This window comes from Carassius auratus, unplaced genomic scaffold (assembly GCF_003368295.1).
Source record: "Carassius auratus strain Wakin unplaced genomic scaffold, ASM336829v1 scaf_tig00015055, whole genome shotgun sequence".
Taxonomy (NCBI): domain Eukaryota; kingdom Metazoa; phylum Chordata; class Actinopteri; order Cypriniformes; family Cyprinidae; genus Carassius; species Carassius auratus.
The window spans coordinates 10,001-151,494 of record NW_020524539.1 but is presented as its reverse complement, the minus strand read 5'-3'; the positions used below and the strand labels follow the sequence as shown (position 1 = coordinate 151,494).

At 37.5% G+C, this 141,494-nt stretch overlaps 2 protein-coding genes and 1 pseudogene across 3 annotated transcripts; all 3 read right to left on the bottom strand.

The window, feature by feature from the left end:
• Positions 1-554: 554 nt before the first annotated feature.
• On the bottom strand, positions 555-18,301 carry LOC113074544 (HEAT repeat-containing protein 5A-like; annotated as a pseudogene).
• Positions 18,302-20,877: 2,576 nt separating this feature from the next.
• On the bottom strand, positions 20,878-27,371 carry LOC113074542 (mis18-binding protein 1-like). Of its 2 annotated transcripts, XM_026247402.1 has the most exons (18): positions 26,654-27,371; positions 26,518-26,564; positions 26,466-26,487; positions 26,253-26,357; positions 25,585-25,865; positions 25,387-25,460; positions 25,069-25,190; positions 24,897-24,987; positions 24,717-24,829; positions 24,279-24,451; positions 24,065-24,140; positions 22,922-23,978; positions 22,539-22,708; positions 22,282-22,421; positions 22,012-22,151; positions 21,750-21,828; positions 21,560-21,611; positions 20,878-21,458 (listed from the first exon to the last, which is right to left on the bottom strand). In XM_026247402.1, exons 1-18 carry the CDS (start codon positions 27,294-27,296, stop codon positions 21,352-21,354), a joined length of 3,492 nt encoding a protein of 1,163 aa, XP_026103187.1. In that variant the 5' UTR covers positions 27,297-27,371; the 3' UTR covers positions 20,878-21,351. The 2 variants fall into 2 exon arrangements, with proteins under 2 accessions (XP_026103187.1, XP_026103186.1); XM_026247401.1 differs by having other exon boundaries at positions 26,466-26,564.
• Positions 27,372-44,962: 17,591 nt separating this feature from the next.
• On the bottom strand, positions 44,963-133,739 carry LOC113074543 (MAM domain-containing glycosylphosphatidylinositol anchor protein 2-like; the record flags this gene model as incomplete). Its single annotated transcript, XM_026247403.1, has 16 exons — positions 44,963-45,203; positions 45,984-46,086; positions 46,339-46,469; positions 48,794-48,958; positions 50,934-51,089; positions 51,543-51,563; positions 58,365-58,530; positions 79,231-79,391; positions 84,908-85,177; positions 99,069-99,362; positions 103,156-103,485; positions 117,211-117,480; positions 119,571-119,703; positions 120,935-121,131; positions 125,454-125,628; positions 133,569-133,739. Coding segments are annotated over 16 exons (2,832 nt in total), but the record flags the coding sequence as incomplete, so codon positions are not given.
• Between the last annotated feature and the right edge of the window lie 7,755 nt (positions 133,740-141,494).

Here is a 141,494-nt window from a genome sequence, read left to right as displayed (position 1 = left end):
AGAGGCATGCAGTGATGAGGCTCAGCGATGGGGGGCGCTAAAACACCTCGCCATTTACAGTCAACTACGTCGAAACAAAGACTACAAACCATTCACCTAGATTGCACAATTGTAGAAAGTAAACAGTGACACTTACTCTCTGAAATCAAGCACTGTTTTAGTAGGTAAACGTTCATCTTGAAAACTTTGAAATGCATTATTAATTTTATCTAGTGATCCTAGCAGACTGGACATGTCCAAATAAGGACATATTCCAGGTTCTACTGTGAATTAAAACCAGTGCAACTCTTAAAGCAAAACTAGATTGTATTCGTCCAGTATATTCAGAAAATAAATGTCAATCTTGCCCTAATTTTTAATTTGTACATTTTACAACATGCAACATATATAGTACAGTTACAAATGCATAATTGCACTTGATCATCACTGCTTCTAGCAGAAAGCAGCAGCTTAAGTTTATAGGAACAGGCAATAAACAATGGTCCAATATTAGCTGAAAAACTTCCATTTGCATTGAAACTTGTTTTTAGTGCGATACAAATTGATATTGACAGTGAAAAATATTAACTGTTACGAGTCAAAATCGACATAAAAAATTAAATTATTTGATGAAGTGAAAATTATGAAAAGTCAAATATATATATATAAAAAAAATACTTTATTACTCAGTTTCAACTTAGTATGTCACAATTTTGACTTATTGTCTCCAAAATACCAAGATTTTATTTTCTTATGTGGCAGAAATAGACTTCCATATGAATGCGTACTGCAGGTATATTCACATATCAGTGCAGTGATGTCATGCAAATATATGTTTGTAATGCTTTATCATGAATATGCATTCAGAACACATGCAACTATCTCTAAGCAACTTAAAATATTTCATATATGTTAAATGTACAATATTTAAATGCACTAGAACTGTATATGTAAAGTCAGCAGATAACTGATTACCAGCAGTGCAGTTGGTCAGGTTGAATTGTGAGCTGCAGCAAGGTAACCATTAAAACTAGCAAATTGTTTATATAAATGTTAGTCCTATAAAATTCACTCCCATGGTTCAGCTGTTCTGCTTTTTGTGAAACACACTTCACCTTATTTTCTGAGTAAATATGTATTAAGTTCCTCATAGAGGTTAATGCAGTTGTAAAACTGACTACAATTACTAAAAACTAATTTTAAATTGATTTATCTTTAAAAACAAAGCTGATTACAACACCACCTCAAGATTGCACAATTATAGAAAGTGAACAGTGACACTTACGTTCATCTTGAAAACTTTGAAATGCATTATTAATTTTATCTAGTGATCCACCTCAACATTCATTAAAATCATAATACTCGTATCATATCCAGTCAGGAGGATTCACAGGAAACTGATCTTTAGTTGAATGCTTGGCGTGTTTTTGCTAATGATCCGAGTTGTTTGTGCCTTAGTGTTCATGCTCTCCTTGTTGCCCTTGACGGCTGCCTCCAGCCTGGCTTCCATGTGCGGGGTGGAGGCCATCAGTGCATTGAAGACAGCCGAGTGCTGGGGGCCCATCCACATGAGGTCTCCTAAAGCAGACTTGTGCAGTGAGCGAGAGGCTGCCGGAGCCGATGCCAAAGCATTCTCATCAAGCTGGAGAGAGATGAGGACGAGCAGCAGCACAGCCACCAGCTGTAGACCTGCAAGGTTAAAACACATACTCAGTGCTTGGTGTCCTTATAATATTGAGTCTGATTCTATACAACACTATAATATTTTGCTAAGAGTTATTAAAGAAAAAAAGACATTCATAATTAATTCCTCTTGGTTTTATTTTATGATATCATAACTTAGTTGTTTGGGGCTATAACTTGTAAAGATTTCCAGTCACTTACAGTGAGTTTCATCAGCAGCACACACTAGTGCTTCCAGGGCTCGGATGGCATCTTGCACGGCCTGTAGCTCTGCTGGGCCTTGCAGACGACTCTTTTCAACCTCCTGCAGTTGTGACACCAAATAGCCACCCAGAGCTAGAATAAATGGCCTGGTTCACCGGTGCTGGGCCTTGGAATAAAGATACGAGCAACTGATAACTTCTGCTCAGCACCTTAATGGGAAATGGCTAGAGAACAAGAGAGTAGAGAAGAATACTCAACAGTTTTTTTCTTCTTTAGGAATTGTAGCAAAGATCCTCATTTAAATAGACAGATATTACTGTTCAAAATGTTTGGGGTCGGTAAAATAGTTTAAAAATGTTTTAAAAGAAGTCTCTTCTGCTTACCAAGGCTGCATCTATTTGATCAAAAATACAGCAAAACATTAATAGTGTAAAATATTTCAATTTAAAAGAACTGTTTTCTACATTAATCATTTTAACGTGTGATTTATTCCTGTTAGGGTAAAGGTTAATTTTCAGCATCATTACTCCAGTCTTCAGTGTCACATGATCCTTCAGAAATCATGCTGATTTGCTACTCAAACAAAACATTTCTTATTATTATCAATGTTGAACAATAGTCGTGCTGCTTGATATTTTTATGGGAACTTTAATGCTTTATTTGCATATATTTGAAATCTTTTGTAAAATGTAAAAGTCTTTGCTGTCCTTTTTGATCAATTTAAAGTGTCCATTCTGAAAGAAAGTACTAGCTTATCTATTAATTAATAAAAATAAAATAAAACAATTGAGCCCAAGCTTTGGAACTGTAGTGTAAAAATCCCTCTTCACTCACCACAGGGTCCTTAGATTCCAGACTGGCTCTGAATGTCTGGATCCAGCACGTCTGGAGGGGCTCCACTGTGGTCTCCTCAGCACTGGCGTACAGCGGGAAGATGGTGAGAGATGTCAACACGGTGACCTCATCTACTCCAGGCTCCATTTTATCCATCCAAAACAATCCATGAAAAACCAGAGAATGTTCCTCAAATAAACATGTTGAACACACAAACAGACAGATTGTGTTTGATGAGAGAGAGATGAGGGAGAACTACCTGTATGCAGTGCACATCGCAGCAGTTCAGTCCAGGCCCACAATTCTTCTCAGCTCTGCTCATGGGCCTGCAGGATGCCTGGTACCAGCTGTCCACTCTCTGCTCTGACAGAGCCCTTCACCGCCTCTCTCAACACCCCCAACAGCAAATGAGCACTGAGCAGAGCAATGGGGAGAGAAGAATAAAACACCGTCAGATTTCTGATTATTTATAGATTCATAACAAATAAAAAAGAGAGACATTTCATATTAAAGTATGACAAAATGTTTAATAGAGGACAAAACCAAACGAACTGTATATTGTTTCATGTGACCTTCTAATAGAATAAGATTAAAAAAAAAGTGTAATTCCTAAATTTTCTAAACAAAATGAAAATTGGGCTGCAGGAATGATTTTCTCATAATCTGAAAGCTGCTATGGCCGCAGTAATTCTCTGGACCTCTTACCCTCTGGTGAACAGATGGAGGGCAGTTCTGAGCAGATGTGACGAGTCTACAGTCAGTGTTGCTGAGGGAGCAGGTCTGTCCTCCCTGCCCTGTAGGGCTGCCAGCCAGTTTGGGGCTGAGCTGTGGAAGCTTTCTCACAAGTGTGCAGAGAACAAGAGACTAGTGTCCCACCCCTCACCAAACTCAGGAATAGTTTCCTTCTCTGTCTGCTGTATTGGGTAAGTTGATGATGGTGCAGCAAAGATGAATTCAGAGGGTTATGTATGCTTTACACTGTTTGAGCCAAAGTAGCTCTAGAAACTTACCCTCTGCGCTGTGACATTTCCCTTTGACATGCTCCCGAGCAGCACAAACAATCTGTTTCACCAGTTCCAGCAGAGCCGGTTGAATGCTGGGAGATTCCCGAGTGAATGCTGATCAGCTCCACACTCAAAGCCTACAGAGAAAACACCATACACTTGTCGGGAACACAGAGTGACTAATGGGAGAGACAAACTAGACAAAAACATACACTAAACATTAAGCACATGGGAAAAACTATTCCCAAAACACAAATCTCAATACATTACCGACTTACAGTATTTACAATGGCACAACTTTCAAAACGGTTTTATTACTGTTTTTTGTCTACTGAGGGGTTTTTTTTCTGAAAAAAAAAACAAAACAAAAAAACACGTCTGACAGCTGAACAATCGGTATGTTTAAATTACCAATTTTAAAATTAAACTACTATTCAAAAGTTTGGGTTTATATTATACCTTTACTCAGCAAGGATGCATTAAATTGATACAAGGTGACAGTAAAGACACTTTTAATATCAAAAAGAGTACTTTTTCAAATAAATTCTGTTCTTTTGAACAATTCATCAAAGAATCCTAAATTTAATAATGGTATGAGTTTTTTTTATTTACTTATATTTATCTGGTTGCACTAGAGGCACATACATTAGACACAGTTATTTTTCATAACACTAATATCAAATCTAAAAATAAAGAAGTATATCTACTTATTTTCCATTAGGTAGGTGTGTGATCTGAGAAACAGAGTGTGAGTGGTGTCCTGTGGAGGGGAGCTGACTGGAGTATTGTGAGGGCAGGGTGAGCAGGGCATGGTCCTGAAGGGCAGCCAGCCACAGGCGGCTCAGCCTGGACCAGTTTGAGCAAACCAGCCCCTGCTGGACCTGCAGTCCCAGCCTCATCATCATGGCTGCCCGGCGCCCTGTACTGCTGTGATATACACATGTACAGACACATAGATTTACTCAGACACAGGTGAGTGTGAAAAATTAACTAAATTAATATTTGTGTGATGGTGTTCAGTACCTCTTCCCAGGCTTTGAGCTTTGGCGAGAGAGGAAGCCAGAAGCTGATGTACCCTTCTCAGGTCACGCAGGTCGCTGATGACCCCACTGGCGATCCATGCACTGCAAACCTGAATGGCAACAAAAGAAACGTAACTCACGTCAACTCGAGATATTTGAAAACAAGCATGAAGCAGGTTCAAGAGGTTAAAGTGTAAAAGATTGTTTTGGGAATTTTCATGCTACAAAAGGAACATATGTGGGATGCCCAAATTTGACCGTGACAAAATATATAACTTAAGATTTGAAACAGTGTTGGGTTACATGGTATTTGCTGGTAAACGCAAAGGAACAGAAAAGTGCATCATTATAGATAACAATGGTTAAGTTCTTTAAACAGCACACCTGGCAGACTTTAGAAGGGGCGTCCACATGGAAGGCAGGTCTTTGAGTGCAGCTCCAACCTACAACATCAAACAACATTCAGTATTTAAACCAGCCCAATCAAATGTTTGCCTTAGACATCTTCTGATCTAAAAGTTTATGCTAAAATAAGTATTGTAGATAAGTTGTGCCTATGTTTGGATGTCTATATAAAAATGTTATTCAAATAAAAAACAAGAATAAGTCAATAGGTGCCCATAACACACTGTACCTGTTTCAATACTGTTCCAAGGATGCATCTTATAATAGTGGCTGGGAGAATGGCAATATAAAATATAGCTTAGATGCTGCATAATTCACATTACCTCCATGTATGCCATTTCATAGTTTTGATATTCATTTAAATTAATAAATAAAAATAAAGTGTTCAGAACTTTTACTTCAATGTATACATTCATTAAATGAAACGTCAATGCAAATTTAGTAAAACAAAATTGGATTCACACCTGTACATACACTGCCACTGGAATTTTGGAGACATGCTTTTTTTTTCTATTAAGCAAAGACACATTAATTCAAAAGTGACAGTAGAGACTTTGCAAATTGCTATTTTTGTGTATCAACATCAATATTAAAAATAATTTTATTCAAAAAAAATAATCATTTATTCAAAGGCATTTAGGAAATATCCTATTTAAGTTTGTTCTAGCCAAGCAATTGCGTTCTTTCAACACTATCTGGGCATATGAAAGTGTACAAAGTTGATTTTAATACTGGCTGAATAGGACTAAGTTCATGCTCACATTGCTTGATACTGCTCCAGGATGACATGTCCAGGGAACTCAGGCTTTGGCACACTGAAGAATTACTGGATAATGACCAGCAGTGTTTGTAAACCAGCCAGTCGGAGCTGATCGCTGTGGTCTGTGGCTGCTATGAAAGCCATGCGGTCCGCCAAGCGGAGAACCAGGAAATCTGAGAGACAGAAGGGGTGCTGGTATTAACAGCGTTAACAAATGTATATAAATCAATCCAGAAGGTGGCGCTAAGATCCAGTGATTTACTGAACACATCAAGAAAGACATCCCAGTATACAGTTACAGCAAATACACAAGCAATTTGGATAAGAATGGAAATAAAAGAAAAAAAATTCTAACAACAGAAGTGATGTGTCTAACCTGCAGATTCATGTAAACGCTGTTCTTGAGCAAGTGTCATGTTGAAGTGAGCCCTGTCTCCATTCTCACACTGTGCTATTATACAACACACACACACTCCATGGAAAACACACGAGTGGACCAGCGCTGGATATTGAAGGGGCCGCTGGATTCAGTCTTTGCGAGGAATGCAGAGGAGTGGTCATCGATCTCCATCCTCCTCCTGTTGAGTTTCTACAGCAGCAGCTGCAACTGAGTCGTAAGAATAAGACCATGAAAAACTCAATACTCAAAGGACGCAACTGTTTGCAAGTCAAACTAACAAAACACTGATAAAAACAATTTGTCATGAACCTGTACACAAAGTTCACAACATTTTAAGCCAATCCCAAGGCCTTTTCCTGAATCCTGAATAGGATTAAAACATATTTCACTTAAGATAAAGGAGATAAAGTGTCCTGAGATGAAATATTACATAAGATCTTTATATACGTATAGTCTGACGACTAACAACGATGAGTTGTGAATCAAGTCTTGTGAAATAAAAATAAAAACTGGCTGAAATTATTTAATCATACAGCACACCTCTGATATAATATTGTAATAATATTATAAGTATATTATTTATAATATAAAACATAAAAGTTCAGACTGAGAGCAAGTAGATGAATTCAGAAAATGAGCACATTTCAAATGTGATAATCACTTCATCACATTTTCCACAACATAATCCAGACAAAAGTACAAAAAACACTTCAGCAGACAGCTGCGTTCACATCAAAGTTAGTTTAGTTATGTCCAAATGATCCCACACAAACACTCTTTCAGTTTAGAGAAGGACAGAGGGAGAGAAGAAAGGGACAGCAGGGCTACTGTCAAGGCTTGTTTGGAGTTTTAAATGATGTGACGAGGAAACAGTTTCAAAAGAACAGAAATATAAATCAAACCATTTAAAAATAGAGTATGTAAAACAAAGTGTGTTTTTTTCTCAACTACTGTCTAACAATGTCTAAACATGTGAGTGTGTGTGTGTGTGTGTGTGTGTGTGTGTGTGTTTATGTGTGAGAAACAGAAAGAGAGAGAGAGAGCAATGGACTGAAGCTCTCATTGTAATAAAGCTAATTGCTTGAATTGGCATGAGGCCTCAGCTGTGGATGTGAATGGCATGTGCACTGTGTGGGTGGTCAGTGTTAGAAAAGAACAAGCCAAGCAAACCTAATCCTTGGCATTAGCCCTGCAGTTAGAGACAGTGCCAATGTCTTTTGCTGAAGCTCAAAACCAGACCCTTCTTGAGTTAGTTTCACACTGGGGAAAATGACAGGACGACAACAGAGCGTAATTATACAGAGAGAGACGCAAGAGAAAAAAGGGAATATGAAGTGCAAACAAAGGGAAGGGAGACAGCAGAAAGACAGACTAAACATACCAACAGAGAAGAATCCAATAAGACTTCCTGTACAAGAAAGCTGAAAACATCACGATAACTACAGATGAGGGCAAAGCCAGGCCCCTGAACACTCACTCCTATTTCAATTCATTAATTTTTTTCATTTAATTTATCAATTTACGTATTGGTTATCTGCCAAATGTGAAAATAATTAATACCTTGTAAACATCTGCCAGGATATTAATATCTACTATTCCTCTATATAAAGGAAACCATCTACCTAAACCAAACTGAAATTCTTCTTGTACATTTACCCTAAATAAACATTGTAACAACTAAAGACAACTTGAAAAAAAAAGAAGTATATTTCCTTGGTTGAGTGCATAATTCATTGTTTGTCTCAAAATAAAAAATATATAAATTTTTCATAACCTTTCATTTCTATTTATCCACCTTAGAACCTACTTTACATTTTTGTTGATAACTCAAACTGCTAGGGGGTGAAAATGTATATTAACCAATAATATAACAGCCTATCATTAACATTTTTATCGAATTCTGGTCAAACAAATATTATTTGTTCACTGTGTGTAATTTATCAGAAATGTGTTCAGTTAAATGTCTGTTGTTCAGGATGATTATGAGTGTTAAGTGCATTGATGATGTACTCAGAGACTGGACCAGGCTGGCCAGATTGACAAATCTGCAGCTGCTGGAGGCAAGAGACCAGACTGTCCCGAGTGTCCTGCATCACAGCACAGCCCACCAAACACGAGCTCCTCACTGCACACACACCTGCACCCTCACCTGGGGACAGTTTACATTAAATGAGCATAGAGAAAAGAGTGTGTAAAGGTCTCACCTGCATGATGACAATGTGTGAGTGTGTCTATGGGTAAATAAATGTGAGCACCTTGCATATCATGTCCCATGGAGGTGATGAGGGTATTAAATCAGTGGCCCAGGCTTTGCTGTACTTCCACATGTGTGTGTGGCGTTGAGAGCAGCAAACGTTGCAGCAGATTGAAACTAGCCTCCAAGTGACTGTGGTACAAAGGGCCTGCTAGATCCACAACCGTGAAAATAGCATGGAGAGCCCACATCTGCAAACATGCAAATAGTTCAGTGAAAGGTTAGTGCACTGGTCTTCCTGACAACCCTCTATATAAGAAAGCACATCAATGGTATCCTGATTTATTTATTATAGTGATAATAAACAGTCATGTGGTCTGTGAACGGACCTGAACTTCAGGTGAGGTCCTGTCCTGGGACAGGGTGAACAGGACCCCAACACAGGCACTAAGGTATTGAGGGGAGCTAATCCCACTTAGGTAACGGTAGACTGCGCTGAGTGCCAAAGCATCACTCGCTGTCTTCAGTCTAAAACACATTTACATTCATTTCAAAACCATATTCTTATTTTACACTCAACTTGTCATGCACGCACTTGTCAAAGCTCATAAGTGTGATGGAAACAGTGAAACTGGGGTCATTAAGAACTTGCACAAGCCTGGGTAAACCCTACACAGCCATGCAACGCAACAGAGGGTTTGGGCCCTCTAGCGCCCCCAATAGGAGAGACAGTGCTGGTCTTTGAACCTCCTCTGACCCCAATTCCCTCCGACTTGATGCCAAACACTATATGGCCAAAAAAGGACAGGGGGAGAGAAACAAAGTTTCTTAACATGGTGTGAATGCAGTGATTTTAAATGGCTTCTTACCTTCAAAGTGCAGCAGAAAGCAGCAGCTACATGGATTTGAACAGTCTCCTGCCGGGCTCCTTTCAGCTGATGCACAAACTCACAGAACTGCTCTAGGAACTAAGCCCTGGGAAATACAACAAATGTACTGTTCAACTACTGCAATATTTTCCCTAGGGATGCAGTATATGTATGTACCAGTTTATCAGCCAATATTACAGACTTTGTTGATATTGGATATATCTGGCTGAACTGTTTATGCCACAGTTACATCATTTAGATTAAGTGAGAATTCGATGAAGCAAATGACAAATTAAACTCTAAAACCACTAATAATAAATAACCACTTAAAATACATATCCATACCATACATCACAATGTTTGGATGCCTAGATTTACTTATAATTACAGATTTTTGGCTTTTAGCATTCCTTCATGGTAAATGTTTTGCACTGTGAGGCGTATTCATTTTCAATCATAATCATCCACAAAGACCTAAATTAAAAGAAAATAAGTGAAAATAAAAAAGGTGTAAATGCATTTTTGGCGAGTATTTAATTCACTAGATACACGAAAAAAGGGCATTGTCATGTGGTTTATGAAATCTAAACTTTTTTTTAATGAAAATAGCATGATTAAACCTCTGACATTATTTCAGTCATTCATCTATCCATTATAGTTTTAAAAATTTGTTGTTTATGATTTCAAAGCTGTTCTTCTCTAAAAATCCTCTTTAAAACAGATAAAAAAAATTGTAAAACTGTAAAAATATAGATTAAAAAAACATGTTATCTTTGTTGCACTTCTAACAATAAAACAAACATTAAAAAAATAATAATCTAGACAAGCTGCTAGTGGGATTAAAGATGAACTGCAAGCGGACTGATGGCCCCATATGATCAGAATCATTTTCTCTCCACTGCTATGTTTAATAATGCATGGGACATGGCCAGAACAAACCCCAATTATGCAAATGCATGCAGATGTCTGGATGTAAATTTGTCTAGGCTGCATAAGAAAGTGCTTCAAAAACGTCTCTGGACCTCATCAAGGCCAGTTCCCACAAGCATTCACTATCAGTAAAAGTATCATTTACTCCTAATAATCTAAATATCTTTAAAAGGTTATGTTGGTTAACATTAGTACATTCACGTTTTAGGGAATGTACCATAAAACAAACAAACAAACTACATAAATCATTCATAAATTGGAATGCATAATTAAGAAAATGAAAGCCACTATAGAGTTGAGGGAAACAAACTAGTAAATAGCCAGCTTCATCTGAGAATTTTAACTATTCATCATCATTCATTCATTACCTGTTCATTTGCACATGTGAAACATTATGAAGCGTACTGCTTGAATAAAGGTCCTATATAAAGGAACTTATTGAACTGAAGTGTTTTCTTTCAAATGAACTGAACTAAAAGCACTCCAATCAAACAGCGACAGCATAAAAATGAATGACAGAAACCACAACACTCAAGCAGCCCTCTGAAAGGAGTCTCTGTGGAGACAGTGGACGTACTTCTGCTGAATTCCCAGGTGGGGGAAAATCCCCTCAAACAGCTGGAGAGCTGCTGCTGTTAAAGCAGAGGCTTGAGGGAGGGGGGTAGGAACTTCCTGGGCTTTCTCAAAGATGGTACCCTACCTCCTGAACAACCATGGAGCTTCAAACAGACAGAAAACACAATGAGATTCAAAATGAAGTGTGCATAACTAGGCATTGACTGCACATTAACAAGGCTATTTCCTTGATGATTAGGCTGTGATCTGACCTGTTCGTCAATGTAGTGCTGATCCACATCCTGCAGTGCCCGGTCTTGGCTGCAGCACAGGGAGGGCAGCAGGTTCAGGTCAGCACATGCTGTGATTTCTGGCCCGGTCAGATCATTCAGCAGCTGCTTCAACACTGTGTCAAAGCTCTCTGAGCCAACACAACACAACCAAACCACAATAAACAAATAAATACATATTTGGGTAATCAAACAGTCCAATTGTCATATGTTACTGTAGGATAGGAAAATAAGTATCCTAAACAGCTTTCTTAAATTTCAAAGCATAATAACAAAGGGTGACTTACATGTACTGTTTCTGTAGCACATTTCAACTGAATACCATGGTACGACCACTCAGTAAGTAATTGATAATGTACAGTCAGCCAGCCATTTTCACAAACCAAACCCTGATAGGGTGAACCAAACTGAACCTTTTTGACTTGAAAGTCCCCAACTGTCAAACACAAAATCCCCCAGCTCCCAATCAATATATTTTCTTTTGTATTTCTGCTGTAATTCTGACAATTCAAACTTTTTTATTAACACATACTGTGAGTCTTGATTAAAATGCATAAAAAATCAACACATCTAGTCCAATGAACTTCCTCATTTCAGAATTTGCTGACCTTCATATCTTTTAGGCTGAACCATTGTGAGGATCTGATACACTCGCAGTGCACCACCAGACTCTTTACTGCTATAAAGGAGATGAAACAAGCTATGAAGACCAAACATCCTGTTTATTACTATTAGGAGTCAACAGTAAAGAATCTAAAACAAAGTTTATTACTGCGATGTCAAGGGACTAGATCAGCAGATGGACTGGTGCATGTAAAAAATAGAGAAAAGGAGAGACATATGTGAGAAGATTCATAAAAGCCCTCATAGCACAGTGCTCCTGCTCACCCCTCCAGGGTCACCTGCCAGGTGAAAGAGTCTCCATGCTGCATCTCATTCTCCACGTCCTTCACAGACTCTGGGAAGGCACATTTCCATAGCAACAGCAATTGAGGTAAGTGATGCTCCATTACAGTCGGTCCTTGAATAAAAATACCAGAAAGAACAAAAAGGAGGTTTAAAAAATATCTGAAAACAGAAAATAAACCAGCACATTAGAGAATAAAGCTCTATTGCTGAATGGATAGTTCACCCAAAAATGCTGTACGGCTCCCAGAAGAGCTGCGATGACGGCAATGTAACCTGTCACAGCCTCTGGTCATGACTTCAGGGCATTTAGCCTCTGTGCACAGCGGTCCAGCAACACTGCCACCTGAGCAGGCATCCCTACAGCAACACACCACAGGCACCAGGCGGCAGCCAGACCAGCAGATGGGCTGGGGTGAAGAAGAACAGAGATCACAGTGTCCAACATCCCTGTCAGAAAAACAAAACAAAGAAACTATTGAACAAGCAGTTTTAGTAAAGTTCAAGGCATCAGAGACGACAATGTGAGCACTTTCTGAAATTGTTTTAAAGCTGGTGTCTCTGAAGCAGGATGGATGTGTTGAATCTGCAGCTGTAGGCACATTTTCTGCTCACTCCTTCATCCAGGCCTTACTGTGACACATCTATTAAAGAGCAGACACACTTACACAAAATCCAGAGATATTTCTATAGAACATGAAAAACATCTTTCTTTGATCCTGGTTCAAACTTCAGTATAAGACCATCAAAAAAGCATCACAAATGTGTAGTGCTAGGAGCAAGATTTTGTCACCAGTTTTCTTTTATATTACAGCTATTTTTGAAATTACTGTAACTTTGTTACTGGGCAATATTTTTCTCCCAGAATATTTTTACCATTATGAGGCCATCATTTCTACTTATTTATTTAATACTTAACATCCTGTCCATCCAACAGTTAAAATGTATTGGCATGAACAGAATATAGAATTGCAATATAATAAACTACACTACTGTTCAAAATCTGGAGTTAGTAAGACTTTTTTTAAATTATTTTGAAAGACATGCCATATATTCACCAAGGCTGCATTTATTTTAGCAAAAATGCAGTAAAAACAGCAATATTGTATATTGTAATAAAAAAAATATATTTTAGTATATTAAAAATTTGTGAGACAACAAATCTGTTACTCCAGTTTTCAGTGTCACATGACCCTTCTGAAATCATTCTAGTATTTAGATTTCTCATTATTTACCAATGTTGAAAACAGATGTGCTGCCTAATTTTATTTTTTAAGATATTCTGCTGGATAGAAAGTTATTTGAAATAAAAATATTGTGTAACGTTATAAATGTATTTTCTATCATCTGTGATCAACTTTTTTGTAACATTTGTGTATATCAATGGTAAAAAATAAATAACAAAATTAATAAAACATTAGAATTCAGAGGGGTGTCTTTATCCTTATATTTTAATGTAATTTTTCTTCAACACACACCACTAATGCATGTAAAAAGAGGTGCTTAACGGGTTAGTTCAGCATTGTCTTCTCTTCCGGGTCTGTTGTGAGTGCGACTGCTGTGACTGCCGACGTCAGAAGCGCCACTGCAGTGTTGTGAACGTGCTCACAACAGACCCAGAAGACAGTGCTGAATAAAGTCATAATTGTTGATATTTTTGGACCAAAATGTATTTTCGACGCTACAACAAATTCTAACTGACCCTCTGATGTCACATGGACTACTTTGAAGAGGTTTTTCTTACCTTTCTGGACATGGACAGTAGACCTTGCACACAGTTTCAAAGGAGGGACAGAAAGCTCTCGGACTAAATCTAAAATATCTTAAACTGTGTTCCGAAGATAAACGGAGGTCTAAAAAAGTGCCAAGAGACTCAAAACACCAACATTCGGATCCGGACTGTAGGAGGGTTAGTGACCTGTGTGATGCCCACGCGCACATCTCTGCCGACTGAGCTGGCCCCTTTCAACATGTCTCCACTGGTCTGCAGGAATCCGGCTCCACTGGCCCGCAGGAAACCAGAACTCAGCAGCTCCATCACCTCCTCCAGGGAGCTGCGCTTAGAGCCTGGCCTCGGAGCTGAGAGCAAAGCCACAGGAACAGGGGAGGAAGAATGAAAAGAAGAGAAGCGTGAGAGAGAGTGTGAGTGGATAAACGATAGAACAGATGGAATCGAGTGGCAGAGGAAAGAAAAGAAATCAGTATGTGGGTGACAGAGGAGAGGAGGGAATGATGTTCATCTCCATGATCTCCATGGGTAAATGATCAGCCCAGTGTCCTCTGAGGAAGTTATTGAGATTACTGAATAAAATCCACCCACCTATGGCTTTTCTGGGCTCCAGTGCCGATGCTAATAAAGTGCCAAGCAGTTTTGAGATGGCGACTCGGACATCATAGTTTGAGCCCTCGAAGGCCCAGAAACAAAGAGTGGCCACATTCTCCAGCTCTGAGGAGCACAGGAAGACAGCCTCACTCTGGAGCGCCAAAAGACACTATCAAAAAAAGAAAATAGTTAATTTCACAACTTCAAGTTCTAAACTAAAAAAGCAAAAAATACACTGGGGATTACAGTAATATTTGAAATATTCAGGGGAATTTCTGACACTTCTCATCACTACGAAGACACCAAACTTCACACTTCCAAAAATAACAATGTAACGGAAACAGGTAAATTTAGCTCAAAGGGAATCATTTAAGATTTTAAAGGGAATTTGAACAGAATCACTGTTTCACGGCTGGTCACTGAGACGCCCTGCGAATCACTGAACGAGCCGTTTAACATCAAATCTGCGCTGGATACTAATATCCAAACTATAGTGAAACACTATCAATTAGCACAGTAACAAGATCGGCAGTTTAAGACATTAACTTGTAAGCACAAAACACAAGATACTTCTCTTTTCAATATGAATAAGTCTTTATTAGATAAATCTAAGACATATAAACTAATCTAACACATAAACGCATGCACACACATTCACACAAGTTGCAGGAAGATCGAAAGTTAGGAAAAGATGAGTTTAAGAGAATGGAAATATGGAATCCCAAGTTTACAGCAATACGTTAAATTGCATAGACATGAGCAACCATCAATCACTTAATTCACGCTCGCATTGAGTTCCTCAATGGGGTTAAAATTATATTAGATACACCAGCACAACAAATATCTGGGGATACATTGCCTTGGTTACCTGTGAAAGGGACTCCCGTTGAAAGGGCTATCCCGGTGTCGCTGACTGGCTGGAAGTTCAGTAGTGGCTGAAGTGACGTCTTGGGAAGCCCGTGGTTGTTGGGCGTTGGCTGAAAGTGCAGAGTCGTGTGCGCTGGTTGAAGTTGAACGGGCCCCCGAGGTCAGGCGTCGGAGACTCGACGTTACAAAACTTAACTCAGAACACGAAACTCTCAAACGGAAAAGAAAAGAACTAAAGTTTGACGAGACAAGGTTGTGTTCCTTCTCACCGTGGCTAAGTAGCAGCAGGCTTGTAGGCCGAAGCACGCTGGAACCGCGCTCAAAGAACAGTGATGATTAAACAGCATGGCTAGAAGCTACAAGCTAGCAGAAGCATAGCTAGAGACTAGAAACTGGCATGACTGATAGCAGCAGCATAGCTAGAGACTAAAAGCAGACTAAAAGCAAGATTTTATGGTGTCCAAAGTATTTAACTGGCCTGTTGGCCACACCTCAAATGTTGTCTTGACCAATCAGATATTGTCTTGGCTCGGGGGTATCATAAATCATTTGTTTATCTTACCAAGCATGTGGTCCGAATTTTCCTGCTCTTGCAGGGTCTAATTTTGGACATGATTCCTTTAACACAAATATGATACATGTGACAAATAAATGATTGTCAGGGCTATTTCAAGCAAGTAGATTCAATCACACACATACCAGACATGACTATGTATCCTTCAGCTATACCATAGTTATTAAAAATAACATACACAATAAGTGATTATAACATGATAGTCAAATGTGTGGGTTACACATAAATGAATATGGAGTGAAGCGATGGACTGATTCATTTATAAGTCTTTTTGAGTTCATTCTGGTCCATATACATGTACAAAAAGCAGTTTCTTTGCCATTCTCATGACAAAGAGATGTTCTGTGAAGACAGAGGTTTAAAGCCCCTCCCCCTGAGGAATTTCAGTCTGGTTCTGCTAGGTGGGGGGAAGTCAATGGAAGTGTTTAACTCATGGATTTCCATGTGATGTCCAGCGTTGCATTTCAATTGCGAACAACAAATTTGACCCCAAATTTCTCTTCTTCGAATTGAAATTGTAAATAATTGTTCTAGTGGTGTTAATGTTGAAAGCTGTTGTGTGAACAAGTTGGTTGGTCATCTTGCTTGGTTCTTGTGGCATTAGAACTGATTTATGACTTCCTGAGGAATTCGGCTCGTGTTTCAACACACAGCTTTGATAGACTCTTTAATTTGTCTGGTTCAACTCATTTCTGTTACAACAATGATGATAATACAAATAAAAATAATAATAACAATAATTCACTTCACAAATGAATAGTAATTCTGGGAAGACTTGAGCAAAAAAGAAAAAAAAATTAATATAAGCTTTTGTTTGGAATAAATGAAGAAATTCTATTAATCTTATAATATTTGCTATTCAATGGAAGAAAGAATAAGTGTTTACACCACATCTAAAACCTCTAAAAGAAATACTAAATTAACATTCAGGATCCATATTTTAATTATATTGTGATACTGTGAGAATATAATAATGTAATAAGAATATTATAAACTGAATTGTGGTTGATATAAACATCAGTTAAAAATAAAGAAAGAACAAAATGTGTTTTTACCTTCAGTCAACTGATACATGTTTGAAAAACATGATTATTAACTTTTACACTGTTACAAAATAACGTATTTGAAAAAAAAATGCTATTCTTTTAAACTTTTCATTCAACAAAAACTCAAAAAACCACGATTTCCACTAAAATATCAAGCAATACGACTGTTTTCAACAATGATGGTAAGATCATAATAATGAATGTTTCTTCAAATCAGCATTTTAGAATGACTTTCTAAAGGATCATGTGACGCTTAAGAATGGAGTCAAAGTTGCCATAACTCAAATAAATTACATTTTCAAATATATTCATTTAGAAAAGAATCTTTCTTAATTGTTATAATATTTCATAATATTACTGGTTTTACTGTATTGCAGCCTTGGTGAGCATAACAGGCTTCTATCAAAAACATTAAAGTCTAGATGAAACTGAAGTTGTGATCGTCCTTTCTTCCTTATTGTGATGTATACTCGAGTGAAACAGCTTCTTGGACAACAACAAAAAATTAAGGCAGGATTGATTTGACCATCGGACGCTGATTGGGTCACTGGATCACTGAAGGGTTGCTGAAGGAGTGAGATTATTGTAAAGTACATGTCATCAGAGACGAGATCAGATGTCATTGCAAGGAGAAGTGAAAGCTGATTAAAGATTATCAAGGCATATGAAAAAAAAAAATTATGATGTGCACCGGGAAATCATTTATAATAAATACTACAGTCATAACAATTTTCGAGGACTTGAAAAAAAAAAGTCCTGACCCCAAAAACTTTCAACAATAGTGTACTTCATCAGCTAACTGAAAAGTCCTAAGCAATTTGTGATGGTCATAATAAAAAATACTGCATGTGATGATTCAAAACACCCGAGTCACCTGTTTGACCTCAAAACTGTGTGTCAGAAAAGGCATGATTTTTCAGCTGTCACACGTACCTCTGCGCTCTTCGTTGCTTTCAGAAGGTTTGCCATGGTCTCTTTAAAAGAGTTGATGAGCAGTTGACCCAGTTGCTCAAACAGCACACCCAAACAGGTCACATCTGCCCAGTAGGGAGCAATAAGCAAACTCACTGGCAGTGGATCATCTGCAGCGCAGGCGTCGGGTGTGCATGACGCGTGCGTGTAGGAGAGCAGATTTATGACACTCACAGTCTTGTACGCAGGAAGCTGGGCGAGTCATCCTTGCTGTGATGATGTCAGTGCAGCGGTCCACAGTGAGGCTGCATGTGAGGGAGTCGCCCACTCAGTACACCAACGCCAGACATTGAGTCGGGGGGCCGGGAGAACTCGTCAGTACCGCCGTCAGCTGTTCTGTTTCACATTTGCCTGCCACACAAATACATGCAGACTCACTGTATAGCTGAGGGCTGCTCTTTAATTGTGGTTTCTTGGAACTTCACCAATAAGAACCAGACAGACAGATCACTAGTTCATTCCAGGCTGAGAAACAGCTGGTGGAAAGGCAGACAAATAATGTTCAAAGAGGCTTTCATGTGTTTGTGAGAGAGAGAGAGAGAGAGAGAGAGAGAGAGAAAGAAAGAGACAGACAGAAGTGTCTCTTCTAAAACTGAGAGCTTATTGTCAGCACCCTCAACTCACCCGGTCTGTGCCAGCGAGTAGTTTCTTGAGGAAACGCAGCCACTCGGAGACAAACTCAGCCCTCTGGTGCTCTTGTAGTTGATTGCAGGCTTCCTCGTTCAGCAATAAACTATGAGCCTGCTCCATCTTCCTGTCTCTTCTCGCACTCCAGCTTTTCACCTGAGAGCTCGACCGCAGCGCCACTCACATCCAGACACCTTCATCCTCCCTGACACAAACCACAAGTTTAACTTAAAACCCCTAAATGGGGTTTTGAGCAAGGGGTCCGTGGAAAAGTTTTCAGAAAAACAGTGTTTAAAACAAAAAAAGTGAATATAAATACATGATAAAAAAATAAATATATAAGCAAACAAATAAACAATTTATTCAGTTTTCGTTTTCATTTTAAAGTTTTTTTTTTATAGACATTTTTATTTCAGTTATAGTATTTGCTAGTTTAGTACATCGGGTTAAACTAAATGAAAAAGAAAATTGTTGCTGTGGCAACTAGCTAAAATAAAACTAATTTAGGATATTTTTTAATTTAATTTATTTCAGTGAATGTATATTCTCTTAAGTAATTATTATTTTAAATGGTTTTAGTTAACTTAAACAACCTTGTACAGTACTATGGTGAGTAGGGAAAAAAAAAGAAAATTAATCAAATGTAATAGAAACTAAATTCTCTAATAACATTTTGCAAATACTTATAATATTTTTGTTTTGTTTTCACGGCACAGATTGGGACTTTATAAATGAAAATATATAGCTGCCTTTTAACTTTTAGGATGGGGGGTCCCTTGAACAAGGACAACCACATTTGGGGGTCTGTGCCATCTAAAGGATTGAAAACAGACACAAAGGATACACTAAAGATGTTTTAAAAAAGAATTTATGCAATTTATTTGACTCTACATATCTGCATTTACTGATAAGGAATTGATTACATGTCTGGTTTCATAACTTCTTTATGTAATCTGAATGTGCAAGTGCGAACATGCCAGTTTATAAAGGGTTTATTATAAATGAAACATCCCTTCTTCCAAAAGTTATATGTCGCTGCTATGAAGTAGGCCTATGTATTATGTCCACGGAGTCTGCGCAGTCTGGAGAGAATCCAGCAGATCATGCAGCTAAAAGTACTAAAATAAAACCTTAAATGGATCTCAACTTTTAAACCAGATTACGGAGAGGGTGAGATACGGACATCAAAGAGCCAGTCAGGGGGATCAAAACGGATGGGATAGTGTAATTATTTTAGGTTTGTTGGATGGTCCACGATGAGTCAGACAGGCTGTCTACTTACAGGTTTAAACTGCAAGGGAATTGCTTATGTGAATTTGGTTCCTTATATTCAGTTTCAGTGTGAAATTAATATGCATATTATTATAAAGCGGATTGAGAAAGTGTTTTCTGCTACTCTGTTAACCTGTAGCTTTCTAATTAAATAAAATCCACTGCAAATAATAATAATTAAATAATATCCACTGGATAAATAAATACAAACAATTTCATAAAAAAAGTATTTGATTTATTGATTAACAGTAACGTCAGATGCTGTCTCCAGGCTAAATGATCGAGAAGGACTAACCCGATTTGCTGCCAGCTTCACACAAAGACACAAACGAAGTTATCTTCTAACATTTACTTTTGACTAAACATATGTCACAAGCTAAAACATACATGTAACTGTCCATGAATTATTAAGTGTCAGGTATTTTATACTAACAGTAGCGTTTATCCAATGCTAAGTTAACTAATTCTCTGGCATGCTAGCGAGATAAATCTTCAAAAGCAGAGATTTACTGTCTTTAAAATAAGAATATCCTGAGCCAAAGGTGTATAACCTGCTAAATCCATCAATTGTAATGTCAGGGGAGAGAGGTATATCCTATTAAAGTTGTGTATAATATAACAAAGACATCTGCATGCGAGAAAACGCGAGTCAGTCTAAACTGTGAAGCACAGCCGGGCTCTGTCGAAAAAAAAAAACCTACACGGCCGTCTACCTAGACTTTTATTTTTTATTGGCTATTATATCTACCTTATGAAACTATATTTATCTGCATTATAGAATAGCTGCGTACCTGAACAGCATTTTTGGCTAATATATAGCTACCTACCTAGGCAGCATTTATGGACATTATAGCAAAGCTACCCATTAGGCAGGATTTTTTAATGTAGGAGTGGACTTCAAAGCATACCAAAAAAGTTCTAAATACATTCTGTGGTTCAGAGAGAGAGGGTGGAACAATAGTATATAAAAGGTTTTGGTGCAAGAATAGTGTAGTTTAGGGATAAAAAGATGAAAATTTAAAGGCATTAACTGTTAATATGCTATTACACAGCATTTCAAAAACAGCAGAAAACTAAAAGACCAGAGACATTTTCCAGAAAAATATATTTATAAAGAACTTGAAGGAACATGACAAAGAAAGCCACAGCTGTACCGCTAGCACAGCATACTCGAGTAAAACTGGTGGACAAAAATTAAGCTTAAACCGTTTTATTTGTTCATTCATTGTATTTGCTTATATATTTATTTACTCTATGATCAAATAAAAGAATCTAAAATGTTGCCTTTTCAACTTTTACACCAGATACATTTTTACGCTTTCATTCGAATTTTATGGTATAACCTCCGCAGATTATTAACGCCAAATAAAATATATATATACAACCCGCTGATAAACACTGCATTGTAGAAGAACTGGCTCAACAAGGCAAATTAAAACTCTTCATTTGAGATGTTTTGTGAGCAACAGCTAGCAAACATTTCATGAGCACTGGTGTTTGACAAACCAAAACACACTTAAAAACTATTGGGAAACTGAGAAGCTAAAACACTGTAAAATAATGTGATCAACAGCACTAAAACGAACTGATTTAAGATACATTTTAAACTATGATGCTATACCATAATAGTGAAACTCAGCAGTATTCCATAAAATAATCATCCTCCTCGTCACTATCATCAGCTCTGGATGGGATATCTTTATCTGACAGCATATTCCACACCACAAAGTCATCATCTTCAGCTGTTGAAAACACAGTGGGGGGGTGAATATTAATAAACAACATATTTTTTAACTCCATATGCTGTAGCATGTTTGTGTTTTCTAAAATGCAAGTTGCATACCAACACATCTCTTTAGAGTCTTCTTGACTACTGGAGTTGGTGTAAGCTTGTCCTACACAAGAAGAATATTGCATCATCATTAACAGGTGGAAAAAACAGAACATGTTACTATCAATAAAACATATATAAAAACCAGCTGGATCACTTATGGGAACAACATTAAAGATAAGTAGGATTTTGAGACTGTTACTATTGGTGCTGCCTTTTTGCCCCGTTTCCGTCCTTTTTGGTTCTTCTGAAAATGGAAAATGTACTTGTCCATGTTATTCCTTAAAATAAAAATAAAAAAATAATAATTAATGGTTTATTATACAAAGACCCAAATTAGTGGTTTATTATACAAAGACCCAAATTAGACATCTGCATTTCTGAAAAATGTGGCATTAAGCCTGATGAGTGCTCTCAGCATCCGTCCACTAAAAATAGCTTTGGCAGTCGAGATGAAAACGTACTTGTTGATGGATCCCAGCATTCCTGGGCTAATGTGCAGACACTGAGGGGTTTTAGCAGCAGTTGAAATGCTAGAACTCGGCGTCTGAGGGTTTTGAAGCAGGCTGAAATCTTCATCTCCATTTGCAGCGAATACAGGCAACTAAAGATGATGTCAGGTTATATTTTCATAGGGTATAGACAAGATATGGTATCACTCAGACAGGGGCCTTTATCAGGTCTAAATGTGCAGTTTACAGCATCTGGCTTAAAATCAATCGACAATAAATCACCTTGATTTGCTTATTTTGCATTGGTGAGTTGGCAAACACATCATCATGGTCATCTTTTGGCATGTGGTCCAAGAACTGCCTCATCTGCTGTCTCCTTTTAAGTGTTCCAGCTTTAGCAGTTATTTCAACTATTTCCTTTCCTGTGAGGAAAAGCAAGATCAGATATATATATTTTTGTTTTCATTTTCAAATGCATGAATTTGTAAATCTGTAAAAACTGTCATAACCCTTCAAATTATACAGTAAAGTATAGAAACCTGGCTCCTCATCTGCTGCTGGTTTCTTTTGTGCTCTTATTCTGGGTCTTTTGTTGGTCTTCTGATTGGCATTATACTGTTCCTGACACTCTTCAGCCGAACGAGTGCCGACAATATACGCAACGTTTGCCCAGTAACCGCTCTTGTGCTTAGGTAATGAGTTGACAGCCCTGTCCAGAGAAATAAACAGTGCTCTCATGATCTGTCTACGTTTTATGCATCCAAAGGAATGACGGTATTCCATAAAATAATGGAATTTCTTACAACCACTTTTTTTTCTTATCCTGTAAAAAACCAAGTAACCCCCCCCCCCCCCCCCCCCCCCCACAAAAAAATAATAAAAATAATAACAATAGAATTCATAATTCAAGATTAAAGCTTACTCATGTAGTTTTTGTAGCTCTTCTTCAGTCCATTTTCCATCTAATAGCTCATCTTCTTCATGCTTATAGCTGTTTTCTGTTTGTGGCTTTTTGCTTCTCGTGCTTGCTTTTCCGGTTTCGTATTTCTTTGTTCTTCTGTTATTTGAAACGGCACGTTGAACACTTTCCTCATCCTCGGAGTGCTCAGAATGCATGTCCTCCGAGGACGCAAAGTGTCTATTGGATTTAAGATCAGATTTAGCTTTCCTCTGTCTTGTCCTCCTCAACAATAACGTGGTCTTCTTGTCATGTCGTCTTCTTTCTTTGTCGTCATCATCTGAGGGAAAATCAACAGTATCTCCTACCAATGCGTCTGAATTTCGCTGCAAGACCTTTTTTGGTCTACGGGAACCTCTCACTAAGTCCTGTTCAGGTTGTTCCTTACGGGTGGTAGAATCTCGCACCACAGAGGTCTCAGTTTTATGAGGTTTTGTTAGCTGTTTACGGTCTGTGGACCCTTTTCCTTGTCGCCTTTTTGGAGGGTCTGGAGATGCAAATGAGCTGTTAGAGTCAGTAGAGTACTGGGCTCTGAAGTATATGCGAGCACTTCGGCGTAAGCAACTGCTGTCGTGAGGCATGGATTGTGGTTCCCCCTGAATTTGCTTTGGGAACTTGCCGTGGTTCTTTGTCTTCGGATCATTCTCAAAGCCCGATTCCTGATCATCATATGACACTGCTCCATCCCTAGGTGAGAAATGACCATTCACTGAATCAACCATTGTGTTCTCCATCATCTCTGACCCTGAACCCATAGCGTTTTTCTCTTTTCCTGCCTGCTGTTTTCTCAGAGAGGCTCTTTGAGGTTGACTAGCTTTTTGTTTCACAGCATGACCTGAGATTGAGCTGAGGGCCATAACTATGGGTCCTTTTCGAGCTCTTGAAGGTTTATTCAGTGTTGTGCTCTCAATTGGAGGTGGATTGCTCTGAGATTGGACTTTTCTTTGGGGTTTCGAACGCTGCTTGATCCTCCTCATTGGCACTGACAGTTCATCTTCACTGCTAGATGTGTTACGCCTCCCTTTTGTAAAACGAATAAATGTGAAATTTTGAATTAAAACAAACAAACCAATGCACTTTAAAAACACACGTGTTGTCAATGCACACCTCTTCCCAGAGTTTCAGGCCTGGATGATTGTTCCTCTGTGATTTGTGATGTTTCCATAGTTACTGCTTTCTTTGGCTGGAAAGAAAAATAACATCAAATTTAATCTAATTTAAGAAATGGTCCACATGCACTATAACAATATAAAAAGACCCTGTGAAGGCCACTAGAGATCAAAGACATTGCTTGCAGTGCTGAATGAAATGAGAGGAGTACCGTGGACAGCACTGAGGTAGAGTAGTCCTCATGGATAGTAACGTTCATGTCAGAATCCATAACAATCCTCCCTCCTTTCCAGTATTCCAGAGGTGGTTTGATGAGTCGGCCACTGCGGGAAACTTTTGCACTGCCCTGCTGAATGTTGTCAGTGGGAGTGATGGGACTGGGAGCTATCCCAAAAAAAATATATATATATATATTTATTTATTTATTTATATATTAGCATGACCATTTCAAACCTATGGGGATGAATATAGTTTAAACAAAAACTGGGATTCTGAACATTCTTGATACAGACACCAATTAAATATAAACACATCAAGACAATAAATGAATCAGTTAATTATGACTGATTCAATTATAAATCATTCAGACAGATTTGCAAACTGTCTACTGATATAAGTGTCACCTTTACTGTTGAAATGATATACTCACACATTATATTGCCCTGAATTTTGGGATGTTTGCAGGTTGAGAGTTTAGAGGCCTGTTGATTTTTAGCTTTTGGAGGTTTCGCAACACTGTCGTCCTTCTGATTTTTCTGCAGTCTAAAACAAGAATAGTTTCTTTTTAGAATTTGATAAACAGCATAATAACAGAGTTGAGGCAACTTACCCCGTATGACCACGCAAAAACTGATCCAGGTACTCCTTCCACATTTTTGGAAACCCAAAAAGAAACTTCTTCAAAAACCATGTTGGAAACGCTTTAAGGGTCAAAACAAAATTGTCAAATGGAATACACACATTCAAAGTAATGCAACTTGATTTAAAAAGCATTTTCTTACATGAATTGGGATGTTTGGCCATTTTCCCAATGAGGACATAGGTTCTGCCAGATGAAGTCTTGAGAACATTGCTTGAGATTCTTTCAGTGATAAAACTGCTGTGCCAAGGTATCATAGTATCTCTGTATGTATCAAACAAAAGCATTTTAGAGCCACATAAAACAACGTCATGGATGATTAGTGAAAAAGCATAACGCTGTAATATAATACATTTGTAAATTATATTATAGTGCAGCCACTATGCCACTTCTTTCAAATAAAAAAATCAAATCAAACAAACTTGACTTATAGGAAAAAGGCAGAAAGCAAATATCTTACATGCGAATACCATCAACCACAAGGTCTTTGTTGAGCAGTTTTAAAACCCAGTCTCTTAAATGAATCCCCCTCACCTAAAAAAAAAAAAAACAATGTACTAACTACAAAATATAAAACCACCAAATCACATTTTGTTTCGTTAATGATTTTAAAAACCATTTAAAAAAACAAATGCTAATTAGTTTTTTTTTTACTAACATTGGTTCCTTCATCTAGAATTACATCTGCTTGTTTAGCTCGTTGTTTTGAGTGAAACACAGACGCTGTCTTTCGTGGGATCAACACCCGAGGAGAGAGCTGCAGGAGAGGATCATCCAGTAGATTATGAGGAGGCCGAGGGAGTCCAGGGACCACTTCTGTGCACTCCGACTGACCAAACGCATCAGACTCCGACTCAGGACTACTGGATGTGTCTATTTGGAGGTCTTCCTCACTGTCCTTCTCTACTGCAATGCTCCTCTCACCAAATACAACACCACCTGCAATTAAATAACAACAGAGCTGTGTAATGATCAGGGTCTTATTGTTCTTTTCATGATAGCTATGATTTGCTTAATTAAGTCTGCATTGTAACCCAGTTTTAAGTAAAAATCTGAATAATAATTAATGTCAAGTATATTTTCACACACACAGAATGTGTCGTGGTGACAGAAGAAGCTTCCAGTGCACATATATTCATACATATAAACATACAAATAAGAACAAACTTAAGAGTTATGCATTTCTGTCTGATTTTGCAAATTCTTGTCATCATAAACAGAGCATCAGTATTAAGTCATTAAAAAAAAGATTAATATCCAGACATATACGTTATTTGAAACCACTCTAATTTTATCATTCGTAAAGAGTGAAATTAAAAATCATACCTTTATTTCTGATGTCCTTTGAACCGCTGACATAGGTGATGGGTTTTCGCTGAATCTGGGCTAACATGTCATCAGGAACCACCTTGTTCAACAGCATATGAGGCTCTTGAGTAAACGAATACAAACAGATAAATAAGTCAGGTTGCACTGTATATAACTGTCCTTAAATGCCATACAACAGCAATTACTAAAATAATAATATTAAAATCATACGTCTGTTTCTGTTATAAAGATTCTCTGGCATTTGCTTTCGCATTTCTTTCATCTCTGATAACATCTCCCCAGGTATATTCTCAAGTAAAACATAGGGCTCTAGAAAAAGAAAAGAGATATTTGTAGTAGAATTCATTTTCATCAATATGTGTGACATCTGAAAACAATTTAATAAATGGAGCACTAACCAATAAATGACTCTGACTCTGTATTAAAGGTTTCGTGTTGTCTTCCAGGCACTTTATGAAGATTGATGGAATGGCTATCCTGTGGTAAGTCCATTTCTCCAGCTTGTGCCTCTCCTATCAGTGACTGTGGAGGTGAGAGGGCGAACACATATGTCTCCTGGTTTGCATTACTCTTCTGAGAGGTCTGGGTTACAGGGTTAGAGGGGACACGGTCACGGCTTTCTCTGATGCTTACATGATCAGAGGCTTCCCCATGCCCCTCTGAATTTTGTCTCTGAACTTTTGCCTTCATTCTTGCAAAAATCTTTGCTGGTGTCTCGCTGCACCTCTTCAGCATCATGTCCACTTTATCTAGAGGGGCGACCTCTGCCATGGGATTGATGCTGCTGAGCTCACACGGGATATTTGGGCTGTTTTCTTCAGCATTCTGTGCAGTGGAGTTCATCACCAACACATCTTGGTTTTTAATCTTTCTGCTTGATCCAGTTGCCCAATTGTGAGCTACTTTAGGTATGGTTTTCACTGGTGTGATCATATCACCAGGCTTAGGGGCTTCAGGAGCTATTAAATAGTCTTGCAGATGATGATACATTGTTGTATTATTAGAAAATGTTTCCAGCCCCACTGTGGTCCATGTTCTCATCAAAGTCAACGTTAAGATGCGAAGGGCAAAATCTAATTAACAAAAGAAGCTAAAAACGTTTCGTCTATAAAATTGGACACTTTCCATGAAAAATCTGTCACATGTTTTGTATTTATACACGCAACATTGGTATTATAAACATCTTAATCGATTTAAACTGTAAACGCTTCTCTAAATCCAGTGTTTGTCTAACGTTAGCTGTAAAATATGAATGTAAAAAAAACAAATACTCCGTCGACAAACCCGATTCCCGAATCGATTACACATCACAAAGTGAAACAAAAAGAACCAAAAAGAAAACAAAAACCCCCCAAAAGACCGACTCGCTTACCATATAAACTCGTTTGAATTTTCCCGGATAAAGCGCGGCTAACGTCTCGCGTCGCGTAAGGACTGCGTCACTTCCGTCAATAATGCCCATAGGAAGTGAGTGGTTCATTTCAGTGAATCGGTTCTTCGGACAGTTCTTTTTTAATAATTGTTTTATATAATTCTGTAAATTCGAACATGCTGGAGAAGTTAATATATACCTATTTAATCATATTTCGGATATAATATGTCTACTTCCAAAGAACTAACTATATTTTTCCGACATTCAAGTTTTTCAATATAAATTATTCTTTTTGCATGGTTTAGGGAACCGGTTCATATTACTTGAAAAGATCAGACTCAAAAGAACGCCACGCTAGTTAAGTTAGTGTGTGTAAGAAATATGTACACTAAACAAAATGTTAAACGCCACACTTTTGTTTTTGCCTCCATTTTTCACGAGCTGAACTCAAAGACCTAAGACTTTTTCTATGTACACAAAAAGGCCTAAATCTGTCTAAAATCTGTGTTAGTGAGCACTTCTCCTTTGCCGCGATAATTCATCCACCTCACAGGTGTGGAATATCAAGATGCTGATTAGACAGCATTATTATTACTCACGTGTCCCTTAGGCTGGCCACAATAAAAGGCCTCTCTAAAATGTGCAGGTGGACGGATTATCTCGGCAAGAGAAGTGCTCACCAACACAGATTTAAACAGATTTTTGAACAATATTTGAGGGAAATAGGGCTTTTGTGTACATAGAAAAGATCTTTGAGTTCAGCTCATGAAAAATGGGGGCAAAAACAAAAGTGTTGCGTTTATAATTTTGTTCAGTATATTTGGAGACAATACCAAATGATCTATGTAGGAAATAGATGTGCAGTGAACATGTTACCGTTTGTTAAATGAAACGATGTTCGATATTCAACTAATGTTACCGGAATAAATTTGGATCCATGAGTTTGGATCTATCTCTGATTGCGACAAACTTGAATGCTTGTTTAAACTGGGCTTATTTTAAGAGACCAATCGACCATTGGTCCTCATAGAAAGACAATTTTATTGTCCTCCAAAAATTATATGATTCAGATTTCTGGCAAACTCTTAACCAAAGGAAATTCAAGTCTATTTTTGTTTAAAAGGCAACAGCAAAGCAAAAGTCTTGCAACAGATTGTGGCTGGCGTGGATCGGTTCAGTGCACTGATGGCACAGCTCTGATGACACTCACTTGGGGGCTTTACAACACCTCCAGAGGCTTGTCATCCGTCAATGTGTTGCTGTCTGACCAGCTCACTTTTATCTTTGAGACAACTGACTGTGAGGTCAAGAGAACCTCGATATCAGAGATAAGTGCTGCTATTTTGCAACTTGTCAGTCTTACCACACTACATTACCATGAAGAAAAAAATCCTAGTCATAAAACTTTTCTTCATGGCATTGATGAGGCACCTGCCCAACTCAAAACACCTTTCCTTGAGATTGGGGCCAAAATTTGGGATTCCCCCTGATAATTATTTTTGTCCAATCGAAGCATGTGGACATGATCCAGGTTTATATGCTTTCAGGAAAGAAAAATATGGTGAAGAAAAGACTTTCAGCAGAGTCATCACCCGTCCCATCTTGTCTTTCACACAGGTGTGACTCCAGATGCAGTCTGGCCTGATCAGCCTTGAGCTGCTGAACTATGAAGACCTCTCCTCTGCTGCCTTTAACGGTCTGTCCTCCCTGACCAAACGAACAGTGCATTACAAACAATAGTTTGAAGATCCAAGCTTCTGCTGCAAGGTCTAAAAAACACACAATGCTGGTTAATCTTCATTGTAGCCTTGGAAAAGACAGAAAAGGGCCTTCAACCCGGGGAACTTCAGTAAATTCCAAAGGAAAACATAGGATTAAGCAATTAAAATACAAATTCCTCACTTGAGAAAAAAGTTATCACTGACAAGGTGAACTTAGACTAGTTTTTCATAGATTCATTGGAGACCCACAGAAAAAATGAAATAATAATAATTATAATTATTCAAAATATTTAATATCAGTCATATACAATTCTAACATTAAGGATAACATTTATTGTTGTATTCGATTATTTTATTGTTTGTTGTTATTTGTTTGTACAGTTAATTAATACATTAATATTATCTAACTGAGCAATACATTTGTTACAGTATTTATTCATCTTTATTATTGTTAATTAACTGTTCATGTTAGCTCAGGTCCATTACGTAACATTAACAGATGCAACTTTTGATTTTAATGATACATGATTAGTAAACACTCAGATTCGTTGTGTGTGTAAATAAAGCTCTTTCTGACTTAAAATCAACTAAGATTTTTATCTGTTACTTCATGCTAGCTAATGTTTATATATATCCTGAAAGTGAGGTGAGAATTGTATGTGAACTGTAAATATATTATCTCAGAATGAGTAAACATTGTATGTCTGTCTGACCCCGGTTAAATTCATTCAGAATCAACTCTTTCAGACACCATAATGGTCCAGAATCAGTGTTTGTTCAACTTCAGCATCTGCCTCGATGTGTGACTTTGTAACATAAAGCAACATTTCATTGAAGATGGAAAATGGAAATATAATATTGTTAATAGCAGAAGATGCTTATTCTAAAGAGCTTGAGAAACATGACTTGCTTTTTACTTTAATATGTTGTGCCAATGACAATTAATCTAATCAGTATATACTTGACTCTTAACAAAGTGCTATATAGTTAAACTGGTATATTCACTCATGGTCTCCTTGTAAATATATTTTCCATAAAATTATTGAAATGAGTGTCCTTTTCCACCCATAACATCCAATCACCTCCACTAGGTGGCAATATATTCACACTTGAGTATACAGAAAAAAATCAATATACACAATTTGTTTTACCTCTTCATGCATCCTTCTAGAAACACACCATAAAACACAAACAATATTTATAAATAAATACGTAGTATAAATGAACCTAATTATGTGCAAGTAGAATGTTTTTACTTTGGAAGTACAACTCGAGATGTGATATTCTGCATTAATGTTAAGTTTAGTGTAAAGTGACAGTTCTATGAAAGACAAATATACATACATGACAAAGTTGAAAGATTGGTTAAGTGTTTGCTATAAGCACACTCAGAAGGTGGGTTCATGGGATCACATCCTTTTAAACCGGATTATCATATTCAGGTTTTAGAATTTCATAATTGCTGAATAAACAATCATGGACATTTTACCGCACTGCATTTCTCAGTTTGGATGTGTGAAAGTTTACAATATCAAAAATGTATTATTAAGGCTTTTCATCTGGTTTTAACTAATCAAGGCCCAGTCAAACTGATGAGGCATTAATATAATGAAACACTATTGTGCTAGCAATTAGCTGAAGTAAAGCTGATCCATCCTTGCATATATAATACTGAAGGGTGAATGTTTAGATGTTTTAATCCCACTCTAAGGTTATACAGTTGTAAGAGCTTCCGAGAAGTTTTATGGCGTACTGAAGCTGTGAGAAATCTTCCATTAGCTGAGGATGGAGCATTTATCAAATGAGAGATGACAAGGCCAACATATCATCCCACATTATATCCCACTGAGGGAGAAATAATGTGCTCATAAGTAACAGTGGAGACTGAGTGAAAACACTTTTGGAGTTTCTGACTGGAAACACTGTCCACCGAGAAGCCTGCAATGTTTCAGCATACCTGTAATTTGAAAGAGAGTGTTGTAGCTTAGCATGCTTCAGCCATTCAGAGTGTGAAAGATGTGGTTCTGTCTCTTCTCCTTATGTTTTCACAAATGTTTCATTTCAGGCCATTATGCATGTCACAGATATTTCGGTGTTTCACCTCAGCAAGAAAACGGTATGTTCTAATGCCTCAGACAGATGCTCTAAGATGGTAAAAGTGGCAGTCTGGAGAAAATGCAAAGAGATTGTGGTAATCGCTTTGAATTTTTATTCTGAGACAGACATTTCAACATATTTCAGAATTATAAGTGTTCTGCAAATACCAGAAATAGGATTCTGATATTGCAATTATGAATTAGTGTCAGCTTGCTTAGAATGTTATTTTGCCTCTAAATTAACCAAATCCCCATGTGTTTTGTTTCCTTTATACGAGTATAGCTGGCAAAAGTCATTAGAATTACACCATGACAGAATTTCTCAAAGTTCAAATTACATTTGATTAAAAATGGGGGGAAATGTCTCTATTAAAAGGGGGGGGGGGGATGAAATGCTCGTTTTCACTCAATATCCTGTTAATCTTGAGTACCTATAGAGTAGTACTGCATCCTTCATAACTCCAAAAAGTCTTTAGTTTTATTATATTCATAAGAGAAAGATAGTCTGTACCAATTTTTCCCGGAAAAACACGAGCGGCTGGAGGCGTGACGTGTGGGCGGAGCTAAAGAATCACGAGCGCCAGTAGGCTTTTGCGTTGAGAGCATGTGGAAGCTGTGACATTATCGTGAGGGAAACGTGAGATTCAGCCATTTATTTATGATCCAGAATCAGATCCCGAGGCTGAAACTGAACGAGAGCAGCAGCAGCAACGACTCGCTCCGAGCGGGGCTCGGACCGGAGTCTCCGGCATGGGAGGGGACGCACTAACAAGGAGGCAGAGATATTTTAAGCAGTTTTACTCACCGCCTGCGGTTCCAACACACGATCGTGACCCTTTTTCGTTGGGATTGCATCATCCTTAAGAAATAAACGATACGCAAATCCGTCGTCAAACTGGGCCTTGTTTGTAAAACAAGCATCTTCGAAATGCAGGTAACAAACACAAACACTTGCACAACTCCGTTGATGCTCTGTAAAAATAAAATCCATCCACTTGTCCCTTAATGCTTTTTTTTTTTTTTTGGTAATCTGTGCAGGGTTGTCTTGCCCTGGCAACCAAAAACACACTTCTTTTGTGACATTTCGCGACGCTCTCGCTCTGATCAGTGAAATGTCTGTGCTCAGCCTCGCTATACGGGAGCGCGCGCTCTTCCCGCAGAAGTGCCCTTAGGACCCATATAAGGAAATTCCGCTCCATCTAACGTCACACAGAGTCATACTCGAAAAAAACTTTCCGAAACTTGTGACAAACCGGAAGGAGTATTTTGGGAACAAAAATACTCCTTCAAACGTACAACTTAATTTTTGAGATTTTGTCCATGTTTAGCATGGGAATCCAACTCTTTAACAGTGTAAAAAACTCAGTATGCATGAAATAGCATTTCACCCCCCCTTTAAAGCATCTTCTGAATTTCCCCTGAAAGTATTTTGAACCATAAAAGGAGCCTGGAACACTTTGCAGCTTTTGACAGCTGTCGGGCTCTGGATGGAAATTTTGGACTTCTTTTAAATTCACTAATCTGATCCTAAATAATTCGAATGCAACCTGAAGCTGAATTCAAGGTATCTTGAATGAAGCAATAAAACGCCACCCTTATCAATTTAGTTTTGACTGAGATGAAAACGCCACTGGAGAAATGATACAATAACGGCTGTGGGGGACATTATGCACCTACCCACATGATCACACATAATCAATGCCATTTAGTGGATGCTATCCACTTGTTAGTTTCTTCCATGACCGTCTATGGAGGGATTTTGCATTCTCCTCCACACACAATCATTTCTCATTTTGAGTATGTGAATGGCGAAGCCCCCACTCTACTGTGAGTAAACGACTTCTCCATTCTTATCAGAAAGCAATTTGCTCGTGTAATACAGTCAAGTCCAGGCTCTCCATCATTATGAAATGGCTGTCTGATCTACGAGAAAGGAGATGCTGTATGAACACACAGACTATCTGGGAGATAGCTTGCCAGCTCATCCCGATGCAAACGCTGTATCATACTGGCACAATGAAACCTGTGTCACAACTAAAGGGGGCTATACAGGAGGCTGGCAAAAACAGTGCTGCGCAGGAGGATGGCATTATATGATATATATATATATATATATTTACTTAAGAGGGTTTGTTGTCACATGGTCTATACGTCAGTAACTGTAATATTTGCTTAATAAGCAATTGTGTTTGCTAGTTTCACTCCGGCGCCGTTCGCATTTTCCCATCCAGCGCCATGTCGTTTAATAAAAAAAAATGCATTTGTGCTCATTTGTGCACCTATGGGCGTGTTGGTCTAAAAAGAAATGTGTTCAGGCACATTGCTGGTGCAATACTATTTTAAGGAGCTGAAAATAGACTGCGCCATAGACCAACTCAAACCTGGTCTAAAGTCTGGCGCAATGTTTTTTCTTTTTTATTTAAATGGCTGCATCCGAAAACTGAAAAATGCTGCCTTCGGAGGTCGCATTCCAAGGTAGGAAGGCATCAAGGCACGTCCAAAATCAATGTCAGCTTAATTTCCTGTCTCCATGAGATCCCTTCATCTGGCCGGTTTTTGAAGGCAAGCATAGATGTATCCTTCGCTGCCTTTGATATCCCACAATCCTGTGCGTTCCATTCTGTGACAGTTAAGCCAAAAAATAAAGATGGCATCCGAAAGTTGTGGTCGGTGGTCAGTTTGTGTGTAAATGTATGTTTCTGAATGTTTTCCACTTTTTATGTAATTTCTAGGATATTTAAAAACTATAATAACTTAAGTAAAAAAGTGTGATGGATATAAATAGAGGTCTTTAGGAAACAATAAAACTCTGCAAATGATTTCAATCCATTTTCTCTTTTTTATAGTTCAGATGTTTTGAGGACAGTTCAGAAGTAAAACAATAAAATCAGTACCATTACGAGTGTAAAAACTCAGCTTATTCAAAAATGCCTCAAAATGCATCAGACAAAGTATACAAGTAAGGTTCTCAATAGAACTATAATTGTCTAAATGTAGATTTTTTTTTTGGCCAAACATGAAAATGTTTATTAAAATGTACTCACCATCAGGCAATCCAAGATGTAGATGAGTTTGTTTCTTCATCAAAACATATGTATTAATAAATAAAAAAACACATTTATTTTTACATCACTCGCTCACCAGTGGATCCACTGCAATAAATGGGTGCCATAAGAATGAGTGTTTAAACAGCTGACAAAAACATGTTAAATTCCCCCAAATATGTTTCCAAAACTCCAACCACCAGTCTCAGAATTTAAGCTGAATGCGTGCAAAATTAACTCATTTAAACTAAACTAAACTAAACTTAACTAATTCAAATCTTACATATTTACTCAAGGTGACTGTTATTTTCTTGGGTTCGTTACAATCCCAGCCACATGTTTGACCCTCTTCAAGGACAGGACATGCAACCACATACAGCTCATAATCAGTCAAATGCATCCTGTTCAAAAAAGGGAAGGTAGATATTTTCCATTAACCAATAAAGCTTAAAGAGAGGAATTTAATAGAAAATTTAAGACAGAAGAATATTAAATTTCACACATTAGTTTGAGCCTCTTGCCATTATTTTCAGATTCTAATGAAAAATATCCCAAATGTTTAAAATGTTCATACCCCGTTAGATAGAGAAAGAAAGAGAACGGTAAGCAACAGTGGGAACGATAAAGCGGTGGAGCAAAATAATGAAAAAGAGAGCTGGTCAAACACGTGGACGAGTGCCATAAGAACATTTCTATTTCATAAGCTGCTCACAGTGCTGATGTAAACAATGAATAAATAATCCCATTCTTTGAACTAGAGTTTGAACAGTGTATTCCATAGGGAGCTGAAGGAAAACAGACCTAATAATGGCTTTTTTCATAAATAAAATATTATTCTTCCAGACAAATACTTTACATTATATTTGGTAGTGCATGAAAACATTAATTATAGATACATAATCAGAAAAATAATTGATATGTCTATTTGCACGGGGAGCCCATTACATTTTTATTTAAAAAAGAGAGATAAAAGGGAATGTAGCATTAATAAATCAAGATTTTGGAGAGAGGCAGAAAATCTTTTTGTGGGTAGACCAGAGGAACACAATCAAATCCACAGATTATGAGTAAAACATTACACAAACTAACGTATAATAGAAAGAATAGCCACCTGCTTAGATGCTGGATGTGATCATTTCTACACACAGTTAGTGTAAGTAATTATGCCCGTGGGTTATCCTCTTTTAAACCCAGGGTTATGAAACAGTGCTAGAAGCAGACAACCAGTCATACACTGAGCAATGCTTACCTCTTCATGGTGACAGTTCCTACATCTACAAAGAGTTAGTGAAACATGATGAGTGCCTGTGGCGATTTGTAATCGTTCAATCAGTATTACTGGTCTCATAAATATGCAAATCAGAACGTGAGCCCAGGGGTTACAAATGTAAAGTGTGAAATCTTAAACACTGACTTCCCTGGACTGACTACTAACCCAGTAGAATGTGAAACAAGACAAGTCAGCATTACATCTAGCTCGTGAATGATGCATTCTTCTGAGACAGAAGGTTTCATTAAATCAGTTGATTCAGTTCACAATACCAGACCGAATGATTCATGCACGGATCTGGTTAATGCGCATGGAATTCAGTTTGCTGCAGTGATGAAAGAAATGAATTAACATCGAAATGCAACTCAAGAAGATGTTTATCTTCATGATAATTATGTTGAGTTTAAAGGAAGGTATATTGTGAATTTACTAATTCTATATATATAGGCCTATTATGATAATTATGCACAGGCCTAATTTTTTTATCGTCAAATGTAAATGGGAAATGGAAAAAAATATATATACTTTTATTAATTTTAAGATACAAATAAGTCACTACCTTTAAACAGCACCAGAAAAGAGAAATAACAAATCAGGAAAAACTGTGAAGACTTAAATCGATCCTTTGATTCATAATGCACAAAATAAGCTTTCCATATTTTTTTCTTTTGTTTGGCTTAGATCTGGATTTGATGTCACTGATATGTTATAATCGCTTTTAATTGGGTCTTCATTGTTTCAAGATGCTGCAATACTACTACTGCTACTAATGATATTAATAATATATATGAGAAAATAATTAATTTTTGTCCAATCGTTTCAGCCTCAGAGATGGTAAAACTGAAGCTTGATGGCTCAGTTCCCACTATAAAGCAAACCATGAGCACTGTGCTACAAAACACAGTACACACAATAAATGGGATCTACAAGAAAAAAAAAAGCATTCTTCCCGAGGAATACTAATAGATTAAAAGCGGCAAGCTGATGTCTCTCTTTGTCATACAGTTGCAGACAGAGATAAAGAAGCAATGCAGGAGGCGTTTGATAGAGAATTGGTATTTGTTTTCATACATGGCAGCCACTGGTATGTCGCCGCGCATGCTTTGGGAGTGGTCATCACTCACGGACGCCCGGTGCCCAGGGTGTAGACTCCTGCTGCTACTAAGTCACCACAGACTGATGATCGTGTCAGCCACAGAACAATCTGCATTCATCATTTCTTATCTGCTGGGCCGCTGTGCTGATCTGGGAGATGCATCCTCTCGCTGCTGCAGGGTCAAGGACTGCATGATTGAGTTGAGTGTGTGAGCGTGTGTGTGTTGCTTTTTGACCCAAACAGTCTACTCCCAGTCCTGGAATTACTTGTGATCGAACTGACATGACCTGTTAATGCACCACGGAAACAAACCAAGCACCCAAATGCAGACGTGTAAGAGGATTGTCCCAGTTACTGTCACTTTCCCAAATCGACGAGAGGATAAGTGCATGTCTGTATACAGTATTAAAGTCTACATGATAGGAATCTGTAAGTTGGTACATGTATCTGTCTTATGCATGGGCAAGCAATAGCACAATGCTATCATTGTCTAAATAACAGGTCATTTCCGAGCATCGTCCTCTAATATTGAGCTCAGTACTCAATCAGAGAAATAGGAGGCCTGACCTTCACTTAAATAAGTAAAATGCCCCAACAGCAGGGTTCCAGGGATGTTCTGGCCTGTGTTGATGCTTGCTGTTGGCTATCAGTGCAGATTCAAAATCTTCAGGGAAAAATCCGATCCGCAACTTGTGAATCTCGACTCAAAAAAACAATACAGTCACAAACCAGATATCAGTCATTCGCTCAAAAACATTTGAAGAAGAAACTTGCCCTGCTCTGAAGATTCACCCTCTGTTCACACCCTAAATATAAGAAATGGTACATTTATATAAGAGACGTACTGCTGAGTGTGTCTATCTATATGCAGGAGGATGTTATCGTAAATATAGCCACTAACCAAATGCAGCTGAGCAGAACGGCCGCCATCACTCACTCTGGCTCCTTTATGACAGCTGATTATCAATATGAATGAACCGCCATCATTTTTCCTTCCCTGTCTCCTTGGTGATATGACATTGTGGTCACTCCTTAAAACAAAACCAGGTAGATCAAAATGTTAAATATCCAGTAGCTCTGGATTGGACAGGCACATTCGGGAATCATTTACTTTTGTATCAGATTTTGGAAATGCAATTTATAGTAAACAGGCTGTTGAAATAAACACATTTGAATTCAAGCTACACCGATAAAATCTTGCTATGTTGTTTTCAAATGCCTCGAGGAATGTGTTGTGAAAATATGCAGCTATACATTTTTAACCACGCACTTTTTTTCCCCTTCAGAGAACTTTAAAGACACTGCAGTATGTGCTTTCTCAGTAATCGAATCATTATGGAAACCTCCATAAAGAGTAAATCAACAGTGTTTACTTAAAAGACAAACAGAAACACATCATACATTGTTTACACTATCTCAAACTCATCTAAACTTTTATTTCACCACAGTTTCTGGAGAAGATGAGCTGCTGGGTTTAATGGTTGGAGGTGCAACTCAGCACAACAAAACGGCATGCTCCACAACAACACACAGGTACATGTTTGGCCTAGTTTAATCATTTAGATTATGATTTAGTCATTAGAGTTAAACCAAGCACACACAACAGCCCCCAAAAATATCTGGATGAATTAAGCCAAACTTAGAAAATGCGTGAATTTGTTTGCATAATAAAATATCAAAGCAATTGGCATTTGCAATGGAAGGAGACTGTTTTTAGTTTTTCCTTTTTCTTATTTTTTTGTATTGTAGCCTACTATACTCAAAGGAAACCCAACATCTTTAATAATTAAAATTAATAATAAATAAGAGTAAAATAATGAATGAACATAAGTTTATGAGTGCAGTATTTGTAAAACATAATTTATATCAGTTCATAGCAATTATTATTTAACATTCCACATTATCTACTTCTTGGAATTAAATATATTAAATATATCTATTTTCCTCTAAGTTACTGTTAGTGGATGTATAAACATGTTCCACTAAAGGCTTGCAAACAGAAAAAAAAATTCCAAAATTATTTTGTCTTAATTTTGAAGATTATATTTTATTTATTTAACATAATTTAGAACCAAACAAACATAATTTTCTGAAAAATGTTGCTTGAAAAATGCTTGTACAATCTCTTTTTGAAATATTAAACATTATTCTATTCTATTCTATTCTATTCTATTCTATTATATTCTATTCTAGACATTTTGTTATCTAATGACATTCCAATATTTTTCAAAGTGTCCAAATCATTTTTTGGAACAACTCTATGTAATAACAAGTGGTCAAACTCAATATACTGCATTTTGATCCCATCATATTTTCTGCCTAAACTCCCACCACCCATTGAGTGTCTATATGCTGTGATGGCATCTGCTCTGGCATCTCTGACAGAGTCGGGATGCATTACTCTAACAGTGACAGCTACAACCTGTCTGACAGATGGACCTGCATCAGCTGACATACAGAACAATCTTCAGACACTGGATGCAGTATCTGGAGCACCCTGAGTTTGCCATGGGAAGCAGCTCCTGTTCATTGATGCACCTTTCATTCTTCTCATACAGCGCATTTATATTCCATCACCTTAATGTTCAGTCTGTCAAAATAAGTCATAATAGCCTACTTTTTCAGACACATTTTGAAGAAAGTCAATATTTTACGTGATGAAACCACTGCTGGAAGATCCACAAGTTCTTAGCAGAACTTTCCCCCTTTCTTACAGGAAGAAGTGGGAATACAATTGTGTTTTCACACTGTGCTTAATACCAGGTTATTGTTGTTCTAAATCCCGCTTTTAACGCCAGGTGAAGGAACGTCTCACAGTTGTAATTTTAAAGCAGGGCTAGCACTGGGGTTATTAAACTCTGCTCTGGAGCTGCTTTCACAGTGTTCACCAACAACTTGCATTGGCATCAAACTTATACAGCATGAATCAAGGCAGTGAGAATGTCGTGGCAGACTCTAAGCAACCGACACGAAAATATTTTAAGGATACCTGTGTAACTTCTGTAAGAAAGGCACTAAACAGATCCAGGTCTCCTCACCTGTCACCCACCTGCAGTTGTCCGGACAGGACCCAACTGCTAAAACAGAGTAATGCTTTAAAAGCACCTCAAACCTAGTGTTTACACGTCTTTCTTGTGGGAATCAACCAACTAGTTATTTATTGTTGACTTTGCACATCAAACTGGGATAGGAGAAAGTATTTTAACCCAGCAAAAATCACACTCTCCACCTTAAAACCAAACTAAAGCTCATTCTAATGCTGGAAGAACTTGAATCTTCGGTGAGCTAAGCACCCAGCTGCCTGTAAGGCTCTTTGTATTACAAGTATAAAAAGTGTATAAGGGGAACGGAATACCGCTTGTAAGATTATTTGAAGAATCATCTGGGGAAATGGTATTTGAATGTTATATGTGTTCTATCAAACTCTTCATAAAATGTTTGTTTGATTCTCTTCGGTGTCACTTGCGCTTAGGCAAAGTGACATGTTGTGTTGGAGAAGACCCAGCTTGCAAAGTGTGAAATAACCCACAAGAGTGGGTAAAAAAAGGCAGAGGCTCAGGTTTGTTCTCAGTGTGTGTGTGTGTGTGTGTGTGTGTGAGAGAAGACGACGTTAGCCCGTTGACGTGTAAAGCAGAGACTTCACAGAGAAATCTCCGGTGGATGGAATCGCGAGCCCTACAGTGTTTCAGACTTCACTGAACGCACACATCACAGGACTCAAGTCTAATTGAACCGCAGAATCTAGCAGCCACAGGGGGGAAAGCTTTTCTTCTATTATATAATACAATCTTCAATTTTTGATTAGAGAGCTGTCAAACACTATACTTTGTGCTGCAGGATCTAAAGCAAGTGTCAAACAAAAATAGCAATTTTATAACTGTTATTATTATTCGTATTAGTATTCACTAATTCAAAAGTATTAATAATCATGTTTTCAAATGGCTTTATTAATTAATGGGAATAATAACAACAACAATAATAATAATAATAATTGGTTGATACAATGTGTTTTTCAAATAGTTTTAATAAAATTCATAAAATGAGTGTACCAATAAATGTTGATGATGATGATTACCGGTATATGCATTTTTCAAAAAGGTTAGAAGTTGTACTATTATTGATCTATTGGACCAGTCGTTTTATATGAAGCTATTTGAATTATGAGGTAGTTGCTTTTTTGAAGATATCTGAAAAATGTTTAGTCATCATTGTAAATGTCTGAGGTCGTATTGCAGCTAAACAGAAACAACTAACCACAAAAAACACATTTGCAGGAAAAGCAGAGCTAAACTGCCTGAGTATAAATGTGGAGGTCATTAAAAACTCATTGGCAGATACTTGAACAGCTCTCTGCTCGAAATGATACGGGGATGTAAGAAGAAGCGCATTACGGACAAACTGTGAGGCCAGTGTTTTCAGCACACTGAGGATATTTTCAAAAACCTGTCCGGCTCTTCTCAATAATCCGCTCAAACAATGCGCTTTTCTGTTGCTTTGCATCACTGGCCTGGCAACTCTTTCTCATTTTTATGTTAAGTTAATATTTTCACATGAGAGAAAGTGGGACAAGGGGAGAGAAGGATAGAAATGGAAATGTACAGCAGGGATGGAAACAGATGGCACTTGCTTTGTTTGGAGCATTTTTGCCATGAAATAATGGATTATGGGAAAATATTTTGCCCACACGTACAAGGCACACACAAATCATACCACTCAAAACACCCAGACCACCCCCCCCTCAAAAAAAATAAAAAATAAAATCTCATTTACATCTGATGTATGATAGCTATTAACTAGCATCTCATACAATCATTTTAATGAGATAAATATAGAACGGTGTCCAACCGGTTCAGCTATAATCTCATTTCACATGACAGCACTGGAAGGCAAAAGGGAAAGTTGCCTTTAGCTTTATACATTACGGTGTGTGTGCTTGTCACTGGTGACAAATGGACCTGCTTGTAGGGACTTTCAGACCATAAATTACAGATAATCATATGGATACTTATAAGATAACCTAATGGAGGGTCTTTAACCATTCCTAACATCATAAGCTCCAGGGCATTATGTGCAAAAGTCCTCCACGCTTGATAGAAGTTCATTTTTTTTCCTTTTTAAACAAAGGGTCAGAGGTTGCAAAAATTTTGCATAGTTCAGACATTCATGGAAATAGCTGTCCTAGAATGAATTGCTTAAATCTTTTGACTTGGCCACCAACCTTTCAGATGTTCCGATAAACCCACAAACAAGATGACATATCTGGACACAAGAGGCTGAAATTTCTGTCAAGATGAGTAAATAAGCTTGTTACTCAACTGAAACGCTTGCATTTCAGCAAGAGCGAGTGTCATCTTTACATTCTTACAATCTTCACTTTGTGTTTTGTGTAAGCAGAAGATCAAACAAGACCCAAAAGTGACTCTGTAATCTATTTTTGATGAAACTACCAGACCTCCTGTGGTGAGACCCCTCAAACTAAAAAATAAGAAGGGTCTTTGTAAGGATTAGTGGTAGCCTATCCCCAAGTTCATTTAGCAGACACTTTTAAGGGCTTTAAGGGAGTTTGAAGCCCAAGGCACATCCACACATGAGTTTTATCATAATTGAGATGGCAAATGTTCTGTTAAATAATGGTTAGCGCAACTGCAACTACACGTTCTATTCAGAAATTCTAAGCTTTCATTTTATGCAATGTCAAAATGTATCTACACACGCACACACACACACACACACACAAACGTGCAGTGCTGCTTGAATGTTTGAATTTGGCTTGAATCAAATAAAAAATAAAACAACACTGAAGTGGTTCATTTTAAGCATATTTACATATTATGGGCAAATTAAACAATATATTGTTGATTTTTTTTGATACAATTGACAAAACAGATCCATTTTTGTCCATCCGTCGTCTATCTATCTTCCTCCAGTACATAAAATCTGTCTGAGAATTTTTCCTCGGATCAATCAGTACTCAAGAGTTGTTTCAGAGGATAAGAAATTATAATTTTAAATTAAATTAAAATTAAGTTTTGCTTTGACATTTAACAGCATTTTTTCCTGCAGATTTTCTTCCAAGATGTCAGAGTAAATACAAAAAGTCTAATTACAGTAATGAAAATATCAAAATAATATATATATATATATATATATATATATATATATATATATATATATAAATATAAAAGAAAAAAAAAAACACAATACCATGAAAGCCTTTTATTGAACCGAGATGTAAAATATCTTTTTTCTTTATGTAAAGTAACTTTATTTCTGTTGATAGTAACTTTAATAAAATGGAGAAAAAAACAACTTATTTTATTTTGAAGGAACTGTGTTTCTGAATTTTGATATTAATATTTCACATTGTGCTTTGTCTGGATATTCATAAGTGTCAAACCATTTCCATAGACCTACCTACCAGGTGTATTTGCATATAATCTCATATATTTGATATTATTTTATAAAATCATACTATAGATTCAAATTATGCCATAATATAGTATTGCAAAGGGATTTTTAGAAATGAAAAAATGTTGTGAAATGAAAACAAATATATATATTTGTTGTCTGAAACAACATTTTTGGGCTGAGAAAACAGAAAGACTAACGTAATTCTTCCTTGGAAATGAATGTTATGAATGAGAAAAGTGATTTTACAATACATGTCCAAAAACCAGCAGGTTAAGGTATCGGATGGTCTCAGGTAGTTCAGAGTTTTTAGTTCAGTAAAAGCAGTCATTTTCATCAGAGTAATAAAATATCATTTGTACGAATCCAACCGGATGGATCCAGATCAAGGTTAATCATCTTGTACAGTGAGAGCATCATTCCTCTAAAGGTCCATCTGTTTTTTTCATACCTTTCAGTCCTCTGGATGTTGGAAAAAATATCTTTTTTTTTTCGGCGGCACAGAAGTCTCATCAGATCGAAGGAGGATTTCATAGTGACCCTCCTGGCTGTTTTTCACCTGTGATAATAGCTCCCAGATGTCCTACTGATGAATCAATGGTGCTTTTAGTCCAGTCCCACCACCATTGTTTTCCTTATATCAGTCGGATGTGGAGCAGGTGGCAGGGATGCTGTCGAAATAAAAATAAGTCATCATCTATCAACAGTATGTGCAACTCAAGACATCAGTGATAGGCTGCAACATGGCACCTGTCTCTCATCGTGGCTCTCTGACTTTCACCTTTCATCTCACGTGTGTGTATGTACGCCAAACTGTGCCTAAAGGAAATGCTAGGTGATACAGTAGCACAGTAGAATGATTTTACAGAAGGTTCTGAAGGCACTTGATTTCATTACAGACAGCAACTCCATGTTCCTTAGCGAACATGGTCCGAAGTTGACGGCTATCTTTACGCACCTAAAGAAAACAACTGCAAGGGGTCCAGCGTAACCGTAAGCAGATCCACACTAGCAGCAGGTACAGCGTGGTGTTAAACAGTTCTCTACAGCTGTTGTTTAGCAGAGTCGTGCTGAAATGAAAGGTCAACTCAATGATTCTCAGTGAGAGACGGTGTTCATTGTGTTAGCTGCATGATGAGTTAAAGTTTGATCGGTTAAAGCACACAGGAGGAGTACATGAACGCCCTAACTGTCCGTAAACCGACTTTACATTGATATTGTATGCTCCAAACGCTCTTTAAAACAACACACATTTGTGGAGCCCTGATGTTCACGTCAAACCATTAACATCAGAGCACAAGGACCTACAAAAAGCATAACTGTATTTGACATATCTCTATTTTCAGACATAAAAGAAAAACGAAAACTTGTTTTTTTCCAAACGATCATTCATTTTTGTTACCATCATTGTTTTTTTCCTCCTCGGAAGCTTCCTTCGTGTGGTTCAGGATTACGTGTTGTGACATTATGAGGTCTTTGATGACAGTAGCAGACGTAAAACAAAGCAAAAACCATTTAGTGATGGAAATACATGTTATGTCTTTGTGCTTTGAAAGATTCCCCTATTAAGTCTCTCAAGCCGTCCTGCTGTAACCATCCACCTGTTCTGTTCTTTATAATACTGAAAACAGTAATGGGCTTTTCCACAAGGTCTTGAGTGGACTCCGGTGTAATCACTGTGTTAGCAAGCTTCAGATTCCTTCCCTGGCTTCCTCTTCCTTCACACTGATCTAAAACCTATACGTTCCTTTTGTGTAGACGGGATGAATCTTTGGTTGTTGTGTTCAGGCAGTCCGTGTCAGCCGAAATCTCTATGAATGCCAAAGCTGGGTTCCACCTCCATGTGATGAGGTCACCTTCGGAGGCCAACCAAGACCAAAAGTAAAGTGAGCCAGAGCTGCCATATATGCACTGCAGCGGGAGAAGCCAGGGATCTTATATCTGAGGAAATAAAGACAAGAACAAATGCAGTTACTGCTGGGAACAAATATCCATTTCTCAGTTCTGTGTAAATATTCAGAGATTAGCAATTCTGCCTTCTAGAAGTTTAATGAGGTTTGTCTACGGTCTGTATCTCTGAAACATCTTCTTTTTTTTTTTTGCAACATGCTATGCTTTAATTCAAAAGCGAGCGAGAAATGAACTGTAAACATTTGCTGTGAGTCATGAAAAGAGTCATTCGAGCTGGTGGATTATCTTGTTATGGATAAGAAAAATGTAAAAAGTGTAGATAATACAGTCCGTGTTATATTAGCTTTGATCCTACACAAAAGTTTCTTCCACACTTGTGTGTTCTTGTGATTGATTTATTTACACTAAAGAGGTATTCAGCAATTTCAGCATTTTATTTTATTTTTTATTTTTTTGGAAAGAAATGAATACTTTCATTCAATAAGAATGTGGGATAACCTGATCAAAAGGAGCAGAGAAGACATTTATCATATTGCAAAAGAATTTTACTTTTTTCAAATTAAAGTTGTTCTTTTCTACTTCTAATTTATCAACGAAACTTAACATTTTTCTAAAGGATCAACTGAAGTTATAATGCTGTAAATTGTTTAAAACTGATAAATGTTAACCTGATAAATATGAATAAATTACATTTATAAATTCAATGCATTAATAAAAATTATAGTTTTTTTTACTTATTTATTTCATTGCAATAAACTCAAAAGCCATTGCTCATATAATTGCTTTAAAACTCTTGTCCATTATACTCACTACTACTGGGTGGAGGGTCTCGACACTCTCCTTCTTCTATGGCCACATCGTCTACAGCAATATCCCCTTCAATGCCAGAACCACGTATACCCTCCAAAACCATCTACACGAATGGACGGGAAAATAAAGCCAAACACATTTTCACTTTGTATTGGCTATTAATTTCATTCTGAATGCATATATATTAAAATATCTATAGTTCATTAAATAATTACATAAGTTATAAGAAATATAATAAATAAGAACAGAATAGTATCCATGTTGTATCATAAATATTATATTATTATAATTATTTGTATTATATGATCATTATTTGTGTATTACTATTCAAGAAAGATAAAGCAGAAAGAGGCACCTGAAAAGAGGATGTGGGATTGATGTTAACTCTAGCTTGTCTCCAACGGTCTCCTTGGTTCCCACTCAGGGTCCAAACAGAAGTATCCTGACCCGTCTGGCTCTTCTGCCTCAAATACACATTTAATGTTCCTGGAAAAAAGGCAGATGCACTCAGTATCAGTAGAAGTCATTAGATGCAATTTCAATTAGTTGACTTTGAACCCTTCCTTCGCGTTACATAGCAACTGCAAGGTTCAGTGACCTTGAAGAGACCTCATCTTCATCTCCGGGAAAATAATCAATCATTAAACTGTTCAGAACACAACCACAACTGTTGTTATACTGTATATATGCCACATAACACTACACTCTCATTTTACACTGATTAAAAGAAAAGTAGGAAGAAAATCTGTCTTAATCTCTCAGATTGCGGGATTCGGACATGGTGTGTTCATTTCCTTGCAAATGAGGAGACAATGAGACTAGTGCTACAGAGATGTGATGCTATTAATGCTAAGATAAACTTTCTGGAGATATAATCCTTTAACCAGAGCGAAACATTAAAACAATGCACAACACACACACAAACCTTGTTTATGCTTTGATCTTCTTTAACAATGTAATATTTTCCCCTCATTAAATTGTTTTACACATCAAGAAATGAAGAAGTGCCTTTGAAAATTAGATGCAGACTTTAGGCATATCAGTACTCTAATAACTTGTATTTTACATTTTGAGATTACACGGAGAGCTGAATGTCACTCACTTTATTTGAGTAAACTTGTGCGCTAAATCAATTATGGCTGTGTGTAAACACTGCATTTGTACACTTACATCTGTAAATGATCGCATTTGCATGATGCTGCTTCCACACCACTAGGTGTCAGTACAACAAAAATTGATTTTAGTGCACATTTAAGTGCACCTTGTGTAGGTTTTCATATCAAAACAGCCATCTAACCATGCTATCTTGGTTCTTTGCTGTGCAACCAGACAGAAGATCTTGTTGGGCACATGGATGTTTTAACCCGGTGAGACCATGTGTCAAAATCCAGGAAGAGAACACCCTGGTGAGTTGGAATTAGCCCCACACTTTCTATTCTAAAGGCACACTGCTTTGTGAAGCAGAAAATTGCAGTTACAAGCTTGTCTGAGGGGCTGTGGAGGTCATCACTACCACAGAAGTGCAATTGCATGTCCAGCTCAACTGCAACAGCATAAAGTGAGCATGAAAAAGAGAACTATAGAAATGTTTCCATATAGCACAAATTGAGTTATTGGTCTAAATCATTTACAGCACTTACAGTCCACTAGAAACCTTTAATAGCAAGGTTTTCCATCCCAGAAAAGGCCAAAGTGTACACTGCACTTTTCTGACCAGCATGTTAAAACATAAATATGGCAATTTCTGCCACAGAGTAAAAGATAAAATATAAAAAATAGACTGACATAAAGTTAAAAATAAGGAAAAAGTTATAGTGTGTATAGAAAAGAATCACCCTCCTTTAAAATAATCAAATTTTGTTGCATTGCAGCCTGGAATGAAAACAGTTTTTGTTTTTACAGAATCATTGAGTTGACTTTTCCATGCCGCCGAGAATTATTATATATATTTTTTCCAACATCCAGAGGACTGAGAGGTATGAAAAAGGATCACCCTTTTGTGTCAGTATTTTGTTGAACCACCTTTTGCTATTATTGCAGCCTTTAGTCTGTTGGGATATGTCTCTGTCTGTCTAACTTTGCACATCTACAGTAGACTTTGCAATATTTGCCCACTCTTCTTTGCAGAACTGCTTAGGTTCAGTCAGATTTATTGTTACATATAATTTAGTGTTGAGGCAAAATAATTACATTTCAGTCTCGTCTGCCTCAGAATCGTCAAGGTGCGTTTTGGCAAAGTTGTACAACTCTGATTTAAAAAAGAAATCAGAAAAGGGCACAAATTTAACAGTTCAGTGCAAAATATATTAGGTAAAATATGTTCTGTATATGCCAAACATGAAAAATACAATCGACATCGAAGGTTTCAATGTCAAACCTAAGGAAGACAGAATGACAGACTAACACACAAACACACACACACACACACACACACACAGAATTGGGACACAGAATAGGACGCATGCTAATTTAATAACCGTCTTGTTTCCTATTTAGGTTTATGTATGTCCTTAAATTAAACTATTATAATCTTAATTCAAGTGATGAAGGAGTCTGACAACAATCAATTGAGTTCTACTTTAAGGTTAACCCTGCCTGGTATAAATTTTGAGAATGATTTAGAAAAGTAATCAAAAAGTAATCAAATGTAATAAGTTACATTACTTTAATAAAGCAGTTGGAACAGTTACACTACTTCTTACATTTTAAATAGGGTAACTTTCAATCTATTTCCAGAGTAACCTCCCCAACCCTGATCAACACGAATTGGAAGTTAATCACATCAGGATTCTTTATGAACAGTAACCCACCTATATGTTTCCCATACATGTGGTAGTAGAAGCTGAAGCAGTATGTTGGGTTGGTGGCCACATTCCCGTAGGGATTTTTAGGGGCAACATTGAAGGATGGAGTCAACAGTCGTGCTTTATCTCCTTCCAGACGTGGCCGTGAGGTCTCGATGTACATGTAGAAACCTGTATAAAGTGCACAAGCACATACAAATGAACTGATTTATTCCATTACTCCAGTCTACAGTGTCACATGATGTTTCAGAAATTATTCTAATATACTCGATATAATTTATTATTATCAATTTTGAAAACAGTTGTGCTGCTTAAATTGTTTGTGGAAACAGTGATACATTTAAAGGGCAGCATATACAAATTACATTTGGCACAGTCATTTTAACTGTGAAGAATCAATGTCATACAGCGGCTCAAAAAGTTCTCTCAGCACACCTCCACCTAACTCTGCACTGACTTAAGAATAATCAATAGGACCTCAGTGACTCCATAGCACAGGACAAAAGATTTTTCAGTTCACATTTCTCATAGGCTCTTAAAAGGCCGTTTTTTTTCTTCTTTTCATATCAGGTCAGAGTGACTTAAAGAGATATTGTCCTGGGGTTTTTTTCACATAAGCCCTTAAATATCCATTAATTGAAATATTAACAGAGTGCTGCATGAATGAGTCCTAAAACCCATGTTTTAGCACTTCCAGTTTCATCGTCCTGCAGTCAATAGTTTTTCAGAATGGGTTTTTGGTTAAATGCCTAAACATAAGGTCTGTGGTTAACACAAGCTTTAAGATATTAAAAAATTTGATTATGGGACAAAATACATCAGTAATATGTCATTTTCTTTTAATAGTTTTGTGGGGGTTTTTGTCTTGAAAAAGGTAGTTGCTACTTGCTCTCTTCTAAACTATTCTAAATCAGACTTTGTAATTTATAATAGTGCTGTCAAAATTAACAATTAATGCAATTAATTTTTTCAGTTTAACACGGGTTAGTCACCCCACTCACAATTGTTGCATCTGTATTTTTTTTCTTGACAAGAATTTTGTTTAGTTAGACGCAGAATGTCTTTATGATCACATCGAACAGGACAATTTTCAGATGTGCACAGATGCATTAAGTATTTGATAACTTTATTCAATTTCTGTATATTTCCTGCTTGCTGAAGGGTACAGGTAGCTAAATATGACATTTATTATAATGGGTTTATGTGAAGGTTGCTTTAAGTTCAATTTACCCTGTAAGGCCCACTGTTGTAATATTACAACATAATTTGTTAGCTTGACTAAAATAAACCTGCTCATGTTTTCTCTTCTCTCTAAGACCAGATTTAGACAACTAATAGATCCTGTTGTTCTGCCTTGAAATTATATTAGATTTAAAAAAAAATAGGCCTGTTTACCTGGCCATGACGTCCCACAACCTGTGAACATCCCTTGAAGCACATCATCTTGTTTTTCTGGACTGGATAAATCAACATTCAAGTAATATGTCTAGATCATGTAGATATTAAGGTATTGTGAGGCTTCAAAATTCTAAATGTGCAAGAATGACAAACTTTGTTGATCATTTTCTGCAGTAATCTAAAAGCTAATGCAAAGCTCTTTTTTCTTGAAGGAACCAGGGTGATGCTAACTTCTGGGATGAGGTCATCCCTGCAGCACTCTCTCTATAAAACCCCACTTCAGATTAAATAAGCACCACAGTGCTTTTTCTGAACTTATGACTTGCATTCTCCAGATTCCTCTACTTTCCCAAAGTATTAGACAAGCTGATTATATTAGTGATGTGTTGACCCATGGAAATGATCCAGTTGCACACCAGAGCTGTCATGATCCGATGTCAAGTTTAATGCCTGACACCATTTCTCTGAAAGTGCAGCTAATGGAAGGCACCGAGCATCTTCCCCTAAACGGCATCCAATCAAAAGCCAGCCTGCACACTCTTTTAGCAACATGAGAAATTGAAAGTGCCTTTGGACGCTAATGCTATTAGCCCCTCTCTACAAGCCTTCACTTTGCTGACGATGTATCCTTTTACTCGACATCCACCCACATTGATGAATGACAATTCATGAAATTACTTCTGAAAATTGTGATGTAATATTTTGGTGTAGTTCTAAATCTAAATATCTATATTTAAGTGCAGTATACCTTGTTTAGAGCCGGTGCGGTCGCTGCTGGGCCCAGTGTTGGGTGTATATTTAGTGTCCCTGGAGGCAGCACTATGTCTCGTCCAATCAAACTCTTCGGTTTTATCTTGGGTGAACATACAGATGGTGTCCTCGTCAAAGCCACAGTGAAACTTACCTATGGATAGTTCAGCAGAGAAACAGAGCAATGAAGAGTGTGCAGAAAGTGCATCTAAAAAGCTATAACAGACAATTCAGTCATTTCAGAATGATTATTTGTACATGAATACGTTTTTGGTTGTTTATAGAATATAGAATATCATCTAAAACAAACCCTTTTTTAATCTTTAGAGACATACACTTTTTAATACATTTTCTTAAGACTAAATTGATCCTAATCAGATTGTAGTATTCATGAAATAAGTCAACCTTTGCTGATGTTACATTTAAATGTTTGAATCATTTACTGTGTGCGCTGTCACAATATTTCTGATCACTAGAAACCACAAAGATGAAATTAAATGACATCATAATTCCTTCATCTTACAGATGCTCATCTTTTGAATGATAGTGTATGCATGCTAGAGTGATACATAGAATAGAAATATACAGAAAATATATAATTACTTACTCCAAGGAGGATTCACCGGTGCTGTAAAACAGAAAATAGAAGAGGTTATGCATGCAATACCCAAGCTGTGAAAGGCTTGTAGTACATAGCTGGTTAATAAACCATTATAAAAAACAGCAAGGGACTCAGAGAGGGGAGAATGAATGGTGTTTGCCCTTGGAGAGAAGTGTTTAGAAAGTGCTTTGGGCATCATTACCGTGTATAACACAGTTGAAGAGGGGAAGTGAAATAGCACGTCAGTGCAGGAGAGGTGTTTGTGTGGGGAGAGGACGCTATGAGGCTGTGCAATGCTCAGGTGAACCATAAAGACCTGTATCTCTTCATTCCATTCACAGGCAGCCTATCTGAGCGCGCCAGAAGCCGTGTGCTTCCAGTCAGCCTCAATGAGGGCTAAGGTGCATTGTGGAACAAAGGTTTCAGAGGGCATGTGTGGAAAAGATAGTGAGACTGAAACCGATCCCTATTTCAACCAACTTAGCTCAGTGCCTTAATAGAATACAAAAAACCCCCTGTGCAATCCTATTTAAGTCGGAAAACTCTCTGGATCCTCCAAGAGCAGTGATTACGCTAAGCTGTGAATTTCTACGTAGGGTAGGGAAAAAAAAAATCAATGGTCATCCTCTCAGAAAATGTTAGAAAACATGTTATTGGCAAGGGCTCTATAACTTCAGCAGAAGAATTTTAAGAAATACATCAATACGCGTCTCTCAAATTGACGTTTCAGCAGTAAAACGAGTACAGTGCAACAGTCGCCTTCTGGGACGGAAAAGTGGCATTGGCTCTGGCATCTGATCAGGCTCCTATAATGAGAGAGATTAGCACGACGGCGTTCAAACGCAGCAGATGTTCACAAGGGGTTGTCAGTGTAAATGTCTGCTTTGTGAACTGCAGGGGGAACAGCTTCCACACGAAATTGATGATACAAATGAAGAAGTAAAAAGTTGACAGGAGACGGAAAGAAAAGGGAAATTCATTTGCAAATGTCTGTCAGCATACAGAGAATTTACAAATGAATGAATGAGTGAATGATGGAAGTGTCATGGGAATCACAGCCTTAAGGGGAACAGAGGATTTTGTCAAGGAAGACAAAATGTTAGCGAGTCATTCCTTGAAATGGATGCCTTTTCTGTTTTGGAGGTGATTTTTGAAGCATCTCAAGCTAAATTGATAAAAACTCCTACGTCTGGACGAAGGGTAGGGTAGAACGTTTCAAATGGAAATGGCTGCTGCTTTCTCTGTTATCAAGGAGATTTTCTTGGCTCATTAAGCCTCAAGAGTCAACCATATGAATTATTTGTGTTTTTTAATAATCACACTTATTTAAAATACATGAATAAATGTTGTAGTTTAATGTGATGGATGGATGTTATGCTAGACGACTCTCAAAATAAAAATAAAACTTACTATAAAAATTAATATAAACTTAGCACTTGAAAATTGATGTTACTTCCAATTCCTTATGCCTGTTAACTGTCACTCACGTTTTTGAAGACAGACTTGAATGTGCATGATACAAACCTAAATTTTTATAATTCATGACTAAAAACATTTTGTAACATGATTTTGATGTGCCATTTACATGGTAATGCAATGTCCGATTTTAAAATGGGTTTTAAAGGATGAATTTTGAGATTTTATGTTTTCAAGTGATATATAACTTCTGATGATTTCTAAAATGTGATAGAGAAAAAGGCAACGAGGAAGTCTTTTTTTTAAACAAAGGTCAAAGCTCCTTTTGTAATGTAGATTTCTGAGGGTATAATATATATATATATATATATATATATATATATATATATATATATATATATATATATATATATATATATATATACATATATATATTATTAAATGGCTGGCTATACAGCAATTCATATAAAAAAGCTTATGAAAATACTTTTGTTAAAATGTTTTTCTTATAGAATGAAAAAAAAAAGAATTATTACAAATTACTAGATAATAGAACAATAAACAAAAAGATTGAATAGAATTATTATCAATAGAATAAAATAGAATTTATGTTGAATTAAGCTTGCAAAACATTGCATGACTGCTAAACAACATTGCTGATAAAAATACAATCAATATACATTTCACACGTGATCACAAATAACTTCTCATACTAGCTGTTATACCATTCGGTTCAGTTCAGTTCAGTTATTTCAGCAATTCACTTCATCATTCCATGAAGGTTACAGTTCCCTTTCTGTAAACAGCCCAGCTGTTTCTAAAGGGTAAGGAAGAGAGGCCTGCTTTGGTTAAAGCAAACAGATGTTGTGCATTTGGAAACACGTGCTTGCATTAACACAATCCTTAAATTGATGGGCTCCATGCTCTCTCCTTTTTCCTCTCTCTCTCCCTGCATCCCTGTAAAAGTACAATTAGAGCTACTGGAGCAGGAGGCAAAAGCAAAACGTCAACATCATTAAACACACAAGCAATTAGACCCAGTATATCTCCCACTTGGAGAGGATTTACTCAGAGGCAAGCTTTAAGGTAAAACCCAAACATATTCAACTCTTTCATTTGAACAAGCAAGATAACAACATAAATGTGCAGAGCTGAGTAATAAATTGCAGTAATGCAATTCAGGCTAGATACAGTACAAGCCATGCTGTCTTATCATAGAGACTGGGTTTTTGCGATACCCATACAAAACCTGAAGGCATCTCAGAAACTTTATGTTACCATCGAGTCCAAGTAATCCCACACATAATCAAAGGCCTATAAAATTAATGAGTAGAATCATACATGCATCCTCATCAACATACTTCATATTAAAGCCTTTTGTTATAATGCATGCTTTGACTCATATTAGCATTTAAATGACCAGCAGGCGATCATTATTGTTAATATCATCAGCATTAAACAACTAAATTTATGCCATTTATGACAACCATAGTGAAGTCGTGGTGAGGTGTACTAACTGTTTGACAATACAGTTATAATAGCTTGTTAGTACTGTCCTCTCAGTCTGATTGTGTTCTCTGTAAGACTCATCTGTAGCTGCCAGTTGGTGGCTTTCCAAAGCAATCTACAGGCAGCAGGCAAGTTTATGTGTTGAATAACTGCTTTATAGAATGATACCAAATGACACAGTCCATCAATTCTTCTTGGTGGCTTGTTAATTTGTCTGGCACTGTCCATGCACTAATTTGAACCACAGCCATTCAAAGTCTTAACAAACACTGTGCAACCTTTGCCACAGGTTGTGATGGCTTGCTTTTCCAATAAAAAACACATTCTGGCTCATTCTTGTGAATACATTTTCTACATTCTGTAAAAAAAAAAAGTAAAATAAACCATGGACCAAAAAATGATTGACCAAAAAAATGAATTATTCACCCTTATGTCATTCCAAAACTATAAGATTTGGTTTCTTATGATATTTTAAACCTTTTAAACTTTTTTGTCCATTCAATAAAAGTCAACAACACTGGATCCCACTGACTGAAAAACATGGAGACATTCTTCCAAATATATATTTTTTTGTGTGTATTTCACAAAGGAATGCAAGTCATATGGGTTTGGAATGACATGAGGGTCTAAAAAATGACATATTATTAATATTTTGGTGAACTACCCTTTAACATTAAAAATTCACTGGTGTTGCACATGAACTGAAAAAACTATACACACTAAATTTACTGCAAGTCACTTTGGATTTAAGCATCTGCCAACTGCATATAGTAAATGTTAATGTAACTGTGCATTTTGCAGCTGGGATTGTGTAAAATGAAAAATACTAAACAATAATGAACTTCTTTACTTGGTTCATCAAACTGTCAGATTAATCAAAATAATGTTTCATTATTATTATGAGGCAAATAAGCAGTGTGACATTCAAATTCACAGACAGATAAATTATCCTGTTTTAATAAAAGTAAATATTTGTTTCTATTTTTCTATATTTTTTTTAATGAATGTAATTAATATATACCAATACACAAACATATTATTTTTATATATTATTAAAAAATAATAAATATGACTATAATAAAAAAACAATAAAAAAACATACCAGTTTAGCAAAAATCCCACCCAGCATAGGCTAGGGTTAGGGTGAGGAGTTAGTGTTTGGTGTAGGCCTTCAGAGCTGTGACTGACATGACCAATGAAATCTTTAGAATCAGCTGCGGGGCGGAGTTTTCGCTGAACTGGTTTGGGGTTTGCAATGACATGAGGGTGTGTTTTTAATTTTAAGGTGAACTATCCCTTTAACATAAGATATTAATAGCAATTGCACATGAACTGAAAAAAAAAGTATCTTGAATGTAATGCAAGACACTTTGTATTTAACTATCTGCCAAATGCATAAACGTAGACATAAATGTGCAGTTTTAGCAAACCAACAGAAGGCATCCTCACAGAGAGCTTCTCCAACCATTTACATGCAGCTTAAATGCCAGTGTGTGATTATGAAAGCTGGGATATGGATTGTGAGTGGTGTGATTGTGCTATCACCTTCTCCAGGTTATTGAGACAATTACAATGTATAATGTCACAGTGGCAAAAGCTGGACCCTTTGATGGAAGTTCTCAATACAGATGGTCTTTTCCCATGAGCCCTGTGGCGAAATGATTTCAGGGGAAATGGAATAGCAGAGAAGGAGACGTTATGGAATGAGACATTTTAAATTTTTTAGCACTGGTATTTCCATTACCTGACACAAAGACCGTGTAGAGCCATAGGGCTTCATATCACATGGGCAAGCTTCTGAATAAACTATGACCAATGAGCAAATGAAATAATGATCAGATGAAAGAATAAATGATTTTTTGAAGTTTTTTTCTCTGCTTTTGAAATTGCACCTGGTCTGCACAGGTCTTCTGTGGCCTTTTCTTGCAAATCCCTAATTTTATATACCACACAGAGGGTAAAGGGCATTCACTTGATAGCTTTCACTTTACTTTAGTTTTGGATGGAGCCTAACATGTCACACACCAGGACATGTCGACTTTCCACAGTATTTCAGTAAAGGCTTAAAATAAAGACAGCGCCTTTAAAGAATCTCTAATATCACACTGGGGTTGTGAAGCTTGATAACAGAACACTGTGCACAGTTAATGAATGTGCCCAAGTGCATCCAGCCATTGGTGAGGTCATAAAGCTGCCACATCACGATAGGTTTTCCAGTAAAGAAGGGAAGGGGTTCAGGCACCACAGACGTAGGGTTTAGGTGACTTGATATACGTTACCTGCATCTTGACTGGCCTCTTTAAGAAGCACAAAACAAAACAGTAAGATATACAGTAAGATATATAGCTCTGGTCAATTTTAGAGAATAGTAGATAACATGAAAACATAGCCCATGTGGTCATCTTTTACAGATTTATATTTCAATTCAAATAAGTTTGTGTTTAAAATTGTATAAAATTAGGCAAGTTACTGTATAAATATGTGCTCAGAGATAACCTAAACTCTTCGGGCCAGTAAATTATTATATTTTATTTCTTTGTAATGTAATTGGGTGCTTTGTAAAGGACAACCAATCAGGTATCAGGAGACGAGAGAGGGGCGGGACGAACAACGAGGACAGAACTCATGTGAAAGAGACGTTATCTTAAACACACGAACCTGCTTTCACATTTACTTTATTTTGTTTGTTGCTCAAGTTTGAGTATGCCCATGTGACACAGGCCTGCCACAGGAACTGAGGCATATTTCACACAGGATTTGCCGGCTTTGAGTTTTATTCTATTGATTTGTGACTGTTCTTAATTTCTTTCCAATTGCTGACTGTTTGATCTTACATGTAAAGCTCATTTTGAAAGAAAGGGTTTACCCACTTGTGTTTTGATAGCAACTTTATTGAAAGAATACAACTGTCTCACAAAATAATTATATATAACAGATTCGTTTAAAATAAATACATATTAATTTTGGTCAACTTGTTGGCTTTGTGATGAGCTATATTTCATTTATCCTGATTTTCTGAGATAAAGCCATGGAATAGGTAGCAGTACAAATGTAAACAAATTGAACCAATAATAAACAAGAACCCTGGCATCACCCATAAAATTACCAGTGACAGGAAGCAGTATTACAAATATGACAGATGCTATTAAAATGCATGTCAACAGATAAGTAATAGGTGCATTTTTCATGTACTCAGCCAGCAGAGGTCTCTATTACATTAAAAAAATAACAATAATTAAAATGTCCTCTGCTGGTCATTTGTTAGATTAGCAGATTTGTACACAAATATTAAAAGGAGATTTAATAATAAGATGAGGCATTTGCACTTTATTTGGAGCTGTCAAATCATCTGAACTTAAATGAAAGGAAAATTGAATTATTTTTGATAAGTGACCTTGACTTTAAAACACACAGACACACATCACTGTCAGTATCAGTACACTAACATTCTCCACATGCAGATAAATATTTGCATTTCAACTAGCATATATATATATATATATATATATATATATATATATATATATATATATATATATATATATATATATATATATATATATATACTGCACTCAGTCAGTGGGGTCCAAAAGTCTGAGATCACCGTAGAAAATGTTTCATTTCTTATGCATAAGAAAATTATACAGAATGCATAATGATTTCAGAGAAAAGTATAATAAAGAATTACTAATTTTAGTATTCTTATTATTTTGTATTTCAAGATGACTTTAAATCCTAGAGATTCCATATGGACTTTATTAGTAGGGATGCAATTATATTAATTAGATTTTTGTAGATCTAAATGATCATGCCATGGTACTTTCACATAGTAAAAAAAAAAAAAACAACAACCAGAGAAAAGTGAAAACAATCATGACCATAATCAAACATGCTTTTCCTTACCACTGTAGCAAATGATCCTTTCCGTTGAATCCCCCTCTCCGAACCGTGTTATGGGTGTGAGGCGGACCTGGTAGGCCTCGGGTTTAATGAGTTCCGTGAGGTTGTAGGTGAGCAGTTCTCCTTTCTGGATGTTGTCTTCTACTGGGATTTCTTGCTCCCACCATCTCTGATGCCCCGTCTGAGGATAAGAGCATAATTATGAGTTCTATATTTCAACACATTATGATAAAGCATCAAGCCAGCACACACAAGTAATGATTCCCAAAAGGTCCGTTTAAGAACAGTCCCTAGGGAAGAAAAACATATGTCTCAGTCTGTACTATTAATTAAAAAACATAATTTCTAAATAGTATTATTATAATTCAACACATACTGAGCGTAATACTGAAAAGAGCTGACCAGCTCTCTTTCTGTAGCCATTTTAATGTCTCACAGAGCTATTATGATATAAAGTCTCTTTCTCCTTAGTATTTTTCTCTGTCTGTATTCTTTAAGCTAAGAACACAGGGTTCTTTATTTCAAATTGAACTTTTCTGATTGTGATGGCACCGGCCAATGGCATTATTCAAACTGCTCTTGTGCGTTCTGAGATGGTCCCACTTGTCCAATGCAAATCAGAACAAATGCTCTAAACAAACACCTACACACAGCAGAGGCGACATTTTCAAACAATGCTTTTCACCGAGGAAAGAAAGCACATTGGGTGACAATCCCAAAAAGTTCCTGAACAGGCAAAAAATAAACATTATTGAATTTTTTGTGAGATACGTGAGCTGACTAATTGATTTTGACAAGGCATTTTAGCTCCCTGACCCTCTCAATTAACTTTTTACTACAAGTTGAATTATTATGCAATATTAGAAGAAGTCAATTCCTTCCTTCGGCTCGTGCTTGAAGGAAAGCATGGATGGATTTCAGCTGATGCCTCTTGTCATTATTGTGGTGGTAAAAGAGAAGACATGTCTGAATAAAATCCAGCACCTATAAGAAATCTTCCTGGATCTCCTGAAGGGAGCTGCTGGGCAGTAAACAGACCAGAATGAGTGTTCTCATCACTAACAGAGAATCTGAAGGTTATGGAAGTGTTTGTGAATACCCAGAGCTTTCACTTGTCTGTAGGATTAAAAGTTTTCATTTCCAGCGAGGCTAAACACAAAATATTTTTTGTAGGAAAGTGTACAAATTGTGATCATCAAGTCCATTTGAAAAGAATTTTAAACCCCATTTTTCTTGAGTAATCTGACATGCACTATTTCTTTTTTGAAAAGAACTAAATACTTTGATTTAGCAAGGAAGCATTTTTAAAACAATTTATTTTTGAAGTTCAGATTATGTCCTGAAAAAAATGTATCATGGTTTCCACAAAAAAGATATTAAGCAGCACGACATGTTTCTAATAAATGATTCTTGAGCACCAAATCAGCATATTGGAATGATTTCTGAAGGATCATGTGACACTGAAGACTGGAGGAATCACTTCTGGATATTCTGGATATCAGTTTTGCCATCCCTTTTAAATTATATTAAAATAGAAAACAGTAAAAATTCACAATATTACTGTGTTCATTGTATTTTTTTATTAAATAAATGCATCACTAATGAGTGCAAAAGGCGTCTTTCAGAAACATAAAAAAATTACAGACCCCAAACTTTTGTATGTTAATAACATTAAACATTATTAAACATTAATACAAGTTTTTAAACAATAAAAACTTCAGTGCAGCACCAAATGGATTTGCAATCTGTTTTAAAATTGCTGTTTGTCAAACCAACGACAGACGGGTCATTGCTAGCATTATCATTGCTATAGGTCAGTCATTATTTTGATGGATTGTTGAGATCTTTTGGCCATCGGATTAATTGTGAACATTTGCAAACTTGAACTTTTGCCATGTGACAACAATTAGGCAGGCTGTTGAGCTTGGCCTCATGAATACTGTCTCAGAGCTTTGCTGACTGACAGCCAGCCATACACAGACTGCCCGGACAGTCAGCCACGTCACCATGAGTATCACCGGATTCAAATACAAGATGATTGGTTAAATCAGTGGGGCGAGAGAGAGGAGGGGAGGGTGGCAGCGATAGCCCTGAGAAGTTGCCAGTGTTCCCATCAGGGTCTCTCTCTCCTGGTAACGAGATTTCCATCGCCAAATCCAATTACTGTTTATTGCTTCTGTGAGATTTCTAATTCCATGCCTGCAGATCTTGTAGAGGGGAAAAGCATTGGTGCGGGCACATATAAGAAAAGATAGACTGTTCTTCCCCCCAAAGCATCTTCCTGCTGCAATGCATCATACAACAACAGCTCATTTCAAAGTCTCTCCTCTTTAAAAAGATAGAGAAAAAAATCAATACATTCATAAGTGGTATTATCACAGACGGCTTTAAGCAGCATTTGATCTTATCTATGTAAAGCTGCTAGACCTAAAACTCAATTAAACCCCATAATCACAGAAGATCATTTTTGCATGGCAAAAAAAAATTAAACCGGCTCTTAACCTCCAAACAAAACAAGAAAAACCCAATGTCAAGTGTTTTTTTTTTTTACACTAGAGCTAAACACTTGACATGGAGCATCCTTCAACACCATATTGGGTCATTAAAGAACTGAAATGCATCTGCTTTTTTCATGCGGTTCAGTGTGCACAGCTCCGGGGACCTTCTGTTTCTTCCAGCACAGCCCTCAAATCTTAATACATCCTTGAGCAAAACACTCTAAACCTTGTTGTGGATGTGAGGGGCAAATACTGAAGCATTCAGCCCTCATACTGAAGGAGAGTGTGAAGAGCACAGGGCAGAGAGAGCACACATGGGCTGACAAAACAACCTTGAAGAACCATCCAGCTCTGACTAAATACTTCAACTTTGGTGCCACTGATACAATACCCAACTTAAATCTGTGGAATTTGAAAAATAACCTATTGTGATCCAAGAAAGTGACCTTGGCTGACTGCATAGATGAGAAAAAAGATCATTCATGCTGCAGAATGTCAATACTTGTGTCCGTCCATGTGCACATAACTGAAATTAAGCTCAGCTTTCTACTTTTTAACTGTTATATGGCATCACTTAAGGAAGAGTTAATTACATATTTTTTCATACTTTCTTTCATTATTTACTAATTTATCATATTGTTCCAGACCTGTTGTGATTTTCTGCCTTCTGTAGGACTCAAATAGGGAACGTTAGGCTCAATGTTCAAGCTGCTCCTTTTCCATTCAATAGTGATCAAGAGTCCAAAAAATAAAAGTTTCTTTCAAACCTTGTATTCATCAAAGAATCCTGAAAAAAAGTGTATCATGTTTAAAAAAAAAAAAAAAAAAAAAAAAAAAAAAAAACATCAAATACATTTTATTTTTTACTGTATTTTTTATCAAATAAATGGAGCGGTGAGCATGAGATTTATATTTAAAAAAAAAAATAAAAAAAAAATAATAATAATAATAATTGAATGCTAATGTATATGTATATTACAAACATTAATCACTGATAATATTCTCTTCTGCAGCAGCTAGCTAATCACGATCATTTAATATTACATATATTCAAATATACTACATAATATTTAATATTACATAAATCCAAATATAGTACAAAAAATCTCCTTCTGAGTACTAGATGTAAGTAATGACATGGAGTTGAGCAAATAATGACAGAATTGTATTTTTATCCCTTTAAACTCACACCAACAGTCCTGGCAAAACAGCACAGCATATGATTCTTCTCTTCAGGCCAGTGATCTATTCTGTGAGGACAGGGTTCATCACAACACTACTCTGAGACACATGTGGCGAAGCTGCCAACTGCAGAAGGAAAACGCAAACTTTCACAATCAGTGGAGGCTCGACGCCAAAGGCTATCTCTGGGGTCACTCATGAGAGAAGCATTATTATATTTTTATAAAGTCATTTTCATCTTCTACTCATTACCATAGCTTAAGAATTCTGAATGCAGTGCTCAAGTTTCCCTCCTGGTTTTTCTCTAAACCATCTGTGCTCTGAACCGCATATATTTCCCCCTTTCAGAAATTCTGGGAACTTTCAGAAGATTCGCGAAGCATTCTGATTACGAATCAAACCGGGCACAAATTACGCCACTCGCATTCGAGCAAACAGCATAATTTAAGGCATTCTTGGCTATTCTGCGTTACATACAATCCTGACATTTCCCTTCCTCTGAACATGACCTTTATTCAAATACCATCACCAGAGAGAGGAATACGGGCCTTTTCTTTTGGTCAGAGAAACAGAGAAACATTATCCTCAAAACGAGAGGTTAATTAAAACACACACACATTCATCTGTGTTAACCTTTCAAGAGGAAGGAACTGCCCCTGTAATCCAGCGGCGAACACAGAAAAAACTAACTCCACTTATGATATCAGCACTCAAAATCATAGTCAGACTGAATGAAAATCTACATGATCTTCTGCAGTACTGCTACATCAGCACTCACCATTGCTGTTCTTTTGAATAAAAGGAAAGGTCAAATAATATTTCTAGTGGCAATGGAACTTGCTGGTTACACAAGGTGTGTGCTACACTCGCTAAATAACAGCTGTCTTTGCGATAACACAAAGTAAAAACATCCCAATTCACCTGCTCTCATAGAAAGTACTTTTGCCTCATTTGTTCTACCTTTTTTGTTCTGCATTGCAATATATGTTGCCATTCAGAGGTAAAATGGCTTGTTGCTATGGCAACTGGGCTCACTTTTCATTCATGTCATCGTTCAGCAAATCTTGTTTTATAAAGACGAGCATAGAAAGAGTTGGGGATGACGGGTTGATATGAAGAGGACAAGACATTCTGCACTTATGCAAATTCTAACCTAAACACCTTTTTGTGCACAGAGATACATCAACTCCACATGGGAGAGAGTAAATTATGTGTTTGTGTAAATAAGAACCTCGTTAGTATTTGATCGAAGATATCTAAAGGGGAAAAAAAGACTGATTTGCAATTCAAAACGTGGCAATTACAGCAAATTATGATGGTTTGTTCTAAATGCATACTTGGGGACAACCTAAGGAAAGCTAATAAATGAACTCTTTGCATGTGTTAATATACTAAGTATATGAAATCAAATTATTTGGATAGCCAGCTTAATTATGAACAATGTCAAAGGTGAAGATGTGCTGGTCTCAAAAAGAAAGTTTCATGAATTCAACCAAAACTTCCCTCACAGCAGGTTCATCTGGACAAGTTCAAAAAGGGGAAGCTGTGCTGATCTATGAGCATCTAAAAAAACTCTCCTTAATGCATATTTAAGTACTTCCAGCCTGCAGCACTAAAACCAAGGCTTATATCTATGCATGAGTTACGTGTACAGCAAAATGCTAAACATAGAAATGTCATCTATTCTATATCTCCATTGGGAAACATGCTGTGGCATGTTAAAGCATTGTCAACTCTCTTTATTGTGAGTTATGAGCAACACAGGATCACTAAACATAGGCTAAATCGTCTACAAATGCAGTCAAGTGTTGCAAACTGGCATTTCATCTGTGCTTCCCATGTGCATTTGAAGGAATAGTTCACCTAAAAATTAAGATTCGCTGGAAATTTGTCCTCAGGTCATTCAAATTAGTTTCAGAGGGTCCACTGTTGAGCAAATAATGTTATGCTACATTTTCCAAATCTTTTCAGATGAAGAAACAAACTCATCTATAGTACATCTTGGATGGCCCCAGGGTGAGTAAATATTCAGCATATTTTAATTGTTGGGTGAACTAATCCTTTAAAGGTCCCCTTCTTCGTGATTCCATGTTTTAAACTTTAGTTAGTGTGTAATGTTATTGTTAGAGTATAAATAATATCTGTAAAATTCTAAAGCTCAAAGTTCAATGCCAAGCGAGATATTTGATTTAACAGAATTCGCCTACAAAAAACGACCCGTTTGGACTACAGCCCTCTAGTTCCTGCAGTAATAACGTCACTAAAACAGTTTTTTTGACTAACCACCGCCCACATGAATTCACAAACAGGGGGGCGTGGCCTTGTTGCGCTCCGACGGAGAAGAAGGAAGAGCTGTTTGTGTTTGTCACCATGTCGTTGAAACGCTGTTTTTTTTCATCTCTGAGTCCAATCATCTTTGTTTGGGCTTCCCAGGAACTGTCACGGTTCGTGAATGCACCGTCTCCAGCTGTAGTCATGTTACGTCATGTTGATTGTTTCATGTGGGTGTGGTCGCTGATCACTGATCAGCGGCAGGTGCGGCTAGTTCCCACAGACTATTTAACACCCTGTCTTTCGTTTCCTGTTTGTCTGATCGTTGTTTGTAGATCCTGGTGTTTGATGTCGTGTTCGTGTTGTTCCTGCCTTGCCTTGTCACCGTTCTGTTCGGATCCTGTTGTCACGCTTGGAATACACTCACCTCTATTGGATTATCACCGCTGTCATCGTCGTTCAACGCACCCCACGTCTCAACTCACCAGTCTGTGCTGCCACCGTGGTTCCTGCGTTACTCTCCGACCTTTCATCATCATCATACTTCTAATAAACTTACTCGTACTTGCATTTGTCTCCTGTCCTCCATTAGCGCCGTTACAGAACGATCAGACCATCATGGAGGCAGCGAGTACTCAAGCTTCATCTCTGGAGGAATTTCTCAGCGCCAGTGTTCGGAGGATGGACTCCCAGGTGAGGACTCTTAACGACACTGGTCGCGCGGTCCAAGCCTTGGTGACGCAGGTGTCCAAGCTCACCCAGCAGTTCCATCTTCTTCGAGCGCCCACTGCGCCACCCACACCGCCCGCTCTCCCGGTACCACCAGTGACCACCTCCCAGCCGGAACCGCGTCTTCCTATCCCGGAAGCATACTCGGGTGAGCCCAGCTTTTGTAGAGCATTTCTAACCCGCTGTGATATGCATTTTGCCCTGCAACCCAGGACATTCGCCAACGAGAGGGCGAAAGTGGCGTTTGTGCTCACCTTACTCTCTGGGAGGGCAGCACTATGGGGGACGGCGGTGTGGGAGAACCAGGACCCATGCTGCGACTCGTTCCTGGCGCTCTCCGAAGAGATGAGGCGGGTCTTCGATCGGGCCGTCGCAGGACGGGAGGCGGCCAGGAGGCTGGCGGAGTTACGCCAGAGGGAGAGGTCCGTCTCAGACTTCTCCATCGAATTCAGAACCCTGGCGGCGGAGTGCCATTGGAAGAAGGAGGCGCAGTGGGACATGTTCCTGCATGGGCTGGCTGACCGCGTCCAGAGGGAGATCTACGCCCTGGATCTGCCCCCCTCTCTTAATGGACTCATTGATCTAGCGTTACGGGTGGATGCCCGCCTCACTCGGATGGAGAGGAGGGGGCTGTTCAACACCCCATCCAGGGGCCCGGCGGACGGGCGATTCAGCGGCGGAGACGTGGTCAGCCCCACCTACGATCACGAGCCCATGCAGGTAGGGCGAGCTCGGCTTTCCCGGGAGGAGAAGGAGAGGCGGAGATCCCTGGGCCTTTGCATGTACTGCGGGGGAGCCGGACATCAAGCCCATACCTGTCCAGTAAAAGGCCAAGCCCGGTAGTACGCATGAGGCTACTATCGGGTGGGATCTCTGCCGAGAAGACCTCATCACCACCATCATCTACGCTCCTTCCGGTTAGACTGCGGTGGTCAGCACAGACACACCACTGTCAGGCACTACTGGACTCTGGGGCAGAAGGTAACTTTATGGATCGTCACCTTGCACACAAGCTCCACATTCCCCTCAAAGCCCTGCCGCACCACATCACGGTCCATGCCCTCACTGGACAGCAACTCCCCACTATCTCTCACAGCACTGAGGAGATCACACTCATCACCTCTGGCAACCACTCCGAAACTATCTCATTTCACATCCTTGACTCTCCCCTGGCACCCATTGTCCTCGGGCACCCTTGGCTCCTTCTCCATAACCCCAAAGTAGACTGGTCCTCTAATTCCATCTTTTCTTGGTCTCGAAGGTGTCATGAGTCTTGTTTAGTGTCTGCTTGTCCGTCTGTGTCTGTGTCTGTGTTACAGGAGGAGGCGGTGGATTTATCTAACGTGCCCGCTGAGTACCTCCACCTGAAGGAAGTGTTCAGTTAGTCTCAAGCTGCTTCTCTTCCTCCGCATCGTCCTTACGACTGTGCCATAGAGTTATTGTCAGGTAAGTCTCCGCCTAAAGGCAAACTTTATTCACTTTCTGTGCCAGAGAGGGAGGCTATGGAGAAATATATTTCTGATTCTCTAGCTTCCAAATTCATCCGCCCTTCCTCTTCTCCTGCGGGGGCGGGGTTCTTTTTTGTGGGAAAGAAGGACGGATCACTGCAACCTTGTATTGATTACCGAGAGCTGAACAACATCACGGTAAAGAATACTTATCCTTTGCCGTTGATGTCTTCAGCCTTCGAGAGGTTGCAGGGAGCGTCTATTTTCACAAAACTGGACTTACGCAATGCGTATCATTTGGTTCGGATCAGGGAGGGGGATGAATGGAAGACCGCGTTTAACACCCCCAGAGGGCACTTTGAATATTTGGTCATGCCCTTCGGGCTCTCCAACTCCCCAGGGGTCTTCCAGGCACTCGTCAACGACGTGCTGCGAGATATGATTGATCAGTTCATTTATGTCTACCTGGACGACATATTGATTTTTTCTTCTTCTCTCCAGGAACATGTGCAGCACGTCCGACGAGTGCTTCAGAGGTTGCTAGAGAATGGGCTTTTTGTCAAGGCGGAGAAATGCGAGTTTCATGCACAGTCTATTCCATTTTTGGGGTTTATCGTGTTGACTGAGGGAATACGCATGGATCCCGAGAAGGTTAGGGCTGTGGTAGAATGGCCAAGTCCAGATTCCCGTAAGGCCCTACAGAGGTTTCTGGGGTTCGCTAACTTCTACCGGCGTTTCATTCGCAATTTCAGCCAACTAGCCGCGCCTCTGACCGCCTTGACCTCCGCCAGGACTGCTTTCAGGTGGTCAAACACAGCGGAAGCTGCGTTTGCGAAACTGAAGAGCCGTTTCATTTCAGCTCCAATTCTCATTACCCCTGACGCCACACGGCAGTTCGTGGTGGAGGTCGATGCGTCAGAGGTGGGGGTAGGAGCGGTGTTATCCCAACGTTCTCCCTTAGACGACAAGGTCCACCCTTGCGCGTATTTTTCTTATCGTTTATCTCCTGCAGAGAGTAATTACGATATTGGTAACAGAGAATTGTTGGCAGTCAAGATGGCATTAGAGGAATGGCGACACTGGTTAGAAGGATCGGGGGTTCCTTTTATAGTATGGACTGACCACAAGAACTTAGAGTACATTAGCACCGCCAAAAGGTTGAACTCCAGGCAGGCTCGATGGGCACTTTTTTTCGGACGTTTTGATTTTACTATTTCGTACCGCCCGGGTTCCAAAAATATCAAACCCGATTCCTTGTCTCGTATTTTTGACCATTCCGAACGCCCGTCCACTCCCGAGTGTATTTTTCCTGAGACATTAGTGGTCTCCACTCTCACATGGGAGATCGAATCGAAGGTCAGAACGGCCTTAGAAGGGGTAACGCCTCCGCCTGGGTGCCCACCGAACCGCTTATTTGTGCCGGAGGGATTAAGGTCCAACGTTATCCAGTGGGGACATTGCTCTAATGTGGCTTGCCATCCAGGGGTTAACCGTACTAGATTTTTAGTCAAGCAACGATTCTGGTGGCCACTTATGGCTCGCGACATTCACGATTTTGTTTTGGCTTGCTCGGTATGTGCCACTGGTAAGGCTTCCAATCGGTCCCCGGATGGGTTACTCCAACCGCTGCCGGTACCTTCGAGACCCTGGTCCCATATCGCACTAGATTTTATTACCGCCCTCCCAGGGCAACACGGTTGTTTTAACCGTGGTGGACCGGTTCTCGAAGGCCGCCCATTTTATTCCTTTGGCCAAGTTGCCCTCAGCCAAGGAGACAGCGTTGACCGTCATAGACCACGTCTTTCGTTTACATGGCCTCCCGATAGACGTGGTTTCTGACAGGGGACCCCAATTTGTGTCTAAATTTTGGCGAGAATTCTGTAAATTACTAGGAGCGACTGTAAGTCTGTCCTCAGGGTTTCACCCCCAGAGCAATGGCCAGACCGAGAGAGCCAACCAAGATTTGGAAAGGGTGTTGCGATGTTTGGTCTCCAAGAATCCTTCCTCCTGGAGCCAACAATTGTCTATGGTGGAGTACGCCCACAATACCTTACCAGTATCGGCTACGGGCCTATCTCCTTTTGAGTGTAGTGTAGGGTACCAGCCACCAATTTTTCCCAGTATGGAATCCGAGGTTGCGGTCCCCTCCGTTCACGCCTTCGTCCAGAGGTGCCACCGCACTTGGACCAGAGCCCGCGAGACTCTACTCCAAGTGGGGGCGCGCACCAAGGCCAAAGCCGATCGCCACCGGTCTAGGCCTCCCGTATACGTCGTGGGTCAAAGGGTGTGGCTTTCTACTAAGACATTCCCCTCCGTTCCGTTTCTAATAAACTGGCTCCCAAATTTATCGGCCCGTTTACTGTCACCAAGATCATTAGTCCGGTGACAGTCCGCCTCAATCTCCCTCCGACGTACAGGAGAATTCACCCCGCCTTTCATGTATCCAAAATAAAGCCTGTATTTCATTCTCCCATTAATCCGCCTACCCCGGTCCCTCCCCCGCCGCGTCTCGTAGATGGGGAGACCACTTATTTGGTTAATCGTATTCTGGACTCTAGAAGGAGGGGACGCGGATTTCAGTACTTGGTGGACTGGGAGGGTTACGGTCCGGAGGAGAGAAGTTGGGTACCTGCTAGGGACATCCTGGATCATTCCCTTATCGATGATTACAATCGACAGGTAAGAGATTCTGGGGACGCCAGGAGGCGTTCTTAGGAGGAGGGGTACTGTCACGGTTCGTGAATGCACCGTCTCCAGCTGTAGACATGTTACGTCATGTTGATTGTTTCATGTGGGTGTGGTCGCTGATCACTGATTTAACACCCTGTCTTTCGTTTCCTGTTTGTCTGATCGTTGTTTGTAGATCCTGGTGTTTGATGTCGTGTTCGTGTTGTTCCTGCCTTGCCTTGTCGCCGTTCTGTTCGGATCCTGTTGTCACGCTTGGAATACACTCACCTCTATTGGATTATCACCGCTGTCATCGTCGTTCAACGCACCCCACGTCTCAACTCACCAGTCTGTGCTGCCACCGTGGTTCCTGCGTTACTCTCCGACCTTTCATCATCATCATACTTCTAATAAACTTACTCGTACTTGCATTTGTCTCCTGTCCTCCATTAGCGCCGTTACAGGAACGCTGTACTTTGAGATTAATGGTTACAATTTATGTTTAACTCAGTTCCGAAAATTATAATGCACATGTAAAACTATGTGCAGCTCATTTTGCTGAGGACAGCTTGCTGAGGACAACTTTCTCAATCTCAATCAGTTTAATGCCGGATTTGCACAAAGATTATTCTTGAAAGATGGAGCAGTTCCTTCTTTTTCTGGAGAAGGCGTTGTTTATGGACCACAACCGGTAAGTGTATTTTATTATTTAAGTTGGTGCGTTTAACAGTTTCTGTAACTTATTACACAAAGGGCAATGCTGTTTAGCTTTGTTAACTAGATATTAGGGCTGTGCAAAAAAAACGAATGCGGTTTTCATGCGCATCTCGTCAGTAAAAAAGCTCCTCCTGTGACTATAAATACATCTCCAGCACGTGCGTTCTAGCCCAATCGCGTTACCAGGAGGGCAGCCTGCTCTCAGCTGCTGTCGAATCACAACACAGGTACCGCTGGCCCAATCAGAACCCGTTACGTATTTCTGAAGGAGAGGCTTCATAGAACAAGGAAGTCATCAGCCCGTTTTTGTGACAGTGAAAACAGCAGTATACAGATAGGTGAATTGTGTGAAGAATACTGTGTTTTTTTACACGCGAAACATGAACACATGTTATATTGCACATTGTAAACACAATCAAAGCTTCAAAAAAGCGCGTAAAACGGGACCTTTAATGTCAATTTGTGTGCTCTGCATTTCTAATGCAGTTTAGAACCATGATATAACAAATCCCCTGTTGACATTTGCCTTAGTTTCTTTTTTAACAGCAGAGACTGAAAAAATTGACATTTACTTGAGGTCAAAAAAAAAAAAAAAAAAAAAAAAAAGGAGCAAGAGATTGAAAGCTGCAATAACAAAATATATGCACATACACGCATACCTGCGCACTCAAAATATGAATCGCTTTCATCAGTGTAACTGCTCCAGCGGGCTCCCGGTAATAAGACTTCACACAAGACTTATTTTGTCATAATGCACACTAATGGCAATGAGCTTCATTTGTAAATAAGATTTTATGCTAGCGTTAGCCCACGCATAGGCCCAAGGACATTGTACCTCTAGATGCTTCATCCGGTGTAATGTAAATCGCATATTTCCAGAGAATGGCCACGCGTCGATGTCGTGCAAGTCTTTGAATCAGCCCACAGGCCAGTTTGATGACTGCCGAATGCTGTTTGCTACAGTACCGACACAAATACTTTGCTGCAATGGAGATTCATATATTCTTGTTATGGTACTGTAAATGTGAAGCTGTATCCTAGCACACTGTCCACCTGCACAAACAATTCACAGAGTGAAAATGTGGCCTACTGTTATTTACATCACAGAGTGAAAGAGAAACATGTCAGCAGTGTGTGAGTCTCAGTGTGAAACTGTGTCCTTGAATCTTTACTGTGTTTGGAGGCCTTGATGTTGTATTAGCATGCAAGGGGTGTATGTGTGCACTTGTGTATCTGTATCACTTGTTTTTCCTCCATGGATGCCAAACATAGCAAATATAGCCAAAAATATAACAAATATTACAAAATATGTGACTGAATAATGCAGAAACTATTTACTGCTTGGAAGTAACACTGTACAAAAGTAGACAAGGTTTTAGAGGGCAGCAATGTCTCTTTGGCTTTTTCCTTGAGATCCCACTGAGATCCCAAAGCAAACATGTGAGGTGATAATGGTGAAACACAAGGGAAAAGCCACTCGAGAGCTGCTACTGGCTGATTACACTGTTCACATGATAATGCCTACATATCATATCCACAAATCAACAAGCAAAACTGGAGGAAATACTGTAGATTAATAAATTACTAGTAAACTACTCACCCTTTCAAATACCAGCAATTATGCTCAACAATGCTGCATTTATTTTGTTAATAATACAGTAAAACCAACAATGTGTAATATTAGCATTACATTTATAAAATAAAATAAAAATTAAATTACTCTTTTATTTGAAAAGATTTAAAAATAAAATGTCTTCCTGTGAATCAAAGATGATTTTTCAGCAGATATTTTTTTTAAATATCTAACATTATAAATATCTGTCGCTTTTGATCAACTCAATGCATCCTTGCTGAATAAAAAAAAAAAATGCTTAAATGGTAATTATGTAAATTCTATAAACTAGTATGTTCACATAAAAATACAACAACATTATAGAAGTATTTCCTTGTTGATACAGTAACGTACTGTAAAAGTTGTAAAAAGGTGTAGACAAGTGCATTTGTATATGTATGAGAATGAATGAGACAGACGTTAAGTTATCAGAGAGGGAATTACGAGGGTGAACAGTATGGGATTTAAGACCAGAGGGGAAAAGAGGAAGAGATCTGATAAGTGTGCCCTGCTGAGTTCACTACAGAAGCAGCACTGTGTGCAGAAGAGATTGAAGCAGAGGGCGGCCCTGACTCTGAGATTTCAGACTCTGTCAGACTCTGTGAATAGAACAGAATAGAACAGAATCATTCAGGGGTCAGTGGAATGTATTTCTATAACGTATATGTCTTCAGTGGAACATAAAAAAATATATATTGAAGAAAGTTTTTTTCTATACAAGGAAACTCAATGGAGAACAAAACATTCAACCCCACTGACTTAACTGACTGTAAAGTCAACGAAATCTTTCAAAATATGTTATTTTAAATAAAAATTGCTACTAGGTGCTTAATAAACAACAATTAACTTTCAGAGATGTTAGTTACCATGCAAACCATGGCTACTTCAGTAGCGGTGCTCCGGTCAGGAGGCCGATCACTAATCACCAATCACAGAAAGCAGTATCTGCCGATACCGATACCGATCTTTTTAAAGCCCTCTTTTTATCATGTAGAATTCTTTATAGTGATGATCCAATCAAGATTTTTAGAAATTTACTGTATTCAGAGCCTGAATTTCATTTTTGAAAATGAATTCCTCTCTTAGGTGACTCTTGTGAGGGGTGAAGGGGGGCATTTCAAATATATATATATATATATTTATCTCACCTAAATGTTTGATCATGCAATGCATTTTTGTTTTTACAATCGACTAATTGTTGCACAATATCTTGCACAGTGCAAGCCTGATTTTGTGAGCTGTATGTGAGGTGTTTGCAATGCGTAGACAATGTGTGGTACAGAAAAATAGACTCTGTGCGGAAACTATCTCTGCACTGCTGCAGATGCACCGCTCCTAAACGCACTGCCAGACTGCAACCATGTGTGCAGTGTGAAAGCTTTAATTCATTAACATGAGTGCGGAAGAAATACACACCACATATGCACTGCAAGCAGAGTAATGTGAACCTGGCATTATTATGTGTGTGCGCAGCGAGTGTGCATGAGCGCTCGCATAAGCGTTGAATGGTTTACACTGGCAAGAATTAAAAAGAAAAAATGCGGTTTAGTAACTTTAGTGATGATGCGACACTGCCTCGATAGTATAAGTGACAATTCCTGTGTCAACTGTGCAGCACTTATAGTGCAGACGCGATGAGAAGCCATTTGCATTTTGAGAGAGAAAGAGAGCGCGCTGTGATCCATTCACGCTGTTTGTGAAATCATGTCTCTCAGAAACTTTTTCAAATTACTTTGTCAGTCATTTAATGAAGAAATATGAATTGTACCTCACCTAAAGCATTATAATAATTTCAACCGGGCCGGACAGAGACTGAGCCGCAGCATGCCATGCCAAACCTCTCACGACAGGCCCGTCATCAGCTTGAGATCGGTTTTATGAGATCAGCCTTTTTAGAGGCCACCAATCAATCATCCCAAAGCGATTATTGGCCGATTGTGATCGGTAGCTGATCAGTCGGAGCACCCCTATACTCCAGTACACAAGACAGCATTTTTTATAAATGGACTGATTAAAATTATTGTATGCCCTTGTGTAAAATCAGCCAATCAGAATACTGCTTGCCAAAATTATAAAATGGTTTTCAGTTTTGTTGGCAAAATGCATCAACCACTAGTCGACTGGATGATTTTGTAAAAAGTATGTACATAAAGCAGTCAATTCCCCACTTTTTATAGGGAGTCCATCCCCTAACGTTTTTGATCAAACTAGACATTTTTCATATTAAACTGCACACAGAAACGGTAATGTTTCAAAAACATTTACACTTTTAAAGAAGTCATCCTTTAGGACAGGGATTAAATAAAAGAAAATATTTGCAATAATGAAATATTTACTTGAAGTCATCCCTGTGATTTTACAGTTTTAAAATTTTCATGTATACTTTTTTGTCATCTTAAATCTTAAATACAGTATATATATGTTTTTTCATCAACTACCTGCAGTTCCCTCATGAATCCCAGATTAAAACCCCACATTAAAATAGTCTAGGTGTACATACTTTAACAACTGCATATTTCAACTTTATATTTGTGTTCGTAGTTAGTTTATTTAAAAATGAAAGTAGTGCAAGCATACTCAAGTTAGAGTGAGCAAGTAACTTTGAACAAAATCCCAGAAGCAGCCCGAGGTAAAAGGCTTCATCTCAACACTACATGGAAAATATGATCAATAGAGAAACTCTCACAATGCTGTTGAAACATTGCAGAGATATGATGACACACTTACAGCATGCATGCAATTCAAACACGCTACAACAATTTTTGGGGATAAAACGGGGGCCGAGGGTCACCTGTCATCCCACAGGTGCTGTGTTACTCCATTTTACATTGGGCACCAATTGAAAATAACAATATTCCTTTACTTGTGATAAGAAAACAGCTGTAATTTCGAATGAGGAAATGAACTCTGTGAAACCTTGACTATGAAATGGAATATTTCCTGAACTGGATTTCAGGGCCGCAGGAGCAAAAATACAATAACGGGGTTTGTAAATTAGAAACAATATGAGTATTTTCCACACCAAACATCTCGTATACTTCACACTTTTAGGAGCCAAATTTGGTTTATGTCTTCTATCTGGAATTGAGAGGAATTAGATTTCTATAATGTGGATTTGGAAGCTTTACGTGTAAATGCTTTTACCACGGCTGGAGAACTAAACAATGTTAGACGGAAGCAGTAAAAGAGGCTTCTATTTCTCCTCTAGCCTGGGAGCTAAAGATAGTGCATCAAACAATATCCTTAAAGACACTAAATTCCCATTAAAGTAAACTCTGAAATCCCTTTAATTAAAGATGAATGGCTATACATTCAAGTATTGTATAACATCCTCTAAACATAAAGCTGAAGCAACTCGCAGCACTGCAGAGGTGTAACCTTGTACTGTATGTCATCTAAGTTAGGATGACTTTTACAACAGCATTGTAAGTGCCATATGCACAGAAAAAATGTTAAGAGGGCTCGTTAAACTTGAAGTACATAGGCAGTATAGTGAAAAATGAGGTCATAGAAACATTAGGGTTGTTCATGCTGGCCTTAACTGCTGCTGTGAGAACAGTGCTCTAGTGGCTTTAATAATCCACTAGAGGACATGGAGACCAAAAGACAGCTTTATACAGAATCTGTGAATATGCACAAATCTTCATGGGGTTGTATATACTTCCCAGCTACACTGCAACCAATAATTACCAAATAGACTAACTAAATCAATAACTACTGAAACCTATATCCCTTGTTTACACATGCTACTGTAATAATATCAGGTTTGATTAGGAATGCACCACTATTAAAATTATGGCCGATACCAGCCAGTCATTATTTTCATTTCACTGCAGAGAAACAGCTAATAATAAATATATATTATTTATTATAATATTTTTTTTTAATGTACATCATAAATGTAGAGTTTGCTATTGATAACATTTAACAGTGTTACATTATTTGTGTTTGTACGCATTAGATGACACTGAACATAATCCAAATGTAAAAAAAATAGAGAAAATGAGAAATACTCCATATTGGCCAATACTGATGAATTAAAGAAAACTAATATCAGCTGATTTGATACATGTTAAAGAGCCACTTACTTGACTGTCAACCATTCACAAGGGTTTAAACTTTGACAGCTACATAAGGCTTTAAGACTAAACCATTAAGTAAAAAAAAAAAAAAAGGAAAAGTGCTTACATACAGTATACATGCAAATTAATTTTGGTTTGCTTGATATTAACATGCAGTGACCAAAACAGCAAGCCTTAAACGAAAGCTTAGTGAGAAAATTCCCATTTTATTTTGAAGCAGTACTGTACACTTCTTGTGCTTTATCAGGATACAATAACACACTGACATAGTAGTCAAGAAATCTTCTCCTTGAAATTAGATCACAAGTGACCACAGAAGATCTTTATAGCAGGTTTAAACAAAGCTTGACTTCTTATTGAATTTCTTCATTTGGCATATTTTTTGCCTCTATAATTTTGAACAGTATGAAAGGAAATAATACGCAATCAGTCTGAAAGCCAGTTATCCACCAAACCAATGCACATTTAAGAATCCCAGTCGCAGGTTACACCGTTCAAAATTGTTTTTACTAGAAATGACATAAAAAGAAAAAAAGATATATAATATATAATATAATATAAAGATATATATATTCAAAATCACTTTTATTACCTTGTCCAGATTCACCGCCTCTGAGAGTGTTAATATAGTATGTGAAAGCTATAAAAAGCAAGGGTAAGCAATCTCTTTCCTCGGGGATACATAAACACGCCAGACCCCCGCAGTGAAATTCCCCGTCCCAAGGTTAGGCACTGAAGTGCTGCCTAATATGCTTGGCTGGGAGTGTCTCCGTTAGCATGCATGCCCTCCAAACCCTCTCATTTCAGATTGTCAGGCTAAGACTTTCCATGCCCATCGCGTCCTGGAAATGTCACTAGCCAAAGCGGCGATGAGCCCACAGAGCATTGAGCGGCGCTCGCGTCGACTGGTGACCGGGCGAGACAACATGATGGATGAGCACATAGGGGAAAAGCGGCATGTTAAACAGAACAAATAAACTGCAGAACAACAGTTGGCGAACAAAAAAGGATGCGCAGAGGCCGTGTAGAGAGAGAATATAAGGAGTTAGCGAAGAGGCCAGACTCCTCCATCATGATCAGAACAGATGAGTCAATCACCACCCACTGCAGGCACAAAACACAGCTTCTCACCCACACGTGCACACAGACACAGGAAAGCACAGAAAGGACACCCCCACAATCACTGCACACAGCTAACCTCTGTTCGCTAGGGTCCCATCCTTGATTTCTCCTGTAAAGCTTATCTTATTACAGCAGCTTCGTCCCACCGGACACAGCTGTTAATTAGTTTTCTGGCCCTTCTCTTGTTTTTGACTCTCTCTCTCTCTCACTCTTTCTCTTTGCAGTGCCAGGTGTGCTTTCAGTTGGGAAGTCATCAAGGATAGTACAAGGCGTCCTCTCTATAGTGCAAATGACACACATGCTGTTATTTCTCTTTTAGAGTTAATGAATTAAATGCTTTCTGCTAATAAAGGTAAATATGAAATGTGACAGATGCTGGGAAATAATGATCACGCTTATTCTTTCAAGCCTGTGCATCTTTTGAAAGACAGCTTTTTGCTAAAATCAAATTATTTATTAGCAAAACTAATGGACATCTACAGCTACGTTACACAGACATTAGGGGAGGCATGAATTTGATTATTTTTTTATTCTTCAGGTCCATCAAATAGATTATTACACTCCAGAGGACATGCATTTGGCATGCCGCAGTTTGACATGCTTTTTGCATCTATGACAACTTTAAACATCCTTTTACTGATTCTTTTAATAATTATTTAACATGTTGCCTTAATGTTGCCTTATAGTAAAATAATTTATAAACAGGGCCCTTTAAAATGAGAAAGAAAATCAAAAGTGGAAAAAAAAGAAGAAAAAAAGGAAAAATAGAATAAAGTAAATAGTGACTAGTTACAAAACCAGTTTGGGGTAAGATTTTTTTAAGGAAAGCAACACTTTTATTCAGCATTAAGGATGGATTAAATAGATCAGTTTAGATATTTACAAAATCCTGAAAAAACGTATCATGGTTTCTACAAAAATATTAAGCAGCAGCACAACTGTTTTCAACATTGACAAAATTGACTAACAAAATTAATTCTAATTTGCAGCAACATTAGGGTGAGTAAATGATGGCCAAAGGATTATTGTCAGATGCACTTTCCCTAAACTAAAATGATGTCATTAAAAACATGCACATCTCTGGCATCAACTGCCTAGAAACCAATATTGCTCATGTGCAAACAAAAAAATTCATCTCAAGCTCAACAGTCCCTTGAGCATTAAGAGCAGAGTGCTCAGACTAGTAAACACTACCAATAATGCAATCCCAGAACACAAGCAATGCAGAGACTTTGATGGAAACAGCAAAAAGCCTGAGAGAATGAGAGGGAGAGAGAAACTAAACGAACAACAACAACAGTAATATGGCATGGCAAAACTTGCAACGTGTACTTTGCATTGACTTTGAGCACAAGTAGGCAGCCGCTAGCAAAGGCTATTCTGACAAAGAATAAATCACCCCACATGGCTGTGGACGCTGCCATTCCAGCTGAGCAGAGGAAGTGTGAAGGAGAGGGTGACAGAACAGTGTGATGATGACTTGTAATTGACAACGGCACTGCTCTCTACGTGACCACACACACCAAGAAAGAACATTACAGCGCATTGGAGAGCGTTAAAGCTCTTGGTCAAATATTAGCCCGACTAAATAAACAGAACAAATCTGTTTCACTGACATAAACTATGTCAACAGTAACCATAAATGTCTCTCATGAATCCTAATAACGTTCTTTGACTTATCCTATATTTGTAGGATGTTGACAGATGAACTTGTGTATAAATCAATATTAATTTAGCACTGCCTTCATAAGCAATTGTGCACACCATTTTGCACACAGGCCAAATGTACCATTAGCATGGAGGCTACACAAAAACAAAGGAGATGTGAACAGTCTATAACCTTTTACATACTGCCATAAGCACAGCTTCTCTCCCATAGTCTTTACACAGATGAGAAGGTGCATTTAATTTGCATTGATTGTGGCTGTTAAAAATATAACTTCTGGGTAAGAGAACATTCAGCATTTTTATTTAGAAAAAGCTATCCTAAAAATTCAGTTATGAAGGTTTTGGTACTATTTATGGGCCAATGACACAATGTTTTTTTTTTTTTTTTTTTACCTTTCTAGTCAATATTCAATGAATACAAATAAATAGCTTAAAAATGCAATTCATATATTTTAATGCGTCCTAGCATGTTTGTAATTTCATTCAATTTAATTTATTTTTATTTTAATATATTATTTTTAATTCATTACACTTCATAGCCAAATCAAAACTATGTGGTGTGAAAAGCATGCGGAAAAAAACATACTGCTGACAACAGGAAATGATGTCATAGGGATAATTATCAGATCATTTGAACCAAAAACACACTGACATGACTTTTTAGAGATGTTAACTTCTATTAAATGGCATACCATATGAAATCAGCATGAATACAAAGAGAATTTGGCACTTTTTAAACTTAGTTTAAGTCATTTACCCTCACATATTTTCCACAGATCAATGACATCATACATCTGGCACAAGCCACTGATAAAAGTAGGAAAGAAACGTCTTTCTAGGTAACTACTTGACATCATCTATAAGTAAACCTACAGACTCACTCACCTGCTTGATACCAAGTCGATATGCCATGATACGGTCGACCGCATTGGGATTCATCTGAGTCCACTGGAGTTTAAAGCCGTAGACGCGAGGTTTGTTCTGCCACTGAGCGCTGTAGGTGTCATAGTAGAACTCGGGAACATAGGCTTTCCCTGACACAAAACAAATACACATTTCAGTCACATTCAATCTCATAATATTAAACAGACAATTCAAACAGATGACCAGATGTGAGGAATTCCGTCGTTTGTTTTAGATAAAAGTTGCAGATTTCTCTTTCCCTCAGTCATGGAGCTTGATACTTTATCACAAATATCCTCAATTTAGGGTGTCGGATCAATCTTTTCAACAAAAAGAAAACTGCACGGTTCTGTTTTATAAGGAAATCATGTCTAAATAAAGCTAAATAACAAATAAACTTGATAATTCTTTTCAAATTATGGAAAAGTGTCGGACTGCTGTTAAGCTGTATATATCTAAAGATAATTAAAAAACACAAAAGTCTCCTGTTTAGACTAACAGGTCAAATGTCTGGTACACTGAAGTGATGCTAGAGAATATTATGGATGCTTTTACAAACCACTGCTTGTGGAAAACAGATAAAAAAAGGATTAAAGGAGACAGACACAAAGCAAAACCATTAGGAGAGCTCTTCTCTCTATCTGCTAAATGCTGACAAGCCCATGAAAAAAATATAGGCTAAAAAAACACGTGCAGTATGAAATTAAAAAAGAACAACTACATTATTTGCAGAAAACTCATGCTTTCAACATAAGCTCATGAAATGGTTGAATGGTGGTTGAAAGCGTATGTGTCCGTATCCTGGAGCATATTATTTATGGAGATCATTTTGTTGTTTCTAAAAGAAAATAATTGACTCTATAACCAGTTTTAGAAGGCAGAATAAATCCATAAAGAATTTTTTTTTTTTTTCTACAGATTCTTCTTTCTGTCAGACAAGGCCGCTCCATCCAGAAGTTCACTTCTCGACAGGAAAATGTTAAATGTCCAAGTCTGTAGAAACATCTTGGAGGGTTATATTGAGAAGAGCGAGGAAAGGTGGTGGTAGGGAGAATTTGCTGATGTCTGCAGGTCAGGGATATAGGCTATCACCAGCACTTATTTTATCCCCAGCTTATTATGAGGGAAAAAGCTAGAGCCAATGCTAATGGGTCCATCGAGTTTACTCTACTTGAGGCTTAGGGATAAATCTGACTCTTCTAGGAATCAATGTTTGAGTGAAGTTGAAAAGAAAAAGCAGAAGCATCATAAACACATGGCTCTAAATCAGCCTAAGACGGAGAAAGACAGTACTGCAGCTGTCACTTAGAGAGGCAAAAGAATCACAGAGGCTCTTTCAGCCAAGATTTCTGAGAGTAAGTCTATGCTCTCACTATGCTCTATATTAGAAATGTACACATGCTTTAAAAAGGCAAACTAATACTAAAATTCAGCACTAAACTAGTATCAAGGTACTTCAGTATCTAAATAGATACTAAACTTATAACTTATGCGACTAATAAACAGCCTCTGACAACTGAAGAAATGAAATTTGTCTTCACATATTCATATTCATAGTCACACATTCACTTTCTTATTAAGGAAGAACAACAAAATAATGGTTAGGCTAGGGTGAGACAATTTATTTGGATAACGCAAACATTTTCTGCACTGGCATACAATGTATACCCTCAATGCTCCTTAAAACTTACACTGACCACCACTAAGCCTTGATATACATGCGTTTATTTGTGTATATAGACACTACTGTGTAGATTTGAGCTTCAAAGCCCATGCAAGAGACCTCTGGGACGTGAATACTTGTCGAATTGAAGCTGGTTCCTGGTGTTTGTCAAACACATAACAGCACTATCACGACAAAGGACCTGTGCTCATACTAAATCTCAGAACATGAATCCTTTATATGTGCCAGTGGAGAGTTCTTTAATACTTACCCATCAACCACTGGACCACCATCCAATCCATACATCTCAACCAACTAAAAATACTGTATATATCTTTGACAATTTTTTTTTACCTTTTACTAACCATTTGCATTAAACTAACAAATACGACTTTACTCTTCATTTAGACTTTCCCCTATGTAACACTAAAGTAGTTATTCAAAATGTCAAAGCTGCTTTTTTACATACAATAAAAGTCCATGATCACTCTTTGTTTGGTTTGTTAATGAAATTAAGGCCCTTTTACACCAAATGTTTTGTGAAAAAGCTAAATTAATCATCTGCAATTGTTCTATTCTATTCACACAGAGAGTAAAATGAATACACATCAGGCAAAGCAAATTCGCCCAGTGATGATAAATCCATATAAATTGTATTTATTTTAATATATAAAGATAAATAATTCATCAAATCATTTTGAAGAATTTCTACATACTGTATCTGTGTAGAAAGCTAAAAGAGTGCAAGAGTGCAGAATCTGACTATTTTAGATTTTTCATATATACTTATATTGTACTATATGTATAATCAAAGCTGTTGAACCTTGTCTTGTACACTTTTTTTATTATTATCTTAAAAAAGGTACATGTGTTAACACATTAACTCAGATAAAAATGTTAAATTAATCAATTATTAATATGGTTATGTGAATCTCTTGACAGACCAGTTTTTATTGAATAAAAAGATTCACTACTTTTCAAAAGCACAACACTGGTGCCCCTTCAGAAAATAGGTGCATGATGCTCCTGCAGGGCCTTCTCTCAACTTCTAGAACTTTCTATTATAATAATTGGTAACCCCTGGTGGGTTTACATTGCCCAGTGCTGCGTACATCTGAGATGAATGCTGAGACAGAGAAAATGCAAGCTTTATCTTCAAACAGTTGTGCACATTGCTCTAAAAAAAGTGAAATGTCAACTTGATGTATTGGCCATTTGTTCAATCGTCACGCAAAACCCTGTGGCCGTGTGATATTCGGTGGCTTTGCCTTAATTTGCTTGAACCTGAAAGGGTTCCTTTACATTACAACATCAGGGGAGCTTAACCTCCAATAAAACAGACTCGATGTGGGATTTTCTGGCTTGTGCTTTTTTAACGCCCAGACATTTAAAAACCCATATGATGACAACGATAAATGAGAGCTTCAAGCTCGTGCAGCGTGTTCCTGCATCACAGCGAGCAGAGGCTCATCATAGATGCATGGTTTGTGCAAAATAATGGCCTTCAGCATGTCCTACAGAAGTGCACGGAGGAGAGAGAGAGAAGGAGAGAGAGAGATGCGGATACAAGGAGAGTGGATATGAGTGATATAATCCTCTTTTATGCCTGCTGAACAGAGCAGGAAATTGTCAATGCAAATTAAATGATTAGGGGTGAACATCTCCAAGAATAACCTATGCATCAGAAAGTAGCTAGCTCATCTCTCTCTCCTACATCCTCCTCTGGTCCAGGATGCCTCATCAACCAGCTGGGATTTCAGCCATGAATATTCAACAGCAGGGAGGGCAAAAACACAAGCTAGCAGTTCCCATTTCTAAACACGGGTGTCTGGTGCAGTAGCAGGCATGAGATCAGGCTACTTTTGTGGTGGCACGAAATCAAAGAGAAACTGCTCCACCGTTTGAACCAAATTCCAGGTGACATGGTAGACTGAATTTATCTGTGCAAATACTTGAAGGAAAAGCAAGTGTGGCTTTTGAATCACTAGTGAAGTGTCTAATTCTGGTAATGTATCTGCACAGTTTAATTTATTCCACTGTTAAGCGTTTGTTAAGCGATGAGATTAGCATTACGTTTTATTAATGACTGCACAAATAATGTGAAATATGCATAAATAACTAAATATTTGCAGGACAAAATCAACATCTGCTTAATGAACAGTTAAAAAAATAACAGGGTGCTTTAGTAATGTTTCTATATCCTTAAATGTGATTGTAGAACAAAAATCTGTCATGAGTTTCACTTGCCTACAATGAACAATTTTGAATCAGGAACCAACTCAGATCAAGGGTATTTTTTCCCTCATGTGCTCGATGCTTAATTGTACATTAAAACATTTTGGTTCTATGTTGGGTGGCCATTTGATGTAGCCTGACCACTGAACAGAGTGCGGGCTGAGAGCCGTGACGTAGACGCTAAGCACCGAATTTAGGCTGGAGACGGACATGGAGACACGGGATGCTATTCTCTCTGTTGTGGAGAATATTCCCAGCATTTGCCAACTGAAGCCCGAACCAGAAGAGCGTTTGTTTCACATTTTGAATGAAGGTGAAGTTGTGCCCCTACTCCCGAGTCCCGACAGGTTTTGGGAAAAAGTTAAATTTGAAGTGAAAAATCAACTGTTACCGATCGTTAGCGAGAAACTGGGGAGGCCAAAGCCCGGCAAGGCGATAATTGTGATTGTGAACTGCCATGTTCACTTCGGTATTTCGCTCAATGGTTTTGTTTTCGCAGCATACCTGTGTTTACAATGGAAGTTCGAGGCGGCTGAGCCGGCGAAAAACACACGTCATAACCAAAGTTATGTGATTGGCTTATGGGTAACCAATGATTTTAAATTTCAGACAAGCACCCCCCCCCCCCCCCACAAGAAAGAAAACAGTTGTCAATTACGCCCTTCCAGACTCTTGTCTACGAAGCAAAGTGATGTAGCAGAGTTTGGTATTACCAGGCTACATTTGATGTGCAATGTGCTGAAACAGATCTAGTTGAGAATCACAATTTTACAGTTTATCAGGAACCAACATACTGTAAAATGGTGATTCTCAACCAGATCTGTTTCAGCACATAGCACATCAAATGGCGACCCAACGTGGAACCAAAATGTTTTAATGTACAATAAAGCATTGAGCACATGAGGGAAAAAATGCCCTTGCTCTGAATATCACAGTAATGATGATATCCAGCACATTATTCAATGTGACATTCCATTTAGACATCATTTAAAAAAACAAGAGATGCGACACAATTCTTACACTTATTTACAGTATTCTACACCATTTTACCCTGATAATATAATCTAACTACATTTAACCAGAAAACAAAGTATGCAATGATAGAGACTTCAGCGGAGGGGCTATTGGACTCTGATGGTAGATGACAAAATAATCTTCTAGAATTAATTCAGTACACCAGGGCTGGGCCACTGTGCTGCAGAGTTCACCTCCAACCCAAACACACCGGCCTGTTGCTTTATCGTGATCTTGAAGACACTGATTAGCTTGTTCAGGTGTGTTTGAATCGGGTTGGAATTAAACTTTGCAGGACAGTGGCCCTCCAAGACCGAAGTTGCCCAGCCCTAGAGTACATAGCGCAAAATGCACAGTGCGTTTTTTGGGACACAACTAAAAAGTTAACAGAGCAATTTAAATTGAAGATGCATTATTACCAATTATTTTGTCCAGTTTTGCCCCAATGACAAAAACAGTCCCAAACAAAGCCAAAGCACAACCATTTCAAGTGAGCAACGAAGTACTGCCGTTCTCTCCCAGAATGAATCACTGGCTTTGAACAAATCATTTGAGGGAATGATTCAATGAATCAGTCATTAAGACAGTTAACTTGTTTTGTTCCTGATGAACCACAGTTTTTGAACAAATTCTATAAGTGAATGATTCAATGACTCATTCAAAGACAGTTAACTTATTTCATTCCTGAATGAGTTAAAGCTTAGTATTAGAATTATTTAATTTTAATTGTCTTACCTGTGACAAGGAAAGTACATCGGCCAGCTCCTGCTTCATTTTTTATGTCACAAGTGTACGCGCCGTAACCCTCGCGGTTGAGTGCCCTTACGTGGTATTCCGTCTCATCCCGAGTATCCAACTGGCCCACTGTCAGCAGTCTGGTGCCCAGCTTCCATTCATAATCTAGTACTTTTGAGGGGTGGGCACGTAAGACCCTGCAGCTCAGTGAGAATGGCCGGCCCAGACCTTGCCTGATCTCTGTATACACCGGCTCCACCGTGGGAGGATCTGAAAAAAGAACGCGCATTCTCATCAGACACAAATCACATATTTACACCAGAGTCAATAAAACCAATACAAATGACAAACCTGGCAATTTGGAGAGATGAGAAATAAAACAGTGTTAAATGTCTTTCAAAGACTTTTCAAAAACCACAAAAACAGACAGACATAACAGATGAATTTGAAAGTTTTATACTCATTGTGAAGCAGCAAAACAGCAGCAAAAAATGAACAATTGCTGACTCATTCACTCATAAGACGGTGACCTGTCATGAATCAGTGATTCATGGTGTTGCGAGCCAACGCATGCACATACACCATGATGCACACCATCAGAGAGCACAGCCTCGGGAGAGCATCATCTAATGTAACATGATGTCCTTAGAAGGGCGCTGGCAACTGCACAGCGTTTGCACTTTTTCTGTCTGAATTTGAGAATCTTCCCGTTACTGTAGTGCACAGCACTTCTATTAATGTCCGCTGAGAGCCATGCACTCTTACAGAATGTGTTTGATGCACAGAATTCACACATTCCGCTTTTACTTCTCCATCACATACAGTACAGTAGTATACATCACCTCTGTGTAAGCTGCAATAAGTATTTATAATTTGGACATTTTCAGTGGCTTTAATGAATTATTGTCAGGGTTCATTCATTAACTCTTTTAATTGCAGGGTTAATGAATGAAAATTTCATTCATAATGATTGCTATGGCCCTGGAATATCGTCTTCCCAAAAGAATGAATTTTTCCTGAAATTTTATCATCTGTATGGTTATCTAGGATGTCTTCAGTAGATGAATAGAACAGTATAGGCAATACAGAGATGCGGTCCAGTAATTCAGACTATTCACACTTCACTGTGTGATACACAAAGTACCCCTCCATCTCAAACCCACAGTGGCAATCATTTACAGCGTGCTCATCTCAGTCCAATTTCCCAAACTCACATAGAACGGCACATATTTTTCCCTGTCTAAAAGTGCTGGAAATCAAAAAGGAAAGTAAACTTACTGTACCAGACAAAAATTGAATCTATGCTTCTTATAATTTTAAAGACACTGAAATGAATTTAGTAGACAAAGTCTAGTAGTGCACTTTAGCATTTTATTGCTTTTTTTTTTGATGATGAGGACAGTGAATCGGAGAGTGAAGGAAAAGCATATGGGCAAGGCTGTTGGAAAGGTGGTCTAGATTATTCTGACTCATGACGTTGGTAGAGAATGACATCTGATCTGAACACAGTTTGCTGAATTGATGTGCAGAGAATAGTAGTAACAATGAATAAGCATGTCCAAACTAGTATATATAAAAATGAGGAATGCACTTTAAATGGATTTTTAAACACATAATACATTACTAAATATTATACACATAAAAAATCTATTTGCTGAGTCAACTTAAAAAACTTTGTTACCCCGCTGCCTTTAATTTATTGCGTTTTTGAATTCAGATTTCAGATTAGTTGGAAGCCAATAAATTGTAATGTTCTTGTTGTCTGGACAATTTATAAAAAAAAATGTGTTATGTCTACAAATATATAAATAATACGTTTAAATTGTTCCTTGTCAGATGTTCTTGCTTCCACTAAAAACACAAGAAATCATACTGATGGACCAGATAATTAGATTTTAGACAAGCTTTTTAGTTGTGCTTTCCAAAAACAAACAAAAACAAAAACAAAAAAATTAATAAAAATACCAAATTGTCAGAAAAAAGTCAGTTAATCTTTTTATACAAGCTAACAATAAAAATTGTAATGACAAATTAAATAAAATGCAATTGTATTAAAATGCACTTATTAAGCCATTTTAAGGTTCCAAATATTGTTTAGGGATTCTCATAAAGTAGGTTTACATGCATGGAAGATCAAAAAAATGCTTTCGTTTTCTCAAAATATGCGTTTAATATCACTTCATTTTCCAACAATTCTCAAACGATTAGTTCAGAGCCGTTCTGAGATTCACTCTCTAAAACTCTCCTTTCCGTGAGCCTACTCTGCTCTGATTGGTCAGATGACCCAGTCTGTCTTGGTTTATCATGTAGAGCGCATGTCAGAAACAATATGGCCATTGCCATAGTTCTGTATTTACTTGTAACACTTGATAGAAAACATAAAAATCTCTTATTTATTATACTAACATATTGTGATACAGTGGAGCCAGCTGGTCTAAATAAACTGTTTACTGAGCCATCTTCCAAGAGCAAGTGAGATTAGAGAAGCAGTCTTCAGTAAATGGGAACACAAAAAAATATTGGGATTGTACTGCTGTGGTACAGTGGAAAAAATATTTTTAACCACTGAATCTTTGCAGCCTCAACTTCCGGAAGTGAAAATAAAACAAACGTTACTTTCACAGCGTAGGACACAGCATCTTCTCGACATGATGTTAACCACAAAAACAAGCTTGACTTTAGCAGTGTACAGGGTGGTTGGGTTAAGTTATTCACGGCCAATTTGAAGATTGTTTACATTCACATACAGCTACATTACACACAAGGTAATATTCTAAATGGCATAATAATAGGGGCACTTTAACTTAATAATAACAATAATAAAAGCATTATCTTATATATAAAAAAGCTTTGTGTTTTCTGGGTTGAAATAAACATCATTTTTTTAGGGAATGAGAGAAGGAAAAAGAAAGAGAATAAGTGGACTGAAGCATTTATTATGAAATAACAAGAACAAGCTTTAGCAATCATGACATTTAGAGCAAGTCTTTTTAAAAACAGTGGTTTGTTCACTTTGTTTCCCCACTCCAAATGGCAAACATGTGGAGGCTCCACGCTGTGAGTGGATTACATTCTGTGCAATATAATATCTCTTACAGCTGAGGTCAACAGTTCAGTATCTACAACGACTTTATTCAGGCAATGATGCGAGCCCAGACCCACCGCATTTTGTCATTCTGAATTTCACGGCTGAGTTTCCCAAACTGAACCAATTCCTGCTGACATGTTGCCAATGGATGAGGCTTTGATAGACTAGTCATGGCGGTTATTGCGCTGTCAGACAGGTGACGGTGGGCAACAGTGTGTATTTGCAAATCGATTTTCAGCAATATGGGTAGTACAGGAAAATAGATTTGCTGAAATGGGATCAATTGTGTATGCAAGTAGAAAGAAAAAAACAAACAGATAAATGACTTGTTGAAACATTACAACAAGAGGTTAAGAACAGTCCCAAATTGCTAATAAATGCACTGTACATTGCACAATATGGTAGCACACTGAATGTGAACACATTTTAATAACAGCTGTGTATCATATTGACTCACTGCATGGTAGCAAGCTGTTATTGAGTAAAAGCTTTATGTGTTTTTTTCAGCAATATATAGCTGCAACATGTCTGAAGTCTACATCAATTGAATTTTCAAGCCATTTACATTTAATCTAGTGAATTTATGAGTGAAAAAAAGATACAATGAATACAATGAAGGTTTATTTTATTTATGGAGTTTATCCATTATACATGGGCTGGATCATGAAAATTGTGTGCTACATACATTCCAGAATGGAGACCAAATTTTTAATAATGAATATTATTATAATTGTTATAATTATAATCTAATCAACATATAGGGTACACAAATATGGTCCAATCAATATGGCAAAAAAACAACAAAAAACATTTAAACATATTTTAAACTATGGCCAAAAAATACTTAAAAAAATACTTACAAATATTTAAAAATGGATTTACATATATATATACATGTATACATATATATATACATGTTCTACCAATACTTTTTTTTTGTATAATTTAAAAATACATATTTGCCTCCCATATATTTCAATCAAAGAAAATACATATAATATATACAATAAATTTAGCTTATAGTTTGTCTAGATTTTATTTAAAACATTTTTTATTTTTCGCCAAATTGGAAGTGAGCATCAAAAAGCATTGTCTGAATGTCCGATTCGAATGTCCGAATCTGTAATTCATGCAATGTCCGAACTGTTAGAACTCTTGTGAACGCGTTTCAAAGCAGCAAGCACATGAGGCGTTCTTCTTCTATGTCTTGCATTATGGCAGATCGCAGATTTATAAGTGCATTACCGCCACCTCTCTCTCTCAAATGGACATTGCGTGAATCAGAGGTAAAAAAAGATCTACATAAATACTGTTCAGTTTCTTGCACAGACCGATCGTTTTGTGTCTTTACACATCAATGTTTCATCACGAGCCTACATTTTGGATGCCCTGGGGGTAAGCAGATAAAAATAAAATTTTCATTTTGGGTGAACTATCTCTTTAAGAGACTTCCTATTAAAACTTTTGAATCATTTGTATCAGTTTCTACATCATTATTAAGGCTCTTAATTGCAAATAAATGACTGTTTAGCAGCACAAAAACATTTGTTTCTGACCTGTGTGAGAAATTGTTCTGTAACAAGCAATTACATGACATAACATGACAAAAGGCTTCTGTATAGATGAAAGTGATAAAACCTATTCATTAACAAGTCCCTGCAGAACCCTCTTTATAAATCTGTGTCCAGTATTAACTAAAGCAATAATGTAGTTTTTTTGTTCTATTTTGGTAAATTTCATAGGGGACTAAAAGCTGGGCTTGGTGCATGAATGGTGATAGTACTTTGAATTGCATTCAGGACTTTTGCATGAGCATACTCTCTTTTTCATAAATTAGTACTATTGGGAATAAATTAGTTCTCTGCTAATTAGGCTGGCAGCCAGTTTTCAAATGCAATACTAAGCGAACATCGAGTATGGAACACTGTTATTGTGTCATCCGAGTAGAGGAATATTCTTCTATTCTCCAGCGCCTATCCCAGTTCCACACCACTAATCAGGATGCCAATTTCATCCCCTCGTAATGAGGACCAACACTGCTCTTATATTCCACATCAGAATCCCTATTTGCATATGAGCTGTCCCAGTGTTTTGTCACTTTGAAAAAGTTTCTGTCGTCCAAAAAATCTCTCTTGTAGCAGTTTCTCAAAGGCTACATCAGTTCTACTTAAACCTTGTCTAAGTTGCAATTACTTATCGATGAACCTAGATGGAATCTGTGGGTTTTTATTGCATTGTATGCACTTATTTTAGGAACAATAATCTAAATGGATTTAAACATGGTAAAAAGGTAAGAACACTATACTTATTTGTAGCAGAAAATGTAATCCAATTAGTCAAACTGATTACCGTAATAAATAAACATGCAGAGTTGGGCAAGACATTTAAAAAATTGCAGTACATTATTACAGTATATTACGTAAATGGAAAAGAATAGATTTCTACATTAACTTAAAGATAAATAAAGTCTACACATGTAGTCCTATACACTAGTGTTTAAAAGTTTGGGCTCAGCAATTTGTACTCATTTATTTATTTAGAAAGAAATTATTACTTTTATTCTGCAAAAAAATAAAAAATAAAAATAAAATTAATCAAAGGTGACAGTAAAATACATTTATACAGTATGTCACATATATATGATTTCAAACAAATTTTTTATTTTTTTAAAAAGGCTCTTTCCATTCATCAAAGATTCTTGAAAAAAAAAATCACAGTTTTACAGTATAACGTGTCGTGCTAATTAAATTGGCACAACGAAGGAGTATTTTCCAAAAAATAATTATAAATCATCACAGAATACTGTACACAAATGTTTTTTCTACTAAAATTTTGTAAACAATGTTGCTGCAACACAACCTGCTACTTATAAAACAGAACTGTTTCACTACTGAAAGCCACATGATTAAGAATAGAATCGCTTCCACCTTGCTAGCAGATTGACTAGTTTCAGTGACACTATTGCTGATCACTGTGGTGGAGGATGTGTGGAACTTTGTGAATGACGCTCATTCTGATTCAGTGAGGAAAAAGCTGCTGTGAAGGAGAATCTTCTCGAGGAGTTTCTTCTTTTACCCTGCAGCTTTGAGAATGTGAAGAGGAGAAGGTGGGTTGTTACTGTCAGGGTTTAACTGCAATTATCCCTTCATTAAAATATATTAGATCATTAATAATCAGTCAGCCTTGCCACATTTAGATGCAATTAAACCTTACTTCAGTCCAAGGTGTTAGAAGTCCAAGGTGCACGGCAGTCATATTCATCATGTCTGCTTAACTAACATGACGATATGAGAATCCATCATCAAAATCTAATCTCATGGTAGAATTAACAGTCCCACCACCACCTCTCTGATAAAAAAGAATCCCCCCACCCACAATTCTACAAATAGAAGCTCCTGCAACTGCAAGCCAGGCTTTCTGCACTGTAAGACTGAGAAGACTTGTAGTGTAAAAAAACCCATCACATTCTAATTAGATCGACTCAGCTGCCGATTAACACCGCTCCCGAAAAAATGACAATTTAAGCTCACTTGGTTCACTCTCTATTTCTCCCTCCCTTTCTGTTATTGTTTCCCTCCTTTTTTTGGTCTAGTCCGCCTTCAAATGCATGTGAGCAATGACAAGAGTGCCAATTGACCTTTACTGCTGGCAGCTGTTCACCTCTTGCAAAAAATCGTATGTGATGAGGTTACAATTCTGTCACAGTCAATGGTTTTGTGGCAATCATTGTCCATCTTGCATGGATCAGTGTGCGCTTAATTATGGATGGGTAGTTTTTGCTGGTACATGATCTGAAAATGAATTCAATTAACCCCCTGACTGGCGAACGTTGGCCATGTTGTGTGGTACAGAAGTTGGGGCATCCGTGTCAACACTCCACAAGTGACAGGAGATAATTGGTTTCAAGTGCTTAAAAAAATACTCCAGTTATACTTGTATTTGGTCTGGACACTAGATATTTGACTGACTTAAAAAAAAATGTCAGACCTCTGCTTCCAGTTATTTTTGTGTCCATCATAAAAATGCAGTTATTTCTGGACCGAACTTTGAATTGCACGTAATTGCATCAGACATACAGAGATTGTATGAAGGGATAGCCATATTACAGCAGACCTTACCACAGTGACAGTGGACAGAGGAAGTTATCATAGTGGTCCTGGCATGGCCAATGTTTTTTTATTGAAAGGGATGAAAGTAGGGATGAGGGAAAATAATTATTGGGAAACAAGTGGAGGGATGAGATCAGGAATGTTACATGCCAGTTAGTTTGGATGCAAACTACTTGGATTCCATCTTTGAGAAGATGGGTGTATTTTGATACACGATTCATTAGGTCATTGGGCCAAAAAAAATAATTAACAAATATTATTAGAAACTGGGCTGTTGAAATAAACCAAAATTCTGACAGTTCAAAATAAATTTAAAGCTCAGGTCATTAGCTCAAAAAAAAGAAAAAGAAAAAAAAAGTAAATAAATAAAAGATAATTTTTTAAACCCATATAATTAAATTTTTTTCACTAATTTCCCATAATTGTGAAACTTTGATTTCTTGAAACAGCAACTTTATATTTCACAACTTTATCATTCATAATTGCAACTCTTTCTCACAATTGTGATTTTTTTTTAATCTCCCAGTGTTACTTTATATCTCCCAGTATGACTTACTATCTCGCAACTGGGAATATGTCTCAATGATGAGAAATAAATTTACTTAATTTCTCTTCATTTTATATATCACCTTTATATATCACAGAGGGACTGTATTTCTTAGTTTAAACTTAATTTCTATTTCTTATATTTTTCTCTGAGATTTGCTTCAGTGTGAAATTAACCTACAAGTGATTACTAATATCTATTTCTGCAAATAATAGGTGAGAAAGTATTTGAATATCAAATAAATAATACACTTCACCTTTGAACCAGCCAACAATAGTCCAGATGAGCAAGGAAAATTTCATCTCCAAACTTGGACACAGAGTCATCGTGTCTGTTGCTCTTCAGATGTACTCAGGCGGTTGATTTTCAACCTAGCATTCCATCAGTACTTCAAGGTCAGTGGCAGTCAGCCTGAGCATTAGAGCGAGCTGTGGTTTTTGAGGAGCAATTAAACCGAATGCTAACAGAAGGCTGAGAGCTATGTATGCGGAAAGGATGATGCCGGGGTCGTCTTGTTAACATCAGAGCCATGAACAGAGACTTCTATGGAGATCAAACTCATCCTTCGTGATGAAAAGTTAAAGCAAACGTATATTGCAGCTTTTGAAAGGTTGAATGGCTGTCACTAAACTACAGATATGTAATCATGGAGACACATTCAAATAGCAGTCACATGACATAAAAATCTGTTAAAGGTGCCCTAGAATGCAAAAATCACTTTATAGGGTGACTGAACAAAGCTGTGTGGCCACAGGGTGTGAAAACAACCAGCCTATAATGGTAAAAACCTACTCACTCATTGTTTTATAATCCCAAAAAATCATAAACAGTCTCTCCACACGAGCAGTTCCAGACGTCATATTCGGTGAAAGTCCCGCCTGTTTTTGATGCTCTCTGCCATATACAAAGCCCTGAGTGAGAAGCATTGGTCTGCCATTTATGTTCTCTTGATGTAGCAGCTGGAGATACAATGTCAGCGCCAAAGAGCCATTTAAAGTGTGTGTTGGGATGCACCAATGAACATAGGAGTCTCCAAAGACTGCTGAGGACACGGTGGTTACATTTCATTTTCGAAGGAAATGTCAAGGAAAAAAAGTCCTATATATTTGTGCTAACATTTTACACCAGACTGCTCACAAATGTCAGTTTAGTGCTGGAGCTGTGCAAAGATTGCTTCTCAAAGCAGGAGCGATACCAACGCTTTGTTGCGAAAATGTCCAGACTCCAGACAAAGTAAGCATCACAAATCATATTTTGTTTTTAAAAAAAAAGAGATTCTTTGCTCTCTGTAAGGCTAATGTGGCTAAAGCTACCATTGTCTCTGCCTGTTTTCACTAATGCTGCCTACACGTGCTGCCAGAATGATCGTGAATAGGAATGTGGTAGTTAAAAATTGCATTTGGAGGCAATGTGGGGATCAGTAACACGGTATGTCCGCGATCATGAGCTCTTGAAGGTCTGCACTCTTCTGAGAAGGGAGGTAGGAGCATCATCTTATTTTCATTTAAAGATCAGAATCCAGGCCAAGAAATCACCTTGACCTTGAATCTCTAAATCAGTTCATCCCTCCCCAAGTGCGGAATCTAGGTGTGATGGTAGATAGGTGCCTCAAATTTGCAGTCACTGGGTCCAGCTTCTTCTCTCTTCGCTCTTTATCAAAAATCAAAACTTTTCTTCATAAACGCTTAATGGAGACTGCTATACTGCTACTAAAAAACAGTGGGTAGTACAATTCGACAATGAAAAATTCTACTGTAAAGTTATGGTTTATTAACGTCTTCACCTACCACAACCCTAAACCTACACTTACAGTATTGCAAATACAGTAATTTTGTGTTATATTCGCGGTTGTAGCTAGAAGGGATACAGCTACAGGAAACCAACAATAAATATTCTTTTCTACCAATTAGATTGCGTTTTTATTAAAGTCTGCATCTACACCAACCCTAAACCTACCCTTACAGTAATGCAGATACATTAAATATCTCTGTTTAGCATGAGAAAAAGGACGCAATATTGATGCGCAGTAAATCCGGGTAGGAAAATCTGACAGGTAAGATAAAATTTCAGGACACCAGCTAAAATCGAGGGGTAAACGAGCCTTTGAAGTGGCCGGCCCATCACTGTGGAACAAGCTCCCACTCTATATTAGATCTGCCTCCACTTTGTCTGAGTTCACTTTGTCTGCATTACATCTTATATTAAATTATGTATTTTTCACATCTATCTATCTATCTAAAAAATAATTAATACATTTTGCATTGCTTTAAATATGGTGTTTACAGTCCATAGAGCAGCTCTGAGTAACAGATGGATAGATCAAATTAAATTAATAGTCTTGATGTATATACTGTTCAGAAATGAGTTTCAACTGTTCAGCATTTAATTCTGTCCAGAAATGATATCATACTGATTAAATGCTGATGAAAAAAGGGGAAAATCCAAGGTAAGTTAGCAGATGGCCCTCAGGCATTAACCTCTGCACTAGTTGTTCTGTGACGCAACGGCAAGAGTTTCATTTTATTACCAATATAACAAAGTAATGCAGATTTGAAACGTTCTGACAGAGCGAAATCCAGGGCAATCTCTCTGATGGACAAAAAAAAAAAAAAAAAACATCCTCCAGTCCTTGCTTACTCTCACAAACATGCTCTCTCTGTACACTCGCCACACTTTCTCTTGCACTGTCATCATTCCGCCTCTCTCTTTTCCTCCCTCACTCTTTCAGCATCTGTCATGGTTCTTTTATCCCACCTTCCTTCTCTCTCTCTCTCTCTCTCTCCGTTTCTCTTTCTCTCTCTCTTTGTCTGTCTCCTCCCCCGCAGTTCTAGAGGCTTGCTGCAGAACCCATTCAGCTGTCAGACCACTGATTATCCACTGGCATACATTTGTGTCTTGGACTTCTGCAAGTAATGACTGCAGCATAAGGATTACCTCTGGACCCCCCCTCGACTATTTAACTGCAATCATTCTGTCTGTGATGGAGGGGGAGGAAGTGGCCTTTGTCACACAGGGAGAGATGACATAAGTTAGAGTGCTGGAGAATGAGTCATCAAATACAGTTACTCTTTCTGAGTGGCTAATGTTTATGCTGGCTGGGCTTCTGCTGAGCAGGAAATGATGGCTTTTCTAAAGAGCTTGTATCTGTCATTAGACTACTACTAACAGGGAGACGTGTAACATATATGGCTGCTTCAAATGGAGATTTGAAGAATGTGATTAAAGGGACAGTACTCCCAAAATTGAAAATTCTTTTTCGCTTAATCACTATCATGCCATTCAAAATAAGTTTGACTTTTTGAGTTTTGTTTCTTCTGTGGTATTCAAAAAGAGAAATGAGAAATCATTTTTCAATGTACTTGGGAAGCTTTCAAAAAGGAGGCGAATGAACCACAAAAGTGGTGCACACAACCTTGCTTTATTCCAGATCTTCTGAATCATAAATGGTTTTGTGTGAGATACAGACTCTAGTGAGCTGCTGACATAAGAACCGCTGAGACTGGATCAGTGAATCATTCAGTTTGGTTTGGTGAACTGAATCAAATGATTCAATGAAAAGATCTTACTCAAACGTATGTTTCATTCACAAATTAGACATCACTACTTCTCTCATGAACACACTGAGAGAAGCTAGGTTGAGATGTTTAATGAATATTAACTTAAATGAATAATAACCTCACTTAAAGCCATTGTACATCCAAACTGCTAAAATACATACAACAACCAAGGTAATGAAACTTTGCCAGATTCATGTTTATCTGTTTCAGATTAAACTGACGACATTTTGTAGCACCTCTCGCTGGATATTTCACATTGAAAGTGTTGTGAAACATTCAAGAATCAATGTAATATAATTTCACAGAAATTCTGCAATAGGGCAAATTTTTCCAATGTGTCAAAGTTGCTTTTATGATACTTTTCCAGTACTTGTATGTCCTTTTAGAAACTTTATAAGACTCCATTCATTATAATTGCTTTCAAAAAATGACTATATTCTTCAAAATATCTCTGTTTGTGTAAGTGAAAAATGAAACACATGAAAAGTAATGTTTGGGTGAAGTATAAGCACATTTCTAAATGGACAAAAGTGCTGCTTGCTGCATAAAAACTAAAATCGAACTGCCAAGTACTTAACTGAAGAGTAGGGTTTTTAATTATATTATCATGCCCCAAAAAGCAGTTGACAATTGACATGTGTTTGCCTCACCAAGAAAATGATTCGATTTCAAACAAGCTTTCATTTTATGTAGAAATAATAATAATAATAATCCTAGAGCAAAGTATGAAGGGTTTAAGCAAATTTCATGAGACGGTCTACAGCTCTTACAAGATCTTGTGTTCATTAGTTTTCACTAAGCCAGTGCAATATGTAAAGGTCAGGATTGTTTGATTCACCTAAATAGGACATAATGATCACACATGCTGAATTCATAGTAAGGTGTAACAAAAAACAAAGCCCAGGGAGACCAGGCAATTACACAGAAACACAATAAAAGCATTGAATCGTGGCTAACAAACAAAATCACTGACTCAGAGCACAACAGGAAACACACAAAGGCTATTTCAGACCAATCTGGCCCTCTAGACAAAAAGAGATTCTGAACACATTAGAGAAGTAAAATGCTGACACAAGATATATCGTGAAGTGTTATTTAAAATTCAAGCCAGAATGATTTTTTTGTGTGGATCCATACAGTTTTAGCAATTATATCTTGAAGTGGTGAGTGCTTTTCAGCTGGCTGATGCTACATTTTGTTCCTCCAAGCACACGTTTTCAATGAAATCTGTCTTCTAGCAGAATGCACTGTTAATGAAGGCATACATAGGGGTCATTTAAAAAAAAAAAATTCAGTGGAAAAAGTACAAAGTGTGTTTAAGTGTGTGAATTGCCCTGAAATGCAGTTCTTTTACAAAGCAGACCTGTCATGCCATACAGTAGAGGTAAGAGCGGTGGTTGAGAGAACAATACTATCGACAAGGCCAACTGGATAAAGGACTACATACAATCTGTCTTGAGAAGCACTTCATGTAGCACTACTGTTTCTAACACATGTCCATTAGCGTGCAAGTTATTAACAAGATGACAGGGGCATTATGGGAAATAACAGATCTTTCTGACAGCTCTAAAATGCCAGATACTTAATTAAAATCTCTTCAGATAATTTACACTGTAAAAAATTTCTTGTTGTTTTTACAAAAACTTTTTGGCAGCTGTGGTTGCCAGAATAATTTTGTAAAAATACAGAAAACTGTAAACACATTTACGTCAAAAACTGTTAATTTTACAATATAAAGCTGTAATTTACAAACAAGAAAATGTGAATATAAACCAGTAAATTCAACAACACACAAAATTAAATCTGTTTTGTACCTTGAAAATACTGACAACCACCATAATAATAAAGATGGTACTGTATAAGAGAAAGCCACATGAAGTATCAAAGCTAATCACAAGTAGCTTCACCACAAGCAGAAGTATATATTAACATATAGAAGGTGCACATTTATGGAAACACAAAACACCATCATGGTAACACACGTGATACTTAAATAATGCAAAAAACTTTCATTAAGCAACAGAAGATGTAACATAAAGCTCAAATGTACATAACTGATAACAAGAACTATTTAAAAACATGATTATTTAAACAAAATACTTTCAAACGTGGAGTGTCACGCAGGGAATTCTGGGAATATCAGTTTACAGTTTTAGACTGTAAATTATACATTGATTTGTTCTTTTTTTACTTCTAAAAGCTGTATAATTAACAGCATTGTACTGTAAATTTACATTAAATGCTTTGTTAGATCTTTTACAGTTTTTCCCTGTATATAGTACGGGAACTTACTGTTAACCTATTATCAGTTTTTTTCCGTAGCGTTTTTACAAAATTTTACAGTTAAAATTACACTTATTTTTTACAGTGTAGGTGAAGTGTACGCAATGCATCTCACTTGCATTATGACTATAATTTTATATTTTATGATCTGTAGGAGAGAGTAAAGTATGTATCCATAGCCAGAACATGTTTTTTTTTTTTACTTTCTGCATAAATGAAATAATCATTATAACTTCTATCTGACCCTCTCATGTACCTGTCTTTTTTCGAGTCAAAGTCCTTTTCAGTAATTCATTCATGCTATGCTATATTAATATGGAATACATTACATTGCATTAACCTCTACACCTGTGCTAATTGAGTCTGTGAGTCTTAATGAGACATGCAGAAAAGATCAGCATTGTGCATCGCTCACCAAGGTTGTCTGTAATTACAATGAATGATGCTTTTTTCATTTATTTCTACAGAAAATTAATGGTTTGCCAATCAACCATGACAGAAATGCGTGTTCTAGCCTGAATGTAAGTTAATTAGGTCCAGCTAAAGTGCATGAGAAACAAACACGTCCATTACTTACACAGCACTATGAGCTCCACAATGGCCTCTCGGGGTTTGACGTTGAAGCCGTTGTACTGGCTGGTTTGGCAGCGGTACGTGCCGGCCATCTCACGGGAGACATTGACGATGCGCAGAACTCCGTCATAGCTTTCGGTTTGCATGTTTCCATCCGGCATGGGTGCTTCTTTATCAGCACGGGACCAGAGGATGATGGGTTTGGGTTTGCCGGAGACCAGGCACTGCAGATCTACTGTGTCACCCTCCTGAGTGACTAATGGGGACTTTTCTCGTGGGACGGTAAGGTTGGGTGGAACTAGAAGAGAGCAGATGACGATCACAGTGATGATATCGTATTCATAATGAGCTACGGAAATATCACAGTGCATCATTTTACTGTACAAAACATTTTATGTAAAAAACAAGGCCTTAAAGAAATGGACCTGGTCCAATACAAGTCAACTGGGTTATTACATAATGAAAGAAAAAAAACTCATAAAGAAGAAAAATATACAATATACACTAAAAAATATACACTATACACACAAAACACACTAAAAATGTTTGTATACTACACTACTCAAAAATTTGGGATCGGGAAGATTTTTTCAGTGTTTAGTGTCTTATTATAACCAAGGCTGCACCAAAATTCTATTTTGAAATATTTCTATAATTTGAAATGTAATTTTGAAACTGTTTTGAATTTTAATTTTGAAACTGCCATTATTCCAGTCTTCAGTGTCAAATGACCCTTCAGAAATCAATCTGATATGAAAAAAAATTACAAAAAAAACTATATATATAGTATATTTATATATATATTTTTCTACTTTCTGCATAAATGAAATAATCAATCTATAGCAGTGGGACTACTGTTCAAGGTGAATAAACGTCTAGTTATTTGTCACAACAGATATAATATCCGTATAAGTTTTGCCATACATCAACAAAGACATCCTGTCAGCCACCAGGTGTTAGATAACAATGTTTCTGGCTGGTTTTCACCGTCAGACATCATACATGTATGCAGACAACAGGAAGAAAACAAGGTTTATGTTCTTCTACTGAATCCAGACAACAGTCTGGCAAACTACCGGCTCAGCTCTATGTAAACAAGGATGTTGTCACCTTCTTTCTGTGGTATCTTAGCACGGACATTGTGCAAAGTTTACTGGGTTTACAGGCTTGATCTCTGTTGCTTTGTCATGACAACAAAACATTGAATATCACTTTACACAGACAAGGTTAGTAAGCTATTCTACTACAACTTTAGTCTAATGTCAATACATATGTAAATACTCTCATGCAATAATTATAAGCTGTTTGTAGTTTAATGTTTATTGCCTAGCCTCATCTTCTTACATTGTAAGAGTTTTTTTTCTTTAACTAGGAAACGAAACAAACATATTTTCTGTTGTAATGGACAAATGCTATTGACAGATCCTTGTATTAAACCCATACCATTCCTTCAAATTTTGACAGGCACTCAGGACGTCTAGGTACAAGGGAATGTGAGTTTCCACATCAAATCCCCAAGTGACTGAACAATTTGACCAGAACACTTTCCATCAGCTATTCTGATTGAGTCCAGACCTCAGAAACCGCAGGGTCAGGTTGATGTGATGACATGCTCTGTGAGACAGGTCAACTGAAGACATCAACGTCCTGAACAATGCCACAGAAACATCAGTTCCTCTGAAATTAGCCACTGGGGTGCCACACAGGCCCTTTCCATTAAACATGAATCTTACTTTACTGTACATAAAGCATGAGGACATGAAGTGTCAAAGTGGATAGTGGATATTGGATAGTGAGGATGAGTGCATTCTTTTGGGGTTGCCTTAAAAAGCAGGAAAAGACATAATACAAGAAATGGACTGTCATAATGAAACCTATCATGCACATATGAGATGTGGGATATGAAAGATGATGACAAAGACAGATAAATACTGTACAGTGAGGAAAAAAATAATTTTTTCCTCCATTGGAGATAAAAGACAAATCTATATTCTCTCCTACATAAGGTGAGGGGGAAAGACAGATTTACATAAAGGGATGGTAACGAGTATAGGACAAAAAAAAAGACAAGAAAAGAGGAGAACAATGCTGAATGTATTTCCGATTGCGACTGCAGGGAGCCTGGTGGGAGAGAGATCGTGCATCTGCAGGTTGATTAAGCATGACTTCTTTAGCAGACCCAGGGCAAACAAACAAACAAACAAACAGAGAATATTTTGCATAATGAAATGAGACAGAAAACAAATCACATTACCCATTTTGGCTACATCAAAAGGCCTAAAACAGCATTATCTATGTTTTTTGATGGAAAAAAACCTTTCAGATCGACATTTGTATTATTAAAATGTCATTAATGGGGGAGGCTGAGATTATTTTGTTTTATTGAAGCAATAAAACCATAATGTGCTGAAAAGTCTGCAAAAATTTATTAAATGTAATCACTGTAAAAAACTGATCTCAATCATAAATAATTTTGAAATTGTACCAAAGAATCTGACATCCTACCATTAACCCCATTTTCACTGCAATTTATTTTCATTTACTCAGTAATACATGCATGATTTGTAATTAATCACTTTTCATAATTAATAAATTAATGTTATTGTAAGTGCCAGGTTTGTTCAAACATAGACATTCAAAGATAGATGTACTTAGTAAATCTTTTTGAATTCTCATGGCAGTGATATTTAACGGCTTCAGGTTTATGAACTTGTGTATGCCCTGGTTACAGTATTGCTATTGTTGACAGAAACTAAAATTTTAATAATAATTGAAACAAAAGCAAAACTAAAATACAATACAAATACTAGAAGAAAAACTTAAACGAACTAACTGAAATAAATAATTTGAAGCAGAAATACTACAATTAAATACTCCACTGATTAGACTTGGAAAAAGGAATCAATGATAAATATAAAAAATACAAAATACAAAAGCACACAGCACAATTACTGAAGCTTAAAATAATAATATAATAGTCAGTCCCTCCAGAAAAACGCGATTATGTGACCGCATGATTTAATGCATAATCAGCCAAAGGCCGCATATTTATGCGGGGTCGCATTTTTTCAAATACACCGCTCTTTTGCCGCATAAATTGATGATTTCAGAAAGCAAAATATGTGGGGCTAGCATGATTTCATAATCATGATTTTCATAATTTCGTTGCAAAAACTCATATATTAGCAGAAAGTTGAAAAATGTTGCGTTTACTTCAAACAAGTAAAGCGCCATTTCCCCCTATTGCCATGGGAACCTTATGAAGTGACGTAATTACGTGACGTGAACATCATCTGCAAACCCCGCGGTGAAACCAGGGTGAAACTTGAAGCGGCAAATCATTATTATTTGCCAACAAAAATAAGCGCAAAAGAACGCGCGAAGCAGTTTCCCTGTTTGTTACATGACAGTGGAGCCAAATTATATTGCGAGAACTTGCGAAAACTGCGGTTTGATGAAATAGAGAAAAAAAGGTGATTCCCCCAACACCCCCTTCTCAATAGGCTACTAACACTGTTGTAGTTTCATTCAGAAGTTGATGCAACTTTACAGTTGTAAGATTGCACTTTTTTGTTACAAAACACTACCAAAAACTTTAATTATATTAGTAGTATGTAAAATTTACGTTGCAGTAAGAGATTGCAACTTAAATATTCTGTGATTTAGTATGCTCGCTTATCATAGGAAGTAATAAGAAATTACTCTTTACAGGTAGTAGCCTAGTGAGAAAAAGGTGTTGGGGGAATCACCTTTTTTTTCTCTTTTTCATCAAACCGCAGTTTTTGCAAGTTCACGCAATTTCATCGCATAAAATTGCAAAAATATCCCGCATATTCCATCGCATTTTTTAAGAAAACGTGCCGCAAAATCAAGGATTTTTGCCCGCAACAATCACAAAAAAAGTCCACGTTTTTCTGGAGGGACTGAATAGTATATAAATAATGCTAAAATAGAACTGCTTGGATATTTCATCATGAGCGCCAACATTATTATGATTTCTTTTTATATTAATCATTTAATTTGAAAAAGAAAGAAAGAAAAAGAAAGAATAAATTGGGTGGGAGGGTGGTTAGGACACAAGAATAACTCACCAGTGGTGGAGGAGATGTTGACGTCTATGCTGATCTCTGGTATCCCTCCATTCTTTAGTGAGGCCACACAGGTGTAAGTGCCAAAGTCAGTAAACTTGAGGTCGATGATGTCCAGGTTTGTGGTTCCTGGGGCAACATCTGGGTCAGTCTGGGTAATGACCATGCGCTCTGAGCTACGCAGCGGACGGCCGTTCTTCAGCCAGCTGAACATCAGCTCCTCAGGCGGCGTGGCCTCCACCTGACAGGATATCTTCACCTCTCTGCCGATCTGGATGTTGTCATCATTATGATAGGGGTCGGGTGTGATCCAGAACCTGCCCTTCTTCAGAGCTGTGTGGACAGAATGAAATGCGACTGATTTAACATCAATGAAACATTCAGCTCATGGGGATATTTCTTCAGCTTTGGCCAATTTTGTCCCTTTCAGCTTTTTGAAAATAATTCTTAAGACCTACTTTCATTAGATTATTTTACCATTGAACACACATACTTCACAAGGGAATTTGGTTACATGTCATGTAATATTATTATTTTTTTAACATTCAGTGGTGGAAATGACATTGATGGAAAGTAAAACATGTAACTAAATAAACACAAATAATGCACAGAATTACAAAATTCAGCTTGGTTTCAATTAAATTACTTTATATTAATATTTACACATTTAAAATATACCTCAAAATCATTACAAATATTATAAAATAAAAATATTCTGCTCACTACCTTGATTTACTGCACACAAATGCATGGTTCTTTCTTTATAAATAGATTTTTCCTAATCTATTTTTCCTAATATAAATAGATTTCAAATAAAAGTAAATTTAACAGTAGCAAATATAGAAGTACAGTAAAATATTGAGTTGTTTCATATTACGTACGTATTTGTATTTTTTATATAAAATATTTAGTTAGTTAAAACAAAAATTTGAAAACTGCGTTTTAATCAGTTCCTGGTAGATAAAAGCCAGGCGTTGAATAAACATCCATTTATGAAGACTCTTTCCTCTTATAAAATATCAGTTTGCTCAAGAGGTAGTAACACGCTGGACATTTCCCATCATAAAAGTCTCTTAATCTCTTCATACAAGATTTGTACTGCACATTTAATGATGCATTAAATGCAGTGCGTAAGTTGACATAGCTAAAAGGTCTTTGCTTAATGTAATTTCAAAATATTTTAATGCACAACATTTTGCCACAATTCATTCACACCACTGCTTTTCAAGCCATTATTACTGTGACAAGCCAATGACATACAAATGACAAAACTAAAAATGTTAATAAAATACCAATGGGCTATTTTCAAGGGATGAAGGTGGATGACTACCATCTTAGCCTGTGAACGCAGCACAAGTAAAGCTGGATCTTAAAATACACCATCCCACTATCACCCCGTAAAAAGGTGAGAAATAAACAAAGGGCCCCTCCAGACACAAAACACGTGATATTATTTAGATAAGGGATTGTCAGGGAGTCACGCACTTTCTTCGGAGAACAGAAGATTCCTTTCACAGAACCGCAATCCTTTGTCAATGACATTGAGAAGAACTCTGACTCAACCATACTGACATATACAACACTGGAAGTGATGTAAGAACGGCGTGACATGACACACACTTTCCTCACTCTTGCACACCCCTCCACACACGCTAATGAGTGAATCTTTGCCAGGTTGGATTAAGAGATCTCGCACAGTGTGTCTCACATTCATAAATAACTCAAACTTAAAGCCACACTAGACTGAACAGCAGCTATAGGATATTTAGGGGTTAAAATAAATAACACAGGAAATAAACCGAAATAGCTTCTTGCTGTTCTCAAAAAAAACAACAAAAAAAACAAATTCTAAAGTCAACATGAAATCATGACTTTAACCACTTATTACTAATAAACATTCCTGGTGGTATTGTTTTATTAAATGATTTACTTGAAATTCTCTTTTTTATATACATTCAGATTTTTTTTTAAAATAAATTAAAAAAATCAATGAATAATACAATCATTTTGGATTTTTATGTTTTAATTTGATGTATATACACATTTAAAATTAAAACATCAATATTGATTTTTTTTAAATAAATGTACACTAAAAACATGCATATATATATATATATATATATATATATATATATATATAGATATATATATCATCATTTGAGAGGCAAGGCAAGTTTATTAATATAGAACATTTCATACACAATGGTAATTCAAAGTGCTTTACATAAAACCACAACAATAGAATAAGGAATTTAAAAAGTTAGAAAATGATTAAACAAATTGATTTAAGAGGTTTAAAATGAGTTTAAAACAGTTAGAAAATGATTATACATCAAATGTAATGCAGACCAATTTTCACAATTTGATCAGTTCCCAGTGAATCAAATCAAGTCCTGCCCTACATTTTTACTTGTTCCACTGGGAAATGTCACATTCCACAAGTAAAATAGTTTGTGAATGTCGTTGTTCTAAAATGACATTTCACATTGACTTCGATAAAATAAACCAGAAATCTCATAAATTTTAAGCATTGTTTCAATCTTCATTAGCACTCACTGCTTTCTTCTCAACAGGAGTAAAGGGGTCAGACAAACGTCAAATGTCTTGGTCACTTGTGGGATCCCAAATCTCAAGCTAGCCATGAGCCAAAGCAAAACACCATTTCCAAATTATTTTTGAAAATGCTGTACATCTGGCCCTAATTATTAATCAGTCACTGGATTATTTCAAAACAGCTTTTATGATATCTCAACCAATTTATTTGCCTTCATGCTGCACATATTAAAAGCTATTACAATCTGGACTCTTAAGAAAGGATGTTTTAAGGTGGACTACGATGCTGATACTGCCAGTGAATATTAAGAGAGAGATGGACGATAAAGCAGAGCTGCAACTTTGCAGGGTTTCATTATGTAAGGTAAGGTTCAGCTCGGCAGGCCTTGCCTTACTGGTCAATTTGCGACTTGATCAATAGCATAATATTGTGGTGAGATAACTGTGTGCTCTTTGGTGACCCCATAAAACTTGCAGGGTGTTAATGCTTTTGAGTCCAGTTCCTTCCCATGAGTTCTGTCATTATCAAAAAGCACTGCAGGTAAGCAATTACCAAGAGACAAGCTGCATAATCTTTCCAGAACATTTAAAGCCAGGTTGCTTCACTTTGAGCGTTTGAGGAGGATTTCTTACAGTAATCCGCTGTAATAACATCTCTTGATATTTCAAAAAAGCTTAAAATGGAAATCCAACTTTTTGCTTCAACTTTTAATGAGCTTTCCAACAGAAGAATATAACAAGGAGCTCATAAGAGACAACATAATGGTTTCTCTCCACCATTTGCACCTGTGTTTTGTAACTGTTTGTTCTATGAAATGTCTGGGAAAGAATTAAGACTTCACCTTGAATTACTGCAATGCTCTGTGCATGGCATGCACACAATAATAATGCATTTGCAATGCTCGTAGATGATTCCTTTCTGGTGTCAAATATATGCAAAGGGTATTGGGGAATGCATTTCAAATGATTATGTTTTGGATACGTCTTTTTTTGTGATATTATAATTAGTTAGCTGTTTCCTCAGCTCAGCAATCAGAACATATCATTGTCAAAACGCTCTTGTAACATTATATGAGAATCAATAATCCTTCTGACCAGCCCTGTAGTCGTGCATTCAGAGTGAATAGTCAGGAAAAGTCTTTTACTGATGAATATGTGGTGCCACATTTCTGTGAATGCAAAACAATATATATATGTAGAGTAAATAATACTAAAAAATGATTGAATGAAACCCACCATCTCACGTTCTCCAGGCTGTATTACAATCAACATAAAGCCCTACCAACAAGATGTGAGTCCTCCCATTGCAGGGGAGGAAATGCTTAAATACAAATCTGTTTTTAACTGTAGTATATCACCACTGCAGCAGTCTGTTAATATTACCGCCTCATCAAAAGCAACTGAATTCTCTATTATCCATTTTGTTATTTAGTGGAAGAATATGTCAAGTAGTGCAACGCAAGAGAGGATCATCGCAGGACCCGCTAATTTGAAAACAGCTTTACAGGCCAAGCTGCATCCAGTCATAATATCCTGTGGAATCTCACCAATGTGCCCTCGCATTCACAATACGCTGTGCTACAGACAACGGCGAATGTGCATAGCAATTTTTCTGAGAAAATAGTTTATGTGAACGACCATCATAGCGATTCAGGTAGAACGCAATTTACATATCAGAAATAAGATCAATTTCAGGTGCCATGAGTAGGGGGATGGTAGGACCAATCTTTGCATGCCTGTTTTGATTGCTTGGTGGAACATGGCCCAAACGGGAGATGATATCTCCTCTGTAAATAAATAAAAAGATGAGTTTCTATGGCAGTTTGCAGGCTCAGCAATACCCTTTCTTCTATCAATGCTCCTCCCAACACCCCAACTCCAGCTAATAAATATCTTATAAAGAACGAGTCAGGTTATTTTCCAGTTATCTGCAGAGCAGAACCTGCAACATTTGGCATAATCTGCTGAAGAGGCTCTGTGCTGGTACTGACAAGGCTCACTATTTGAGTGATAACTGGGGAAGGGTGGGGTGGGTTTTATTGATGATGCCGCCAGAGGGTTTTGGAATAGAGCTGTCAGAAAAGGCCTTACTCAGGGATGGCTATCTGGTTACTCCCACCTGGGTGCTGCTGAATGACGTCCCACTATGAGTCTCATCAGACCAATCTGCCCCCGTAATCACTGCCCTGTGTTTGTCCTGTGTAGGAGCTAAGCATGATTATTCAAGACATTTCTTATATTAAAGGAAGCAATGGACAACAAATTAAAATTCCATCATCATTTACTACATAATTTTCCTGTGTGGAGTGCATACAATTTTCATGCAATTATAATCAAGCATCAAAAGCACCATAAACAGGGAAAGGGATCAGAAATGTAATGATTTAATAAATCCTTAACAATTCCATTAGAAATTCTCTTGAATTTGAGAACAAAGTATTTGGAAAATAGAAATACAATTCTCTTTCCAAATGCAGAGGTATCATCAATAAAAATGAGGTATCATATTTTATGAATTCCCTTTATTTTATTAAAATACCACAAATAGAAAAACAGGCTCATAGAGTCATTCACCCAGGAATATGGCTTCACTGACCATGCTGTATGTTCCCTTTCAAGGGAACTCGCACTGCATCCTCTATCGTTCCCTATAGTGACTGCTAGAGGACGCAGTGTCTCGTTCCCTCTCAGGGAACCATGTTATATATGTATATATATATATATATATATATATATATATATATATATATATATATATATATATATATGTTTATATTGTATTGTATACATTATATTGAATATAATTATGTTAATATATAAACTTATTTTGTACTTACATAACATTCAGTTTACTAGTATTATTAGATAAATCTAATTCTTATGGCATTATGTATGACTGATAAATATGCATCAAATTATGTTTATTACTTAAATGTTAAAACAGTGTAATCCAAATGAATGGACATTTTATATGTAATTAAAATCTTTAATCATAGATCTTATTCTACCTTCATCAATTTTCAAGCATGCAGCTTCCTGGCTAAACAGTGATTGGACAAACAGCTCTACCTCTTCACTTCAAACACTGCCCCATCTGGCTACACATGCTCTTTTTCCCATTGCAGGAGAAAAGGTCATATTTCAAATGACCAGTCCAGCTGCTATAATAAAGCTTTGTACAGGTAGCCAGCAGAGTGTGTTGGGATTACCCAACTTCCAAACCCTACCATGTAATATCGTTTTCTCTCCAATCCCTGGCTTATTTTGCCCAACAAATGAGATTCTGCCATCTGTGCAGGAAAGAAGCTGCGGAGCTCATGCTTGTAACATCCCCTCTGACAGTCTTATATTCTAAAACCGTGCTCTATCTATCGAGCTAGAGAATGGGCCTATCGTATTTTCTGGCCAATATTGTTGTTTCCATCCATAAGAAAAGCATATAAAACCTAAATGGCAACCATGGCTAGGACGAAAAGGCAGTGTTGGCCACAAGTGAGCCATAAAGTCATGGCAATGATATTGCCACATTCATGTTGTCCATGTAATGTAGTAGAAAATTATCAGAAGTTGGCTTATACATCAAAAAAAGAAAAAAGTAAGGTGAACGGCATTGTCGGAAGTTAATTTAGTTTAAATTAGAGGGGTCATATGACGTTGCTAAAAAGAACATTATTTTGTGTATTTGGTGTAATGCAATGAGTTTATGTGGTTTAAGGTTCACAAAAAAAATATTTTCCACATACTGTACATTATTGTTCCTCCTCTATGCCACGCCTTTTTGAAACATGATGGTTTTACAAAGCTAATCATTATGAAAAGCGAGGTGTACACTGATTGGCCAGCTTTCCAGTGCATTGTAATTGGCTGAATGCCTTAAGTGTGTGACGGAAATGTTATGTCCCTTAACACTGTGATGTATCCAGCCGCGTGATGAGACAAAACCAATAAAATCCATTACAAATGAGGCATTTTTGCATCCAGTGGGGACATAATTAATGATTATAAGATTATAAGATTATAGATAATGACTATACTGTCTTTTTACACATTGCGTATCGTACTGTGTAAACATAGACAACAAATAACAAGCACTACTCTACACCGCTTAAAACTTGCGTTTGAATCATCAGTGGCAAATTCTTTACATATGAAAACTTACTTACATACCTTAGGTCAGAAGTGCCAGACTGTCCTTGCAAAGTTGGAATTGACCCATTTTATAGAAACAGACACCGGCATTGTAGACTACTCTCACAGTAAACATTCCTTGTTCTCCGCAAAATGCATTGCACACATCTGTATATTTAGGTTCAGCTGTTCTGGAACAGTGTTGTAAATACAACTTAACCACTGATTTCTAGTTGTGTTCTCTTTTGGAAGGCCAAACATGAAACACACAGTGTCTCCACAACATGGTGGCAGCGGCAACAGAATAAAAGTTATGCCATCTTTCTTTGTGTGAACATTTGGGCAGTGTTATGCAAATCTTCCCACATCATGATGTAAACATGTAGGGGCGTGTTAAAACAAGCTGTATTAAGTAGGAGTGGTTGACTCTTTTTAACTTTTATAAAGAACGTCTCTTTGGATTTGAGACCTCAGTCTTTGCAACTTTACAGATCTTCAAGGGCTTGTAACACTCCTAAGAGAAAGGAAAAATTTAAATAGCTTAATATGACCCCTTTAATATACATTGAAAATACTCTGATAGTGTTGTAAGGGTTTTGGATCATTAGGTAAAAAAAAAAAAGAAGAAAAAACGCAGTCAGACAAAATAATTGCATGTCTAATGCTCCAGAAAAAGTGGCTTTTTAGTGGCTTGGATTGTCTGTTTCTGCAATAGCAATTATAGAAGAGCTATCTGTCATGATTCTGCCCTCGTGTCCTTGATTTTTCCTAGTCTTGAGGCAGGATCATGACAGACCCATGTTTTGTGTACAAGCGCATGGCCTTGTCTTTGGGCCATGTGCTTGTGTTGTCTCGTTCCCTTGCCCCGCCCCCCTTGTTAACCTAGTCGTGTCTTGATTGTCCCATCTGTGCCACCTGTCGTGTCTTGATTGTTTCCCCTATTTAGGTCTCCAAGTGTGCTCTGTCTGGTGTCGGTTCATTGTGATTTGTGTACCTCATATGTGTTCATCATTCGTGATTGTACCTTGTCCTTGAAACTCCTCGAAGTCTTTTGTCCTGCAGTGAGTGTTTGTTAGTAGTTAGTGTTCAGTCTTTGTTTACCTTGTTTACTGTGTTTTGTAGAATTATTTAGTGTTTACCCTAGCCCTTGTTTTCCCCCTCGTGGGTTTTGTTTTCCCCTTATTGTATAATAAATCCTGTGTTGAGTTACTTCCTGTCTGCACCTGAGTTCCTCCCTACCAATACCTGACAGAATGAACCGACCACAAAGGAACTCAGCAGACAGGAGGCAATGCTGGATGGCATCAGCCAGCCAGCGAGATCGTTTTGAGGGCTCTCGCCTTGTGGTGTTCCGGGGGACCAGGGGAGGTCGTTCCGGAGCGAGCGGGCGAGAGGAGGAGCCCCAGAGGTCCCCACCTACCCAGCTGCCGGCGATCCCGGAGGGTCGTGTCCTGGCCGTGGCAACCCTGGGGGATCAGTTAGGTCCCTCCCAAGATCCTGAGGTACCTCCCACTACCTTAAGTCTCCCCAACAAGCGAGGGAGACGGCTTTCATGGGAGTCAGCTTCAGAGTCTTCGGCGTCCGAGGCTGCCCTGCCCGAGACCAAACTCCCCCAACCCGCCTCTGATCCAGCTGTAGCCTCTGCACCGCGCCCGAGCAGGAAGAGGAGGAAGAAGGGGCCTGCCGGTCCTGTGACCCTGTCTCCTTCCGTGCCAGCAGCGGTGAGCGCTGGCGTGCCCGTGCCAGCAGCGGAGAGAGCTGGCGTGCCCGAGCCAGCAGCGGTGAGCGCTGGCATGCCCGAGCCAGCAGCGGTGAGCGCTGGCATGCCCGAGCCAGCAGCGGTGAGCGCTGGCATGCCCGAGTCAGCAGCGGTGAGCGTGCCCGAGTCAGCAGCGGTGAGCGTGCCCGAGTCAGCAGCGGTGAGCGTGCCCGAGCCAGCAGCGGAGAGCGCTGGCGTGCCCGAGCCAGCAGCGGTGAGCACTGGCGTGCCCGAGCCGGCAAAGAAGAGGGCAGTATGCAAGTCGGCAGTCGTGAGAGCGCAGGAGAGTGCCGCGGCCGACTCTGCAGCAAAGACTTTAGTTCAGTGTATCTCATCTCGTAAGGAGATGCCAATTGTCTTAGCGGCTAAAGCCTTTTCTGATTATTTGTCTAGTCTTGTCCGTATCCTAGAAGTCCCCGTCAGTCCTGTCTTGTCCTCAGACCCTGTCCCCAGAAATCCCGAGTGTCCTGATGTCGTCTCCCCGTGTCCCGTAGATGTCGTCTCCCCGTGTCCCGTGAGTGTTGCCCCGTGTCCTGCTGATGAAGTCATGTATCCTGTTGATGTGGCCCCGTGTCCCGTAGATGTCCCGAGTCCTGTTGTCCCCCCGTGTCCAGAGGATGTTGCCCCGTGTCCCGTAGATGTCCCGTGTCCAGTAGATGTTGTCGTCCCGTGTCCAGTAGATGTTGTCGTCCCGTGTCCAGTAGATGTTGTCGTCCCGTGTACAGTAGATGTTGTCCCCCCGTGTCCAGCTGTCGTCTCCCCGCGTCCCGTAAGTCTTGCCCCGCGTCCCGTAAGTGTTGCCCCGCGTCCCTTGTCTGCTCCTATCATGTCCCCTGTCAGTTGTCCCGAGACCCCTCCCCGCCCTTCACCACCCAGACCTGCCCGTACCCCTCGTTGTCAGCCTTCGTCCCGTCCTCCTAAGACTCCTGCCCCACCCTCCCACCCTGGTCCGTCCCCCATGAACTTTGTGGTCCCGCCTCCTCCCCTTCCCTGTTTGTTTTTTTTGATTTGTCACCCTAACCCTGCTGTTGTGTACTCATGTTTGCCTTTGTTGTTATTTGTCATGTCTTGCTGGTTTGTGTCTGTGTCCCAGTCTGTCATGTCAGTCATGTCCCGTGTTTGATGTTCCCTTGAGGAGCGTCTGGAAGCCGCTCCTTAAGGGAGGGGTTCTGTCATGATTCTGCCCTCGTGTCCTTGATTTTTCCTAGTCTTGAGGCAGGATCATGACAGACCCATGTTTTGTGTACAAGCGCATGGCCTTGTCTTTGGGCCATGTGCTTGTGTTGTCTCGTTCCCTTGCCCCGCCCCCCTTGTTAACCTAGTCGTGTCTTGATTGTCCCATCTGTGCCACCTGTCGTGTCTTGATTGTTTCCCCTATTTAGGTCTCCAAGTGTGCTCTGTCTGGCGTCGGTTCATTGTGATTTGTGTACCTCATATGTGTTCATCATTCGTGATTGTACCTTGTCCTTGAAACTCCTCGAAGTCTTTTGTCCTGCAGTGAGTGTTTGTTAGTAGTTAGTGTTCAGTCTTTGTTTACCTTGTTTACTGTGTTTTGTAGAATTATTTAGTGTTTACCCTAGCCCTTGTTTTCCCCCTCGTGGGTTTTTATTTTTCCCCTTTTGTGAATAAACCTGTTTGTGTTGTAAATCCTGTCTGCACCTGAGTTCCTCCTTGCCAAGATCCTGACACTATCAGGACCAAAGACAGAGCCACCAGAGAATTAGTATGTGTGAGAAAACAAAGTCTTATTATGGAAATGAACGTTAAAATAATATCATTTTATTATTACAATGGATGAATAATGCAAAAAGTGTCTTGGAATGTAATGTTTGGCAATAAACAACTGCATTCTAACGTGGAACAATGTACTGCAAAGCAGCACAATTGTGCAACAATTGTAATATTGCTTTTGTTACAATAATTAGATGAACAATGTTAATATAGAGTAATTTACATTTTATAAACAAATTTGGTAGTAAATCTGTTTTTGCTTTGCCAGCACAGCAGCATAATTGTTGCATACCTCCAATTCTTGAACAGATCAGTGTTTTTGTATGAATCAGTTGCATGAATGAATAATTCTATGACTTACTCATAGCAAGGGTCAGTGTGTGTGTGGGTGTGTGTGCTCTTGTTTTTGTAACATATCAGGACACAACTCTGTATAATGACATGGGTATGACACAAGTATTACAAGGAGAGGGTGACTTATGAGGACATAACCCATGTCCCCATTTTTCAAAACGCTTATAAATCATACAGAATGAGTTTCTTTGAGAAAGTAAAAATGCACAAAGTTTCCTGTGAGGGTTAGGGTTAGGTGAAGGCCGATAGAATATACAGTTTCTACAGTATAAAAACCATTACGCCTATGGGATGTCCCCACTTTTCACAAAAACAAATGTGTGTGTGTGTGTTTTAATTGACCAGCTATTCATTTTAAATTCATTATTATTCAGTTAATCATTCATGAACATCCGCTGCACATACTGAAAAGTCCTCACCACTAATGCAAACACAGAGCCCAGATAAGCAGAGTGATGCAAAAAGTGAAAACTCCCAGTGCTGTTAAGACTGTTATAGCAGTGCTCATGGAATACTTGTCAAGCAATCAAATTTGAGGACAAAAACTGTTGTATAATTTACGACAAAGTCCAACTGATAGTATTATCTCACTTATTAAATGACAAACTAAATGGAATATGATTTTTTTTTTTTTAATGATTACTGATTTGAGTTTAATAATTTCATTATGTGAGAAGAAAGAGTGCTGAGTGATACAAAAGACATGAAATTGTGAAGTATTCTGTAAGAATCTATTCACCACAATTACTCTCTTTCAAACTAAACGCATAAGTTCAATCAAACTGTAAAAAGGAGATTTAAAAAGGTTTCTAAAAACGATGCTGTCCAAAAAAAAAAAAAAAAAAAAAAACTGATGAACCCACATTCCCTGATGGAGGAACGGAAATGTTATGTTGTGATGACATTGGGGTCTCACTTAGGAACCCAATCATCTCTGAATTTAAGAGAAAACTCCAATGAGAACTGGCTAGTGGACTTTGCATGCTGAGCCACTCCCTGTGCATATAAGCACGCATCCTCTCATTGGGTTTTACACTGAGGAGCAGAGAATGTGTCCTACTACAAGGTATGTTGTGACGATATAGTGGGGTCTATGGAAAACACCACAACCTGAACACAGCACCGCACAGGACATGCGCTGCAGGTGAAGTGTAAGGTCTGTGGGACGTGGCCCGGTGGAGAATATCTCACTGTCACCCTCAAATCTCCCAGAGTGCTAGCTGGCAGTCCTTTGCTCGTGGCAGAGAAAACGGCACAGGTAGTGGCAGATGGATCTGCTCCACTCCCCTTGAGGAGGGAGGGATGCGATCGCAGCGATGCCATGGACATGCATCCGCAGAAGACGCATGACTAAAGGCCCAGACACTGAAGACAGCGATCATACTCTACAGTCTCATACACTCGATGGAAATGCGTAATCTCACTGTTCTTCCCAGACCCGGTGAGCTGACAGACAGTAAGGGATTCACGTAAAAACCTGGACCTCCAGATGTGTAAACAGCTTTTGGAGCACACCGGGGATCAATCTTGAGAAGGAGTAACTGTGAAGTAAGCTACAACAGCTGCTCCAAGCAGGGATAGTAAAGCTTCACCAGAGAGCAGCCCACACGCACACAGATGCCTGAAAAAGAAAATCCTTTTCTCCATTTCATTTTATGGCTAGATGTAGTATGTGAAAGTCATGGATATTTATTGCACTAGGTAATGATGCTGGCTGGAAAAACACCTATTTATAAGACATTTCAGAGCAATGCACAGTCTTTCAAACCTTCAAGCAACTTTCAACAAATAGTTTTCTAATAACGCTTAAGATGTTGCAACATCTTCGTCCTTTCACATCAGCTTCAAACCACAACTTGGCTGTTTTCTTGATGCATACGGTCATTCATTATTCATAACTGTATGCTGCATTCATTGTCAAGATATTTTATTACCCCATGTACTGTCATTTTACCTTCATGATAATCATTAAGTAATTCATTATGCATTGATAAATGGAAATGAATATAGTGGAAAATGCTGACTGGAAATATGAGAGCCTTGAAAACTTAAAGGCAGAGACAATTTACACTGAGTTTAAAGGAAATTATATGCTATTTACACCCCCATGTTATTACTAACATGGACTACTTGCATTTTGTCAAGCAGCATCCTATATACACACACTACCATTCAAAATTTACTTAAGCTTACAAAGGCTGCATTTATTTAATAAAAAATACAATAAAAAATAAAACTATTGAATGTACCTGCTTCTATTTTAAGTTATTTTAAAATGTAGTCTATTCGGAGGTTGGCAAAGCTCAATTTTTAGTAGTCATTACTCTAGTCTTCAGTGTCACAGAATCCTTTATCACTTAAATCATTCTAATATGCTGATTCAATAATGGCCAAGAATGATTTATTTTTATTACCAATGTTGAAAAAGGTTGTGCTGCTTAATATTTTTGTGAAAAAAATTGGATTTTTTTTTTTTCCAAGTAATTGGTCTCATTCACCGATAACATACTACATACAAATGTCATATTTATTTGCATAAAAAAACGTTTTTTTCAATGGATTAACAATGTAATTTTGTTCATAACCTTTCTAAACAGAATTTTACAACATGAGGGAGCACTTCAAATTTTAATACTATTTTACAAATTTAATGTTTCTAAGGTTTCCAGGACTGTGATGTGGTTTGTTTTGGTTGTAAATTTTCAATTGATTTTAACTATAAACTAGGGCTGTCAATTTGTGTTAAATTAATTAAGTAGCTATGGAAAATTATGTTTTAACGCAGTTAATGCACCGCCCTGCCCCAGACCTGTTGCAATGGTCATTTTACATTTCAAATGGCGCTCTAGGCAAATTTTTAACCGCACACTCAAATGCTCACAAAGAGCGCTTGTGCGTTCAGCTGATCAATGCAAGTGGTTAAATGTACTTGTACATTGGCTTTTTTGATGCAAGATTAATGTAAACACATGCCCACTGTGAACATCCTTGTAATTTGCTTTAACCTTTTCAAACTTTAATTTTTTAGGATCAAATGGTGCGTGTGTAAGGAACTGGAAGCAAGCAGAATTCTGCTATTTCTAAAGCACGCAGTGCCACCTTCTGTTAAAAACTACGCTCAAGAAATGATTCAAGAGAGAATCACGATGCCTTCGGAAAATCGCAGAATAAAAATAATTTCATGATTCGCGATGCATCGATTTATTGTCCCAGTGATTTTATACAACAGTTCAGTAAATTATAAGTTAATATTGTGTTAAATTTTAAACACAACATTTTTATTTTGGCAATGAAAATATTGCATATAAAGCAACAGCAAAACACAGCAGTTGAATGAATTAATGACTCAATTACTTACAAATATTTACCTCCACCTACTGGCAGTTTTAGTTTTAGCCAGATGCAAACTCATACTCTAAGGTTGTTCAATCACAAAGATACTAATACACATGCACTCCAGACCATGATACTATGATACTGTACATCTAAACAAACAAACTAAACCAGCAAAGCCTCAAGGCCTGGCTTCTCACCTCTGACGACAATGTTGGTGGATTTCTTCGCAGGATTTCCCACATTGTTACTGGCTACACAGCTGTAAACACCAGCATCCTCCGTGCTGATGGCAGGTATTGTAAGGGTCTCACTCTTGAGGATACTCTTCTTTGGAAGCTCTTCGGTGTTCCGAACCCACGTCAGGCTCGGGGTGGGCTCGCCTCCAGAGATGATGCACACCAGGATTACTGTCTGCCCAGGGTTGGCCACAATGGGGTCTTCCACAAGCAGCTTAATAGTCGGGGAGGCTAGGACAAAAACAGACAGGGTTACTCTTATCATCTTTATGTAGAAGACCTATTTTCTTTTTTAAAAGGATACCTGCATGAGTGCTGCTGCACTTACTGTACATCACGTTTGACATTTAATTATAATTAACGTGTATTACAGTGGGCTAAAAGCAATGGCTTACAGTTTAAATAGTTTTACATATTAGTATTTTCCTCACACACACCTCACACACATCGTTTTGTTTTAGAAGACACTGATTCATCAGCTGGGGGTTTATGGATTACCTCTGTGTTTACGTCAAGTGAACGCATGTACCACAGCTGGCCAGAAATGATGGTTTATAGTTTAAAAAGTTAAGCATATTAGTATTTTTCTCACACACACACACACCCTCATTTCACTTGGGAACGGATTGATTAAACAACTGGGGACTGGAACTGGATTACAATGCTTTTTGTTTTGCCTGGTTTTTAAAGTTTCAACTTTGAGGAATCTGAAATTCTCAGTCTATCTTCAAGTTAGAAGCAAGGATGATTGGAAAAATATCATTTTTGGGTGGCGTATCCCTTTAAACTTAAGGGAAGAAGACACTATAAAACTTATCATCTTGACTCATGAATATTAATTCAGTGGCATGATGCAATTTTCAAGGAACGAAACCAGGAACTAAGGCCCCGTCCACACGGAGACGCGTTTCTGTGTATACGCACAAATTTTTTATTGGATAGGCGTTTCGTCCACACGGATCCGGCGTTTTCATCAGGTGAAACCGCAATTTTTTGAAACCGGGTCCCAGAGTGGATAAATTTGAAAACGCAGTCTTTGCGTTTTCGTCTGGAAGGCTAAACCGTATATTTTCTGAAACGATGACGTCATCAGCCCACGTCGCCCCCCTAGTCAGACACCTCTACGTCACGTAACAGCAACAAAAACATGAACAAACACTGAACGATTGTCTTTTTATTAACTAACATTAACACTGATTAATAAATGTATTGTTCCATGTTCGTTTGTGTACCACGCGCAAGGTTTATGAGCATAGTCCAAGTCTTCTTCTCTGTTTTTAGTGTATCTCTGTGGCAGAATTACAGCGCCACATACTGGTCTGGCATGTATACTACATCATTATGCGGTTTCGTGTGGACGCGGATATTTCTTGAGACGAGGAAAAAAAGATCGGATTGGGGTAAGCTCCGTCTCCGTGTGGACGGGGCCTAAAACCAGGTGTATGACCAGCTTCAAGTGAGTATTTACAGCAAATATACACAAAGTTCACATACCGTCATAGCTTGATGACAATTATGGTGGTTTACCTTATTACCCCAATGTGTTAATACTTTAAAAAAGTGTGTGTTTACAATTATCACCCAAAGGGATTGATTTACTTTGCCCTGTAATGCAACATGTGCTATATCCAATCTATTTAATCAAGGTCTGCTCCCATGAGCAAACTGGCATGCTATGATGGAAGGGCAAAGCAATCAGTCAACCCTCGGGATTGTGCCGTGAACATCATCACCAGCCGATGTGTTGCCAGAAATGTGAGAAAGAAATGAGAAAGAAGTATAGTGCAAGAAAATGAGCAGGATGGGAGGGGTGGTAGAGTGAGAGAGATATAGAAGAACAGAGATGGCCAGAAGGAAAGGTCTGCCGACTCTGTTCATTCTTTAATGGATTCCGTAAAGGTCAGGTCTTCGTCGCAGCAGCATGTGAAGCCCACCGAGACAGATAAGGAGCACAGGGACCCGCAGGGCCATTTCCTTAAGAATATGGTTTTGCCGTGGACTGAATTAAATGCAAGGCCAGTGAAAACATCTGCCTGGGGCGGTTTCTTCAGCCATCAACCGATGAAGGAGGAGAAAAGTAGCAGCAGGCCTCTAAATGTAACAGGCGTAACATACTCAATAACACATGCAGCCCTCACAGCTCACTGATTATCAGACCACACAGCACTTGTGGTGACAAGAGCCTCGGGGCACTTCCTTTTGAGAGTTGCTTCTGTGGTGCTCGCATGTAGTTTCTTACTCATTGGATGGCTCAAATTTAGCAAAAGGTCACTACTAACACAATACTGTGCACAAGGAGAAGCCACTGGTATAGCTCTCACCGGTTTTGTTGGTGAGCCGAAATAGCACACTCTTGTCGGGGATGCCACAGACATTGCGAACAGAGGCAGTGCACGTGTAGTTAGCATAGTCCTGCGGACGCAGGTTCTTCAACTTCAGGATCTTGGTCTCCCCCTACAACCCAAGCAGACAACATTTTATAAAGCAGGAAAACTCAATGGGTTTTGCTTTAGTTCACATTTAATATTTATTAATATTAATGATATTAAGCTATATATATATAACTTCTGTTTTGTTAGACAAACTGTCAACTGACAAACTGAAAACTTTTCCATACATAAAGCAATATTCGGAATACAATCAGCAAAGAGAGAGAAAAAAATAGCCATATCAAATTAATCTGACTTTTTAATCTGAGCTTTTTTGTGCTTTAAAAGACTTCTGATAATGTGCTAATTTTGGTCTTGAACCCCTTTTGGCCGCTGGATCTTTATAGAGTAATCTTACACAATTTGTAAGTTCTGTGAGTTTCATTTTACAATACAGCACTGATTTTTAATTGGTGCTTAGCGGCCCCCAAAAATCGGCACAGATCTATGCTGATCATAAACAGCATGGAAACAATGCTAAATACTAATAATTAAATGCAACTAACCATATAATGATGCATGGTTATGATGGCAAAATAAATAAGCTTATATTTTGAAGCCAAACCAGTTAAAAACCAGTTGATTATGTGCACAAGTGGCTCACTTTTATCTGATAAGTAAATTATTTGAGGTCAGTTCTACAAAGATAGGCACTTAAAGTCCATCAGTTCAAAATAGTGGCACTGCTTAATACCAAAACGTTCTGAAGATACTAAGCTTTTGATCTGTTTGTAACCTGAGACATTGACAGAAAGCTGCAGTGCATTAGTTTCATATTCATAGTTCTGAAGAGGCTGAAAGATAAAGAAGGCTCTATTGAAAACAACATGCAGAATCTCCCTTAAGTGCACAGACTAATGCTGCGTGATTGATTCTCTGTAGGGAATAAGAATAAGAGCGGAACAGGTCCTGAAATACCCTATGTCTTATGACTAATTACCAGTATGGATCCACTCTGGGCCAATCACTGTGCCTTATCGGATGTGACATAACTGTGTTTTGAAATCAGTTTTTTTTTTTTTTACTGTCAAAAGATGTGTGTCCTTCTGTTTCACTAATGCCATATATTTAATTTAAAAACTTAACTGAAAAAAGTCAGAATTGTGAGACAAAATAGGTAAATGTTATGTTAAATGTTATAAGTTTAAATAGCTATGTCATGCTGTAAAAATGGTTTGCATTCACTCTGTAACTGTGACGTCTACTCCAAATTACATTACTGCTGTGAATACAGTACGTCTGAGCTAATGTCTTACCTGGGTGAAGAATGGCTCATAGATCTCCACACCCTTGTCCGAACCCTGAGACAGGAACTCCCTTCCCCGTCTCCAGCTGTACCGCACCGGAGGGTTTGAATTGGCAGCACACCGCAGGAACACTGTCCTCTCATAGTAGAACTGCTCCTTTGCCTCTCCTATACTCTGATGGACCGTCACAATGGGGTCATCTAAATCTGAAATGTAAATGGATGGGGTGGTCACACAGATTTAACATTGCTCAAACTGCCCTGAAAAATGTGTGTATGTAGTGTTTGTAAAAAAGCCTTTAATATTCACAGGCATGTAGGACAGAAGTATGGAAATGACAGAATGTAAATAAACAGAGAACTGGGTTACAGGTAAACAAAAACATCCATATTTAGGTTTATTTATGCCCCACTTCATGCATCCATATTATTGCCCCAATTTCAAAAAAAGTCATGAGCTCAATTGAAATGCATATGGTGGTACAAACACCAGGAAGTGTTGTGTGCCGCTACTATCATTGCGTTGTTGCTAAATATACCTCTAAATGTGGCATAATTCCAACATTATAGTGTGATATAGCAGATTTTTTTTCCCCGTTTCCTTCCAAGCTGCTCAGAGATTGAAGAAATAAATTGTCGGATTGCTTAATGAGCCAAAAATGTCCTAAATTCAGCAGGAGCCTATAAAAGAATTAAAATTTACTGGAGCGCAATTCATAAAGTAGCCTTTTTTTTTTACGGTCCAAGATACACATAAATTACTTTCTACATTTTTGTCTAACTCCATATTTAACACCAACATCATTTAACATCAACCTAACTCCTTAAATAGCAGTTAAAGTGCATTTTATTGAAATCAAATGCAATCTAGTTACACTTTATAATGAGGTTCTTTATGTTAATGCAATATATAACATATTACAAGTGACAATGAACAGTACACATATTAACCAAAATCAACAATGCGTATATTAAGTTCTAATGTACGCATTCAGTATATACAATAATTTATAAATGTATGAATTAACAATAGTTAATCATGAACAAACATTAATTATCAATGGTTTACATAATTAAAATACTATTAGTCATATTAAACAATATAATAATTTATAAATTAATATTCATCTCCATAAATAAAATCCGTACAAATCATCGTTTATTGTTTGTTCTTGCATTAACTAATGTTAACAAATTTAATCACACTGTGCAGTGTTACCTGAAATCTTCGTTTTTTAAGGATCAGTATTCCTCTTTCAATTTTTTTTTCTTTATTTAGGATTTTAGTTCCATTAGGAATCTATAAATTTAAGCATTGAAAACAGCTGTAAGTGGGTGCAAAAAAAAACAGCAAACATAATTTCTAAAATGATGGACCACTGGGGCGCCTGTTATTTTGGCACCTGAATTGTGAGTATTTTTACAACTGCAATTTTTTTTCAAGAGCCACCATAATTATCACAGAGTGCTTGAACGAGGAGGCTTTTACAGACTGTCCTCAAAGCAAAAACCTTCCTAGACTCTCAGCTATAAATAAACCAAGCCTTTCAAAATCTTTCTTTCAAATCATTAATCGATCTGCTCAATAACTATTTGGCAGACGGCATTGGTGATATTTTCCAGCACGCCAGGTTACAGTTGTAATACTGAACCTTTTTTATGCTTTACAAAATAGAAAGTCATATAGATTTGAAATTAAATGAGCAAAGCAATCCTCCCTATAAGCAGAATACACAAGCTGCATAGGGCCTCCGAAACACCAGGGGGCCCCCCCAGCTGTCAAAGATGATTTAATTTTAGTTTTTCGTTTTTGAATTTGGCCAGCGGTCATGAAAACATTAATGATCATTTATTTTTATGTGATGTGCTGTTGCCCTTTCTACATAAAATTCTATCAAATCATCTAATGTGAATGTCGTACAGTCTTGCTTATGACAAAAAAAAAAAAAAAAAAAAAAAATGTTGGAAGCATACCAAGCCACAGAAGAGACACTATTCCATTCATTCGTTCATAACCACTCATACCCCCATTGTTTATCATTGTGTCTAGGCTTTGATCACTGCATCAGGAGTAGCATGTCTCTGATCAATAAAAGTGAGTGCCCACCAGCGAATAGTCCACCGTGAACCTGGAATAAAAATGACAAGCTGAGGCCTGTTCTCTAATTCAAGGGTAATGACTTGCTCCTCATTGTCTCCCCACGGCAATGCTGCCTGCCATCGTCCATCGCTCCTCCTATTCATCTCTCTGTGCTACCGTAAATCACTTTACAACATCTATGGCTCCTCCGTGTCTGTAGGGAACAGAGGCAACACACAACTCTTTTTTTTGACAGGTTGTGATAGCTTTTGATGGTTCTGATAGCAGAGGAGTAAACCTTTGAAAAATTGAGAAATATGGGGAGCTAGCTTACTGACACCGATGTCTCTTTGAAGAAAAATCCTCATTTTCATTTCACTCATTCATTAAACCTCTCATTTTAAGTATTTCATCACCTATTCAAAGGCTTGAGTTTGATTGCAGCAAAGTCTGTGGTTGCCAGAACTTCAACGAGAAGTACCTTTAAGTCGATAATGAGGGCATGTGGCATCTCGAAGAAAATAAAAGTGTTCGTGAACTTAAAATGATGACGCGTGTGAGGGCAAAACTCTTTGAAAGAGACCTAGATTAGATATGCTCTTATGATGAGTTACACACACACACACACACAAAAAACTGGCTGTCTGGCTTTTGATGATATAAGAATGTGGAAGACAAGAAATATATGAAATAACACATGCTCCATTATAGCCCAGATATTACAAGTCCAACAATATCAGATTCAATATAATTTCAAACATAAAGTGGTAATGAAACATAAGCAGAGTTAATGGTTTCCATAAATCACTAGTATGAGTCTGCGGTTGGAAAATATTTTAAATGCTTTTGAAAGAAGTCTCTTATGCTTTAATGAATTATTTCATGTATTTTTTATTTAAATAAATATAGTCAAAACTGTTGGACTGGGAAATAATATTTTCATTTAAAAGAGCTGTTTTCTATTTGAAATTTTTTACAAATGTATCTAATTCTGTGATTGCAAAGCTGCATTTTACTCATTGTTACTTCATTCTTCAGTGTCACAAGATCTAGCAGATATCATTTTATTGGTGCTCAAGCAACATTTCTTATTATCAATGCATTGATTTTAAATTGTAGTACAAAACATTGCTTCTTAATGTTTTTTGATTTTTTGATTATTAGGAAGTTCTGCATTTAATAAAAAACTGCATTTTTTAAAATATAAATATTTTAAAACATTATAAATGCATTTACTGTCCCTTTAAATAAATGCATAAAATATTCGAAATGTAAAAAGAAATCTGGAAAATGTCACTTATACAGCAATGAAAACTTCAGCTATTGTAGACAGCATAACTAGGCAATAATATACAGAAAGTGCCTTGGGGGTAAAATGTTGATGAATTTAAATGAACATTTTTGCAAATGTCCTAACAGTATATTGTTTCCTTGAGCACTGCTTGTGTTATTGCCCAGTCATTAAAACGCTTTGTTATTGTGCCTGTATCATTAAATGAAACCATAAGTGGATAAAATATTTTCTAAGCAGCTATTTAGCAGATGCTTTTATTCAAAGTGACTTACTGTACACTTATTTCAGGGGCATTCTTTGCTGTAGGGTACAAAGGTTACAGCTAATGGCTAGCTCCTTAAGAGGATAAGATTTAATCATTATAACACCCTGTTATGTTACTGAATATTGTGCTAAAGTAGGCATGTAAAATATGCTTGGAATTTCTGCTACTGTCTCTCTCCGAGCTGCATAAAGCAGCTTGTGAGAGATGCATTGATGCTTAAAAAACATTCTGGCCCATTATAAACAATGCTGGAAGGTCATCCAGCCATGATAAATTATTTAGATTAGTGTGTTTAACATTTATCCTTTTTTTTAGAGAAATAGTTTTGAATAATGGACACTTGCAATAGCTTAACAAGCAAAGGATAAAAAAATAAAAAAACACTAAATTTGTTTTTAATTTTCATAATCATGAAAAGAGAAAAGAGAAATGCAATTTAATGTTCTTTCAGCAAGCTTAAAGGTATATAAGCTTCAATAATTTCAATAAGAGTACGCAATTCGTAAACTAAATAATCATTTCAATGCTCAATTATAATTATTAATAATATAATATATAACTTTTATAGATTAAATATATAATTTTTATATATACATTTTTGCAGTGCTACAAACAGAAAGCGCTTTTTCCTTTTCTTTGTAGGTTTATAAAATTGAAGTTACAGTATAACACTTCTGTTGATAAGAGTGTCTTTCCAACTGATTATCCACAAATTCATAACCTAAGGGCTTAAGTGAAGTGCTGAATCAAGGTTGAGTATGCATCTCAAAAGCTAAAAGAGAAATGCAGGCACAGTCAGCAAAAGCTAATACCGAGCTATAGTTGACTTGCAGGAGTGTGTGTCAAGTGCATGGTTTTTTGCTGACAGGCGAATGAGCTTGTTAACTCACAGTAGACGTCCACTCGGATGGATTTGATGGCGGGAGTGCCGAGGCCGTTCTCAGCCTTACAGTAATAACGGCCGCCCTGGTGCCTCTGGATGCGGGTTATGCGCAGTGTCTCGTTGAATACGCTGGAGTCCTGGATGCGGTCAGTAGCACTTCCTGCTGTCTTGGTCCATCGTATCTGAGAGAGAGAGAAAAAAATCACATCAGCTCAGAAACAGAGTGCCTACCTTAGAGCAAATGGATTGAGTAAAAAAACAGATAAAGATAATAATGATATCATTGTTTCAATAACAAATAAGAAATATGACAACAATAGTGGCATAGATTTAGCTATTTTTGCAACTCAAATTATCATATTTTCAGTCTGGTGCTTATGTGTATTTGCATTCTACATAAAAAAAAAAGGTTGACCCTATTAACTGAAAGGCAGGACCTTCATAGTTACAGACACCATAATAAATGTGGCGATGTTCACATTCATTTTTCTGCGAGTGGTTCGTCTCCTCCTCTTTGTCTGTCTCTGGTTAAGCACATTGCCTCATAGACCTTCAAACATGGTAAACACTGATAAAAAGACAAAATTATGATAACGTTGGTGAGTTTAAAAGCTAACATTTGTTATTTTACAAATGTTAAAATAAACAATTGTTATTTTAGCATTATTTATATAATGTTATAGTGTTTATTTATTTTATCATTTTTGAATAATAGTTTGTTAAGTAATTTTGTTATGAGTTTTAGTCATTTTTATTAGCTTTCTTAATATTTCAATTTAGTTTTTTTTTTTTTTTTTTTATAAAATTAAACAGTTATTTAACAATTTTATTCCATGGTGACATTTCTCATTTTCATTGAGGTTTTTCATCTTATATTTAATTTTTTCCAGCTTTATTTTAATTACTGCAAAAAATATTTCAAAGTTTGAGTTTGGATAACAAACAGACACATTGCAATGGCATATTTTCTCTCCAACACTATATGAAATCGCTTGGAGCAGAATGTATCTAATACAGAGGAAGCATCTCCAGTTCATATCACGCGTTTTGTCATAGCTCTGTGTAATGAGAATGATATTGAAAAATAGCAACTAAATGTGCTATTGAAAATGTTTCAGTGACTTTTCTAATCATGATGCTAATGTTTATATTAAGGGTTTGACTTGGAAATGAGCAAATACTCTACCACAAATCTGATCTCCAGATCAATACATGGCATAAGCTCTATTTGGATGGTAATTATTTCTCAGCAGGATGTCTGTAAAAATAAATCTGCACATAATGAATTTGGATCACAATTAATTCACAGACGACAAAGATCTTCTGTTATTTGACAGCCTTGAAGTTTCTCATAAAGTGGTTTCTTATTAACTCCAAATAATAACATAAAACTACAGGCTTATTTATTAAAATATATTTATATTAATGTCCAATTTGACCATTTTACATGATTCGCCTCTTATAAGATATAATTGGCGCATAATTACATGTATATACAGGTTTATATATTAAAGCATATTCAAAGTAACGGCCCATTTTAGAAATTTACATGATTTGCCTCTAAACTTTTTTTTTTTTTTGTCATTCCACATAACATGTATAGGTTTATATATCAAGATATATTTATATTAATGCCCAATTATACAAGTTTACATCATTCCCCTCTAAATAGTTATTTTTTTCTTTGTTACTCCACATTTTAACAGTTTACACAATTTGTCTCTAAATGACAATTTTTCTTACTCCCTGTGGGGGGGTGGTGACTTGTTTTTTTTTTTTTTTTTTTTTATCAGTGCACTTCTATCGATTTATTCTTGTAAACCGTTCGATTTAAAATGGAATTAAATTCGCACAGCACATGCAAACAGCATGAAATTCAGCCCAGCATTTCCCCCCGAGATGTGGAAGAAAAACACGATTTTTGATTTCGGACAGCAATTAAATCACTGACTACCACCTGTAAATATTGAAATAACATATGTTCCCTGAAGGAAAATATTTTCAGCCCGAGTAGGACTATTTATCAAAACAGTAAATATAATATACTGTAAAAATACCACTTTTTACCCCAAATATTCTTGCCTTACTTAATTGTTGCATTCAAATTTTTTATGGCAAACAAACAAATAATAAAAATGATCTCAAATAGCAATTAGCTTTTTTTTTTTTTTTTATAACACACACACAAATATAAAATAACTTAAAAGGAAGCATGGAGACATCAGGGAAAAGACGCTGCACACGAAGCTCAGCCGGGCATAGAGAGAGAGAGAGAGAGAGAGAGAGAGAGAGAAAGAGAGAGAGAGAGAGAGAGAGAGATTCTGTAGCTCCCTCTGTGTACTTGTCTGCCAACCAGCCAGACAAGTAGAGCAAATTGCCCATTCAGGCCTGGCTTGGCCTAACTGAGTCCTGAGTGAGACTTACTGTGTAGATGACCTACATTACAACAGAACCCCCCTTTATCATCCCTGCTGCTCAAGAACCTCAGAGGCGGGAGCAACTCAGCTTGAGTCCAGCTACAAAGATCAAAGCTCCGCCTTCCTCTTCCAAGCAGCAACTTCTTCTTCACCTCAACTATTAGCCACTCTCTTATTAATTAACCAATCTGTAAGCTCCTCCCCTTGAATGCAGATGAGCCAATGGCAGTCGAGTATCAGCTGCACGGAGAGCAGAACTCAGACATCTTTAGGTTTCAAGCACCATAGAGAAACATTGGAAGATCCAAAGCTTGCAACCGTGAAATGGTGTTTACGCTACAAAAATGGAAAAACGATGTGCCTAGGGTACTTGTAAAACGTATTCCAGTTATCCTGACAGGATAGGTAATGCAATTTAATTTATTCCATTTCCTAAATCCAACCAATATGGAGGAAAATGTCCCTAAGCATTCAACCCCAATCACAATGAAGGTGAAAACGTTCATTTTCTGGTACTAATTTTCATCTGCTCAAGCAGAACGTTAATGTCATCTTGTGCTCAGCAAGGTATCTCTCGGTCATGGCTAAAAATAGCTAATGTTAGCATTAAAGTTAGTGAGTCCATGCTAACGTACAAACCTAAATAGCAACTGTTCTTATGTTCACTATTTACGGATCATGACGACTGTAACATAATTCTCCCGTTTGCATTGTGATCTGTATTTTTACATATTTATTTTAATAACTTTTATTTATTCCTACATAGTATATTTAAGTCCCACTTGAAGGTCGATCTGTGTCCCAAATTTATCAGAAACACATCGTGACAGCTGTCGTTTTAAGACAGTGAGCAACTCTGTTTGTTTGTTGCAGTTTCCAAGAGCTGCTTTCGCCTAGGCCTCAGTTTTCTTCTTGCGAAGGTCTATGAAGAAAAAAATAAACAACACAAAAAAAAAAACACTGTGGTTTGGAGCCCAACAGAGTCGTAACCTTTGGAAGTGGCAGAATGAAATCCATTTCATGCTTTGCTGAGGATGGAGGGTGGGCAGATTTGTTTACACACGTATTGGATGTTGGTTAGGAATAACGGCGTATTGGAACTCACAGGGTTTAGATACGCTGGCTTTCTTTGTGAGCTCGAACAGGAAATAAGGCAGCTAAAGAAAAGTGCTTAGCCCTGTATGTCTCCATGCACTGAGGTAGGCCATAGCTGACAGTGCACAAATAGGAAGTGGAACTGAATAATCATTTGTGCATTATGTGACAGAAATTCAGTATAATATGTAAGAAAAGATGACCCACTTGAACCCTTAATACTTATTGTACTTTAACTTCCTTCATTTAATGCATGCATTCAAGACTTTGGGACTGTGTGGAATAAAAAAGTAGCACATAAATCAAAAACCTCTGTTTTATTATTTATTTCTGTGTTAGTAGAGATCATGACTCAAACGATATGCTGGGGGTGGAAAGTGAAAACAATTTGACGGCAGCCCACTGTCTTCACAACCAAAGTGCCTCCATAAATAGTCATAAAACAGTGGAAATGACAGCCCTTCAGAACTCAAACCATATAATACAGGGGAAAATATTATTTTGAGTAAAGGAGGGAAGGGAAATTTTCACATTATAGTTATTGAAATGGTAGTTTACCCCTAAATGAAATTTCTGCCCTCATTTAATCAATCTCATATTGTTCCAAACCCATGTGACTTTATTCTGTGAAGCACAAATGAAGATATTTTGAAAAATGTCTGTTTTCTTTCTGTCTTTCTTTTTTGATCCATACAATGAAGGTCAATGGGTTCCAATGCATGTGTTTTGGATCCAAGTTACTTTCATTATATGGACAAAAACAGTTGAAACATTTTTTTAAATATCTGTGGAACACAAAATAAATTTTGAACAATATTTCATCTGTTTTTGTCCGCACATTCAATGGGGTCCACACATTTAAGCTCCATGACATAAAGATGGTGTAAACTTAATCAGTGATCAACTGATGAATATAAATCCCAAATTAAATATGAATCTCCTATTTGCTACTTTTATGTCAATTTTGGAGCTTGAATCTGTTTAACCCCAAAGTATTACAAATCTTTAGTTCATCTTCATAAATTTGTCAAGTCTGAGATTTCTGCCCCTGCCAGCATTAAGTGGATCAGTGCCACAGAGCGCCTGAGCCAGAACACTGATGGGAGTTCTGTGACGACGGGCCCAGTGTGTCAAATGCAGACAGAATGCGTGCTAAATATATCCTCCAGCCCCCTCAGTCTATCATAAAGCATCCCTGGGCGTATCTTTCTCTGGCCCACTCACTGTCTGTGGGATCTATGGGAACCGGTTCAGCAATGGCAGAGCTGAAACAAAGTGTTGGTGAAACCTTAGATGGAGATGTTTTGAGAGTTCATGCTAATTAGCAGATTAATATGCTTTGCTGCATGGTAAGAAATCGATCTAATAGGGCCCTGGTGCTAATTTGACTAAGACAAAGATTCTGGAATGGAGCCATCAATAAAACTGTGGTAATTAAGGCACATGGTCAGAGTGTTTGGACACAATTTGTAGTACTAGATTAAGGACAAACAACAAAAAGTATTTTGTTTTCATCTGTGGTTGCGTGTCATTTTGAATCAAATATTTAATAATTTCACTGATTGGACTGTCCTCAATGTTATCAATAAAAAAGAAAGATTCTCTGATGTTACTATAACCGTAATAAAAATAGCTCTTAAGTTAACAGAATTTGCTTCTGGGATATGATTCTGAATGAACGTCAACAGAGAAAGATGTTTGTGGGTCCAGATGGTGAAGTTATGGCATCAAACAGCAGGAGCTAAAGAGTCCATGCTAAACACTCAGTCTTTGGACCAGTATATACACATGCTTTGACTGTGCTAATAAAACATGAAAGAAATGTGCATCTGTTCCTAATAATTACACAAAATGGTCTTTGATACTTTATCCATTTCAGAACAACATTTAGATTTTGTGTTTGTACTGTCTCAGAACAAAGTTTTGCTGGTAGCAAGTATGTTTTGTAATTTTAGATAATAAATGATCCTGTAGTACATTTCCCGACAACCTACTGCATTATGTAATACCTTCTGCTCAGGATAGGTTTGGAAATATTCATATTTCATGTTTACTGTCATTAGCTTCCAAAAAGCAGAAATGGCAAGACTGCCTTAAAGCAGAAAAGAGTAGCTAATTTATTAAAAATCTTTCCTTATTTACACTCAAGGTAAAAGAGTCAGCAAAAGCTGGAGATGAGATCAGAAGAGGCACAGGTTCATTTATTCAAAATGAGGCTTCCAGCAAAAGTCTTCCTATCTTTTACAATGAAGACTGGGAGGCAAAAGCAGCACAGAACATTCAAAACGCATTAGGGTTTTCACAGCCTAAATAAATATATAAATAAATAAATGCCCGCTGCATGCACCAACAGAACTCAACTTGCTCGCTTAATTAAAACAACAAACTGTCTGAATATCAGTCATCAAACACAGAATTTACAAGCATAAAATGCTTTAATTTAATAGTGTTTCTGTTTGATTTTGGACAGACAAACCAACCCCAAATAGAACAGAGTAAATGTATATATATATATATATATATATATATATATATATATATATATATATATATATATGGTTAGGTTAGATCTATCCATCTAATAAGGTTAGATCTATCCATCTGTCTGTCTGTCTGTCTATCTATCTATCTATCTATCTATCTATCTACAGTATCATGGTTGGTTTGATTCATGGCTTACATATATATGTAACAAAGAGTTCTTTAAAACTGTTTGAATAAAGGACCAAAAAAAAAAAAAAAAGAATGCAGTCACTATATAATTCTATAGAATGTTTGGCATACCTGCTGGAAGTTGCCAGAAATACACCTATTAACGAGGGCCATTCAAAAGTAGGCATGAATTCTGACTTATTTACAACCAGCAAATATCATTAACATTTTATTATAGGTAATGTAAATAGATGTTTTACCAGTTCTCAGTTTTGTTTTGGCAACATTAAATATCTTTACAAAGTTTATGGCTCAGATTATTGGCTCGATTAGAACTAAAAACCCACAAGGAAATATGACAGATTTAAAATCACATACTTCCAGGGAGACCAGTGGCATCAATCATCTGGCATTTACATCAAAGGGAATATTAACAGATGGATTCCTACAGTTACTATAGACCTTCTTGTTCCCCTCCAGGTCCGGGGAAAAAAATGGCGGCAGCTTCCTCCACTGGTTTGGCATTCCAGCCACTCCATTGTACATGCAAACTTAACAGCAACGGTGATGAGGCACCATTACTTTCAGGTGTACCTCATCACACACTCCCACCCTGTTCATCTCTCGTGCCTGCTACGGTCAGAAACCTGGCCACAGGGCGGTGAACAAAATGGACAGCACAGCTCAGATTCAAGGAGAACAACGTCACAGGATCATTAAAATAATGCAAACTCCTCACAGACACTGTGTGTAGAATGCAAAATTAAGGCTTAGCTCAAAACTATGACACCACATGGCCAGGAGGATTTCTTTGCAAACATTTAGATTTTATGACTCTTCCTAGCATTCTGAGGTCTGACAGTGCTCTTCGGGGAATCACCGAGCTCTTCTGCGGTCGTGCAGATTCAGTGATTTCCCTCGTGGCCGTTTCTTCTCCTGCACTAACTCAGTGGGACTGCTCCTCCTCTCCACTGAAAATGCAGCACTGAGACCAAGATGAGAGTCGTAGAGTGCTGCCTATCTAAAACCGCACACAGGCTATGGGACTGATAAGCCCTCTGCAGTCTGCAAGATACAACCAGGAGTGGGGCATTGAGAGAATTAAGACCACTTGAGCGAGGGTGAAATGGAGAGTACTGCAGTGAGTCCAGAAGCATAACCGATGAATGATACATACAGGAGTGCACGAAGCAAAAACACAGAATGATGTTATCTTCCTCTGATAATCAAAATGTCATATTATTCAGGATTATACGGCGTCCTCTTGAGCTGAGAAGCATTACACTGAATTACGACTCACAGTAGCACCATAAATCCTACCTATTTTGTTACTTGTTCATATTTGAGTAACATATGTGCTGGAGGTGAGCAGAAGAGAATGGTATTATGACAACTAAATCCATTTCAGGGTGACTTTAAAATGTCTGCCTCGTGTTTGGGGTAAGTTGTGTCATGTTGAAAGGTAAGCTGTAACATTAGGGAACACTTAACTGGTTTAAATTTGAAATCAAATTATGAATATCTATCTATCTATCTATCTATCCATCCATCCATCCATCCATCCTGATACTTGATACGATGCCTAGCACAGTTATCTGACTATCAAATGCTATTAAATTGTATTTTTCAACGCCACAGGATATCTTGTAACTCAGATTTATTTTCCATTTACAACAATTTTCATCTATGTAGCACATTGTATGAATAGTTATTTTTCCTTATTTGGATTTATAATGTTCTCTTTTCATTCTATTTCCTTGACTCAATTCCTTGACTCAGAATAAGTTAGAATGCGTGCAGTTTGATAAAAAATGTAGAGATTCTTAATATAATTCAATTTCCAGACATTTATTTCTCTAATCCTGTGCAAAAATCCCTATCTCAGCCATTAGTCCTGTGGTGGCAGCCAGTTATGAGCAGCCTCAAACTGATGATCAAAGCGGACAGAAGAGCCTCACCTGTGGCCGTGGATGCCCCGAGACCAGACAGGTCAGCTCCAAAGTCTCCCCCTCCCGGATGGTGTACACCCTCTCCGTGTAGTGCTCCTCCTCAATGTTGCATGCGTGACCGGAGTGGATGATCCGAACGTTTGGAGGAGCTGCATTAGGAAAGAAATGAAAAAGTGATATAGTTCAGTTTGCTGGATCATTTGAGGTCGCATCATCAACCAGCCACACAGCAAAACGCTGTCAAGGAGGGAAATAAAATTCCTGCCACATGAGACTGATGCTTTCAGCCAAATCAAATTCAAGGTGAGGCACTGCAATCATTCAAGTTGCTCCAGCGAATGTAATCTGCACTACACCAGTTGCTCTGTACGTAGAAGAATCTTGGACTTGCATTTCCAAGCAATTTTGCAGACAAAAATACCCTCATCTAAGCATTACCTTATAGTACATCTCAAAGATGCGTAGGCTACTGATGAGGTAAAGTACCTGTATTATTGATTTCCCCTCTAAGCCTGAAAACGGAGCTCTGGTGCAGTACTGTGTGCTTGCCTGATAATGTTTCCTCCACTGATCTCCACTTACAAAGCACTTCAAGGTTGCTTTTTTTTTCTCACAAACTCACAATTTCTTATTCATGCACTTCTGGGTTTTATTGTTTATGGTTGCTCCATTGTTGCAAATGATTTGTTACAGACATACCACAGTATGTCTATCAAAACAATAATTGTAAGGCACTTCAATTCTTATATCAATGCATTATTAAACGGGTGAGCAACAGTGATAGACAGAAACAAAATTAAATGTAGCAACACAAGTAACTTAATTACAATTTTCAGTAGCATGACCGACTAAACGAAAGTGGGCATGATGTTCGTTCAGCATGTCATGCGAGTCAGTTTCAAGCACAAGAAGGAGAGAAATCATGTAAAATGATCCATGGTAAATAATAAAAACGTCATATGTTATTGAAACTCTTAATTTATTTAACAGTTTATTGTTGTTTTATAGCTTGATATATATTTGAAGACATGCATTTTTTTTTAATAAAGGATAATAAGATTGGTTTTAGTCATGAACAACTCCGTAATATTTAACAAACCAGTTGATTAAATGATTTAATGACTCATAAAACATACAAAAACACACTCACTTTTTGTCATCTACTCTAGCTAATAGCACAACAGTGTTGATTTTGTGGTTACAAGCTCTTTTTTTCATTTGTAGCTCATTTGGAAAAGTCTGATTTATTCAAAGGAATCTGTTTAAAATGTTCATGTAAATAAAAGCAGAATATATTGAAACTTTAAATGGTGAGAGACATAGCATGGAAAGAAACAGCACTGGTGAACACACAGAAGTAATAGGCACTGACACCGACTGAAATGAAGACGTCTCAAAGATCTAATAGTGCACACCGGGCTACTGCAGAGGGTTTAGGCAATGACAGGAAACACTGCCGAAATGCATTACGTTCCAAGGTCTCCTTCTGGATGCCGAAAACAAAACACAAAAACACTCACAAACACACAAAAGTATTCCCTTCCTGTGTGCCAACTGCCTGCTCTGCACCCTGGCCTAGTTTCACACCATCTATTTTTAGAAAATCAGTGTCTTTCTCACAACCCACCATATGACTGTGCTAATGTCCTTCCATATGACGTCAAGATTTCACGAAGCAGACATCCCTGTACAGGCCTCAAAGGGCCTCTGGATTATTATTGATTAAAGAGGCGGCTTTCTGAGAGTGCTTTCTGACGTCTATATTACGACATCTGGATGCTCCCTGCAGACTGGAGACCACTCGTACATGCAGAAGAGGATTATCTTTCTTTAAATATGAGTTATGTAGCGTCATGATGGAGTAATAGGACGGACATAAGCATTACAAACAGATATTCATCTCTAGCATCTCAACATGCTGGTGCATATCATTACTTGCTAATCTTTCACACAAGTGTCATCATAAATGCAGTCATATTTTCACATCAGACCAATGCCCTAACATGCGTTTTTGGTACACTTGGGTCCACCTTGGAAAGGATTTTTAACATACATTTACATAATACACTGCGTTGTGCCTTTTTCGAGCTAAATGAATAAAATGTCAGCAGCATATCCTATGGTTGTGATGGTGTGGTATATTTCAAATCAAAATGGTTACTGCTCTTTCCTTTTTCAAGGTTCCTGTACGTCCTCAGATCATTATCATTCAAGAGTCAACAAAATTACAATGTTTCTATAAATAGAAGCAACATTAAATATTTTTTTTCTGTCTAATTTGTGACAGAGTGGATATGTTATGCTTTATAAATCCTGTCAAGCATATAAAAAAAAAAAAAACTAAATATGAATGTTAGATGAGAATAGAACTTGCCAACTTTCCTCCTCTGAAGACCAAAATAATGTCACTTCCTCTTTCTTATCTCTTTTAACATGACAAAAACATGACACCACTGAGGGACAGTAAATAAACAGCGTTGAAAGGGAAATCAAACCCGCACAGATAAAAATATTTATTTCACCATATGAATTGAACAGGGACATCATGAACTCATGATTTTTGAGGGGGCATGTTGGAGGGGGGAGGGGGGGTGGATGCTTGTCATGTGACACAGCAGCCACAATATCATTGTATAACTGGTATAGGCTTATGTTTTATTTTTTATTTTGCTCCTTTTTATTCGAAATATTTTCAAGCGTGTTAACTATATAGGAAATATCTTGATCCTCAAATATGTGTAAGTAAATGCATTTTGCACTTTTATAGATTATGTTATTTGATCAATAAATGGTGATGGGCAAAGTAGACTAATAGTGTAATCTAATAACTGCACACAAAAAAACCCTCAACTCTTTACCTAAGTACCAGATATGGGTGTCATGCCATTAAATATTTTTTAGTACGAATTACTTTGTATTTAATGTGAATTTAATACCAATATTTGCAAATTACTAATTATAACACTTTAATTTTACACAGAGCAAAAAAAAAAAACATTTAAATTATCAAAAAAACATTTTCATTCACTCTAGCCAGAGTTCAGGCACTCTCAAAAACTCCCATTTAAATCACTGAAGCTGTTTACACTGTGAAATGAATATCTTAATATTCGTACGCATATCTGCACTTTGTTGTTTCTGTTAAGATAATTCATCAGATAATTCAGTCAGCGAGCAAGTGAACAAAACACTGTGTCTCAGCAATGACTCATCTGAACGTCTCTGATTGGCCATTGCATTTATATCCTCAACAGAATCGTGTGTGATTGGTTAGAATGCAGTGCTGCGCAAATCAAAAAATATTATTAGGCTATATTTTGTCTTTTGGAAGCTGCATTCAAAATCCACTTGGCTCAGAAATCTAAGGGGGCATGTGCCCCCTCACTTTGAATGGGCATGACGCCTCTGAAATTGAATTCACTAATTTGCTCTTTCATACAAATTAAAGTTTGTTTTACGAGTATAATTGATCTGATTAAAATGAACAGAAAAAAATATGTATTTTATCACTTAACGTTCTATTTATTTTATTTTTATATAAGTATTTAATTATTTAAAAAAATTGAATTCATATTTGTATATAAAATATTACAATTATAATAAAAAAATATATAAGTCTTCAGAATGAATACAAATGATACATTATAAAATAAGAATTACAAGAGTATAATGCAATACAATACAATATAATATCATCTTTCAAAATATTTTGTGCAGTGCTCTTCATCAAATGACTCAAACGGTATACCTTTCATGAAATGATTCACCTAACAGAATATTTTTAGCCCAATACTTTTAGTCATTAATCAGTTAGCGCTTGTTAATTCTGTCCAGTGGGTTTCCACAGCAGGAACTGAAAAGCCCCATACTAGATCATGTTTCCACACTCCAATCTCATGTCATCACCTTACATCTCAAGTATATCACCGTCTAGAGAATGTGAGTATATATTCTATGAATTACAGAACACATTTAAATGTAGGGTCCTAGTTATGGGAATAAACACTGTAATGAACACTGATGGAAAGCCAGTCTCAATTGCCGCTCCCAACAATAATGGAAACAGACATAGAAGCATAAAGCTGTCTGAGACTTCTTTATTCCTGTGCAGCAGACTAATTTGTTTATTATTGGTTTCAGAAGTCTGGGATTGGATTCTGGATGAAGAAGAACTGAAAACCATATGGGTATGATGAACAGAGGACAATATTTCATCTTTCAGGTAAACATGAATAATGACATTCTCAAATAATAGGATTGTTAATAATTAAAATAATTTTAGTCCTATTTTAAATTGCATTTTATAAAGACCAATATATTTTTGATACATAGATAGATTATATTACAATATTATATATAAATATAATATAATAAATAATAATATATATGAGTATCATTGTTTGATTTGACGAAACTCTAGGTGTTTACCACTAGTGTCAAATTTAAGTTGACTATTTAAATGTCAAATATGTCAGTGGGGTGCAGCAGTACAGCGTGACCCCTCTGTTTGCAAACATGAATCCTTTTTTACAGTACAGATCCCTTTTGCTAAATCACTCTAATCAGACACGGACAGAGAAGGATAATAACATACAGAGTGGAGAATGCTTATCACTTTGATACACATGCTACGACAACTGATGCTGCCCGAGCCCCTCTGGTCTCAAGTCGTGTGGATTAACCCCAGCCAACCTGGCAACCCACTTGTTCATACAATCTACAGCATTCTATAGCCCTTGGGGAGGTGAGTCACATGGAAGAGGACGAATCCACAATGCATTTGTCTACCATTCAGTATATAGTGATAATCTGAGTAAAAATTAATTATTGAATTGATCTCTCCAGAACATCCACCTTTATGGTTCTTCTTTAATACAAGGAAAGCGGCATTATAGACAATTAATTAGTTGGGCTAGGGAAAAATTGACTCACAAAATTAAAAAAAAATTCTATTTTGTATTCTTGGTTTGAGTTTGGTCTAAATGAAAACTTACATTCCGGTTTCAGTGTTTATAAAAATGTATTTCAACCAGAAAATGCAGAACTAGATATGGCTAAATTACAATACAGACCAGCACTCAAGTATCTTGGTCATTTTGATTCGGGAAACATGTGTATCGTCCCAGCCCTAACAATTAGTGCCCAGGTTTTGGGTGTCATTTGACAGTGCACTGATTTTGATGACGAGGGACTGCACTGGATGGCAATCAACTGAACCCACCGAGGGCTGATGGAATTTCCTTCCCCCTCCATATGCAGAGGAGCTCGATTGAATAAGCACTGCAAAACGAGTCATTACTTTTCATTAGCCTGACATTAATTCTTTAAGGCCCATATACGCATTCACAACCGAATTGACAGTGTTATTTCAAATATCTGATTATTTCTAATGGTTAATATTAATCATGCTGGAAACATGGCTAATTGTGGAGGGTCTGGTTCAGAGGCACCACCCAAGGCCATGAAGTAACTGACGATGAGTGCCAGCCATCATTATAAATGCCAGCTTTTTGTGTACTTCCACTGTAAAGAGCAAGAACAAAGAAAACTGATAAAACTTCTAGCCAAGGATGGATCATGACAAAGCAAAATGGTTTCGTGCTATCTGTATATCTTCAGCTTTATCAAGTGCAAGTACACACAGATAAATTCACACCGACAGCATAGCTGCAGTCTTATGTCCAGTTCAACTCACACTCAACTCACACATGCTTGGTAATTCACTTCAAAATTAGGATGTCTTGACTGAAAACCCTCTGTCACAATAGACATTTTTTAGGAAGTGGATTAGAGATTTTTACTAACAGAATGTTCATAAATCATCACAAGAAACCATGCAAAATATTAACAGACTATATACAGTACAACATACAGTAGAACTGGGATATATGAATCATTTAAAAGTGAAATAATATAAATCCATTTTTAATAAATAAACAAATAATTTTATTTTATAAACATTTGATGTCATTTTAATTTATTTAATTATCAAAAGTTTATAAGACGTCTTAAACCATTTAGTAGTAAGTTATTCAATGATTTAAAGACTAGGTACAACATCTTGAATAAATACCAAAGGATGAGAGCTAAATAATATAAGTTCCTTTATATAATGGCAAAATTTACCCCCCAAAAATGAGTGCAGTGAGATGTTTTAAAATGTAATTTATTCCTGTGATGGCTAAGCTGAATTTTCAGCAGCAGTTGCTTCACTCTTCAGTGCCTCATGATGCTTCAGAAATCATTGTAATATGTTGATTTGGTGACCGTTATTATCAACGTTGAAAACAGCTCCGCTGCTTAATATTTTTGTGGAAATCAAGATATGTTAGAGCAGCATTTATTTGAAACTTGTCACTATTCAGCAAGTTTTTGCTGAATACAAAAATACTAACATCAAACTTCTGGTAATGCATATCAAAACATAATTAATTAAAATTTGTAATTATTATTTCTGTAATTTAATTTTTTTTCCTATTTTATGAGACACGATAACAACATTTCTGGCATATATTTGACTGGATCACTTGCTTTGCCACATTCCCTTTGCAGGGATATTTTCTTTAATCAACAGGATTTTGATACTACAACATGCACAGTCAAACATTGAAGATGTCTATAAAGCAAAATGCCTAGCTATGCTCTTTACAACGACAGCTTGGGCCTTTTTCTGCCTAATTACCACGAGCGCTAGCTCTGTGTCACCTGCTACGTTCATAATAGGTTATACTTTTTACCTTGCAAGCATCAGAGCTGATGCTTTTTTTCTTTTTTTCAAACATTCTAACCACCTTTGACTTTTTGATTTCTAAGGCCTCATGCTGAATTTGATTAAAATGAACTCCATCGCCGCGGTCATACACTTCAAGTTCATTTCAACTTTAATTGAAAAGTTTTTTAGTAAGACGACCAGCTTTGCTGAGCCTGGGAACCAGCTCGGTTGACTTTAGACTGCTTAATGGCATTCAGCAAACACTTTTGGTTTGTTTGGCTTTTGAAATAATAATGAATTGGTTTCTAGATTCAAGTCAGTACAGTGGGTGAACGTTCAGGCTAGAATCGGTAATCTCTGTATGCTTCTTCATATTCTAACAAAGTCTGCATACACACTTTTGATTCTTCGCATCCTTTGATCCATTGGTCTGGAACAGGAAAGATGTCTTAATGATAAATGAGATTTTATATTATCTATTTAAAGCTGTCAAACTTGTCATGTAGCCCCAGGCTACCTGTGCTGAAGTATGCTCTCATCTTCCTGTTCTTTCTAAAGAACAGAACAGTTTCTTCTCCCTCTCTATTATGCAAAGACATGCATTTGGGTACATCTTAGTTTTTAAAGTAGAAGAGAATAAACGTCTACAACATAACAAAATACGTAGTAACTACAAATATTTATGCCTATATCTCTGCTCTTTCATCATCCTTTTTAAAGTTGTACATTAATTTAAAGTGATTAAAGCCGGCCTCTAATGGATGCATATTTGGTTCAAAGTCTATCTTGCAGCAGTGATTCTGATGCAAAGCTTGTTATCGTGATAGTGTACAGGCAACTATAAAACCTTTTGGGATACACTTTCCGTTTCAAAATTGTTTTCATCATCTTAAAGTGAAAAAGCCTTTTAAATACAGTGAATTAAAGGCACAATAATTCTACAAGCAGACAATACACAAGGCCATGAGTTCAGGCAATCTTATTCTAGTTCAAACTCATATTTTATTTTTAGCCATACTGAAATAATTTCTCTTTTTAATTAGGACAGACAATATTTTTGGCCTGCTTTTAAGGTGAAACATGACCCTGTACCCTAAAATTCAAAGCAAAGGGAAAAAGTGTGTGTGTGACAAAAATGTAGACCACGACTCATTGAACAGGTGCCTTTTTAAGTTTGATACGGTGATTTTTCAAAAGTGGATTTTAAACTTTTCACATTAGCA

Excerpts from the sequence above, each read along its gene's own strand:
- LOC113074542 (XM_026247401.1), bottom strand. The coding sequence starts at position 27,296 with ATGAGAACATGGACCACAGTGGGGCTGGAAACATTTTCTAATAATACA. Across the intron at positions 26,565-26,653 it reads AGAGTCAGAGTCATTTATTG|AGCCCTATGTTTTACTTGAG; the intron begins GTTAGTGCTCCA and ends TTCTTTTTCTAG. Across the intron at positions 21,829-22,011 it reads ATGCTGGGATCCATCAACAA|GAATAACATGGACAAGTACA; the intron begins GTACGTTTTCAT and ends TTTTATTTTAAG.